At 51.8% G+C, this 121896-nt stretch overlaps 4 protein-coding genes and 2 long non-coding RNA genes across 10 annotated transcripts; 2 read left to right on the forward strand and 4 right to left on the reverse strand.

Annotated features, from left to right (window-relative positions):
* Nucleotides 1–9583: 9583 nt before the first annotated feature.
* LOC311512873 lies at nt 9584–13964 on the reverse strand. The gene is made up of 2 exons (XR_014709585.1): nt 13166–13964; nt 9584–10198 (listed from the first exon to the last, which is right to left on the reverse strand). It is a non-coding gene; the product is annotated as an uncharacterized lncRNA (long non-coding RNA).
* Nucleotides 13965–41090: 27126 nt separating this feature from the next.
* TNFAIP8L1 (TNF alpha induced protein 8 like 1) lies at nt 41091–60653 on the forward strand. Of its 4 annotated transcripts, none has more exons than XM_084614261.1 (2): nt 41091–41351; nt 59887–60653. In XM_084614261.1, the coding sequence occupies exon 2, from the start codon at nt 59892–59894 to the stop codon at nt 60450–60452; it is 561 nt and encodes a 186-aa protein (XP_084470387.1). In that variant the 5' UTR covers nt 41091–41351; nt 59887–59891; the 3' UTR covers nt 60453–60653. The 4 variants fall into 4 exon arrangements, with proteins under 4 accessions (XP_084470387.1, XP_084470390.1, XP_084470389.1 ...); XM_084614264.1 differs by lacking the exon at nt 41091–41351 and adding an exon at nt 50283–50381; XM_084614263.1 differs by lacking the exon at nt 41091–41351 and adding an exon at nt 54201–54445.
* Nucleotides 60654–65370: 4717 nt separating this feature from the next.
* On the reverse strand, nt 65371–72685 carry MYDGF (myeloid derived growth factor). Its single transcript, XM_084614265.1, has 6 exons — nt 72504–72685; nt 70324–70374; nt 68713–68774; nt 67653–67734; nt 66686–66758; nt 65371–65520 (listed from the first exon to the last, which is right to left on the reverse strand). The coding sequence occupies exons 1-6, from the start codon at nt 72651–72653 to the stop codon at nt 65441–65443; spliced, it is 498 nt and encodes a 165-aa protein (XP_084470391.1). The 5' UTR covers nt 72654–72685; the 3' UTR covers nt 65371–65440.
* On the forward strand, nt 72684–109366 carry LOC311512872. The gene is made up of 4 exons (XR_014709584.1): nt 72684–72762; nt 90442–90626; nt 104459–104559; nt 109099–109366. It is a non-coding gene; the product is annotated as an uncharacterized lncRNA (long non-coding RNA).
* On the reverse strand, nt 76365–91224 carry LOC311512867 (procathepsin L-like). Its single transcript, XM_084614256.1, has 8 exons — nt 91111–91224; nt 82411–82543; nt 81620–81742; nt 80904–81053; nt 79741–79965; nt 79482–79650; nt 78235–78349; nt 76365–76792 (listed from the first exon to the last, which is right to left on the reverse strand). Exons 2-8 carry the CDS (start codon nt 82531–82533, stop codon nt 76693–76695), a joined length of 1005 nt encoding a protein of 334 aa, XP_084470382.1. The 5' UTR covers nt 82534–82543; nt 91111–91224; the 3' UTR covers nt 76365–76692.
* DPP9 (dipeptidyl peptidase 9) lies at nt 92010–116539 on the reverse strand. Of its 2 annotated transcripts, none has more exons than XM_084614244.1 (21): nt 116410–116539; nt 114392–114481; nt 110288–110541; nt 106801–106913; nt 105495–105668; nt 105101–105269; nt 104805–104918; nt 104416–104544; nt 103851–103912; nt 103479–103579; nt 101357–101534; nt 100332–100497; nt 100106–100182; nt 98297–98449; nt 97680–97815; nt 96516–96661; nt 95938–96084; nt 95615–95767; nt 94731–94873; nt 93924–94035; nt 92010–93352 (listed from the first exon to the last, which is right to left on the reverse strand). In XM_084614244.1, exons 2-21 carry the CDS (start codon nt 114445–114447, stop codon nt 93260–93262), a joined length of 2676 nt encoding a protein of 891 aa, XP_084470370.1. In that variant the 5' UTR covers nt 114448–114481; nt 116410–116539; the 3' UTR covers nt 92010–93259. The 2 variants fall into 2 exon arrangements, with proteins under 2 accessions (XP_084470370.1, XP_084470369.1); XM_084614243.1 differs by having other exon boundaries at nt 100106–100185.
* Between the last annotated feature and the right edge of the window lie 5357 nt (nt 116540–121896).

Here is a 121896-nt window from a genome sequence, read left to right on the forward strand (position 1 = left end):
CATCCCATGGTATCTGAGGGCCTGAGTCTGCTTCTAACTTACACTGGACTTATAGTACTCTAGTCGGATTGCTTTCAGTGGGGCTACTCCAGATTTACACCAATATAAGCGAGCGAAGAATCAGGCCCTGAGTGCCTGGACTGGAGCAAGCCCAAGGAAGGCTTAGAAATGGATCCTGATGTGAACGGGGAGCCAATGGCGTTGTCTGAGGTTGGGGTGATTTTGCTGCCCTTCATTGTAGGTGTGAGCAGGTGGGCAGCGGCATTCAGAGCACGCGGCTCTGTGGAGGCGGGAAGGGAAAATCTTCTTCTGTGTGTGGCCACCGTCCTGTATGTATCCGGGTTGTCATTTGCACACATGCACCCACACACACCCCGTGTGCCCAAATGCACACACATGCACCCGCACAGACACACGCAACAGACACGTACGGACACGCACACACACAGAACTCATACACACATGCACAGGGCTCCATTCCAGGCTCAAGGGGAGACCTCCATTGACTTTGATGGAATTTCTCCTCGTTTGCCCCAGTGGGAGTGAGAACAGAATCAGGGCCAATGTCCATGCTAGAAACATGCAGAAACATGGTAACACACACATGGAGACACATACGAGGCAGATGGACAGCCGCTCTGGTCCCCTTGCGTTGCTCAGACAGCTCAATGGGAGTGGAAACCACCTGTATCACTCCAGCTGGGAACCTCCCTGCACATGAGAGTGCCCCCTGCTGGCCGAGAACTGGCAGAGCTCATGGCCACAGCCACAGCGAAAGGGGCAGGAAGCCATAGGAAGCTGATCTCTTGGGGCCCATAACCAGTTGGCTTAGGTTAGAGCAGCCCCGGAGCTGGTCTATCTCATGCTGCGGCCAGAGACAGGGCAGCGGTGTGCAGCGAATGAGGGACCCGTAACCAACTCTTTTATGCCCCCTTCCTTGCCCGCTGGGCCCAGCTGATCTCAGCTGCCCCAGAGAACTGGCCCTTTTCCATCTCAGGCTGGGTCCCCCGGCAGCTTTTCCCCGGTGATGCTGCCATGCTGGGATTCCTTCCCCAGACCCCCCCGTCTGTTCATTTTTCCGAACAGCCCCCATCACGCTGCAGCCCTAGGGAGCACCGTGGTCATGCTCTAGCAACCAGTCTGGCACGGGGACTTCAAACAGCGTAGCTGAGACCTGCAGCACGCACCAGCCTCTCCCCCCTGCTCCTCCTCACGGCACCGAGATACGGGGATCATGACCTATATTACCCAGATCTGGCTGTACTGACAGAAATGTACTGCTGTGGGATTATGTGCAATATTCATAACCCGTGGCCGGGGAAGAGGCTTCAGTCAGCAGGAAAAAGTGCTGTCACCAGGCAGGTCAGCGGGGCAGCAGAGTCCCACACGCCGCTGGTTTTAAGGGGCAAGGAGACGTCTCCAGGCCAGCGAACGGAAGGGCAGCTTGCCCAGCCAGGCCTGCGCCCCTGGCAGGCTTGGTATGGCGGGAATCTCCTGGCGTTTTATACGGACAGTGCTGCTAACGAATACGGAGGCTTTCCATCTCTCAGAGCCCTTTGCCAGCGCAATTAACCACAGCAACCCTCATCCTGTATTGTCACCCCTAGGGGGAAACTGAGGCACAAAGGGGCAGTGATCTGCCCAAGCAAGTCAGTGGTAGAGCCAAGGAGAGAAGCCAGCTCTCTAAGCATGTTGCTGTATACTTTAAGCCCTAGAAAACACTCCCTTCCAGAGCTGGGATTAGAACCCAGGGTCCTGGCTCCCAGAGCTTTGGTAACCATTAAATGACTCTCCCCTCCCGGAGCTGCAACTAAAACCCAAGAGTCCTGGTCCCCAGCCTTGCACGAGGCCACACTCGTTACCATATGCTCCAGGCACTGGTTTCAAGCCTGCAGTCCCAATGAACCGGGGACACGAAAGCACGCTGGCTCTTCCCTGAATGGGTCCCACGGCCGTATCTCATTCCCACAGCAGGCTAACTGCTGTGGCAAGGGAAAGCAATGGCCAACACCCAGGGCATCTGCATTCAAACCACCCGCTCCCCAGCCAGCAGAACAACCAGGAGCAGCTCAGGATTCGCTCCTGTGAATGGTGGAAAACCTGGAGGTGGAACCCACTTGGTTTGGGATTTTTTAAATCTAGATTGGATAAAGCCCTTAGAAAGGGACTGAAGGGCTCGATCCTGCCCTTGCAGGCAGCTGGGTAGAGAGGTCTAATCTCTCTGAGCCTGTAACATCAGCCCAGGGTCTCAGGACAATCCCTATGCACCCAGCTGGACAACTAAATACAACTCCTCCCAGTCGATAGGACTTCTGAATAGCAAACAAGGGGCCTGGGTCTGATCTCTGGGCTGGGGGAGCCTTTTATTTCCAAAGCAGAGATCAGGTTCAATCTCCCTGGAAAGTAACTAGGGAATCTGTGGTCTGAAGAATGAAATCACCCCCGGGAAGGTAGGAGAGTGTGAATTTTAGTGGTGACTTTAATAATAATAATAATTTAAAAGAACCCTGGTGCGAATGACGGAGGAACAGCATCGTCCTTAAAAGAGCCATCCGGGGAGCAGGAGCGGCTCATTTATACCGAGGTGTCGCTGGAAAAAGCTGACCTTTCTGATTTGAGCCAGAGGGAGGGGGAGCTGTTATGAAAACCATTTCTTGTCCCCTGCTGTGAGCTAAAGCAGCACTGTGTTGTGATGATGGACTCCCTCTGCTAGGAGAAAGGAGCCCCCCACCCACCCACCCACCCACACTGGCCCAAGGAGACCGAGAGCCAGAGCTGGAGCCGGATCAGATGCCAAGGAGGGTGTGACCCCAATCCCAGGGGTTCCTGGGCTTTGGATCCAAACTTTGCTCCGGCTGCATGCAAGAGGGTCTCCTGTCCTCCTCCTGCTGCTGGGGGAGAGACACTCCCCGAATGGATTGAGAGTCCAGGGCTAAGCACATATGCCCACTGCAAGGATGAGATCCAGTCTGTTGCCAGTCTCCAGCAGGCATTTATAGGGCACTGCTTGCTGGCACTGCAGGGCACCACCGGGATAGTAGCTGCCTGCCAGTAAGAGGGCACCGCTGCCAGGAAGCTGACAGCCAGCGTGCTGTTCCAGGGAAACCCAGCCTGAGATGACTGGAGTTTACTAGGGCGTGGGGCGTGAGCAGTGCCCACTCAGCAGGGTGACTTCAGCAATGCTGCGGCAGTGCGCTCCCCAGGCCACAAAAAGCCACGCAGCTCGGCATGAACAGTCTGGGAGCCCTGGAAAGAATTTCAGCTAGGAGACAGATCTGGTCCGAAGCGCCAGAGTGGAGGACAGCTTGAGCCGGCCCATTGCAGAGCCTGTACTGGTCCCAGCGTGAAACTGGGGGCAAGAGGCCTGGCCGAGCAAGAGGGCAGGGAGCCCCTGGCATCGAGCAGGGGTTCTGGGAGTCAGTGCTTGCCCAGCGGAAGCAGAGGGTCTCCAGGACTCAGCCCTCCGCAATAGCAGGGGGTGGGGAATGGCACAGAGAGGGCCTGCATGACTCATTCCCCTCCACCAAGCATTGGGGGTCACACATGACTCACTTAGCTCCACCGGGCGGGCGCTAGGGAAGAGGGGTGATTCCCCAGGAGGTGCCATGACTCACTTCCACCCGCTCCATTCCCACAGGGGCAGCGCATCCATGCTTTCCGGGGAGGGAGCCATTCCTCTGCTGGGATGCCCTGGGAAAGGAGCAGCGGGTTCATCTAAGCCTGGCTCCTTGCCACAGAGCTGGAGCCTGCTTGTCCCTCCCCACCCCGCACCCTGGAGTCCCATCCAAGTAATGAGCCGGCCCAAGAAATATGCAGAGAACACAACACCCCTACTCGGTCCGGGCACACATCTGTGCCCTATGCTGCTAGCTGACAGCAATCACACCCACAGGCAAACACCCCCGCGTTTACACCTGCACTTTCACATGGCCTCACACACACACACGCGTGCACACACATGCAGAGGCATACATACTCCCACTCCCACACACCGTATGTCTGCATGCAAACACACACACACCCCACATACAAGCATACACACACAAACACACACGCATACTGCGGACAACCTCTTCTCCAACACTCTTGGCCTGCACAGGGCTCCCCCTGATAGTCTGTGGCTTGCTATTGTCCGCGGTGCTGGATCAGCATCTTTCATCCCAGGCCAATGCACCCAGCCTGGTCGATATTTAACTGGCCAGTCGGAGGTGGAACGCTCCCCTTGTATTTACACCTCTGTCTCCTCCTAATAGCTGGGCCGCGGGGCCCTGTGGGAGAACCACTGTGTTTTGCACACAAATGTGCGATCATCTTAAACAAACATTACCATCTGATTAAATTTGCAATTACATATCTCATCGCCGGGGCTTTCTCTTGTCATCCCCGGCCACAGATAGCGACGTGAGTGTGATAACAAGCCCCATTAGCATAAAGTACCATCTCTGAACCTGGCTAAGGATACGGAGAATCACAGAGCCAGCTTTCTCCGCTAATTAACAATCCACTTGATTAAGAATTGCTAGTCAAGACATTACCAGCTAGGGAGCAGGGATGCCTTCGCTCAGAGCCAGGCCTACAGGCAACGGCCACATGCCAATGTGCAGTGAGTTTAGCCCCGGTCAGAGTTTCCCCATCATCAGCTGCTGCTCTCATTTAAGGAGCCTCAGCCAGCACCCCTGCCCTTTCCTGTAAGGTCTGAGGCTCTTTTCTGCAGCCACATTAGGACAGCAGCAGCCATGAGCTAAGAATCAGAAAGTCACATCCTCACGTTCTATCTAAATTGCATCAAAATAATGAAATATCCGGCTGTTAAGAAGGCTCCTGCCCTAATAGCACCTGCCATCACCAGCGAAAGAAACAGAGCTTAAGATCTTTAAAGAAAACTTTGGCTGACTGCATTCTGTCTGGCAAGAAACCACGTATCAACAGCGGTGATTGTGAAATCTATGGTTTCAGAGTAACAGCCGTGTTAGTCTGTATTCGCAAAAAGAAAAGGAGGACTTGTGGCACCTTAGAGACTAACCAATTTATTTGAGCATGAGCTTTCGTGAGCTACAACTCACTTCATCGGATGCTGTAGCTCACGAAAGCTTACGCTCAAATAAATTGGTTAGTCTCTAAGGTGCCACAAGTCCTCCTTTTCTTTTTGTGAAATCTATATTTTTATTGTTGTGCCTTTAAGGTCCCCCCTTCCCTGTTGTTTATCTGTAGGGTCTCGCTCTGATTCCTTAATTGGTTCTGTCTGTTGCATTACTAATTTTGCAAGATTTAAATCAACTAAGGTGGTGGCATACGATTGGTTAAAGAATTTTTTGTAATGGGCTAGGATTGGTTTGGTAGGACTCTAATTTAAAATGATTGGTTAAGGTAGAGCTAAGGCGGTTGCAAGTTGAACAATATAAACTGGGGTCCAAACGGAAGTTCTTCGGAACCTAACTCCAGGACACAGCCCAAGATCAGAGCTGCCAGACCTCAACGCCCTGCCAGCCATATTGTGCAGAAGCTGGAGCCCCAGATGACCTGATCCTGACTGGCCACCAGGAAAAATATGTCTGCCTTATTGGGAGCGATGAGCATTGTATGCTTAGTGTTTGTATTCTGGTTTGGTAACTGTTAATAAATAGAGGCTAAGGATGTTACTGTGTAAGGCTCTTTCACCGGTAAAAGGCCCCGCAAACCCGCAGAAGATTTCGCCCTGAGCCCTAGGAACGGGGTAAGAGTAGGTGCCTTTCACCCGGAGCCCTAGGAACTGAGTGCCTGAATTAACTGGGTTACACCTTGATCCCATGGAAGGGTAAAGGTGGGGTGCCCTAGACTGTGCGGGTAACACCACCCCACCCACCTGGGGCTGGACGATGTGATGACACAAGAATCAATGGCACATCCCGCCATGTGGGAGAGATCACAATGTGTCAGCTGTTCCCCCTGATCCTGACGAGAGCTGGAAGGGTGCACGGGGGAGCGGGGGGCATGGGTGATGTTACAACAAAAGACAGGCCTGGAAATTGCAAGCTTTTAACTGAAATTTTCCAGGCTCGGGCTGTTCAGAGACAAAAGAGCCAGCCCAAGGTTTGGGGCTAGCAAAGCCAACAGAGGAGGCCCAGTCAGACTCAAACACAGGGCATCCTCGGAGCATCTCCAGGTCTAACCTGATCATTCCAGCCAGGGAGGGAGGCATGCCGGAGGGCCAAGAGGCGGGAAGTGCATCCAAGGCTCTGGGGGCTTCGAAGAAGGTTCAGAGACTCACCCCCGTCCTTATGGAGAATGTCGCTTTCCATGCCGCCTGCAGCGGCCCTAGTCCTTGGGCCTAGCCCTTTGCCAGTCTCTGGTGGGCTCTAATGCGGGCAGGGATCTTCCTGGGCTGGCACAACAGGTGTGAGCCCCGGTGATGCTTACAGATGACTGATAGAGAAGCAGCTCCAGGGGCTGCTGCTGTTGTCATCCTCTAGGCCGGCTCCGCTCCAAGATGCAGACCCACTGACTTCAGTGCAGCTGCATCGGCTTAACTGAGAGAAGAAACCACCCGGGGCGCAGGATCCAGTTCTGTTTCCCAGGCCCAGTGGTGATGTCACAGCCCATCAGCCACTCCTTCTGCTTGCAGTGATGACATCACAGCCCATCAGCCACTCCTTCTGCCAGCAGCGATGACATCACAGCCCATCAGCCACTCCCTCTGCGTCCAGTGCTGATGTCACAGCCAGCGCATCGACGAGTTTCGCTGCTCAGAGCACAGGGTGTCCCTCTCCCTGCTCGCAGTGATGATGTCACAGCACATAAGCCACGCTCACTGGTCAGCCTGATGATGTCATCAGCACCCTCGACTCTCTTCCCACGCATGCCAGTGAGGTCACAACACAGTGGTCACTACCTCCGTCCCAAGGGATGTTGCCGCAGGCAACCAGCCATGCTTCCTGCTCACAGTGATGATCTCACAGAGCACCAGTGTCTCTGATGACCTCACTCATCGCTAATGACGCTAGAGGCCCACGACGATGATGTCACAGCACTCGGCCCCATTTCATCCTGTTGCCAAATCCAGCGTTTCTCTCGCGAGGCTCCGTAACCGTTGTCATTAATTGGTTCAATTTTCTCTGGCCCCCTCTCTGTGCTGTCCCCTGCCCCACCCCCGGGTGAGGGAGAGTAACCCAGCCCTGAAACGGACGCTGAAGCATGCCGTGGTCCCTGCAGATTAGAACCAAGGCCATCAATTTGCTGCACATGACAGGCCTGGTTTATCAAAGCTCGGAGAAGAATTAGAGCTCACTTCTTAATTACATCTTGTCTTTGTCTGGCAGCAGCGCCCTCGCCTCAAGGTCACAACTTCCGCGGTGCAGAGATCTCTCTGATCCGGCTCCAGCTGGGGTGCTGTTCGGGGGGGTGAGGGGGTGGCCACTGCCCCATAAACAGCACGTGTCTCCTTCCAGCTGCAGCCACCCTGTGCCCTCGGCATTGGCGGCCCAAAAGCAAGGGCATGCAGAGCTGTAGGAGACCGACTGGCGGCATCCCTGCCCTAGATATGCATATGGAAATCCCATCCCCTGCGGAAACCCCACTAAACCCCATTAGACTGTTCGACTCATCTCTGCTGGCTCCTTCCCCCAGCCCCCGAAATGAGGAACGCCAGGAGCCAGGAGATGAAGCAACCAGCTCCTCAGGTATTTAGGAGCCTAATTCCAGTTGCAACCAATTGGAGTTTGGTGCCTGTCTGGGCCAAATGGACTGGCAGGCCGCTAGCTTTTCGCCCAGGACCTAGTGACTGAACTGCATCCGCAGAACCCAGGGGGACGTTTTCAGCTGGAATTTCTGATAGGGAAGGTGGGGCATGGTCCCCTGGGGGTGGAATTTGCCACTCTCAGCCCGGAGAAGCCAAGTGCAGTGTGGGGAAAGAGAGAAGGACATGAGCTAATTGTCTTCTGCGTTATGGCAGTGAGACAGCAGCTGGGGCTCACTCTCTGGGCTGTCTCTGCGGATCCGACAGCCCCAGGGCGGATGGGAAGGGACGGCTCAGAGGAGGTCGGCTTCACCTCTCGCCTTGTGCTAGGTGCTGGTTCCAAAGAGGAGAAGCGGGGCCCAGCTGCTTGGTGCTGGTGGCATGGCGGATGGAAGATCGGCGGGACTGGAACCGAGCTAACTGCAGAAAATGTCCGTGTGGGGTCCGGGGAGACACAATCACACACACTCACACATGCTCACAAACACACACCACAGACCCAAATGCACTCACACCCACACACAGACACACTCACTCACATGTTCAAACACACACCACAGACCCAAACGCACTCACACACACCCCCATACACACGCACTCACATGCTCACACACACCACAGACCCAAATGCACTCACACCCACACACACTCACTCACAAACACACCCCATAGATCCAAACGCACTCCCCCGTGCACACGCACACGCTCACGAACACACACCACAGACCCAAACACACTCACACCCACACACACTCACTCACTCACAAACACACCCCACAGATCCAAACGCACTCCCCCCGTACACACACACACGCTCACGAACACACACCACAGACCCAAATGCACTCACACCCACACACACTCACTCACAAACACACCCCATAGATCCAAACACACTCCCCCCGTACACACGCACACGCTCACGAACACACACCACAGACCCAAACGCACTCACACACACCACACGCACACACTCACACATGCTCACAAACACCTGTCCCATGGCCTCTGAGCTGGGCTATTTACTCTGTGGGGAGCAGGTGCCAGCTACTTCCCTGAGCACCACCATCCCCCTGGGCCAGCGACGCTCATCAGGAGATGGGGGGGGACGCCACCTGTCTTGGGAGTCCGGGATTTGTGCTAGGAAAGTGCAGGGCTCTGGGCGTGGCAGACACCCTCCTCCCCAGCAGCTCCTGAGAGTTCAGCACGTCAACACTGGGATGCAGCCCTGCCATGCTGAAGAGTAAACCCTCCCACTGCACAGCCAGCAAGGAGCGTGTCCCTGCAGCAGTGCCCCCGTGGACAGAAAGAGCTGTGGGCATCTAGTGTTGTGAGCTTCCTCAGAGCAGTGCCCCCCGTGAGCATGGGCTGTCTAGTGTTGGGGACGTCTTCACGTGGCACCTGTTCGTTCCAGCTAAGATCCCAGCAGCGTGACCTTCCTCACCTCAGCAGGCCAGCCAGGGCTGTAAGCTTCAGCACGGCAGTGCCCTGTGTTAGGCCCAGCTAGGATTCCACCTCGGTGCCCCTTGCAGGTATGACGTGGCTTCTTGGTGTTGCAAACTTCCTCGTGGCAGTGCCACGCCCCTACCCCATTTGTTCCACTCTCCCCTGCGTAGGCTGTCGGAGAACGCCAGCCCCATGGCCTGGCTGCTGGCGGGGATCCCCCGGCAAGGCTGGATTGTGGGAAGGAGGTTTGTGGTGGGGGAAAGGGGGGTATTAGCCCAGAGCTCAGCGAGCTGACAGTGGCAGGTATCCATCATGTGACTGGGCTAAGAAAACAGCTCCCCGTTTCCAGGGACACCAGCGCAAACACTGAAGGAGATACAGATGGCGGAGGCGGAGATGGAGAGACAGAAAGACTGACACATGCAGGAAGAGCATTTGCCCTTTACTTCTAGGAACTCCTGGGCCAGATCCACCCCGGATGTAGCCGCAGGGGCCTGCATCCTACCAGCACCGATCTACTGATGGCAGTAGGATCACTCCGGACTGACACCAGTCTGAGCGAGAGGGGAATGACCCAGTGCCTTGCCCCTGTATCCCTCCCCCACCTCCCACTGAGCGCATCTGGAGTTCCTTGTTCAACAGAGGCCAGGTGGGGCAGGACGCACCAGGCCATGCAAAGTGCCAGTCACCAGGGCTGCTGCCCCCTCAGCGCCCACTCATGGGCGAACAACCCCACACTTGCCCCACTGTGTCCCCTGCACAGATCGTGGGACCCTGAGGAGGTGAGAAGCAGGGCGGGGTCTTGCCTGATCTTTCATGGGGCTTTAACGTGGATGCGTATGGAGAGGGCTCCTCTCCTCACACCCTGCCGGCAGGGCGGCCTTGTTCCACGGGCAGAGCAGAGTGTCTCAACGCACGTTCGCCCCGCTGCCCAAGGGCCTCTTGCTCAGCAGGCAAGGGACGGGGACGGAGCAAGCAGCCAGCAGCTGCTACAAGACGGAGGAAAAACCCTGGCCACGCCCCTGCCCACGGCTGCGGCTCCTGTGCAAAGAGAGAAAAATCAGAATAAAAGGAGAGAGAAATCAATCATTCCTCACCTGGGGAGAGGGATTTTCCAGCCCGCTGGCCGTACAGATAGGAGGTAATTTAGTGGTGCTGAGGATGACCCCCTGCTCTCTTCCCAGGGGCCAAAGAACTAGACCAGCAGCACCAGTAGGGACCCAAGCGAGACAGAAAGAAGGGACTGGGAGCCAGGACTCCTGGGTTCTATTCCCGTCTCCTCTCCGACGGCCTGGCCTCTGTGCCCCGGTTTCCCCACCTATACGAAGGGGGCGCTGTTTCCCCTCAGCCCACCAGCGAGTGATGAATCAGCTGCGCCGTTTGCAAAGCGCTGGCGTGCGGGCCCGTGATGCAGCGTCCCGAATGCTGCCTTCCAGGGCTGCCCAGCCCCCGGGCTGAGTCCAGCAGCTGCGGTGAAGACCACCATGTGCTATCTCTTCCCTCCAGAGAGAGGCGCTGCAGCGCAGGGCTCGTGGGCCCGGGAGGCCAAACACACCACACTGGGGGAGGTTTAGATTGGATATTAGGAAAAACTTTTTCACTATGAGGGTGGTGAAACACTGGAATGCGTTACCTAGGGAGGTGGTAGAATCTCCTTCCTTAGAGGTTTTTAAGGTCAGGCTTGACAAAGCCCTGGCTGGGATGATTTAACTGGGAATTGGTCCTGCTTCGAGCAGGGGGTTGGACTAGATGACCTTCTGGGGTCCCTTCCAACCCTGATATTCTATGATTCTATGATTCTATGGAGGTTGCCCGTCGGTGGTAGACGGGCCGAAGGGTCTGCTACTGCTGTGCCCTCCCCGGGAGAGGCGTGGATTTTGGAGCCAAGGGCGAGGGGGGTCTTTGTCACCTGCCTGCTGCCTCCAGATGTGGCTTTGTTACAGATTAGTACCCGTGGGCACTGGAACAGCGAAAGAGCACAGCAGCGCACTCCCTGCAGAGGTCAGGGCTCTGTAGTGAGAGCTAATAACTCCCTATTTCCTCTCCGCCCTTCCCCAGCGGCTCTCGGCTCCTGCACACACCCAGAGAGACACACACAATTATCTCATTGCAGCAGGAGGTCACCACCGGGATCAGACCCCAAGCTGCGGGTTTCCTATTCAAGAGCTCAACTCGCCGAGCTCCCAGAGCCGTGGGGTGCCCACAGGCTGGGGCCGGACTGCTAGTGTTTAACCTAGATTCCCTTTTGTCCTTCCCCTGTTAAGCCGGAGAGTGCCCCGGGCCCCCCCTTTCACAGCTGAGGACCTGTGCTGGGCACGCAGGCAAGAGCGTTGTAGGGGGGAGTCCTCTGCCTGGCTCTGCCACCAGCGGGGTCTGAACAAATCCACCAGGGCTGGAAGAAGCAAAGAGCAGACACCAAGGCAGCAAAGCGAGGGATGGGCAGGGAATCACCGCAGGATGGAGCAGCCAGCGTGGCATCCTGCTTCCCATCAGCTGCCGGATTTTGGAACTGAGACGACGGATGCTCCAGTGCTTAATGTCGTCTAGTGGTTAGAACAGGGCGGGTGGTCTGGACTCCTGGGTTCTATTCCCAGCTCTGGGTGGAGAGTAGGGTCTAGTGGTTAGAGCAGGTGGGCTAGGAGCCAGGACTCCTGGGTTCTATTCTCAGCTCTGGGAGAGGGGAGTGTTGTCTAACGGTTAGAGCATGGGGGCTGGGAGCCAGGACTTGAGTTCTAGTCCCACCTCAGGGAAGGGAGTGTCCTCTAGTGGTTAGAGCTGAGTATTGTGAGTCAGGACTCCTGGGCCCTAGGCCTGACTGTGTCTGACCTGCTCTTATCAACAAGTCTGCACTCTGCGGAGGTGTAGTGAGGCTGCTGGTCTGTCCGCACACTCAGCGAGATATCGCTCTGCCCAAGTTACCTGCGGCTGCCATCCCAGGCGGGGCTGGCAAAGGGCCCACAGGGCAGGGAGGGATGCAGCATGGCAGCAGAGGGAACACTGCAGCAGCACTCAGGTTATTCACGCTGTCCAAAGCAAAGTGGGCCGGGTTGGGAGAGGCGCAACGCCCCAGCCATGGCTCTGGGATTTAAAGGCTGGTTCTTTCACTACGAATGGGCCCAGGGAAGCAGGTCACATTGCAAGGTTGTCCTCAGCCAGAGTTTCCTTCCTCGTTCTGCCTCTAATCGGAGCTGTGTCCACCCTGAGCGACCTGCCTCGCTGTACGAGATGATGCACAGCCACCCAGCCCACCCCCAGGGAAGGAAGCACTCGGGATGGGGGCAGGACAGCAGTTCATGCACGCTGCCCCTAGGTTTCTGCTGGATTATGCCTGCCCGGCTGGCTGGCCCAGAGGCTGGCTCAGAGGAGAATGGCTTTTCCCACCAGGTACGTGGAGGCAGTGTGGCACCTTTGAATAGCCCGTGGGACTAGAAATCCAGACTCCTGGGCTCTATTCCAGGACTCTGCAGCGGAACTGAATAGCTCACAGGACCAAGAGTCAGGACTCCTGGGTCCAGGCCTTCGCTCTGCTGCTGCATTTGGTCCTGTTGTGTACACTCTGTGCTTCATTTCCCTAGCTGCAAACGGCTTCCTCCACGAATCACAGGGGTGGGGCTTCGGCGGTCAAGAGTCTTCATTAATATTTGTAATTAAAGTGCTTTAAGATGCTTGGATGGAAAGGGGTACAGAATAACGACACTTAGCATGGCTAGAAGGCGTTTTTCACCTATAGGGTCTCAAAGCACTTTACATGGGAAATCAAGTATCATTATCCCCAATAATACAGATCCAGACTAACACGGCTACCCCTCTGATATTATTATCCCCAATGTTACAGATGGGGAAACTGAGGCACAGGGAGGGGAAGTGATTTGGCCAAGCTCACCCAGCAGGCCAGTGGCAGAACCAGAACAGAAGCCAGGTCTGCTTATCCCTAGCCACTGGGCCATGCTGCCTTTTCTAGCACATTCATCATGAATCATCCATTACTCATTTCCTGTTTGGACTCACCTGCTAACAGCTGACAGAGTTGTTATCTCTTGCTTAACCCCATCCGTGAATCATTCTTGGCCCATTGCTTGCTGCTGGGTGGTTCACTGCCAGGAAAACAGCTGTTCAAAATCCAAGCTCTGTGGTCACATGAGATTATTTCTGCTCCCTGATTGGACGAGTGAGCTCTTTGAATCAGGTGTCTGTTGCAAATACTCCTGGGTACAAGTTCAAAATTCCCTCTCCTTAAAACTCACAGTGGCCAGGCCTGTTCCTGCTGGTTACTGATTGCCAGGGGTGGTAGCAGCGAGTGAGTGCTGTGAAAGGCGAATGCCGATTTTGATTGGAGTGACTATTTGGGGAAGAGGTACTCCAGTGTTTGGTCAGCTCTAATTTCCAGGGGCTCAAAATGGGGATAAAGATGAAGATTAGATGCCTCAAATAGAAAATTGGGGCCAGGACTGTCTCTCACCATATGTCTGTACAGTGCCTGGCACAATGCATGCCTGATCTCCATCGGAACGCTAGTAGCTACCCTAACGCAAAGGATAAATAATAACAATAGTGGGTGATAGTGGAAGAAAGACGCAGGAGGAGAGATGGGGAACAAGATGAAGGAGCAAGGATCCAGGGAGCACTGGGAAACAAAAGTTAGCAGGTTGCAGAGTGAGCAGGAAGCCGGTGGGGAGGGCTTAGGGCTTAGACCAAAGAGAATATGGTAGGAGGGGGACTGAGAAGATAAACAAGGCCAGGCAGTGAAATTGACGAGAGACCAAGCAAGTAATCCAGCTCCTAGTGAATGATACATCTAAAATTACAGAAATAGTAAGTAATAGCAAGGAAATGCGTTAGAGTATCTTTTGTTTTAGCTTGTGAATTTTCCTTATGCTAAGAGGAAGGTTTATTCCTGTTTTTTGTCACTTTAAAGTTTTGCCTAGAGGGGAATCCTCTGTGTTTTAAATCCTATTACCCTGTAAAATTACCTTCCCTCCTGATTTTACAGAGGTGCTTCTTTTACTTTTTTCTTTATAATAAAGTTCTGTTTTTAAGACTCTGATTGGTTTTTAGTGTCCTAAAAACCTAAGGGTCTGCTCTGTGCCCACCTTGTTTATTCTGAAGCCTCCCCAGGAAAGGGGGAGAAAGGGCTTGGGGGGATATTTTAGGGAAACAGGAACTCCAAGTGGTCCTTTTCCTAAATTTTTGTCTAACTCACTTGGTGGTGGTAGCAATACCGTTCCAAGGACAAGGAAAAATTTGTGCCTTGGGGAAGATTTTAACCTAAGCTGGTAGAAATAAGCTTAGGGGGACTTTCATGCGGGTCCCCACATCTGTACCCTAGAGTTCAGAGTGGGGAGGGAACCCTGACGTGGGGGGAGTGTAAGTCAGGAAAGAGCAAATAAACAGCACGCTCTGGTGTGTCCCATGTCCCCTGCTTTATGGTGACACTCACGGGCTGCCACGGACACCGCCGTCCTCCCGGCTCCTCTCTTTTGCTTTGATAAATGAACTCCGAGGCTGGGGTTATATATCAGCCCGATCTACGGGGTCTCAGGTATGCAAGTCCGCGAAGAACATGATTTATCAAGGCCAGTGCTGGAGCCACTCTCACCATCTCTCTTTCTGGGGGTTTCTTGCTTGTACTGATTGCTCTGGCTTTTTCCAAGGGTTATGGAAACCAAATTCCATAGAAATGGATCTAACCGAGACGGCTCCAGCTCCATGGGCAACTCCACATGCAGAGACACAGATCTTGATGGTATGTCTCCAGGATGTGTGATTGCAGCATGTGTAGACATACCTGCACTAGCTTTGATCTAGCTAGCTTGAGTAACAACAGCAGGGAAGGAACAAGAGCATGGGTGGTGTTGGCACAGGCTAGACCCTTGAGTATGTACCCAGGATCCTGGGCAAGTGGGGATAGGGTGTCCCCCTCCTGCAACTTCATGGCTATTGTTACTCAAGCTAGCATGGATCTAGCTAGTTGCTAGCAGTAGGGGGTTTATGACACATGGATAAGCAGTTCTGATTCCATCCATAAAGGACACAGAATCATAGATGCTAGGGGTCAAAGAAAACTTGTGCAGTGGGCTAAATCCTGTGGCTGAGTGAACCCGTGAAGACACAAAATGAATTGATCTGAACCTTCACCCGAAATATGAACCACACCCAAATGGAACATTTTCCATCCAGGAATGATGCCCTGCACTTCTTGGGTGTGTCGGGTGCCTCATGTACCACATGCTGGGTGATAATATGAGAGGACCCCAGGTTTCTAAATGTAAACTGGCTCTTTGTTAAGATGATGTGACTGCAGCTGGCATTCCAGTCCTGTGCACACAGACTGACTTTCTGGTGCCTCCTCCACACTCTTCCCTCCTGCAACCTGTGCTCCTTCCTCCAAGTTCCACACAGCTCACTACATCTCGGACTAGAAAGAGAATGACCACGTTGCTTATGGAAAGGCTGCGCTTGGTTGTGTTTCCAACCCAACTAGTTGTGACAAAGCTCTGAATTCTTGAGTGGGTCTTCAAAGTGAGCCAAACTTCGACCAGGCTGGGGCTTTGCCATCACTCACAAATATCAAAGATGGGGATCCTGACGCTCAGATCCACAATTTGATCCAAGCTTTTCTGGATCTGGCCCGAAAACTTTCATAGAGTTTGGTGTGTTTGGATCTGGCATCTTCATTGGGGCCCATTACAGAGGAAGGCCCAAGCCTCAAAGTTCTGATCCAGAATCAGATCAGAACCTAAACTTCCCTAGAGGCGGGGCAGCATTCTGAACTGGGGCTCTGGTATGGCCTCGCTCTCACAAATCCTGTACATTTACACAGCGCTTTCCCTCCAAATCATGGCAAAAAGCTCACTCCATCCACTGTGATGGAACATGACACAGGCTCTGAGCTGGCAACACTCTGCTGTTCTTAGAAGGGGAAGTAAAGAATAACTTCTCTGATTGAAACTGCAGGGGGAGTTTTAGGTAGCTGGAGAGTAATTATCCCTGTTGGAATTGGGCCAGGATACTATCACGTCTACTCCTCCGAAAAGTGCCAGGGGACATTTAATGATTGCAAGCAGGCAGGGCTTCCGCTGTACGCCTCATCGTGCTACCCCTGGGCACCATGCTGATTAAGTATTGACCTTGGGACTTGGGAGGGACAGGGCACCACCTACTCAGCTACAAACACTGCATCTGAGTTTTCTTTTGAGGTCTCCCCTCCAAGCCCTGATCAGACCCAGCCATGTTTCCTTTCTTAGGAAACCAACACGATGAGCCAAGATGCTGTGATTTACTCAGCTGGGCTCTCGGCTTCCTCCTGGGTGCATGCCCCACTGAGCTGCCTTGGCTTTCATTCCACTGTTGAATGTGTCTTCTTGCCATTAGAAAAGGAGGACTTGTGGCACCTTAGAGACTAACCAATTTATTTGAGCATGAGCTTTCGTAAGCTACAGCTCGCTTCATCGGATGCATAAAGTGGAAAATACAGTGAGATTTATATACACACAGACCATGAAAAAATGGGTTTTTATCACTTCAAAAGGTTTTCTCTTCCCCCCACCCTACTCTCCTGCTGGTAAAACCTTTTGTAGTGATAAACACCCATTTTTTCATGGTTTGTGTGTATACAAACATCTTCTGTATTTTCCACAGTATGCATCCGATGAAGTGGGCTGTAGCTCACGAAAGCTTATGCTCTAATAAATTGGTTAGTCTCTAAGGTGCCACAAGTCCTCCTTTTCTTTTTGCAAATACAGACTAACACGGCTGTTACTCTGAAACCTGTCTTCTTGCCATTAGAAAGTTTCTCCAGATACCTCATCTAAACTTGCCCTTTGACTCTTAGACTCGTATTCCCCCAGCCTCCCTGCTTCCCCAGCCAGCAAGGGATCAGCGACCTGGAGAATTTACAACAGACTGGAGAAAACCAAGCTTTCCTTAGTCAGGAGAGGCCACAGCTGAAATACATCGTCCTCCCCAGTCATCTCGACCGGGTGGAAATTGAGGGCTCTGGATTTGAAAATGAGCTGAAAGCTCAGCCCTGTGAATGAGGGGAGAATCCCTCTGGGAAGGCAGGCAGTCAAACTGATTCATACCCATGCGAAGGGTCTGCTCCGTAAGCACTAAGAAGGGGACCATCGATTGCCTGCATGTTTCCTTGGGGGGGCTTCTGTCTCTTGCATTCTTCCTAGGTTGCTTGTGTGTCCATCCAAAATCCTTTGTCCACCACCACCAAAGGGGCCGAGAGGTTCCTCGCACATCTCTGTCTCCAGTGCACGAGTGAGCATGACAGGTGGCTTTTGCAGAAAGGTTCCTTTGTAATAGTCTTGTCTCTCTGGGTGGGAGCACGTGTGTGTGTGTGGGGGGAAGCTGCTTGGGCACAGGGACTGAAATCTCTCAAGAGAGGGTGCCCCCGACAGGGCACAGCGGACGTCCATTGGGAGAGCACAGGCCTGTCACCCTAGGGGAGTCTGACTCTCCAGGGCAGGAATCCATTGATGGGGAAAACCCAGGACTAGGGGAACATGGAGACCTGATATCCTGTTCCACATAGAGCTGGGTGGCTCTGCCAGGACAGGGTTGAGATGGATGGGGAGAAGACTGGGACTGAGTGCAACTGGAAGCCAGTCCAGGAAAGGGTGACCTTCCCGGGGCAGGGGCCCGTTGCTGGATCAGCCTGGGGGGCAAAGCCCAGGGACACCCATTCCTCTGTGCATCCACGCAGACCTCGTCCTGCAAAGGAGCTTTACCGCTGTGAGAAGGATGCGAGTAGGGGGGTGCCGTACCCTGGAGGGGGAGGAAGGGCATGTAGACAAACCCAGGGAACGCAGGCCAGCAATTCAGAGCCGACGTTTCCCGACGATTCAGAGGACAAATCTCGTTTCCTGCTGCCTCTTTGTAGGTGGCTCATGCGGGTGTGCAGAGGCAGCTGCTCCTGCTCTCCAGCTTCAGCTGGCAGGAACTCATCAGTCCCCAGCCTCTCAGTGCCGCCACGCCTGGCCCCGGGTCCTACTCCACCTGCGGAACAGGGCGCGCCTGGCTTTGCCTCAAGTGCTGCCGGAGGGGCCGGGGAGGAGCAGAGACCCACGCAGCCGGGGTGAGAGATACTGGAGTGACATCCACCCCCTGGGAATGCAGGCCAGGTCAGAGCTGTCAGGGCAGCAGCTGCCAGGCGGATAACAACCCCCACCCCTCGGATCGTGTTACAGCCGTTTCCCCTACCACACACGGCAAATGGGTGTCTTCACGGGTGCAGAGATGAGCCCCTGCAGCAGGCGCAAGAGAGAATAGCATGAACCCCTGAGTTCATCACCCCGCCAAGCGCTCCCCTGTCAGCCCACGCGGGCTCTGCTGTCCTGCGGGTTAGCGATAGGCTCACACCAACCCTCGAGCCCCCCGGGCGTCCGCCTGCAGCGGCCAGCCCCGGTCCACTGAACGCACACAGGATTCCCGGCTCCTCTGCCCCCAGAGAGTGCATCTCTGCTGACCTGGGACCGCTTAGCTTGCAGCTCGGCTTAGCACGCACCCCCTAGATTTGTGTCGAGCAAAAACAAGAGAAATTTATTTCACAAAGACAAATTCCAGTGAGCACACGTAGGAAGAAGTATTGCAAGGTGTTGGTTACCTGTAAAGGGAAAGCGTATCACCCCTTCTAGAGCCTAGACTTCACTAACCAGCCATTTTCCTGTCTAGTGAAGCCTGTCTCACCCCAAGTCTTTCTCCCAGCATTTAACAGCCAGGCTGGCTGTGACCCCTCTGTTCACAAGACATACATGCTGGCAGTCTGTCTCCCAGGCAAAGGAGACCAGGCACCCCGTGTGCCTGGAGACGTATTCCAACCACCCACTGTTGTCACTTGCAAACGGAACGCCCCTCCTGCCCCCCGCTGGTTGTTTTTTCCTATAGGCTTCTTGTTGATGTTGCAAACGTTGATTAGCTGGTGGCTCTGAAGGCAAATAGACTCACCTTGCCGGACAATACACAATGGGGAGCCAAGGAAATAAGCGTCTCCTACCCCCTAGTTATCACCTTCTGGTGCCCTGTTGTAACGTACAGATCTTAAGAACATATCAATCAGTCTAGATCCGTAACTCCTTAAATGTCGTAACACCTGTATCGCGCCGTGATTAGGACGACCCGTGCCTTCCTGGCTGTTGGAGAGACCTCGCCTGCCACCCTTTGGCACACTCTTACAGGGGATCCCTGTAAACCCCTCTGCACCCCTTATGCCCTCTGCCAATTGGCATTAAGGGCTCTGTGGGTCACCCCCCACCTACCCAACCCTCCATATCCCTGAAGAACATGCACACACGCTCTTAGCTCACATACATGTGACCTGATACACACCCAGAAGCTTCTTCAGACACATGCACGTTGGCCGCGTCTAATCTAGGCTTAGGGCCTTGTCTTTACTACGACACCGGTGCCCGCTAAACTCACGGCCACTAACATGCGGTGACTACCATGAGGTAAAAGCTGAGTGAAGAAAAAGGCCATTTGCAGCTCGCCGGCCGAGGTAAAGACTACGAGGGAGCGTAGGGTTTACCGTGGCCTGCTAACTTGGGTGCAAGTGACAAATAGCCCCGTCTTCAGGAGGGTTTTCACTCATGGTAGTGACCCCAAGGGGAGACTCCCACATCCCCCGCCTTTGTCCTAGTGAGGACGCACCCCCAAAGGTGGGATGTGCGATCGGGTTTCCTACCTGCGTCCAACTGTCTCCTAAAACTCCAGCCAAGCCAAAGCCATTGTGCTTGAGAACAGTCCGAGCTGCCGTGAGCCACAGAGCCGGTGTGTGGACACAGGCCGCTCCCCGTAACTTCGGGGATGTGGGTGGAGGAGAGGTCATTTAGAGTTAACACTGGAGGGAAGATCCCCCCCTCTTTCCTCTGGGATTTCTGTTCCCTGTTTTGCACCCTTCGATCTGCCCTGATTCCTATGAGTTTGGGCAGCTGTGATGGCTGCCATGAGAAGCGGAGCCTCCGGAGCGTATGATTTACTTGCCCTTGGCCGGCGTAAACGCCCATCCGTGCTCAGGTGATGCTGCCCCGAATGGTCCCCCGTGGCCTCCTGTAACAGCGCAGTGCGGCCTCTCTGCAGAAAGCACGGGAACCCGAGTGTGGGGATATGAGGCGCTCTGCCAGTAGCGACCGTTGGCAGACTTTAGAAGAGAATTTTGGGAAACGGGCCTGAATCATTTGGCATTTGTTCTGAGGAGGGCGGCCGAATCCCAGCAGCAGCCGCCTCTAAAGTGGGGCAGCGGTCGGAGCCCCCTCTGGAGAACATATTTCCAGGCAAAACCCACCCGCTCCTCCCCAGTGGGCAGTGCAGAGAGCTCCCTGATGCAGCATGGGGATGGGGCCGTGACGGCACCCACGGAGGAGGTGAGATTCACACACAGAGGGTCCCCTCTGGGCATCAGAGAGGGATGCGCTGGGCTTAAAATCCAACGACGGGGCCTCTCGCTTACCCCCCTGCCCTTTGGTGGCTGCTCAGGGGTCATGAGGGCAGACACCTGGGGGTGATGTATGGAAAGACCCCAGCTCGACTCTCAGGGTCCGTCTACATAGCAATCACTAGAGGGTACTTGCCGTTTGAGCTGACGTACCTGTGATCACGGTAATCTAGCTCGCTCGGGTTCCGGAGCAGTGAGGCTGTGCAAAGCCGCCGGGAACCCTTCGCTGCTCCCGGATTCGCACTAGCGAGATTAAAGCTAGCTCAGGTAAATCATCTTGAGCCTGTGACTGCAGCAGAGACCCGCCTGCAGATGCCAGGCGGATTTTGCCTCTTGGGGCTGATTTTGCCTTTGCCCTGCCCCTCATGCCACCGTTTGCACGCGCGTGAATTGGGAGTAAACTGCTACCGGATCAGAACGGCGGCGTTTCGTGCTCCCTTTGCACTGGAGGAAAGGGCTGCGGGAGGGGCAACATAATGGGCCACCAGGCCCTTTCTGACTTGTAAACAGTGCCACAAAAGTCACTACTCACGAGGGACCTTCCCGCGGCCACCTTTCCAGAGCGGCTTTCCTGGGATCTGTGTAGTAGAGGCGTGGACGTTGGACAGCTGCCTCTGCCCTATCCCCTGGCAATCACCCCCTCCCCCTGCCAAGCAGGCAGGAGACCTGCTCGTGGCATCTCAGAGGGTTTCGAGGAGCGGCACTTCCCGCCGACAGCCTCGACAGAGCTTTAATTGCCTAATGATTCCCAACATTTGAAACCGCTGCACTGTGAACAAACAAACAAAGACAGAAGGCGCGGGAGCCAGATGTGTCGGAGGATGGGGCGGGGAGCCAGATGTGTCGGGAGGGGAGGGGGCGAGAGCCACCGGGAAGAAGAAGGAAGAGAGAAAGCAATGTAAAGCCACTGAGAGCTTTGCCATAGTAAACAAATCCAGTCGGAAATTGAGTCTGCATGGCAGGGTGTCTCAATGCACAACATAATGGGTCCCAGTACAGCAGGGCTCTGGGGACTTTACTCTGCAGGGGCCGCTCTCAGCAGAAGGGGAGCACCAGAGCTTTCCGTTGCTAACAGATGGAAATCTGAGCCACATGCCCCGTGGTACGGCTTTATGGTGATCGTGGGTATGGATGGCTGGGAGGCCCATGGGCCAATCCCAGAGGTGGAGGACATAGGGAGTATATTCCAGACCCTATTTAAGTCTGGTGTCTGGAGAATTGATCCCAGAGTGGATGTGCAATGTGTTGGCAGAGAGGGCGCCACGTCCTGCTCTAGGGGCTGGGCTCCTGGAGGATAACAGCCTACTACTGCTAGCAGCTAAGGGAATTGCTTTTTTTGCTTAAGGGGTAGAGATGCAGGGCTGCCACGCTGAAGGCTGGGGAGTCTCAATCCCTGCTAATGAACCACGTGGTGGGGAGTCCGTTAGAGATGCCTTTCAACTGTTGGATTCCTCCCAGGTCTTTCCTCCCACCGCTTCATCCTCCTCCTGCCACTCTCAGCTTTGTGCTGTCTGTCGTCCAACTGCCAACCCTCGGAGCTGTTTCTCTCCTCCTTTCAACTCCATCCTTCCTAGTCTGGCCTCCTCACCCATCCTCTCTCCGTCTCGCTGGGCGGTCACCCTGGGCTATGTCCGGACTCTGTTATATTCTAAGATGGTCAGGGTTCTAGGGGAGTTATTGCACTCTGGGGCTTCCTAGGGGAGTTAGGCATCCAGATCCTTCTTAGCATTTAATGGGAGTTGGGCACCTAATTGCACCTCACTGATACATCAATGGATATTTCCTGTTGAAAGCTATATAGCTCAATCTGAAAGGGGCATTCCCTAGGGAATTGCAAAGGATCTACCCCAGTCCATGGCTTCTACCCAAAGGGAGCACAGGGGGCGGGTCAGGCTAACCTCAGGGCTGATAATCCCTGGATCCCCACCTCAACGCGCTCTTCGGGACAGGAACACTGAGTTCTGTGTTTTACAGACAAGTGTCTGGAGTGGAGGCTTCTTCCTAACACAGCAGCCTTCCCCAGGGGACTGCAGCCCCGTAGCTGCAGCCTCAGCTGAGTGCAAGAGAAGGAACTAGTTTTGTTTCCCTGCTGACAAACTTTGCTGGTCCACGTCCGTCCCCGGAGGGGTTTCATAGCCGCGACTGACTGAGATCCGCAAGATTCCTTCGGGGGGCTGCGCCGGGAGGCCCTGGCTGTATGCGGCACACAGAGCCCTGCAGCAGACTGGTGTGTCGAGAGACATCAGGGAAAAAGCAAGTGAGCCAAAACTGCCTCATAAATCTCCACCAGTGGCTGCAGGGATTAAGGGGCCTGGGCAGGGGAGGGGTTAGGGTTAGGGCTCTCAGTCATTCTCAGAGGGAGAAGGCTTCCCCCCTCCTGTCCCCCAGCTAGAGCTGGGCCAGCCACTCATTGACCGATGTGCCCCTGGTGGCTCTTGGTGGCCACCTACTCTGCCCACCACCACCCCAGATGACATGCACAGAGCAACCCCTGCTCCCCAGACCCACTCAAAGATGCCAGCTCACGTTCAGTGCACTGCGGACGAGGGGTCTTGGATCCCAGGGGCATGGCCAGGCCAGGTTATGATCTTGGAGGGGTGGGGGGGTTGCATTGGGTGTGGCACTCTCCAAACTGCCCAGTCCCGGTCACAGCCTTTGCAATGCCAGGCTGGGCTGGCAGATGTTCCCGCCGGGCCTCCCTCCTTCCCCTTCGCCTCTGCCTGACACCTGCTCCAAGCGGCGCCTGTGGAAAAGTTGCTCTGTGAGTGACGCCTGCTAGAAACGGCCTTGTTCTCGCTCGGCCCCTGGCGGCTCGTGGCTGCGCGGGGCCCCTCGCTGACACGAAGGCCAGCGGAGTTAGACACGGGTGAACCTGGCGCAAGGGAGCTCAGCATCAGCTCCGTTTGCTGGGTGTCCCACGCCTGGTAGGCACAGTTGTCACCTAGACCGCATGGATTGGACACTCCATCTCTGCCGGTGGTGGCGTGCACCCCACACCCAGCTGCTTCTCCTGCTGAGTCTCCCTCCTGTAACCCCAGCTCCGTGTCCTGTGTGGCTTCATAGGAGCCAGTTGACTGGGGTAATGGAATGAAGATGCAGGCGCGCTAGGCCTGCTGCCTGTTAGATACCGTCAGTCCATAGCTGGCTAGAGAGCGGGGAAGGATGGACTGGGACTGCGGAGGATTGAGTGGAGTTCCCTGCTTTCCCACAGACAGCCGGCAGGCCATGTTATCTCCCAGGGCCTCAGTCTGTCATCTGTAAAATGGGATTAATGATCGTTCCTTTCTCCCACGCTTGGCCTCAGGGCAGGAACTCAGTGTACGTACCACACCTAAGATGGCAGGGGTGGGAGGGAGGTCCAGTCTGGCTGAGGCTCTCTCATAGTAATCGAATGGCTTTTGGGTCCAGCTATCCCGTATCTGGCCCCTACTGGCTACAGTTAGTTCACATCTGACACTGGCTAGAATGAGGAATGCCACAGCTGACACCCGGGAAGCGATTCCGTACTTGCTGGAGAGTTATGGCAGAGCCTCGTTTCTGACGCCTAGTGAGTACAGGGTCTTCTGGGTCTGATCCCCGCCCTCTCAGCCGGTGGGATGGAGTAATTCCAGGGCTGACTGCTACTGGACGCCGTTATTTGGATGCCTGTTGTTTTCCAGAGCTGACGGCTTCCTGAAGTGGTCACAAGAATGAATTTTCCTGCCAGCTCTCCGGCCGGGGAAAGGCGGGGGCCTTCCAAGGCCTGGCGAAAATGAACGGGGAAAGCAGTCGCTGGGGGAATTCTGTGACCTCCCCCTGCCAATATTCATAACTCCAGCAAGAAAGCCCCATTGTGAGGCCGCCTCGCAGCTGCGCGATGGGCTGGGGGAGAAGCTTTGTTTGTTTTGCTTGGTGAGGGAAAACGCTGGGAAGGCCCAGAAAAATGTGAAAAAAATCCTGACAAAACCCAAGCGAGAGTACAAGCAACTCCCTCAAGGGCATGTGTATTAATACCTCCCAGCCACACGCTCCATATGGTTACAACAGGGAGATTGTGAGATGAGTGAGGCGGTTTTCTCTGAGGGAGGGAGGCTCTGGCTGAGTCGGGCTCTGAGAGAACCGTGCTGCAGGGATTCATTAGCCAACTGGATGGAAAACATTTGGCCTCAGCTGGCAGCTGTCCTACACGTGAAGTCAATGCAGGACTGGGGCGGGGGGGCCTCCTTAGCCCAGGGGCGGATGCACAACCTGTGGGCAAAGAGGGTGCAGCGTCCTTCTCTAGTGGCTGGACTCCTGGAGGATAACAGCCCTACTACTGCTAGCAGCGAAGGGAGTTGCTTCTTTAGCTTAAGCAGTAGAGCCGTAGGGCTGCTGGGGAGGTGAAGGCACCTGTCCACCAGCTTGATGGCTCACTGTGGGTGGATGTGTGACAAGTGCAGCTACATGCCCAAGTCACCTTGAAGGAGCCCAAAGAGCTTTACTAAGTCACGCTCCAGAAGCCCTTGACCCCTCACTGAAATGCAGCCACCTCTGCAGTGGGCTGGCAGCTGGCACAGACTCACCTTCCCGCCAATGAGGGGACGAGACACCCCTGTCCTTATGGAACGTGTCATGGGAATCGTCAGCGCCCACAGTCCCGGAGAGCCGACAAGAGCTTGGGTTCTATTTCTCTGCCTCCACGGGGTGAAGGGCTGAATCAAGATGCCCAGGCTTTGACGGTCTGGTTCCACTGGGGAGGGAGGCTAGCTGTCGTGCGCCTGAGGCCTACAGCTCCAAGCCATCCTGTCCTGGTGGTGGCCAGTGTAACCTGAATCCCTGCTATTGGCCGTAGGCCTCCCTGTATCAGCAAAGAGAAGGGGCTTTCTCCAAGGCAACTGGGTGGATTGCATCATGCCCCATGGGGAAACCCAGGCAGAGGGGTTAAGGGACATGCCTGAGGCCTGGAGACAAGCTGATGGCAGAGACAAGATGAGAGCTCAGAAGTGCCTGGCACCAAGCCCGGTGTTCAGACCACTGGCCTGCACTGCTCTCTGGAGGGTAACAAGCAGCCAGCAGAGAAACAAGAGCATGTGGGCTTAAAAGGGTGTCAGATGAGTTTCTTTAGCAGAGACAATATTATCATCTATCTATCTATCTATCCCCATCCACCCCATCTATCTACCTATCTATCTATCTATTGCTAATGCTCCTGAAGAAACCCACCCCACCCCACCCTGCCGTGCCAGTCTCCTGACTCAGCATTTCAGGCGTCAGTGACCAAAGTGGAAAAGGCGCCAGGTCAGCTTGACCTGGATGCAAACTGGGTTAACCCCAAGGGCTGCCACTGACAACCAAAGGCAGCAGGGAAGCGAGTTCTGCCCTCCATCCCGCACCTCACCAGTGGCAGGAGGTGTCGTGGCAGAGGATTCTGTTCAGGTTTGCAAAGTGCTTAGGCCAGCTGCCGGTGAAGACGTTTCGGGAACCTGGGAGCACCAGCCCGGGAGTGTTACTGAGAATAAACCCAAGAGCCTTGTGCTCTGAGTCCATCCCGTTCCCACTGCCCTCTCCTGGCCTCTCCCTCGCTCTAAACTATCTGGCTGCCCAGGGTGTCTCATTCTTTCTTTGCCCTTAGCAAGAAGCGCTGCAAGCCTTGAGCTGTGCATTAATGGGCATCGGCTGGGCTCCCGCACTAGCAGAGCCGAGTTAATCAGGGACCAAGCCCAGGTCTTCAGAGGCAGGGAAGGAATTTTTTATAGATTAAAAATAACAATGTTCAAACAAACTGTGAGAGATGGCAAGACAGGCTCTGAACCCTGACCTACTTCCAAGGGGGACCGGAGTGCTGGGAAATTGCATGAGGCACCAAATATTAGCTAGTCTAAAGGGGCTGCTTTTGAAATACAAAGAAAGAAAGAAAGAAAGAAAGAAAGAAAGAAAGAAAGAAAGAAAGAAAGAAAGAAAGAAAGAAAGAAAGAAAGAAAGAAAGAAAGGGAAAGTCTGTTTGGCCCAGATGCCATTTGTCTTTTCTTTTCTCTCCTTTCATGCAACACAGGCTTTCATTTAATATTGACTGGCAGTGTCTGCAAGGCAGGCTTCCTCCTCAAAAACAAGGAGCACTTGCTTCCGAGGGGATTCAATTTCCTTTACACAAAGAGGGGGCCGTGGGATGCTCTCCCCCCTCCCCACCCCCAAATTTGGGGGGAGGGGAAGAGGGCCCTTCTGCTGATGTATGGGCCAACTGCTGATCTGGGTTACACCCTCCTTAGCATCAAACCGGTGTAATGACGGCAGGATCTGGCCCCTCAAGATTGGGTGTGCATGAAGATGTGGATGTGCTGTTGATGGAGGACAAAAGGTAACGAGGAGAGGGAAGAGAGAGGGCCCCCGCTCAGAGCCCACAGGTCTGGCTACTACCTGGATTTGATGTCTGAATCCTGCTGCACTCACAGGAGCTTAATGGGACTCCTGTGCTCAGCTTCTGGCTGCACAGTCTGGCAGTGAAAATGCTGGCTGCACTGGGTGTGGGACTGCGTGGTTATCCTGCCCCTAGCATGCTGGCTGCACCGGCTGGCAGTGGGAATGCTCCCCTAGCATGCTGGCTGCACTGGCTGTGAGTGGGAACACTGCCCCACAGGCTGGCTGCCCTGGGTGTGAGTGGGAACGCTGACCCACAGGCTGGCTGCACTGGCTGTGAGTGGGAACGCTGACCCACAGGCTGGCTGCACTGGCTGTGAGTGGGAACACTGCCCCACAGGCTGGCTGCCCTGGGTGTGAGTGGGAACGCTGACCCACAGGCTGGCTGCCCTGGGTGTGAGTGGGAACACTGCCCCACAGGCTGGCTGCACTGGCTGTGAGTGGGAACGCTGACCCACAGGCTGGCTGCCCTGGCTGGCAGTGGGAACGCGGCTCACGTATGCACTGAGAGGCTGGGAGTCATTGCCGCGCTGTCCCTACATCACAAGAAACCCTGTAACCTCCACAGCGACACGCGGAGAACAACAGGGAGGTGAAGTCGGGCTAACAATGCAGCTGAGCCTCAGCAGAGCCCAGACAAAAGCTGTCTTTGTTGGAGGGAAGAAGCTGCATTTCTCTGGCACTTCCTGGGCCGCCTGATCGGCTCCCATGCCATCTATCACCGTCTCGCGGGGCTCCCAGTTTGTGCCGGTCTGTCTCCAACGCATGCTTCGTTTCTGGTCGCCGCGAGTGGCCAAAAGCAACAGATGAGCCGGCGATGGTGATTTATGCTGCGCAGGTTGGTGCCGCAACTGTCCAGGAGCCGGGGGGCAGCTGTTGCTCCTGTTACCGGGCGACGTGTTTGGTGGAAGCAAATTCTTTGGTCGGAGTGGCCCCATCAGGCTCTGTGCTGGCCTCCGGGGGCGGGTCGGGGTTTCTGATCTGGGATCAGAGCAGCGGGAGAGGGTCTTAAGGTGTGTTTCTTCTGCACCCCCCTACTGGTCTGGTGCAGCATCCCCTAGCGGTCACCCTATGTAGACTAGCTTCTGGTCTTTTTAGCAGCCCTGGGTTAAAACACGACACCGAGACCCTCAGCACGAAGAGCGCCGCATCCGCCAGAGGAAAGCATCCGTCTCTGGGGTGCACAGCAGCACACAGCCACGACACCCAATCAGTCAGGCCAGGAGCTGGGCCTGACTCGCTGGGCCCTGCCCCTGGGGCAGTGACTCGCGGTCGTGCAAAGTGAGCGTCAAACGCTACCCCATGGGAATGGTGGCGTACTGCACCGGCGCAAATGACCACGCGGGGCGCAGGGCGGCCATGGGTCATGCTGAGCGTGTCCACTTGCAGGAGCAAATGGGAGGGCGAGGGCAGAACATAATTAACCATGGCAACAAACTCTCCCGGCAGGAGGTGGAGTCTCCAGCTCTGGATGTCCTCCGATCAGGACTGGAAGCCCATGCCTTAGCCAAACCCAAATTACTGGGCTCCATAAAGGTGTAACTGAATGGCCTGTGATCTACAGGAGGTCAGACGAGATGATCAAATGGGACTGGTCTCTGACCTTAAACTCTGTGAACCGAAACCCTAATTAGCACCCAGGCCAAGTACTGGAGCTCATATCCTGACTTCCAAGAACACCGGGGGATCTTTAGTGACTGCAAAGGCCTGGTTCTCCGTCCCGCATCCCAGGAAGCAGCAGCATCTCCCCTCCCGAGGCTGGCACGTGGCGCAGTGCTGACTCAGAGGGAACACAGCAGTTTCCTATCCGAGTGCTGGCCCAGCATAACCTTGGGGATGGCTCCTGCAGTACAGCTGTAGGGCTGCTCCCCCCGGCTTGGGTTGGTTGCTTTTATCCCCCTAACCAAGCCGTCGCTCGGATTTGTGCCTCTTTCCCTGCCTCCCCCTGAATTATAGACACGTTTGCAGATGTAAAGTGATCTCGAAGAGACAGGCAGGCGAGCGGAGGGCACGCAGGCGGGGGAAATGCCTGTATTAAACTGACAGCAAAGAGACAGCAACACCGGAGCAAAAGGAGACGCTGGGGTCTTTTTTTCAGCATCGCAAGTACATAGAATGATCATCTTCTCTCCAGAACTTGCCTCTTTGTCCCTGTAGCTCTTGGCCTAACCACAGGGGAAGGATGCCCTCTGCTGGAGATAAAGCATGAATGCAAATCAAAAATGCACATGGCAAAGACAAGGCGGTGGGCTAATGCCCACTGTATCCGTGCCCGGGGTTGGTGGTTGACTCTGCAGCACAGAAAGGAAAGTTGCGGCGACAACTCACCCGAGGAGCTTGCATGCTTCCCAGCGACAGCGTGACGCTGAGGTTCCATTCACGGGTCCTCTTAATCCTGGCTTTAATCCGCTCTAAATCCCAACTGTAATCCCTTTAATGCCACCCTTCAGAATTAGGATCCTGCAGGACAGCCCTTTCCTGCAGGCTGGCGACAGGGAAGGCTTCTGTGTTCTCAGCTGTGGGGCTGCTTGGGCGATCGCTGTGTGCCAGCGAAACGGATTCAAGCATGTAAAAAGTTGTTACAAGGAGAAGGGAGAAAAATTGTTCTTAACGTCTGAGGAAAGGACAAGAAGCAATGGGCTTAAATTGCAGCAAGGGAGGTTGAGGTTGGACATTAGGAAAAACTTCCTAACAGTCAGGGTGGTTAAGCACTGGAATAAATTGCCTAGGCAGTTGTGGAATCTCCCTCATTGGGGATTTTTAAGAGCAGGTTGGACAAACACCTGTCAGGGATGGTCTAGATAATACTTAGTCCTGCCATGAGTGCAGGGGACTGGACTAGATGACCTCTCGAGGTCCCTTCCGGTCCTACGACTCTATGATGGTGCAATGAGCTTGCTGAGGCACAGTGGCTTGGTCTCCACGTCACAAAACCACCATCACCGCTGGCCGTGCAAGGCCCCCTTGCCAGCATGCCCAGCAGAGAGGCCAAGGACAGAAAGGGCTGCAGCGACTGGCCCCTTGGGGTCAAGTGGGACACACAGTGGCTCCAGGAGGTGAGGGGGAAGATTACCTCGCACCTGTCCATGTTCTGACTCTGGCCCCACATTCACACTCACAAACAAACAGCTTGCGGGGAAATGGCGGGGGCGAGTCGGGCCTCACGGCTCTCACAGCATCGTCGCTGGGTCTCCAGCGAGCATGGACCGAATGGGTGGGAGGAGCAAGGTAGAGGCTTTCAGTGGTCCATCAGCCTAGCTTCAGGGAAGCTGCAACGTGGCCCCACGGTGGAGCAGTGCCGTGATGAGAGACGGGCCAGACAGCAAAGCCCAGCTGTGGATCAAGGGGATGGGGAGCCCAGGACCCTGCGTCGCACCTTGGCCACGCCTGTGTCCCGATGCCAGAAACTCTGCACCTGGCTGAAGAGGAGCCCCCAGGGGGGCTTTAACGCCTCCCCTTTCCCACCCTCGGGCCAGTCCCAGAGAACAAAACAGTGGGCATGAGACAGCAGAGGATCCATCCACCACCCAGCTGCATTCAGGGGCCAGGCCGGCCGGAATGGACAGAGCAGATCTGCACCGGCACATGCTTTCCCGGCACTGTGAGGAACAGCAGAGCCAGTGCCCAGCGCGGTGTCCTGGCCGGGGTCGTAAGGCAACATCCACGTCCTTCCCTTAAAAGGACTTAGCCATGGCGGGTGGCCTGTGCAGAGGTCAGTGCGGTGAGTGGACAGATATCAGGCGAGACTGTTCCTTATCAAGTCCCAGGCAGGCTCTTCCCTGCTGGCATCCTTGTCTGGAGACCCCCAGGTTTCCTGCTGCCCTTGTCTAAGGCAGGAAGCGCACTAGACGCACCGGTGGTCTGCTCCGGTCTAGCAATGCCTGGGTTTGTACAGCACCTAGCACAGAGGGGCTCTGATCTCGCCGGTGGCCTCATGACTCATTCTTTTGATTGACAGGGATGTTACCTCTGCTACTCAGGGCACCCCTGCATTGGTTTAAAATAACAATCCAATCAAATCAACCCCTGGCCCCAGCAAAACTCCAGCCCAGCATAAGGCAGGAGTCTCTCCGCCAACCCTCTGGCTCTCACAAACAATGCCCCACCCCCATCTGCTGCCACCCTCTTGAGGTGCCAGGGCAAAAAGAGGAGCCTTGGAAGGGGGATAGGTGCTTTGCAAGTGGCGTGTTATTGCACCAGCACTGAGGTCAAGCGTAACAGCTCTCAGCGTCGTTCCAAGCTGTTTCCAGAGTGGGGATATAGAATTCCCTAGAGGCTGTGTAGCCAGCACTGTATTGCAATAAATAGCAACACAGACAAGGCACTTCAGAGGAGAGCGCCAGTGTGTGGAAGTCAGGTGAGCTGGGTTCAATTCCCGTCTCTGCTACTACCTCTCTAGGTGACCTTGGGCAAGTCACTTTCCTGCTGCATGACTCAATTTCCCCAGCTGTATAATGATACCTACCCTCTGCTGAAATCTCTGAAAGAAAAGCACATTATGGTGCTAAGGGTTAATGTATTCAAGGATAACTTTTCTGGATTCATAGGTCCAGAGCCTTAGCTGGGTTAGATCAATGTAGCCCCCCTGAAATTCACCGGGTGATGCTGATGTCTGCCCGCTGAGGATCTGACCCATTGATTGGACCATACTGATCATCTATTCTCGGTGCCTGTGTAACACAGGCCAGAGAATTTCACCCACTAAGAAGCTCTGTGGCTTTCCTGGAGGCTGGATCCTCCATGCACATTCCCAGGTTTTGGATGCAAACCCCAGGTAGTGCAGCCAGAGCCTAAAGCAACCCTGTGCGGTGCCTGGCAATGCCCTCGGTGTTACGTTCCTCCGGACAAGAAGCCCTGCTGCTCACAGGCATCAGCTGCAAAGTTGTTCCTCTTCCACATTACCTGGAACACAGAAGCCTTTGAAGTAAGGCCAGCAGAGAAAAACCAGCTACTGAACCGCCCATGGCGGGAGCTGAGAAGACACCAGACAACAATCCATTACCCTGGAATAGCCCCCCGATGGGTATTGACGGAAACACCACTCCCCTTAGTCTAATCTGCTCACCCACCCACTTATCCCTGGGGCTGATAAAACACCCATCACTTTAAGATCCATCCCCTCCCCCGGAGGCTAAGGCTCAATGAATGCAGCTGTGGGAGGGGTTGGGGCTGATCTGGGCCGGGGGGGGGGGGGACTGGACTCTCTCTCTTTGGGATTATTCCCTCTCCAAACCCCAGGAGCTTCTGGCAGGGATTCGAGCTGACTTTCCGGCTGCTCAGTGCGTTTGCCGGGGCCGCAGGCTCTCCTTCCCGGCTCAGCAAAGGGGGGCCGTTATAGCCGGGCAGCCAGCAGCCGTGGGGTCAAGACAGTAGCCCAGAGCCGCCGCACCTCCAGCTTTGATGCCCTGTGATCCTAACGTACCCAAATGGCTGCCGAAGCACACACTAGTCCCAGCTGCAACAGGGAAGATCTCTTAGGAACTCCACCTGCTTCTCCCTTCTGCCAGGTGAGGGCATCTCCCAGGCCTGCAGGTTTGTAGTCTCAGCAGCCAGTGGGGGGAAGCGGGGTTGGGAGAAGATGGACCAGATCCACAATCAGCTGGAGCCCCTGTCTCTCCTACCTCCCCTAGTAGCCCTGCTTGTCTCTTCGAGGAGGGCTCTCTTTCCAGACTAGCATGCCCGAGGTGCTCGCACATCCATCCTTCTCCTTGATTTACCTGTCTCTTCTTTCCTGCCTGCACAAAGCTGGGACACCAAGCTACACAGGCTCAGAGGCTTGGGCTGGGCGGTGGGAAGAGGGGAGGGAATCATTCCCCTGCGCAAAGAACCTGCTTTAAAAATCTCCCAGGCAGGTGAGTCAAGGAGGTTAGAACCGGGCTTGGGTTCACCTCCTCGTAGGGCCTTGATGAGCTGCTCGTGGGCCTCTTGGGCTCACTGCAGACAGACGGGGAGGAAAGAGGCTGTTTAAGCTGAGCGGGAGCAGGGGCTGTGTGGCAAAGCATCCTCCCCGCAGTTCAGCTCAGCGGCTGGTGAGCAATCAGCATTCAGCAAAGCACCAGGAACCGCTTATGTTTAGGGGTGGGTACAGGGGGGGCTCAGTCATTCGAGAATCAGCAAAATCACACAGGCCAATTGCAGGGCGATTGGATTGGGTTAACCTGCTTCCGAGCGGCTGTATTCCCGGCACCCTGGATAACCACGGCCCAGCACTGGTACGGCCCAGAGAGACGCCCACTCCCAGGGAAACCCGGCTCACTGCGCCGGCAAAGGCAGACCCTGTGACTCGGTGACAGCATAGCCCAGGCCGGTCTTTAGGGATGAAGGTTACCAGCCTGAGAAGCAAAAGCCGCCTATTGATGTAGGGGACAGGCCAGCCAGCACAATCCAGGCAGGACTCGCAGCAATCGCTCTCTCTCCTGGCAGCGGATAACTCAACATGTCAGAGACTTGCCAGCCTCATGAAACCTCCTGCAAAGATTTCTTCTCTTTTTTTGGCCTTGCCAACCAAAGCTGTGGCCACGGCCTCAGCTGAGGGCTGGTCCGGGCTCTTCCCTGTGCCAGCCGCGGATGGCAACTGAGCAGCATAGTGCCTATTGTCTCCCCCGAGACGGGCTCACCTCCACCTCTGCTGACAACGGCCCTGGGGCAGGCTGGAGATGGACGGTGCATGAGCTGGTGCTCCAGGACCTGTGCAGGCCGTGACGGGGCGAGGAGGGCCGTGGCGACCGTGGGCTGGAAAGCGAGAGCGCCGCGCCGGGGGATGTTGAAGGCGACTCCAGGTGGGGCGGTAGGGCGCAGGTAAGAAAAGGGAAAATGTGGGTGAAACAGCAGGAATGTGTCTCCTGCTGCTGAGACTGGTTAGGCCCCTGGGATAGTCTCCCCGGGTGAGCGATGGGGCCCCACAGATGGAAAACCGCAGCGTGGCAAAGCACAGGAGAGGGCACTGCAGGGGACTTGGAGAGGATCAGCCAGAGGAGCCCTAACAGGGATTTTCAGTCTCTGGTTCTGCTCCACTGTAATGAAACCAGGGGACAGCAGCAGCCTCCCTCCCCCTCAGGAGAGGAACACGTGGGGGCCAAGGAGCGACAACCACAAATGGAACTCACCTGCCAGAACGAGAGGTATCCACTTCTTGTCCAGTCCAACGTCCGCTGGAAGAGATACAGGCTCCTTCTTGATCTGCCAGGCCTTAGGCCTTACATGTATGGTAGGATAAGCATTTCCTTGTACTTGAGAGGGGACAGCGCCTCAGCTAGCATTAATCAGCCCAGCTCCGGCAGTACTGCCTAGCGGCTAGAGCACTAGGCTGGGACTCAGGATACCTGGGTTCTGTTTCTGGCCCTCCCACTGGCCTGCTGGGTGATCTTGGGCAAGTCACTTCCCCGCCTTCTAACTCAGTTTCCCCAACTGTAAAATGGAGATAATAATGCTGGCCTAATTTGCAAAGTGCTTTGAGATCTACCAATGTAAAGAGCGAGGTGGCATTATTATTAAGCTCAGTGGACTTAGAGAGATTAACATCTGCTGAGTGTCTGATGTCAGGGTGTTTGTGTTTATCATGTGAGCAGCATGAGGTTTATGATGTCCTCAGTGATTCATTTATTTGCTCGAGTTTTGTAAGTGATGTGAAGGGTAAGTACATTGGCAGTCGCCTACCAACCGGGTTGGGTTTTTTAATGAAATGTTTTGGTGTCTTGTCTTTGGAACAGAGAGATGGATAGATCTGCAGGACAGGAACTCTGAGTGGCAAATAAAAAGACAAGGAACTTAGAATTGGCTGTAACCAGACAGGCGGGGGGTGGGTGTCTCTGTAGAGCACAGCACAAGAAGACAGTGATCTGCTGCTATTGGCCTCTTTCCTCTGAAGTTAGGTGAATTCATAAAACCATCCTTTAAGATATTCCATCTAAAATCTCTCCTGTCTCTGACCCCATGTGGAGTTCTGTGATCTAATCTTGCTTAGGGCACCAGAGTCTCCGAGGCCAGCACTGAGGTTTCAAGCCAGCTTTGTAATGCAAGATCATCTCTCTTTTATCGCTTGCCACTGAGTAGGAGAGATGAACTGGAGCTGGTCTGTATATCGCGCCCTTTGCAGCGACGACATTTACAACTTTGTTATACATACCTTTGAGACCAGGTTATCTGCACCCTGGAGAGATGCTGCCAGGTTATCTGCACCCTGGAGACTTGTCCTCTGTGTGCCTCTGACATTCCTCCAAAGGCAGAGGAGGTGTACAAAGCTGACTAGGGGTCCCAGCATGCCGTTCCTCACAGTGCTGGCTGACTGAATGGATCTCTGTGTGCAATGTGTGTGAGCCGGCCGGAAAGGGGCCCGGATCAGGGAGGGAGCCCAGGTTGTCTGACAGCCTGCAGACCCCTAGTGCCATCCTGGGAAAAGCAGGCCAAAAGGCGCACCGGTCCACAGCCATCGTCCCCACTCCAGAGCTCAAAACACCGCTCAAAACACATATAAATACACACACACACACCCCTCAACGCACACGTACATTCACACATCTAAACACACACACACTCATATGTATAAATACACACACACACCCCTCAACGCACACGTACATTCACACATCTAAACACACACACACTCATATGTATAAATACACACACACACACCCCTCAACGCACACGTACATTCACACATCTAAACACACACACACTCATATGTATAAATACACACACACACACCCCTCAACGCACACGTACATTCACACATCTAAACACACACACACTCATATGTATAAATACACACACACCCCCCCCTCAACGCACACGTACATTCACACATCTAAACACACACACACTCATATGTATAAATACACACACACACCCCATAACGCACACGTACATTCACACATCTAAACACACACACACTCATATGTATAAATACACACACACACCCCCCTCAACGCACACGTACATTCACACATCTAAACACACACACACTCATATGTATAAATACACACACACACCCCCCTCAACGCACACGTACATTCACACATCTAAACACACACACACTCATATGTATAAATACACACACACACCCCATAACGCACACGTACATTCACACATCTAAACACACACACACTCATATGTATAAATACACACACACACCCCATAACGCACACGTACATTCACACATCTAAACACACACACACTCATATGTATAAATACACACACACACCCCATAACGCACACGTACATTCACACATCTAAACACACACACACTCATATGTATAAATACACACACCCCTCTACGCACACGTACACACATGTAAACACACACGCTTACACCCCTATATGCAAACAAACTCATACATGTAAACACACGCCTCCCAACGCATGCGCACACACACACAAACACACACACACTCCAGTGCCCACATAGGGTATGTCTACTCTGCATCTGGGAGCAAGCACCGTAAAAATAGCCGTGTAGCTCACAGTAGCACTGGCAACAGCTCCAGCTAGCTGGCCAGGGTCCCACGCGAGCTTGAGTCCGACCCACAGGGTCCGGGTAGGTTTGTTCTCAGGTGACCAGCCCAAGTGAGCCCAGTGCTACTTGCTGGCTCGAGCCAAGCTAGCATATGTCCATTTACTTGAGCTAAAGTTTGCTCCAGCTGCAGTATAGACAGTCCCATACACTCATGCATGTAAACACACACACAGGCCCCTATTCACACACACACTCATAGAAAAACACACACATATGCATAAACATACACCCCCTAAAGCACACACACATCTACGTGTATACACATTTCACACATTTACAGTCACACATATAAAGGCAATCACACCTCCCCTCACCAATCATACCCCCCTACTCACATAGACATAAATATCTGTGTGCACATAATATGTATACACTGTCCACTGCACACAAACAGATTTATACATACACAGACCCCCTACAAACACACACTGATGCACAATTTTAGAAATATCTAAATACCCTTTCCACATACACGCACCCACACACTGAAAAGCACACACAAACAAATCTATCCATCTGCACACGTGTAAATACCTCCATACATACACACCCCTCCTGTACACACCCCTAAACATAATCACATGACTACACACACCCCGTGGACACATATCAACACACACTCACACCTACATCGGTTCCTACACATCTACACCCATATAAATATATACCCTTTTACAGACACCCCTGCATGTGTACACACATCAATATAGTCACACACATATGTAAATATACACACATATACATACAGGCACACACCTACACATATACAAATATATGCGCATATACGATATCCTCAAACACATGCATTCATTGTACACTAAAGTCAATGGAAAGTCTCTTGCTCCATGGGGTAACTTGTCCAGTACTGGATGTACACAGCCTGTCCAGGGAATACTGTTGTTCCTCCAGGCACCAGGAGTGGACAGAACATTGTCGACAGCTGTGATTCTAAATATTCCAGCTGCATCCTGCTCTCTGGCCAAACTACCACAAAGTAACAAAGCTCTTTTCTCTGGCTTCAGCCCTAGCTTCCAGGGAACAGCTGCTTTGATGATGTTAATCTGAGCCGTTAAAATAAAAGATGAACCTTGAATAAACATTTGAACTTACCAGCAGAGAAAGAGGCGATTCAACTTTGGCCATGGAATGGTTAATGCAGGGAAGGTCTGTTCAGGGGACCTGGCTGATGCAGAAAAAAGCTGTGGTCAAAATCTAGACAGGGCAAACCTGTTACTACAGAGAATTCTCTCCCAGGTGTCTGGCTGCTGGGTCTTGCCCACCACATCCTCAGGGTCTAACGGATCCCCATATTTGGGGTTGGGAAGGAATTTTCTCTTGAATCAGATTGGCAGAGACCCTGGGGTTTTTTGTCTTCCCTCTGCAGCATGGGGCAAGGGTCACTTGCAGGTTTAAACTAGTGTCAATGGTGGATTGTCTGTAACTAGAAGTCTTTACATCATGATTTGAGGATGTCAGTAACTCAGCCAGAGGCTAGGGGACTATCACAGGAGTTGGGGGGTGAGGCTTTGTGGCCTGCAATGGGCAGGAGGTCAGACTAGTCGATCACGATGGTCCCTTCTGACCTTAAAGTCTCTGAGTCCATGTCTGAGGTGACACTCTGGGGTGATACAAGGCCATGATTGCATTAGGGCTATGGGGTGACACGTGTCTGGGAGCAGCCTTTCTCAAGGCAGGTATGTTGCAAGGAGATGATGTGCTGGGTGAGGGATCAGGGAACTTTAGATCCCCGTTTTCAGAGGTGCTGGTGTAACTCCCGCCAGAATGTGGGTGTTAGTCTCCCTGTAGTGGCCAGTCCACAGAAGACTGCTGCTTCACCCAGCTGAGGGACTGACTACATTGCAATTGCGGGATGATGGCCGCTCGAGCTGACATACCTGAGCTAGCTTTCAAATCTAACTAGATCAGGTTCCAGAGCAGTGAAGCCACAGCAGTGCTGGCTTCAGCATGGGCTAACTGCCAGAGCAAGACCCCAGGGCTCTGGGTGGGCTTGTCCAACCTTTGCCATGCAGCTGCATTTTCACAGTTCCAGGACCCACACTAGCTTGGATACGTCTGCTTGAAATGCAAGCATGCCCCATGACAGGGGTGCTTTGAGCCATTGAAGCAAACTATAAACCCTGTATAGAATGGAAACTACTTCAAGCCAGGGGGTTCCAGCACCTGTGCCCCATGATTGCAGTGTAGACACCCCCTAAGGCTGGGTCATTTAGCTCAAGCCGTAGCAACTCATGCTTTTAGCCCCCTGGCAGTATAAAGTGGCCTTAAAGGGGGCAGAAATGGCCCCCTGTGCACAGGGCCTCCTTGGCCAGCATAGAACTGGCATAAGGGCTCTACCCTGCTTCCAGCCCCTGGCACTGGTGAATGGATTGGAGGGATCAGGGTATGGCCAAGTATACTGCCTGATGGCTATTGTCTGCATCCCAGGGCCCATAGGTGGCTGTTTGAAATAAAGTGCAAGCTAGAGCACCCAGTGGTTAGAGCAGGGCGGGGGATGGGCATCAGGACTCCTGGGTCCTATTCCCAGCTCTGTGACCTTGCACTCCATATGCTTTATAAAAATATGTTTATGAGTGTAAATATGATGTAACTGGAATATGCTTTATGCAAAAGGTCTCTTGTAAGGTATCATTACAAAGCTTATAATCTACTGAGTGTGGTCATCCTATTTGTATGAATGTGTCAGTCTTGTATCTGAAACTAGGGTTATGTAGCATAACTCTGAGGTCCTATTGTAATTATGCAAAGTGTGGGCCATTCATGGCAGTCTAGAATCATGATGGCTCCCATTAACCAGGATAATTGACTGTAGATGGCTCTGTTTACTTGTAGCCTTCCTGTATATGTGTGTGCCAGCCAGTGGGTAATGAATTCTCACAGGACATGGGAACATGTCACACGATCCTGGAATCCATCTTAAACCTGGTGCTTTTCCATTTAAAAGGAGGGGTGGGAACCCAGAGAGAAACAAAGGATTCCCGCCTTGTGCCAAAGATATGAAAGGGGGTGGAACAGAACAAAGGTGGATGCCAGTCATGAGAAATCCTCTAGTTATCACCTGAGCTGGAACTAACAAGGACTGAAAGGGAAAGGGTTGGGCCCAGACTAGGAAGGAGTCTAAAAGTCTGTGAAAGAAGCTTATTGGAACATCTCTGAGGGTGAGATTTTATTTGTATTCAGTTTCTTAATGTATTAGGCTTAGATTTACGTGTTTTGTTTTATTTTGCTTGGTCATGTACTTTGTTCTGTCTGTTATTACTTGGAACCACTTAAATCCTACTTTTTATACTTAATAAAATCACTTTTGTTTATTAATTGACCCAGAGTAAGTGATTAATACCTGGGGGAGCAAACAGCTGTGCAGATCTCTGTATCAGAGTTATAGAGGGTGGACAGCTTATGAGTTTACCCTGTAAATTTTATGCAGAGTAACATGGATTTATTTGGGGTTTGGATCCCCTTGGGAGCTGGGTGTCTGGGTGCTGGAGACAGGAGCACTTGCTGAGCTGTTTTCAGTTAAGTCTGCAGCTTTGGGGTGGTGGTTTGGACTCTGGCTCAACAAGGCAGGGTTCTGAAGTCCGAAACTGGCAGAGAAAACAGGCTCAGAGGTAATCTCAGCACATCAGGTGGCAGTCCCAAGGGGGTCTCCCTGACCGAACCCGTCCCAGTGTAATCTAGTGGTTGGAGAGGGCGAGTAACAATTAAGACTCCTGGGTGCAGCTCCTGCCACTGACTCACAGCAAGGCAGGTGACTTTCTGTCTCTCGGTTTCCCCATCTGTGAAACGGGGATAATGACCCTTCTCTCTCCAGCTAAGAGCTGTTGCTGGGGCCCCATTGAGCCACGGTGCGGCTGAGGGCTGAGCAGGCTCACGGCTGGTAATTACTCTTATTATTGCAGCCTACGCCGCTTCCCGGGGAGGGTGTGACCCGGGATGGGCTAGGGAGCTGCCAAGAGCCTCCGGAGTTGCTGGCGGAAGCAAAACAGGGCAATAAAGCCAGAGGGAAGAGCGAGGGAAAGCCTGGGAGACAAAAGAGGCCAAGGCTTTGGCAGGGGGGAGGGATAGCTCAGTGGTTTGAGCATTGGCCTGCTAAACCCCGGGTTGTGAGCTCAATCCTTGAGGGGGCCATTTAGAGATCTGGGGCAAAAATTGGGGATTGGTCCTGCTTCGAGCAGGGGGTTGGACTAGGTGACTCCTGAGGTCCCTTCCAACCCTGATCTTCTATGATTCTGTGACCCGGGCTGCATTTGCCTGGGGGGGGGGGGGCTGCGAGTCATCGCACCAAACTGCAAACCCAATGATGGGGAACCGCTTCAAGCTGCTCCCCCAGCTCCGGCACTTAGCTCTGCAGAGCTGATCCGGCTGGGGCAGGGGCCCTTCCCGGTGCCAGCGCCCGGCCAGAGGCTCCCCTGGCCGGGCAGGGAACCAAGGAGCCTGTTCGGGGCAGGGGGCAGCTTCTCCCATAGCAAACCCCAAGTGCAGCCCGCCCCTGCGCCCGGGCCCCATTGGCTACTTTGTAGCTAGCCCAGCGCTGCCATTGGCTGGCGGCTCCGTCAACCCCCCCTCCCCCGACTTCGCCTTGAATTTGAAACTTCGGGCTGCGCTGGGCTCGGGTTTCACCGCGGGGGGGCCGGGGAGCGGGACCCGGGAGCGCTGCCTGGGGCTCGCCGAGCTGCCGCTGGCCCCGTGACCCGGCTCCGCCCGGGGGCAGAGAGAGCCCGGGGGCGGGGGCCGCGGCGGACCGGACCCTGCGACCGGACCCTGCCGGCCGGGCAGCGGGACGGGCGCCGAGCTCCGCCGTCGGGCCGCGGGAGAGGGACGCGCATCCCCGCCGGGCCGGTGCCCGCCGGAGGCGGGTAAGTGCGGGGCGGCCCGGGAGGGACCGGACCGGGGGGCGGCCCGGGAGGGGTCGGGCTGGAGAACTGAGCCCTGGTTAAAGAGCCCCCCCCCCGTCCCCCTCCGGGAATCGACCGGCGCAGCCCTGGGCCACGCGGCGGGCGTCTGGGACATTTCCCCGGCCAGGGCCTGCCCGCCCCCCCCAAGCTGGTCATCACCCTCCCGTCTGCCCACCTCCCCCTGGGCCTGCCCTCTCCCCCCCCACCACCACACAGCTGGCCATCACCCTCCCGTCTGCCCACCTCCCCCTGGGCCTGTCCTCTCCCCCCCCACCACCACCACACAGCTGGCCATCACCCTCCCGTCTGCCCACCTCCCCCTGGGCCTGTCCTCTCCCCCCCCCCCCCCACCACCACACAGCTGGCCATCACCCTCCCGTCTGCCCGCCTCCCCCTGGGCCTGCCCTCTCTCCCCCCCCCCCACCACCACACAGCTGGCCATCACCCTCCCGTCTGCCCCACCCCGGCCCTGGGCCTGTCCCCCGGCCCCCCCAGCTGGGCATCACCCTCTCGTCTGCCCCCCCCCCCGGCAAGGCTTGCCCTGCAGGGTATCACCCCCCTGTCTTCCCCCAGGGCCTGCCCCATCCCCCCCAAGGCTAGGCCTCGTCCCCCCTCCATCCCCCTCCCCCATCCCTCGACAGGCATCCTCCCCTCCATCGGGCACCACACACACACATCCGGTCCAGGGCCTGCCCCACTGGGCATCATCCTCCCGCCTGTCCCCCGCCACCAGGGCTTGCCCCCCAGCTCCACCTTCTTTCTCTCTCCCCCCATGGCACAAGACCCTAATGGGCATCTCTTCATTCCTGCAGCACCAGCCTGTCCTGATATCTCTCCCTTGTCGCTCGGTGGCAGTGGGTATCTCCTCTCTCTGCCAGTGGGTCCTAGTTGGCCCGTATCTCACCTTCATGCCAGTGCTCTCTGTTCTCTCCCTGCATCCAGAGGCACCTCTCTGCTATCCTTAATGCTGGCCAATCTCTGGGGCGGGCAATGGGGATTTCGCCCCCTGTCCCCATGCCAGCAGGTTCTAGGAAGGCCCATCTCCCACCTCCTCAGAATCAGAGAGGGGGAAAGCCCCATTGCACAGTGCTCCCCGGTGTAGTGTCTGAATACCGGCAGTAACGGTTAATGCCCACTCCGAATGCTGCAGACTGTATGGGTCAGGGAGGATGATGTGGGATGCTGTCTTGTTCCCGATGTATGACCCCATCTACTAATATTTCCCTGGCCTGGGGTAACTAAAGGGGTAGGAGGGATGTTGATGCCACTTCAGGGCCCAGTGTTCCTGCAGCCCTTTCAACATGGCACCCACCAACTCCATTCTCCTGCCCAGATTTTTCAAGGGCTCAGCACCCATGACCGGGGGCAGGATTTGCCCAAGGCCTCAGCACTCAGCAGCTCTCCTTGGGGTCAGGTTTCCACCCAACACGCTGCACTCTTCTGAGCACCTGGCTGCTTACCTGGGCATCAAAGTGGGAGTGGAGCTCTACTGAAGATCTGGTTCCAGGGGAGTAAACTGTGTTGGTGCCGAGCAAGAGCACTGAAGTGCGACCCCAGTCCAAGGGGCAACCAGCCTGTCGCTGGGATTTGAGGAGGCAGTGATTGCTCAGAATCCGTTTCATTTATTGCCCCATGCCCTGAATGGCTTGATAGGATGGAAGAACAGAGAACAAAGCTTGTTCCTTGTTCAAAGCTTGTTCCTTGTGGTCTGTTGCCACTCAAGAAAGATCTTGGCGTCGTTGTGGATAGTTCTCTGAAAACATCCACTCAATGTGCAGCGGCAGTCAAAAAGCGAACAGAGTGTTGGGGATCATTAGGAAAGGGACAGATAATAAGACAGAAAATCTCATATTGCCTCTATATAAATCCATGGTACAGCCACATCTTGAATACTGCGGGCAGATGTGGTCGCCCCATCTCAAAAAAGATCTATTGGAATTGGAAAAGGTTCAGAAAAGGGCAACAAAAATGATTAGGAGTCTGGAACAGCTGTCATATGAGACAAGGTTAATCAGACTGGGACTTGTCAGCTTGGAAAAGAGTCAACTTAAGGGGGGGATAAGATGGAGGTCTATAAAATCATGACTGGTGTGGAGAAAGTAAATAAGGAAGTGTTATTTACCTCTCATAACACAAGGACTAGGGGCCACCAAATTAAATGAATAGACAGCAGGTTCAAAACAAACAAAAGGAAGTATTTCTTCACACAACACACAGTCAACCTGTGGAACTCCTTGCCAGAGGATGTTGTGATGGCCAAGACTATAACAGGTTCAAAAAAGAACTAGGTAAGTTCATGGAGGATAGGTCCATCAATGGCTATTAGCCAGGATGGGCAGGGATGGTGTCCCTAGCTTCTGTTTGCCAGAAGCTGGGAATGGGCGATAGTGGATGGATCACTTGATGATTCCCTGTTCTGTTCATTCCTTCTGGAGCACCTGGCACTGGCCACTGTCGGAAGACAGGATACTGGGCTAGATGGACCTTTGGTCTGACCCAGTATGGCCATTCTTATGTTCTTATCTAAAATCAGTGGTGTTTTCTGCTGGAACAGGTGACAGTGGGGCATGATTTGTCTTCTAAAGCCCCATCCACCAGTTTAAAAAAGCAGCTCAGTAGGAAGGGAAAGGAGCTGTCAAGGTTCCTCCCCCACTCTGAACTCTAGGGTACAGATGTGGGGACCTGCATGAAAAACCTCCTAAGCTTATCTTTACCAGCTTAGGTCAAAACTTCCCCAAGGTACAAAATATTCCACCCGTTGTCCTTGGACGGGCCGCTACCACCACCAAACTAATACTGGTTACTGGGGAAGAGCTGTTTGGACGCGTCCTTCCCCCCAAAATACTTCCCAAAACCTTGCACCCCACTTCCTGGACAAGGTTTGGTAAAAAGCCTCACCAGTTTGCCTAGGTGACTACAGACCCAGATCCTTGGATCTTAAGAACAATGAACAATCCTCCCAACACTTGCACCCCCCCTTTCCTGGGAAATGTTGGATAAAAAGCCTCACCAATTTGCATAGGTGACCACAGACCCAAACCCTTGGATCTGAGAACAATGAAAAAGCATTCAGTTTTTTACAAGAAGACTTTTAATAAAAAATAGAAGTAAATAGAAATAAAGAAATCCCCCCTGTAAAATCAGGATGGTAGATATCTTACAGGGTAATTAGATTCAAAAACATAGAGAACCCCTCTAGGCAAAACCTTAAGTTACAAAAAAGATACACAGACAGAAATAGTTATTCTATTCAGCACAATTCTTTTCTCAGCCATTTAAAGAAATCATAATCTAACACATACCTAGCTAGATTACTTACTAAAAGTTCTAAGACTCCATTCCTGGTCTATCCCCGGCAAAGACCAGCATATAGACAGACACAGATCCTTTGTTTCTCTCCCTCCTCCCAGCCTTTGAAAGTATCTTGTCTCCTCATTGGTCATTTTGGTCAGGTGCCAGCGAGGTTACCTTTAGCTTCTTAACCCTTTACAGGTGAGAGGCGCTTTCCCCTGGCCAGGAGGGATTTCAAAGGGGTTTACCCTTCCCTTTATATTTATGACAGGAGCCATTTAACTCCTCTCTAAAATGATATTGCAGATTTAGAAGGGACTCCAAGAAGGGCAACACGAATTATCAACGGCCTAGAAAGTCTCTCCTATGAAGAGTGATTGAAAAGATTGGAACTGTTTGGTAGAGAGAGCATTGGACTGGGCCTGAGGAGACCTGGGCTCTATTCCCAGCCCTGCCACTGGCCTGCAGGGTGACCTTAGGCATACTACTTCCCCCTCTCTGTGCCTCCATTTCCCCATCTGTAAAATGGGGATAATGATGCTGACCTCCTTTGTAAAACACATGGAGATCTACTGCTGTATAAAGCTCTATAAAAGCTGAGGATTATTATTACGACCACCTTAGAGACTAGGCAAATAAAAGGGGATGTTATAAGATTCTATAATATAATGAATGGTCTAGAAACGATAGATTAGGAACATCTGTTCCTCCTGGTCTTTTAACACAAGACTTAGGGGATGTTCACTGAAATTAAAAGGTGGTAAATTCAAAACAGATGGACGGAACTACTTTTTCACACCAGACATAATTAGACTGTGGAACTCATTGCCACAAGAAGTCACGGAGACCAAGAACTTTGCAAGATTCAGAAAGAGATAACGAGTATATGTCATAGTTATTGCCAATACTTTTGGAAGAGATATTAAATTTCAGGGTTTAAGCCAATCGCTAACTATTAGAGATCAGGGTGAGAACTATGGTGAGAGGCAGATTACCCGACAGCTGCTGTGGTGGGTTCTTGCACCTCTCACACTGTGAGAGACAGGATGCTGGGTGAGATGGATTTTAGGTTGCATCCGAGAGTGCTGAAGGAATTGGCGGCTGTGATTGCAGAGCCACTGGCCATTATCTTTGAAAACTCGTGGCGAACCGGGGAAGTCCCGGATGACTGGAAAAAGGCTAATGTGGTGCCAATCTTTAAAAAAGGGAAGAAGGAAGATCCTGGGAACTACAGGCCAGTCAGCCTCACCTCAGTCCCTGGAAAAATCATGGAGCAGGTCCTCAAAGAATCAATCCTGAAGCACTTGCATGAGAGGAAAGTGATCAGGAACAGCCAGCATGGATTCACCAAGGGAAGGTCATGCCTGACTAATCTAATCGCCTTTTATGATGAGATTACTGGTTCTGTGGATGAAGGGAAAGCAGTGGATATATTGTTTCTTGACTTTAGCAAAGCTTTTGACACGGTCTCCCATAGTATTCTTGTCAGCAAGTTAAGGAAGTATGGGCTGGATGAATGCACTATAAGGTGGGTAGAAAGCTGGCTAAATTGTCGGGCTCAACGGGTAGTGATCAATGGCTCCATGTCTAGTTGGCAGCCGGTATCAAGTGGAGTGCCCCAAGGGTCGGTCCTGGGGCCGGTTTTATTCAATATCTTCATAAATGATCTGGAGGATGGTGTGGATTGCACTCTCAGCAAATTTGCGGATGATACTAAACTGGGAGGAGTGGTAGATACGCTGGAGGGGAGGGATAGGATACAGAAGGACCTAGACCAATTGGAAGATTGGGCCAAAAGGAATCTGATGAGGTTCAATAAGGATAAGTGCAGGGTCCTGCACTTAGGTCGGAAGAACCCAATGCACAGCTACAGACTAGGGACCGAATGGCTAGGCAGCAGTTCTGCGGAAAAGGACCTAGGGGTGACAGTGGACGAGAAGCTGGATATGAGTCAGCAGTGTGCCCTTGTTGCCAAGAAGGCCAATGGCATTTTGGGATGTATAAGTAGGGGCATAGCGAGCAGATCGAGGGACGTGATCGTTCCCCTCTATTCGACATTGGTGAGGCCTCATCTGGAGTACTGTGTCCAGTTTTGGGCCCCACACTTCAAGAAGGATGTGGATAAATTGGAGAGAGTCCAGCGAAGGGCAACAAAAATGATTAGGGGACTGGAACACATGAGTTATGAGGAGAGGCTGAGGGAGCTGGGATTGTTTAGCCTGCAGAAGAGAAGAATGAGAGGGGATTTGATAGCTGCTTTCAACTACCTGAAAGGGGGTTCCAAAGAGGATGGCTCTAGACTGTTCTCAATGGTAGCAGATGACAGAACGAGGAGTAATGGTCTCAAGTTGCAGTGGGGGAGGTTTAGATTGGATATTAGGAAAAACTTTTTCACTAAGAGGGTGGTGAAACACTGGAATGCGTTACCTAGGGAGGTGGTAGAATCTCCTTCCTTAGAGGTTTTTAAGGTCAGGCTTGACAAAGCCCTGGCTGGGATGATTTAACTGGGAATTGGTCCTGCTTCGAGCAGGGGGTTGGACTAGATGACCTTCTGGGGTCCCTTCCAACCCTGATATTCTATGATTCTATGATAGGTCTTACCCTGACTGTCAATTTCTGTGTTCCTGATCTCATGAGTAACATCATATATGTCTCTAGCACCTTCCATTCAAGGACTTTATCGCTCTTTCCAAAGAACTAACCCTCTTAGTCCCTCTGAGCAGCATCACCCCATTTTACAGATAGGGAAACTGAGGCACAGAGAGGGGCAGTGACTTGCCTGAGGTCACCCAGCAGGTCAGTGGCAGAGCTGGGAATAAACCCGAGGGCTCCAGAGTCTAATAACCACTGGACCATCAGTTTGCTTAAAAGCAAACTTATAAATGCAGCAAGCCTAGAACACAGCTTGTAAATGTTGTTCATTATTTGCAACACAGTCACACGTAGATCAGGGACCCACGGCCCTTGGCATAGTCCAGCGGTCAGTTACGCAGTCCTGGCTTGTGTTCAGTTTTATGTCAAAAAACGAGATGGGGAATGAGACCAACAGAACAGTGTGGACAAGGGGGTAACAGTGAAACCGGCAAGAGTTGCACCATGACTGCTCGCCACCTGCCCAGCCAGCCACCCCATTAGACCCAACTTGGGGTGCACCTACCACAAGCTTCCCCCCCGCCTCATGAGAATCTTTCTTTGTTTCGAAAGTGGCTTAATATTTGCAATGATCCTTTTAGAGGCGCAGACCCCGTCAGCTGGGAGCATTCAGTGTGCCAGTCAGCTGAGACTTCTCCGCATGGGGGCTTGAAAGCTTTCTTCCTGATGAGCCTCCTTAATCACCATCCTCCTGAGCAAGGAAGGGAGGAAGTTGCTCCAGAAGAGAGAACTGCTGAGCTGAGCTCGACAAGGAAGGGAGGTAGCCGAAAGCAAGAGAGAGGCCTCAAAATAACTCTCCCTTCCTTATCCTTGCTCCATTCTGGGACAGAGCATGATCCATCCGGTCCTGCTTCCTGCCTCTCCCAGGGAATTATGCCCAAAGCTGGAAGGATGCTGCTGTGATGGGAGCAAGCACACTGAGGGCCAGTGGAAAGGTACCTTAAGGTGGATGGAAGCACCCCTTCCCTCCAAGAATCTCCCCTCCCTGTATTCAGGGAGCTTTCCCAGCCAATGTAGAACTGGCCTATGCTGGTCCTGCTCCCTGGCCCTGATGTAGGAGCAGGTTGGGGGCACAGCCAAGTGCCCTGTATCACAGGTAGTCTCTATTTCTCAGGGCCTGCTGAGGGCTGTGGGAAAGGGTGTGTAAGTCACAGCAGGCCCAGGCCTCCTCTACTGGGACCAGGCAGGATCCTGTACAGGGCATGCAATGGTGACATAAAGCATCCCTATCTCCAGTGCAGGAACGGAGTAACTGAGGCTCAGGCTACAACAGGGCACAATCTGTCCCTGTCCTCGGATGCCCCAGGAACCTCTCAGACTCCCTCTGTTGAGTGGCAACATCATGTGATCCGTTCCCAGTCCCAGGCATCGTTGCCATAATATTCCAGAGCGCGGGAAGGGGCAGTCTCTGTATACACCAGGCTCAGCTAGCTCGGATCACCATTACTGCCACCTCCAGGACTTCCTCCTTCTGTCCTCCTTATATCCCTCAGCCTTTTCTGGGAGAGCTGATTGGAGCCCCAGTGATCAGAGTGCTGGCTCACCAGGCTGGTCCCAGCACTCTGTCACCTGGGAGCTACATGAATAGCTCAGATCTGTCGAAAGTTCTTATCCCATGTCCTCACAAGTATCTGAGTGACTCCGATAGGTGGATTGTCTCCTTACAGGGATACATTTGAGCTGAGAGTCTAGAGCCAGATCCAGGGTTCTGGTTCAGGCTCATCTCTGGTTTTTGCACTGAGTTGGCTATTTCCCAGTCGGAACAGAATTATTAGTGACTGTGGCCTATTACAAAGAAGAAACCCTAAGATCTATTTCAGATGGCTTCTGGTTTCCGCCCTGCTGTGTCTGTTGGCTTCCTGCCACTCCTAATCAGTTCCACGCTTGGGAGCAGCGAGGGGCCGACGGGGGGGCTGGAGAGCTGAGAAAGGCTGTTTGGGAGATTCTGTGAAATGAATTGGCAAGTTCTCAGTCCGGCTCTGAACATCCCGGTGTCCAGCTTACAGCAGTCACAGCTGATGGGCCTCAGCAAGAGAAACCAAAGAACATCCTAGCCATCTGAAATCCCAGAGTATGCCCCACAGCCATGCTGGTGGCAGGGGGACCTTCCATTGCCACTGCTGGGTGGCTAATTAAAGGCGCTCAGGGCTCTCTGTGCCACAGAGGGTCAGGAACCCCAAGGGCCTTTTACAATAACTCATTAGCACTTCCCTTTATGCTGCATAGCCAGCTGTCCCCTAATAAATTCCCCGCTGCCTGGCTGGGGCCTGCACCTGGGACGTTGGGGGCCAGAGCAACGGCAGGGGTGAGCAGCAGGAGGCCTGGCCAAGGCAGCCCTGAGTCAGGCCAGTTTCCCAGTGTCATAGCCCTATGCTTTTGGGGCCTGGACTGAGGCCTCGCAAACTCATTTCACAGCATCCAGTGAACAGTGTTTCTCCACCCGTGGGCCTTGCAGCAGTGAGAGGCCCAGCTTGCACCAAGAGGCAAAACCGCCCATGTTCCCGGAATAGAGTCCCACGTCTTCTCCCCCGGTCCCAGCCCAACCAGGACCCTTTCCCTGTAAGCAATTTGGGGAAGGGGCCGTCTCTGTGTTCCGTGTCTGAACAACGCCGAGCACCACTGGGGGCCCTGGTCTACGACTCCGGTGCCTCTGTGCCACCACCATGCAGCCGGTAATAACAGTGACGCTGGGCCGGCATGGTGCTATAAATGGGATAGGCCACCGCTGTGTGTACACATGTCTGGGCTTGTGTGGCTCACCGGATTCCTGCTTCCTTCGTCGGGGAGAGGGTCTTTACGCAGTAGCTTCCGTCTCCTTCTCCTCCTTGGACCCACCCGCTGTGCACACAGTCTGCCTCCCGGGCGGAGGTTGCTTGGCTACTGATCAACTCTTACATTTGGCCACTTCAGGAAAAACTCCTGCAAAGGGCCTGACTTGTTTCTCCAGCAGCTGGTAGATGTTAGCGATGGGGCTGCTGGGGAAGTTGTAGCTATCAAGGCCGTTTGCGCCCATGGCAACAGGTAACAACAGAGGCTGCAGGAGATGAGGTACTACTTTAATTATTTATTCCCCCACCCCCAAACACCACTAAAAGTCAGGCCTGGGAGGGTGAGATCCTGACGCCTGTCAGAACAGTGCTGCCAAGGGCATCTGGAGTTGGCTGATGTAGGGGGTGTTACCTAATGGTTAGAGCTGGTGACTCCATGGGCTTGCTGTGTGTGGTTACGTCACTTCACTCTTCTCTTTCCCATTCTTTAATGGTCGTATTAACGCTTCTCTGGGGTGGCAACGCTTCCCTGGGGTGGCTGTGAAGCTTAATTAAATTAGTGTCCGTTATCGGCTCTGAGAACTGCTGGGTGGTACGGCAGGGCAGAGCCACAGGAAGAGAAGCAAAAGAGAAGGACAGTTGTTGAAATTCCTTCACCCCTTTACAGAGCCTGGCTGGCTTCCCGCAAACTCGGGCAGAAGTTTAAATGTGTGTGTATAAGGGATAGCCCTTGTGCAGCTCTGCACCCCTTTGGGATGCCCTCTGCACAGGGGATTTTCCACTTACTTCAAGGTCCCTTTGTGCTGCCAGGGTGGCATAAAGGGGCCTCCGTGTGACTAAGAACCAGACCCAAGCAGGGTGCCTTGCCCCAGTGTATACAAGATAATGGCACAGTAAAGCACTGCGCACCGGATTGCTTTGCTCCTGTCCGGCTCTGGCGTGAAAGGCCGCTCTCCAGCAGACCCAGGTTAGGCCCTCGGGCAGCGAGGCGTTCCTGCCATGTTTGCTTTCCACCGCGCTGGCAGGGGAATGGTGGAAGAGCTGAGTTCCGGGGCAGTCAGGGAGCATCTCAATCCACTCCGCAACCAGCTGGACAGATGCCACTCCTGCTGTTTAACGTGCCCTCTGAGCGGAGAACTTTTGCACCAGAGGAAACTTGACTGCAAGTTATAAATCCAGGCAAAACCGGAGGGGTGGGGGTTCTATGGGTATGCGAACGTGGCCCTAACAAGCGCCAGGAGGAGAAGGTGCCTGCCTGCTCTCCTCTCCTCTTTCCACATGCTGTACGCTCTCTCTCCATGCTGACCCATAAATTATTAAAGCGCCTTTGTGCTGCTCTATGAAATATTCATCCCGCCATCAAGGGAGCGGTGGGTGGGTGTTCGGCGGGAGAAGGGGAACGGCTAACAGTTGCTCCAGTAATTGAGACCAGCATCGTCAGGAGTGGAAGCAGTGCAGGTGCGCAGTGTCTGGAAGAAATGCCGGGGGGAGAGAGTAGCGAGGGGCAGAGTGGGAAATAACAAATCATCACCTCCGCTCCCTTCCCAGCTTGTGGAATGGGAGGGGGCTGGGCTCAGGCTCTGAAGCCCACTCCCCGCGGAGCCGTGATGATAGCAGAGGCCCCTGGGAGGACAGAGTGGTCTGAGTTGGATGTGGCGCTGCAAATTGGCTTCCTGCACACACCTGTATGTTTCAGTTTTGCCTAATCCCTTTCAAATGTCACCAGCCTCCGCTGGGTGCGGACAGGATGCCAGTGTTTTCAGAGTCACGAAGTGCCTGTTTTCTGATTCGTCACAGGTGGATGCTTTTAAACCATCGGGCCTGATTCGGCCCTCGCTTCCGCTGGCAGCTGCGGGAGTTATTCCTGATGTACACCGCTCTTGGGGATAGGGGGCCGGGGGCGGGGATCAGGCTTTATCTCAGTTACATGTACCCACAGAAGAAGGCTTGTGTCAGCATCTGAGGAGCAGGCGGGGCTGAGGGAACCGTGAAGCTGTCACCGGATGTGCCATGTTGTTTATGGGAGAACTGACATGCTCATTTGCCATTGCAGGCCTGCGGTGCGCATCATCCCCGATGAAAGGGTTAAAACTCAGACCTGGTCTAAATAGCTGCAACACTGCTGAGGTCAAGGGAGATTCTTAGTCCAGGGCTGCGTTTGTCTCTACGCCAGGTCCTCTGTGTTTGATCAGCCAGGGAAATCTGATTCTGATGCTGTGTGGTATCTAGCTTGGTCAGGTCACTGCTGTCACTTGATATCTGGGGGTGGCATTTGGTGATGCTCTCTCCGCTGCATGCCCTTCAATTAAGCTCTTCCTAAAAGTCAGTTTGTTTTTTTTCCCTCCCTGCGAGTTGCCCTTGCTGCAGAGCTGCAAACTCACTCTGCGCCGGGTGCCAACTTCGCATTTGCAAATGAACCCGTTTGTAACTGCCTTGTGTTCAGAACCCCTTCATGATAGCTGGGAAGGGACTATCCGTGGCTTGGGGCCGAGAGGAACAGGTACAGAAAGGATCCCTGTGGATGAACGGTGTTAACTGGATTTATCTTTGCCCACAGCAGGGTGTATCTGCTGGCTTCCCCCTACTTTTCATGTCTAGTTCAAGCTTCTTGTTCTTCCCTTTAAGGCTTTGCATGAAGCCGCTTCTGCTTATCTCTCTGCTGTGGTCTCTTGCTGCTCCCTGTTGCTCTGATGATGAATCCGTCTTACCATCCCTTCCCCCACCCTGGTCTTTGTGCCTCCTTCCATGCCCACGCGTGAGGCATGAATTGCTCCAGGTGCCTGGCCCTTCCTCGTTCCAATCCCGCCTATCACCAGGTCCCTCAGCGCTCACTTCTGGCAGCGAACCCCACTGAATCAAAGCCAAAGACATGCTTCGGTGCAGAGCCAGGCTGCCAGATCAACATCAGTGAACAGCTAACATGGTTCATGCCATCCAGCGAGGCAAGGAAAGCAGCTCACTACTCTGCTGTAGGTAGCAGTGGCTGAATCCTCGACGCAGGAGAGAAACTGAATCCTGAATTTGAGCATTCCATCTTGCCTTGGAAGGTCTGTCTGTATATTAAGGTACTTGCCTGGTCCTCATCACCATAGTATTTGAGCACCTCACAATCTTTATTTATCCTCACAACACCCCTGCAAGGTAGGGAATTGCTATTTCCCATTGTGCATATGGAGAAACTGAGGCACGGCATGACTAATGGGATGCAATTGCAACATGGGTAGGCCTGTTGCACTAGCTGGCTAAAGATAGCAGTGTAGCTGCCCAAGTACAGTCCCACCCAGGACCCTAAGTATTGTCCCAGGGGGCTGGCTCCCTGCTCTGCACATTGCAACCTGGCTATGACCCTTCTGCACCAGGCCTGTGACCCACCTAAAAACCTTCCTGCAACCCCTTGGTGAGTCGTGACCCACTGCTTGGGAAGCAACTCTTGGCCGCAGACTTTCTGCGTGACCTTGGGCGAGCAGAGAATTGAGCTTTGGTTTCCTGCATCGTAGGAGTGCAACCAAACCACTGAGCCATCCTTCCTCACGGTCACAATGGGGTGTCAAGGCTCCCAACTGCAGGAGAGAGATCTGAGAGAACTTCAGGGGTCTGGAAGAGAAGGGAAAGCGGAGAAGTCTGTGGACTTGGACGCTGCATCCTCAGCCCCATGACCATTGCCCCATCCTTCCTCTGGACAGAAGCAGAGCCTTGCTCCATTTCCCACAGCCGTGTCACAGACCGAACGGCACTTTCAGAGGCTGTTGTGGTTTTTTTAGAGGTGTTTTCAAACTCCAGCAGAGCTGGAAGCATGAGTGACAGGAAGGAAATCTGCTGGTTTATTTCCGTCTCTAACTTGTGCTGGGGCAAAACTGCCTCTTTCTCTGTCGGCTGATAAAGCAGCGCCGAGGTGAACAATGGAACAAGTAGGAGGCTCTGCGTGACGGGCTAATCTGAGCAGGAAAAGTCTCATTTGAGGGAAGTCTCCAGTCACTCGTTAAACGGTAGCATCTGCCCAACGGGAAGTGAGCCATGTTGTTGGGGGGGGGGGCGGGGGAGCACGTTGAGAGGATAGTAATGGATTAGCAGGAGAGAGAGGTTCGGCACGAGGGAAGGAGTATGAATTAATTCATTCATTCCCCAAGTCCGGGGTGATGCTGCCGAGTCCCGTTTAGAGCCCCCTGGCTTCCTACACACACCTGGAGCGATCCTTAGAACTGGATGAACCATGGCTCTCTGGAGAGGAGATTAGACTGGCGCTGGAGAGACCTGAGCTCCTGGCTCTGTAGCTGGCCGGCGGGGTGACCTGAAGCTGATTGCTCCCTGAGACGCAAGGGAAATGAGCAGCGGAAGTGAGACGAGGTTTGGAAAACGTGACCTGTAAGGAAAGGTTGAAACGCTGGGCCTGTTCGCTCTAGGGAAGAGAAGGCCGAGGCCGGGGGACGTGATAAATATGTAAAAGGTTGCTATAGAGAGGACGGTGACCAATAGTTCTCTGTGTTCACCGAGGGTAGGACGAGAGGATGTCACCTTAGTTCGAAGCAGGAGAGACTGAGGTTGGATATTAAGGTAAACTTTCTAACTCAGAGGGTCGTTAAGCTCTGGAACAGATGACCTAGAGGGGTTGTGGAATCCCCATCGCTGGAGGTATTTAAGAAGAGGTTGGACTAACCCCCGTCAGGGATGGTCTAGGGTTATTTGGTCCTGGCTCAGTGTGGGGGGGCTGGACTAAATGACTTCTCAAGGGCCCTTCCAGCCCTCCATTGCAACGATTCCATTTCTCTCCGTCTCAGTGATACTTGCCTTCTACAGCGCTTTGAGATCTGTGGCTGAACAGTGCTATGTAAGAGCCAGGCATTGTTAAATTAATAGTGCGAGGGAGTGTTATGTGGTGCTTGTTGCCATGGTTGCTTACAGGGATGTCTGGGTGTTGCGGGCTCTTTAGAGACGGTTCCCTTTGCTGGGCATTTCCTTGTTTTTAAAGGATTGTGTGGGTGGAGGTTGTACTTAGCCAACCTCAGCTGACAAAGGTTTTGGTGTGGGAATTTCTATTTATATGGGTGCCTTTCATGATCCCGAGGCACTTTGCAAACTGCCGGCACACAGCAGCACTGAAATGCAGCTACCTCTGGGGTGAAGCCACCGGCTGGATGGATAAGGCATCAGCAGGTTGGAAAGAGCAGACATTTTGGGCAACGACAGGGAGGCAAACCCTTACTCTCCCAGAAAAGCCCCTGGGAAGTGTAATGTCTGTGCAGAGCAGAGAGGATCTCCGCTGGTAAGGTCGCATGCTCAGAAACATGCCCGATTCATTTTCTCTTCTGCGGCTCACGTTCAGTTCTGTGGCCTGGGCTCTGCAGGAAGTCAAGCTAGAGTCTCAAAATGGTCCCTTTAAAAGCCCAGCTTCGCTCTGCTCTGAAAGGACAACTGGGTAAGTCAGCCCCACATCTTTTAGGCCAAGGCCTTGAGCTGTGACCAGGGATTTTGGAAGCCCCAGCTTTTTGGGGGTGCTTGGTTTGAGACACCATAAAGGGGTCTGATTTTCCCAAAGTTCTGAGCACTTTCAGGTCCAGAGAGAGTCAGTGGGAACTGGGGATACCCAGGGTGCCTCAAATGATTCCTCTGCGAAACCAGGGGAAATTAGGGCCGTACGGTTTCTGGGTCTCAGTTCTGCCATCTGTGAAATGGGGATCAGGCCAGTGTAAGAAGGCTTCCACCACAGAGAAATAGATGTCTAGCCAACCTTCTCCCCACTGCCATCTCTCCTAAGGCAGCTGCTCAGAGCTGTCACATCACTACACTTGCTCACTCAACTTGGGTCGTCTGTCTTTGGAAAGATCCCTGGACGAAAAGACACTGGCAGACAGCAGAGCTGCCCTACCGGGGCCACGGCCACAGCAAAGCTAACTGCAGCCTCCCACGAGCAGGGGAAGTTAACTTTCTGAAATGCAGGTGCTAAATCCTAGCCCCTGTACTGCCGCCCACACCCGATTGAGCAGCTCTGTTTCTCTCTCGCTTGCTTTCTCTCTCCTCTATCGCAAGTGCCCTCTCTCTCGGCACCAACTTCTCTCTCGTGTGCCTGTCCTGTTAGGAGGATGCCTGCAGCTCCAGCCTCACGCTGGTAAAATCAATGTTTTCACATAAAAGGAAATACTTGCAAACCTTTGTGTTTTCCAAAGGGTTGTAAATAACGCTGCGTGGAACATCGTGTAATAGTACAGGTTTTGACTGCTCTATTACTGCTCGCTTAATTTATACCCTCCTTAAGCCTGGGCCAGCCTTTCCATGAATGCCCCCAATTTGCAGGGGTTTAGAACTTGCAATGGAAAATTCCCAGCTGGCTGGGGCTCGCTGCACTGGCTTCCACCAGCACCTTTGTCATCCGGCCTGGGGCAGTTCTCCTTAGCTGTATGAGGAACTGATTCAGAGTCACCAGTTCTATTAGCTGGACTATTGTTCCCATGTAAATCCTAGGATGACAATGATCTTGTGTGATGGTCTACTCTAAAGCACCTTCCACTGGATGATCTCAAAGCACTTTATAAACCTGAGCTAACTATCTTCTCCCCCCCCATGTCAAGTAGGTAAGTGTAGCAGGGTGCTGCTGCAAAAGCACCTAATTAGCCCCTGCTCAGCCAGCTCCAATCAAGAGAAATAGATTGGGGCTGGTGTAACAGGCATGATGCCTGGCCTGGGGAGTTGCTCCATGGACCTGTGGGCCTGACAAGCCAGCAGTTATAAGGGCTGGGAGCCAGTATGAAGGGGGGCTGCCAGGAGAACGGGCAGTCTCCTGGCTGTGGGCTGACTTCTTGGGAAGGAGGGAACTAACCCTGTAAGCCTTGTACATAGCTCAACACTGGCGGTGGGAGAACTGTGTGTGTAAATAAAGACACGGGTGCTGCATAACAGGAAGCCTCTCTGGGCTTTCTTGGGGCAGTCAGCAGGCCCCAGGAAGAGGGGTGGGCAGAGGACCCTGTTACAGTAAGTATTATTAGTCCCAATTTACAGATGAAGAAACTGAGGCACACTGAAGTGAAGTGACTGCCAAGAAATGTACGGCAGAGCTAGGAATGGAATCAAGGTCCCCTAACTCCAAATTCAGTGCTTTAACCACTAGACTATGCTCCCTCCTTTAATCACAGTCTGTTGTTTTGCTACAAACAGCAGTGTGCCCTAGTGGAGAGGACTAGGATGCAGGAGACCTGGTTTCAATTCCTGCCACGCACTTTGTGCCACTCTGTGCCTCAGTTTCCCCATCTGTAAAGTTGGGATAATGATACTGCCCTCCTTTGTAAAGTGTTTGGTGGTCCACAGCTAAGAGTTAGGATTTATAATCCATAGCACCTGTGTCCTCAGTCCCTGCCCCTTTTTGAATGACTCCATTTCCGCTAACCAGTAAAGCCCTCGCAACCCCAGTTTTCGTGTTACTCAAAACCTTTGAGATGTGCATTTTCAGCAAGGGCTAGTGATTCTGGGGGCCCCCTGGAGACACCTTAAAGAGGCCTGACTTTCAGAGAGCAAGTGCCGAAAGCTTAAAGTACCAATATTAAAGTGCACGATTCCGGAGGGTAAACGTTTGAAACTGGATTATTTAGGAAAGGGAGACACTGAAAATGCTTCCAAGCAATCGATTTATGAATGGCTTCACCCCAGTGGCCTGGATTACCTCCCCATACTGTATGATCTGTATTATCGTAGTGCCTGGTGAGCGCTTGTCATTGACCAGGACCCATTTGTGCTCAGAGCTGTACAAACATAGACTGCCTCTTATGTGTTTTTCCTCATATACACACAATGGCTGTGGCCAAAGTCCCAGAATAACTTCCCTCTAAGCAGAGCTTTCCCAAAGCCAGCGCTGTAATTTTTGCCCATCAGGTCAACGCATTGAAACACATATTTTTATTTATTGTTACAACAGCAGCTAGACCTTCCAACCAAGATCAAGGCCCCCTTGTGCTAGGTCAGGGCTGGGCAAACTTTTTGGCCTGAGGGCCACATCGAGGTGCTAAAACTGTATGGAGGGCCGGGTAGGGAACTCTGTGCCTCCCCAAACAGCCTGGCCCCCGTCCCCTGACTGCCCCCATCAGAACCCCTGACCCATCCAATCCCCCCTGCTCCTTGTTCCCTGACTCCCCCCAGCCCCGAGGACCCCACCCCCATCCAACCCTCACCTGCTCCCTGGCTGCCCCAACCTCTATCCCCACCCCCGCCCCCTGACAGGCCACCTGGGACTCCCACGCCTATCCAACCCCTCCCCCTGTTCCCCGTGCCCCGCTGGCGGCACGGCGAGCTGAGGCTGCGGGGGAGGGGGTACAGCAGGGGCAGGGCCGGGAGCTCAAGGGCTGGGCAGGTCGGTCCCATGGGCCAGATGTGGCCCGCAGGCCATAGTTTGCCCACCTCTGTGATAGGTGCTGTAAACACACATGACAGACAAGGGGCGGGCAAAAGGAAGGATTGTTACCCATATTTTGCCAATGGGGAAACTGAGGCACAGAGCAAGTCAGTGACTGTCACACAGGGAGCTTGTGGCAGAGCTGGGACTTAAACTCCGATCGCTTGAGCCAATGAAAGCGCCAAACCAAATTTGTTCAGATTCAGCGTAAACAGGTCCCACCATATGGAAACAGCTGCATCACCGACCTGCTTCTCTTTCCCATCTGTCCTAACATGAGAGCTTGTTGTTACGATGGTCTGTAGTGTGTTGCTGTTCCAGGCAGGATGAATCCCAGCACCTGTGTTGCTTCATTCACTTGTTTCAGTCTCTAACACAATCACTGGCTAAGTGGCTCGGTTTGTGTTTGTGAGTCCTAGGCAGGTCTTGTAACCTGTCTCTCGGTCTTTCTCTTGCCTGAATTGCTGCATTCATCTGTGTGCAGCCATCAGCTAAGCTGATAACCTTGCTTATGAGCTCCTCACTTCTTTCTTCTTTGGTGGGCCTGCAAGAATCAAATTCCCTCACGCAGCGCCGGTGGGGCGCGCAGGAGACTCGGTCCCTGAGTAATGGTGAGCACAGGTTATCATCCAGCCAGGAAACTGAATCGGTTCCAGAATCCAAACTCTGGCATAGCAGGGAGCCGGAGAAATCAAGTGCTTTGATGTGCTTTGAGAAACACAAAAGGAAACCAGCAGGAGTGCTGCTCTCTGGCAGCTTGCAGGGACTGAACAAAATTATATCAGCAAACGTGGCTTATAATGTTACCCACTCTCGGGGTGTGAGCTCTGCTGTGCTAAAGAGCTGCTCACCAGCCACACGTTGACCAACAAGTGTCACGCGGGTCTCCCCCTCAAGGAAATGAGCCAGATTTTAAGGAGGGCACATTAAAACAACTGGTAATAAATCCCATTCTGCATAGGTAGCAATACAGATCTCAGGTGGGAAGAGAGCAATAGAGGTCTAATGGGCCTTTCCAATGTACGCAGTGCATTGACCTTCCTTTGATGTTTAGGGAATTTTATCCCACTGTAATACCTAGCCACTAGATTACACCTGTTCCCAGAAAGGGGGAAAGAACCCAGGACTCTTGGCTCCTAGTCTCCTACTCTGTAAACCGTGCGCACTCCTAAAGCTGGGTACAGACCCCAGGCGTCCTGATGCTCTGACCTTCCCTGTTCTGACCACTAGACCATCCTCCCATCCCAAAGCTGGGAACAGACTGCAGGAGGCCAGACTCCCAGCTCCCTCTGCTCTAACTATTAGACCAAGATGCTTTTGTGTGCGCGCGGACCTGTGCTGGGAAGGGAGGGCTCATTACTCCAGGGCAAGGCCTGAATCACACGGTTCTGTTCTCTTTTCCCCCTTCCAGAGAAGATGGACACCTTCAGCACCAAGAACTTGGTTCTGCAGGCTCAGAAAAAGCTCCTGAGCAAGATGGCCTCCAAGACCATGGCGAACATCTTCATTGATGACACCAGCAGCGAGGTTCTGGATGAGCTGTACCGGGTCACCAAGGAGTTCACCCACAACCGCAAGGAGGCCCAGAAGATCATCAAGAACCTGATCAAGATCGTCATGAAGCTGGGGGTGCTGTACCGCAACCGGCAGTTCAGCGCCGACGAGCTGCGGCTGATGGAGCACTTCCGCAAGAAAGTGCACACGCTGGCCATGACCGCCGTCAGCTTCTACCAGATAGACTTCACCTTCGACCGCAGGGTCATGTCCGGCGTGCTGAACGAGTGCCGCGACCTGCTCCACCAGGCCGTCAACACCCACCTGACGGCCAAGTCCCACTCCAGGATCAATCACGTCTTCAACCACTTTGCGGACTACGAGTTCCTGTCGGCGCTGTACGGACCTTCCGAACCCTACCGCACCCACCTGCAGAGGATCTGTGAAGGGGTCAACAAAATGCTGGATGAGGACAACATATGAACCAGCAAAGACAAGGCCTGAGAGCAACTGTTTGGCTCTTTGCCTGGCTCTCTTCTACCTGGACTCTCCAGGCTGCATTCTGGTGTCCGTGAATTTAACGGCAAGACGTCTGTTGTTTTCAGTGGGTCAGGCCTTCTCACGCACTCTTTCTCCACAGTGCTAAACGTCTTGCTCTTTCCTTTTTTTTTTTTTTTTTTTTTTCTCTCATGAAGACCAAGGACTCTTCACTGTCTGTCTAAATGAGGTTACAATCTGCTACTTGTCTTGGTAGCTGGAATCTCTTCACCTCACTTTAGCTCCCTAAGGAAATTAAAATGAGACAAAGCAGCTTCCGTCTCTACCCCACGGGGGGACAACTACACCAAAGGCGGCGGGGTTGTTTGTCTGAGTGAGACTGGAGCAAATGCTCTTCTTTGCACTGGCTTGATATCCGCTTTGGAACCCAGCCCAGTGTCTCTAACCCATCAGAGGCCAAGCCCCACAGTACGTGAGCTCTCTGGTTAAAGGACCTTGGTCTCACTGTATATATGTTTATCCACCAAGTGCTCTTAAATTCAGAGTCCAAGGAGTCCTGCTGTAGCAGAATCTCTCTCACTTCTAAATCTATTTTAATTCTGGTGAGGGAGAGGAACCCACTTTGTCTTGTGTGTAACTTTTTTTTTTCTTAGTTAAGATTAATTCAAGCAGAGAGCATGGAGGAGTGGTTCAGATGCCCCTGCCACTGCCAAGATGTAAGGCTGTCTATCCTGGAGTTCAAACCATGCTGGCTGGGTTTCCCTGGCCAGCATAGAAAAGGATGAGCCATATTCTAAAATGCTTTACAAACCCATGCTATGGTCTAGCACCCCTCGGCCGGGGAAAGTGTATTAGCACCTTGCAAGCAAGAATTGGGTTGTGGTGTTTACCTCACTATTGTCTCCTGGGGGGGCAAGTTATGGATAGTGGGAGGATTTCACATAGGGATGGACCCAGCTTGGATGGATCACCCCACAAGTCGAACCCTGCACGGATACAAAATTTATATCCGCAGACCATATTTGCGGATGCGGATACCAAGCAGACATCTGCAGGTTTGCAGGGCCCTACCCACAGGGTCCCAGGATGGGGAGGGACCCTTGAAGGGGGGAGAGGCTGCAGCGAGGGTGGTCAGGTTGAGACACTGTTGTTGTGGTTCAAAGCTTAACACAGGTCAGGCCTAAACTAGGGGGTGCACCAAGAAGTGGCCATGCTCCAGGTACCACTTGCCCCCCTGACTGTTGCCCAGTGAGTACTTTGGGCTAGTTACAGAGGCAGCCTCTTCCTTCGAACTGAGAATGGTGGAGCATTATTTTCTGTCTATGTTCCTTTCCTAGAGGGGAAAAGAGGAGTCTGTATTTTCAAACCAAATAGCAAATGTGTACTTTCCTCCTCTTCCTCTGAAATCCAAACTGAATTTCTCTGTCGTCAGCCCCTCCGGCTGATTATATCAATGTAACTGTTTAGATTTGGTCCTCGGGGGCTTTCCCTAGTATGTCGTAGGTTGGAGACATCTTAGATTCCAATAAATTAAAAAAAAAACAAAAACCCCCAACCACGTAGCCCTGGTGAGTTACTGAAATAAAGTTGTCTCTTCCACCGGAGCACAGTACAGGGTTTGGCTACAAATGCTGTAAGTAAGCAGGGCACATCGCTGGCAGGTGCTCGCAGAGCTTTTGCTATTTAAACAGAAGTACTAGCCTAAGGCCTTTTCCTTTTCTGCACCAGGGTTCTGCCCAGGAAAGCAGAGGTGCAGAACTGTGTACCTCTAGGTGCAGCAGCAAAGCCTGGGGGACCCAGGGATCCTACCCACGTTCATGTGAGTGGAGGGCATTTAACCCCATGCAGGGCTGGGCTGCTGGGGAGCAAGAGCTCAGATTAGGCACTTTGTGTGTCACCTCGGACAGCCCCCGCTCTTTAGAATGTGTGTGACTCTGAACCACAGCCCTGCTTACTAATCCCAACCTTTTACCTAGCGTCTTTTATCTGTGGATCTCAAAGTGCTTTAGAAAGGACATCAGTAGCATTGTCTCTATTTATGGATAGAGAAACTGAGGCACGCAACTGGGAGGTGAATTGCTCACGGTCCCCAAGAGAGCTGAGAATAGAACCCAGCTCTCCTGAGCCCCAGGCAAGTGCTCTGTTCACTAAGCCACACTGCCTCCAGTTCAGGACTATGGTGCTCCAGCCCTTAACCATCCACTTTTATCCACAGAGCAGGTACAAGGTGGGCAGTGGCTGGGCAAGCTTCCCTCTTCCCCTCCCCCAGCCCTGATGGGGAGGGGCTGTTTCTAGAGGGCAAGAAGGTAGTTAGGTCATCACCCCCTGCTAACTTGGTGCCAGGAGGGGTCAATTGTGGTGGTCACCTATTCAGTGGGAATTAGCCCCCAGACCAGTGGAGACCAGTTGCAGCACTGTCAATTAGGTGATTCTATAATCCCATTGGCCAGCCATTCAAGTCATCCAGCCACCCTTCTTTTAAATAAAGTTTGACAGCTTTACTATGCTGCCACCATTCAACCAGGGGCCCAACTTCAAACGCGAACGAGAACACGTGAGCCGAGGGGCTGCGGGGTGGTCGTTCCCCTTTAGCACGCAAACCCGAGTACTGAGTTCTGCAGCAGTGTTACCACAGTTCTGTTGCCATGCTAGGGGGCAGCCCCAGATAAATCCTCTGTTTGGCTTCTCGCTCTTTTAAGAACGAACTAAAGGCAGGGGGTGAAAGCACCTTTCTCGCCAAGAGCACGGTCTGAACCGGATGCCACCATCCAGGGCCTGTCTTCAGCACTCTGATCCCTGCATTGTGCTTTGAAAATGGTCCTTTAAGCAGAGCAGCTGCTTCACAAAGGCAGCCTTGCCTTATCTCAGTGACCTCCTGTTCCAAAGGATGTCTGCAGGCGCAGCAGCTCTGGCCTTCAGGAGCTTGCTCATGCTAACCCGGTAGATTTAGAGCAGTGAGCAGCTGTGCCCCTCTCATACACAGCTCCTTTTCTGCTGCTGGGTCGAGGGACTGATAAATTTCAGGCTTTTAAAATTGCAAAGCCCCAGCCTCCTGTGTTTAATTTGGCTTATTCCAAACTATTGCAGCTAATGTAATTGTGCAAAGCAGCTGGGGATGCAGGGGAACGGCGTGGCTACAGGTGCATGAATATAAGAGCCCAGGGGCATGCTGTGTACAGCAGCTCTTCACCTCTGGGGCTCTCCGTTATAAAAGTTTGCAAGCGGAGGTTTAATCCATATTACTTTACCATCCTGCGCCTGTCAGTCTATGCTGATGAGAGGCCCAGGCCTGGAACAGCCTGTCAATAGGCAGCTAGCATATTGGCAGATTTGCAGAGAGAAACCGAAGCGGAACCGGTCTGATTGATGCGGCAGCAAAGGGCTGGAGCGCTGACAGGAAAATGCTTTACTGCTCTGTTCTCAGCATCATTTATGTGGAACGTCTCTGTGGTGAAAAGTTCTCTGGACTGAGCAAGAGTCCTCAATCATGAGTCACTGATATGACCATGCATGATGTGGCATACCTCCAAACTCACCAGGAACATGTCTATATAGCAACTATACAAGGAGGATCCCTCAGACATGGGCCTTGCCTGGAACTTCCGTTTTTTCCCCAATTGACACCCCCCCCAAATCTCCCCCTCTCTGTCTTTGAGAGCTACGAGTTCTCAGCATCTCTGGAAATCAGGTAGGCTTCTAAAAACCTCAGTACAAGGGAGCAACCGACTTCCGAAGAACACGTGGACTCTACAAAATGTCCCTAACTACTGTCCAACAAACAAGTGACCCAGCAACAGCTACTGGGAGAATGGGACAAACTCATAGAGCTAGTGTTGTCTTTGCACCATGGCTGGGGCCTACAATAGATGATGAAATGTCTGATACAGCTTCTCACAGGCGGATGGATTCAATGTTGCAATTGACCCTTTGCATTCTAGGTCTCTCAGACATAGATCGTGGGTTATCTCTCTGACCTTCAGTGGCTTTTGTCTTGTGACATGTCAACCTCCCAACCAAGGAGACCCAGTATGAGGATTTGCAGGTGTCTCCTGACTGGATGTCAAACTGACGAGCAAAGGCTATTCCACACTCTGGGCTTCCAATCACAGAGACAGTAAGAAGCTGGAACAGCAAGAGCAACCAATCTAAGTGAACCTGGAGACATGATGCTCTACTTTATTTTATTTTTTATATACCTATGAAGGGAATTCTGGATTCCTTCACAGTTATTAGTCTACATAAGAAAATCACTTCAGTATATACGAAAATAGTCCCAGAATTGTATTGAATAATGGATGCCTCATTGGATGGATTTCTGTGTTGTATCGGAATAAACAAGGCCTGTGTGAACCCCACAGCTCTGCTTTTCTTATGCCAAGGTACCAAATTCTGATCTGGGCAACAGGGCAGAGTTTCCTCCTCAGCTCACCAAATGCTGTTCTTTGGTGATCACCCGCCAGATAGTAAAGTGAATGGGTTTGGCCGGTTCTGTACCCCCCCCCCCCATATTACCCATTTAATCTGTTCTTCCTGTCACGCTTCTGGGCAGAAATCTTATTCCCTCTCCAGAGACTAGAGAGTTAACTACTTTCCTTTAGCAAACCCTGCTCCTTATCTTTCTGCATTGCTCTGCTTAGCAAGGAAGATAAGGAGACATAGCTAAAGGAGAGCTTTACCCTATTCAGCTGATCACTGAAGCAGAAAGCAGGCAACAGAATGGCTGGCTACAGATCAAGAATCTCAGAGGAAGTCTCCAGCTGCAAAGACTTCTAGCACCTCAGGCACATGGTTACTCTGACACAAGACAGGGTGTCTGACTTAACACCTCCAAGTCTAGTTCAGAGTAGACCCCGATATACTTCTATGTGGGAAACAGGAAAGAACACCCTAGACAACCAGCAAATAAGAACAAGTCCCCTTTATCCATCAAGCTTCTCCAGCTGAGAGACAAGCCCCTTCCCTAGGTCCCCGGATCACAACTCATCATGGGGCGTTTTCGCTACAATCACTAGTTTGGACAGTTCGGAACGGAACTTGCCTTCTTTGTGAGCCACTGGAATGAGAGAAAACACACAACAGGGAGTAAATGGACGATGAAGCATCAACTATTAGAACCCCCGCTTCCTTCCAAGAGATCAAGGGGGCAAATCAAAAACTGAACTGCACTGATCACCTTCTACGATGTGGAGTGCATTTGCAGCGTTTCTGAAATGCAGCCACCATGGGCGCATGTGGCCACCAGGGTCTTTTCTTGCAGCCATAGCCTCCTGGACTGTTATTGGAGGGTAGGGAAGTAGAGACCCCTCCCTGTTGCTCCAAGATGCATCACCTTGGTGTTGGTTGCTGGGGCCGCCAGCAGGGGTTAGGCCCTGCTCCCCCTGTGGAGACATCTGGGGCATAATGCTGGAGGACCAGGCAGCTGGTGAGTCCCCACCTTCTCAGGAGTGATGGGGTTCAGACTTTAGGCTTCAGCTCTGGGGTGGCAGGACAGAGAGGCAGCAGGCTCTGACCACAGGGCTTCGGGCTCCCCCCGCTGCCTCCCCCAACCCTTCCATCCAGAGCTTAAGTAAGTCTGCTGTGAAAAGCGATACTTGTATGCTTGTTAATACCACTTTTCATAACAGACTTACTAGCTAGCAATAAATAAATTACAATGATTTGGACATAGCTATGGGCATATTTATTTGTTTTTTCCTAAAGCTAATTAAGTATTTTAGGGGAAGCCACCAGGAAGAGTTGGTGGCCACACACTGAGGCCACCAAAAAACTTGCCCTGAGAACCCCCCGCACTAGAGGCTTATTAATAAAGTCATTGTCCCCCCTGCACTTACATAGCGTGGTAACACCTATGGGATCCAGGAAGGGATCAGGGCCCCATTTTGTTACGTGCTGTACAGCCAAGCACCAAAAAGACAGTTCCTACCCCAAAGAGCTCAGGATCCATCGTTACCATTAACACACCACCTGTGATTCGGAATCATCCAGGGCCCAGGTGCCTTTTCCCATCAGTCTCCTATTGGACTGCCAAGCTCCAGCAGTAGATTAAAATATATCTTAACCATCAGCTGGGTAGTGTATGTAGTTTTTCCATACTTCTGTTGCCTATTTGCAACAGAATGCCTTTTCCCCAGGATATACAGAGATCTCTCGTGTTGGATAAGTAACCTAATTGCCCTCACGAGTCCCTCTGACACTCTGCTCTTTAGATAGCTACATACCTGTGGTTTCGGTGATTTCAAATTCCTCCGCCTTTAAGGGGATATCGCTCTGTCCACCCGTTGCAGCTTGGGACTGAAATGGGAACAAATAAATTTTGCCATATGAGCTAATCCAGAGAGCTTCCATGTTAAACAAAACAATCAACTGGCTTCACTGCCAAAGATTGCTTTGGCTCCTGTAGCTTGTAACAACGAGGGTCAAGGGATTAAATCAGCAAAGGAAATTTAAAGGCCAATCTCTGGGAATTTGTCCTAGTTCCTATTGAATTTATTTCCCTGGGGAGGTGCTGGGAAGGCTCATCATGTGAGACATTTAGAACAGCATAGGGCAAAGCACTGCAGAATAGCAGGCAGGGAGTGGCTAGTGCACTGGCTAGGAGTACGGTGTGAGGAATGGACTGGACCATGGGGGTCATAAACAGGTTCCATGGGGTTATATGCACCCTTCCTTTCTTAATGGCTACATAAAATGTGGGGGAGGAGGAGAAAACGTTGTTTCTTTTGGAACATGGGGTTGCAGTATTGAAGAAGCTGTGAACCACAGAAGTAGAAAGTCTTCTCTCTCTCATTTCTGTGGTTCTCTATAAACCTTTTGTATCTTTTAACGGGTCCAACATATGCTTTACCCACTGCACAATGAATGTTGGATGGATTGGGCCAAAACTCCCCTCTTCTCCGCTGCCGCCCCCCGCCAAATATCCCATAGCAGCATTGCTTCTGAACTAGTGAGAAGAGTAGCAACTGGTGTCCATAAAGCCAGCAACTAGTCAAAAACTTTCAGGGAGCAGGTACTCTATGCTGCACGAGGGTCCCTTTGTAGCCACGTTTCTGACCAGAACCATGGTTTAATTCAGTGCACAACTGAGCAATGATTTCATTGTACGCATTTAATACTACAGCTGTCTGAACATTCCAATTTATAGCCCGTCTCCCATATGCCCATTCAAAGTAATCAGGTGGGACTTACATAAGCCATGCCATACTCTATCTTTGCTCCTTTCACTTCAGCTTTAAACTGGGTAAAGAAGAGATAAGACTTTCCCTGAGGCCTGAAAAGGAAGAGCAAAATCTTTGACTTTGAAAGAGGGAAAAGGTTATCCAGAAGGCACAGAACAGGAGCGTGCTGCCGGCCCGGCAATTAGAACATCACTGCCACTCAGGGAAATCAGGATCTGAATTTCGTCCCCTGGCTTCCCCAGCTAGTGGGTGGAAGCATTACAGACATCGTGCTCAGCCGAGGGAGGAGGTGAAGTGTATCTCTCTTACTGGCCAACAGGGGTGGGAAGAAATGCTCTGAAAGAAAGCAGGTCTCTGCTGGGGGCTGGGTGTCCCTGTTGTGAATTGGCCCGGCCCAAGAAAAGACAGAGGTGCAGGGAGAGCATGCGTAGCGATCACAGGGTGTACTGTTCCTTCAGGAACGTACCTCACCTTTCTCCTGTACTTCCGCCTAGTGAGGAAAGGCTAGGAGACGGCAGGGTTTATCTATACCCTGAATCCTGGCTGCCAACTAAGTCTGAGGGCTTGTCTACACTTGAACGCTTCAGTGTAGACACTACCTATGCCGATGGGAGGGGTTCGCCTACTGGCGAAGGTAATCCACCCCTCCGAGAGCTAGGTCGACAAAAGAATTCTTCTGTCGGCCTAGCGCTGTCTGCACTGAGGGTTAGGTCAGCACAGCTAAGTTGTGATGGAGTGTAGATTTTTCACACCCCTGAGCGATGTAGCTGGGTCAACCTAGCTTTTTAGTGGAGACCAGGCCTCAGTGTAGAAGATCCCAGCTGCAGCATGAGGAGGGACACGCCACCGAACAAAGGAAAGGGGCAGCAATTTGGAGTTGAAATTGAGCCCTAACAGATCCAAACATATTCCCAAACGACCCAAAAGCCTCAGACCTCTGCAGGAGAGTGCAAAGTGGGGCAGAGTCTACCAAACAGAGAGTCTCTCTGGAGAACTGAATACTGAGAGCAGAGGAGATTCAAAGGACCAGGTACAGAGAACACGGCATATTCTTAAATGACTCAACACACCTCCACACTGAACAGGAGAAGAGTTTGTCATCTTCACTGACTCCAATGCTCATCTGCCATTGCTGTGGAGAGAAAAGGTCTGAACAGTATATCTTGGTAGCATTTACAGTCATGCCCAATGCAATGATGCTAGCTACGCACATCACAAGCCTCCCCAGATACAACTGACACTCCCGGGGAGGGATCTCATGAGAAAAGACCAAGACTGGAAACTTAAAGTCACATTCTTCATATTGTGGCTTTATTGCATGAGGAGAGAAAGCTTGAGAAGGGCAGAATATGATTCTCAAACGAAGGGTAGTGCCTAATTTGTGCCAGGGCTTGCTTGAGCCCAGGGGCCTCTAGGCTTGGCAGTTCAGAGCCCTGGCATTGGCAATTCATTGGCAATTCTGGGATTGGCAATTCAGAGTCCTGGCACCTCTTGGATTGGCGCATCAGTTATGTAAGTAAAAAAATTGCTTGAGCCCCGGCACCTCTTTCATTACAAATTTTGCATTGATAAAGGGTGATTTGTTAAAACCGCACACACACAATTAAACACCGTTTGCCACTTAACTACCTGTGGCTCTTTTTAATACTTCACTTCTAGTGGGTGGATCACAGGGGACCCCTTTCCTCTAGCTCCGCTTCTTGCCAGTATCAATAAAAGAGTGGAGCAGCAGCAGCCCCCCCATGCCCCACCTTAGAAAAGCCATAACCCCATTCATGCTACAGGAAGAGGGTCAGAGGCAGACCCTTCTCCAGAGGAAACTGCCACAAGAATCTAAACTCATTTTGTTCTGTGTTTGTACAGCTCCTAGCACAATGGGGCCATGATCCACGCCTGGGCCTCCTATGTACTATTGCAATACAAGGAATAATAAAGTCTTCAAGCATCTTTAAGAACAGAAAGCCTGCTGGTTGTTTGCACACACATTTTCCCAGTACCAGTAAGGGGTTTGAAAATGCCACGCTCTTCTAGAGAGACACTCGCAAAAAAGCAAAACTAACCACAAAGCTATATAAGCTTTCCAGTTATCCAGGACTTGCTAAACACAGCCTTATTGTAGCACACACAGACTTCATCCACAGGTGAGGTTGACACAGGTGATTCTCTTTTGCAGACATGCAGTGTTTCCAACTCTCATGGTATTTGTTTGATTTTTTAAAGCCCCAGCTCCTTGAGTCAGGGGATTACAAGAGACTCTTGTAACCAAATTTCTAGCCCTAGTGGTTGTGGAGAAAAGCTTGAATACACGAATCCTAAAGGCACAACAATCAGAAGGCAATGGAAAAGACCCAACACTTATTAATTTAAGTCATTCATTATTTTTGTGGGGGGGGTAGAGGGGTATCTCAAGACGTTTAAACACTTTGGGTTGCTGTGGTAGAAACAGAGGTCTTTATAAAATCATTTCTATGCACAGAAAGAGAGATGCAACTGTTCCTTATTCTTACACTGCAAGGTCTAGGAATCTAAATATACTAATGTTCTCCAGAGACCCAGAAAAATGGTGACCAAAGTGATTAGATACAATCATCCTACATACAGACCTCTTGAGAGGTTTCTTATTCTACTTTCTTGGATCCTCTGCACCTGTGTTTCTTAAGTGAAGTGCTCAAATAACTCACCTCATTAGTCCCTCCCTGAGAAGCGTATGTGAACGTGCAGGTGTGATCCCCCTTGAAAACAGCAGAGAAAAGTCAGTTGTCTTTCTGAAACAGGACACGCTATGGTACTAGCTACTTGCTGAGCATATGCACTTTGCCTGACATTGCACAGAACATATGTAACCTGGAAAAGCTGGGGGGGGGGGAATTTAGGTTTTGATTTGCCAAAAGCCCTTAAATTTTCTCTCCAAACATGAGGAAGGGGTGAAGTGCTCACAATTCCCCCAGAACATGGCTAAATATCTTGTTTCCTATATGCACAGGTTCAAGTTTATTTGGGTTCATGCAGCAAGGCCCCTGCTTGGGTAAGCTACCTGGAGTAAGGTTACCAACTTTCTAATCACACAAAACCGAACAAACCTGCCCCGCCCCTTCTCTGAGGCTACGCCCCACCCCGTTCACTCCACCCCCCCCCTCCATTGCTCACTCTTCCCCACCCTCACTCACTTTCACCAGGGTGGGGCGGGCGTTTGGGGGGCAGGAAGGGGTGAGGGATCCAGCTGGGGATGCAGGCTGTCACATGGGGCCAGGGATGAGGGGTTTGGAGTGCAGGAGGGGGCTCTGTGCTGGGGCCGAGGGGTTTGGAGCACGGGAGGGGGTGTGAGCTCTAGGGTGAGGCTGGGGATGAGGAGTTTGGGGTGCAGGCTGGGCTAGGGGGTTGGGATGCAGGGGGGTGAAGGTTCCAGCTGAGGGTGGGGACAGTGATGAGGGGTTTGGGGTGCAGGAGGAGGCTCTTGGCTTGGCCAGGGGGTTGGGGTGTGGTGTCCCAGTGGCACTTACTGCAGCTCTGAGGAAGTGGCTACCAGGTCCTTGTGGCCTCTAGGTGCACGGGCAGCCACTCCAGGTGCCTTCATGCCCACAGGCGCCACCCCCCACTGCTCCCATTGGTCGTGGTTCCCAGCCAGGGGGAGCTGCGGAGCTGGCCCTGGGACAGCGTGCAGAGCCTCCCTGGGCGCCCCAGTGCCTAGGGGATGCAGGGACCTGGCGACTGCTTCCAGGAGCAGCGCAGAGCCAGGGCAGGTAGGCTGCCTGCATTAGCCCCAGGCCCCCGCTGCACCGCCAACCGGACTTTTAATGGAGCCGCCAGGGCATAGGCGCCGACTCTGTGGGTGCTCCGGGGCTGGAGCACCCACAGGGAAAATTTGGTGGGTGCTCTGCACTCACCAGCAGCTCCCCACCCCAGCTCATCTCCGCCTCCTCCCCTGACCACACCATCGCATCCTGCTTCTCCCTCCCTCCCAGCGCTTGCGCCATGAAACAGCTGTTTTGCGCGGCAAGCGCTGGGAGGGAGAGGGGAGGAGGAGGAGGAACGTGGGGCACTCGGGGAAGAGGCGGGGCCGGGGCGGGGATTTGGGGAGGGGTCCAACAGGGACAGGGAGGGGGCGGAGCAGTGGGGACGCAAGCGCCCACCGGCGCCAAGGGAAGTTGGCGCCTGCGCGCCAGGGTCCTTTCTCGACCGGGCGTTCCAGTCGAAAACCAGACGCCCGGGAACCCTTAGCCTGGAGGCCGCACTTGACTGGCGCGGCCCTTCCCTCATGCAGCCTCCAGTGCAGCCTGGCGACGGGGCTGGGGGGGGCAGTCTCTGCAGGGCTCAGATGCAGGACACTTGTGGGTCACTGGGGGTTGGCAGGGGTCCAGTCACAGACACCGCAGTGCCCTCCACGTGGGGGGGGGGGGAACCGCATAGGAACCCTCTGTCCTGAAAACCTGGGGGGGGCCCCACAGGACCCCAGGCCTTTGGTGGGGACTGGGTGTGTATGGGGGGGGGGTTACCTCTTCCTATGGAAAGGGATACGGGTGAATAGGGCCCCACCCCCAAAAAACCACTGGGGAGGGGCCCATGGAGCGACCCTCCCCCCCAGTAACTCGGGGAGGGGCTCCAGACTGCCGCGTGGGGGCGGGGCTACAGGCCCGATGCCCCGCCCCCCGGCTCAGGACCGCCCCCCCCCGGCGCCTGCCCCCGCCAGGAGCCGCTTGGCCGGAAGCGGCCCGGACCCGGCCCCATTGAGACCCGCCCTGTTTCCCAGTGCCGCGTCATCACCCCTCCCGCCCTGGCTCTCAGCCAATCAAAGTGGCGGGACGTTTGAGCGACGTGTGGCTCAGCCAATCCGGGAGGGGGATACTGCGCCCTCCCCCCTCACCAGGCTCCGGGAGAAGGAATGGACCATCCCGCCGGGCCGCACGTCGAACTCGGCCGTGCTGGGCCCCTCTTCGGCCGCGGCGAACAGGAGGAGAACGGGGACTAGCCCGGCCCAGAGCCGCCTGGCGCCTGCTCCGCTGGGCGCCGCCATCTTGGAAGAGAAGCTTCCGTACGGCGAGGCGGAGGGGTCAATTCAGAACGAGGCCGGGCCGGCCCACGTGAGGCGCATCCCCAGGCGGCCATCTTGGATGTGGGCAGAGGTACCTGGCGGGTAGATTAACCCTTTGGGGACTCTACTCCCTCGAGCCCTCAGGGCAGCAAGGGGGAGGCCGGGCCCCCCGCCTTGCCATGAGCCAGCGTGGTGTGGGGGAATAGTGCGTGCACGAGGGCGCTTCCCTTGCACAAGGGCAATGGCCCAGTGCGTGCACGAGGGCGCTTCCCTTGCACAAGGGCAATGGCCCAGTGCGTGCACGAGGGCGCTTGCACGAGGGAGGCGGTGTTTGCACAATGGAGGCCCAGCGCACTGTTTGCAGAGCGGGGCAGAGGGGCTGGCTTTGCACGGGGGCGTGCGGGTGCGGTTCTGCGGCCGCAGTGGCCTTTCGTAGCCGCACATGGGAAGGAGCGGCGCAGCGGGGATGCCGCCCGGGCACCGCGCAGGGCTCGTGGGGACGACGTTCGCCAGGCGTGCGGCAGCGACCGCTGCGGCAGCTTCTCTTCGCAGAGGTAGAGCTGTGGCACCGGCGTTTTCCTTCTGCCAGGGCGCCGGCTTTCTCCCCTGGCGCTGCCCGGAGCGGGTTCACAGAGCAACCGACCTGTGGCACTGGGCAGTGGCGAGGTGATCAGTGGTGACCTTACTCTGGCAACGCCACTAATGAATGCATCCGATGCCGTGAGCTGTAGCTCAGGAAAGCTTATGCTCAAATAAATTGGTTGGTCTCGAAGGTGCCACAAGTCCTCCTTTTCTCGTCGGAATGGCACGTGCATCACCATTGCCACGGTGCCCTTCTGGAGCAGTAGCAACGTGGCAAGGGGCCTGCAGAGGAGTTGAGGATTGAATGGGTGAGATAATATCTTCTGCTGGACAAACAGACGTCCAGTAACAGATGTTACCTCCCCCATCTTGTCTTTCTAATATCCTGGGACCAACATGGCTACAACAACACTGGATCGAATGCATCCTTTTCACCCCCTACCGGTCACTATGTTGCCCGCACACCATAGGAGAAGCTTGCACTGCTGCTTGCTGCCCACGTTTTATAAAGAGAGGATTTCATTCTCCAGGGCTGTCAAATAGGCCAGCACTAAATTAGTCCTGCCAGCCCCATACCATAAAATAAAAAATCTCCTCTTCCCTCCGTAGGATGACCAGACAGCAAGTATGAAAAATCGGGACAGAGTGTGGAGGGTAATAGGTGCCCATATAAGAAAATGCCCCGAATATCGGGACTATCCCTATAAAATCGGGACATCTGGTCACCTTATCCCTCCATCTCTTTCAGGTCAGTGTCCATTGGGTCTGGCTCATATGCTCATGCAACAACCTTAAGCAGCCCAGGCCCCCCTACTGAAAATGAGGGACTGGCTGCTCCTTGACAGAGGTGCTGCGGAGAGCCAGCTCTCCTGCCTGTAAGCGCAGAAATCAATCTAACTGTTTCTGAAGCTGGCTATGAAATGCTTGATTTATACCATAAGTACAGCTTGCGATTTCATAGAGCGAGGGGCAAATAAAGCTGAAGGAGCTGCTAATTCTCTCATAAATCTCAGGAGGCTTAGCATGAAGGACACCAGCTGGGTTGAGTGTTGTGTGCTGCAAAGCAACTTGTCAAACCAGGTTTCCAAGGCACAGGGCAGCTTCGGTGCAGCGTCCTGAGAATAGGCTAGAATAGCTACAGCAGTAACAAGGCTCATTGAGCAGAATTCTGGACACACACACACAGATTTGAACAGTCTCAGGCACGAAGCACCAGTCTTGCTGGCTTCTCTGGCCTTCCCTGGCACAGGCCTCCCCTGGGAGCCTCCCTCCCAGACTCTAGCTTTCAGCTGAGAGCTTTAGTCCTCACACACAGCCACCTGCTGCCTCAGTAACAAGTAAGGAATACAGCCTAGAAGGGCGGGAGTGATGGGAAAGGGGTCCAAGCACATGAGACCTCACTGTGGGGCTCAAAGGGCTTTACAAACAGAAAGCCTCCCACCACGGCAGGGCATTTGGTTGGTATTATCATCCACCTGCCATGGATGGTGTCAAGGTTCCTTCCCCACTCTGACCTCTAGGGTGCAGATGTGGGGACCTGCGTGAAAACCCCCTAAGCTTATTTTTACCAGCTTAGGTTAAAACTTTCCCAAGGTATAAACTATTTTACCTTTTGCCCTTGTACTTTATCGCTGCCACCACCAAACGTCTAATAGATATATAACCGGCAAAGAGCCCGCTTGGAAACGTCCTTCCCCCCCCACCCCAAAAATCCTCCCCAAACTCTACACCCCCTTTCCTGGAGAAGGCTTGATAAAAATCCTCACCAATTTGCATAGGTGAACGCAGACCCAAACCCTTGGATCTTAAGAACAATGAAAAAACAATCAGGTTCTTAAAAGAAGAATTTTAATAGAAGAAAAAGTAAAAGAATCACCTCTGTAAAATCAGGATGGTAAATACCTTACAGGGTAATTAGATTCAAAACATAGAGAATCCTTCTAGGCAAAACCTTAAGTTACAAAAGACACAAAAACAGGAATCTACATTCCATTCAGCACAGCTTATTTTCTCAGCCATTTAAAGAAAACAGAATCTAACGCATATCTAGCTGGATTACTTACTAAATTCTAAGACTCCATTCCTGTTCGGACCCCGGCAAAAGCATCACACAGACAGAGAGAGCCTTTGTTTCTCCCCCCCTCCAGCTTTGAAAGTATCTTGTCTCCTCATTGGTCATTTGGTCAGGTGCCAGCGAGGTTATCCTAGCTTCTTAACCGTTTACAGATGGGGAAACTGAGGTACAGAAATGGGACGTGACCAGCCCCAATAGTGCTCTCTTCTCATGCTTCCCAGTTCTAACCACTGGGCAGTACTCCCCTTTTGCTTTACTCAAACATTACCGTTGTTGGGTAATGGTCATTTTGATAGTCCCGTGGTTTTTTTTGCAAATACCAAATAAAATGAAAAAACAAGATGTAAAATAAAACAAAAACTCCCCTGCAGTGGCAGCTACAGCCTGTGAGGTTGAGCCCGGGGACCTAGTGCACGGGGTGGCTGGACGGTGGGAGATGGCTGGGCCAAATTTGAGTGAGTAGCATTGCAAGCTGGCACACAGGGCCAAAGAGTATGGGGTGGGCTTGCATTGCAAACCCCCTTCCCCAGCCCCAGCTTCCTACTCCACTGGGGCCAGGACCTGACCCTCCTCCAGCTGGAGAAAATGAAACAACACAAAATTCCCCATAAAAATAAAATGAAAAATTTATATAGAGAATTTGATGGGGTTCTAATCAGTTTCCTTCTCCCTGGCATCATCATATCTGAATAAAGGGGACTGGAGAGCAAATGTAATGGGAGCTATTTATATTGCATTTTGCCTTGTTCCTGTTATGTAAATACATCTCTTCAGGACAGTAAGCTCTGCGGTCCTGGACAGTGCCTGCGCATAGCCAGTGCTTAGATAATACAGACTCAGGTTACAGGCACTTCTATACTTTCCCGTCATCTTCTTTGTGGTTTTGTTGGCAGCCAGTTTGGCACGGTCTCCACGGGCTTTTGGGCTTTAGCTAAAGAGGAAAATGGGATCGAATGGCTAAGGGAACTTGTAAGGTGCATAGAAAGCTCCTATGGAGAAGCATCTTTAATCATCTTTCAAACCCACAAGGAGACTGGTTTTCACACTGAGAGGAAAACATTCTTTATTTTATGACTCCGTTGGACAGGGCACAAAGCCTCGTTCAGCAATGCTGCGGTGTGACCAGAACATGACTTACCCAGACTTGGAAGAGCAATTTGCTGCACAACTTTTAATCGCTTCTAAAGCTAAGTAAATCGCAGCTAAGAAACAGCCCAGAAATCGCTGCTGGGAGCAAAAAAGAATCTCCCTGCTGAAGACGAAGATCAAGTCATTTAGACTGTGGGAAGAAAAAAAAACAACCCCATGCAGTATGTGAGGTCTTCTGCCATGCAGGCCTAGGGCAGGAGGAAAACCCAGCTCTGGCTACAAGATGGGATAGCTTGCTTGATTGGCCACACCACAGTGATTGTCGGCTCCTTTCGCCAGCCGGATGTAACCTTTTTCGCCCCATTGCTCAGACCAGCTGTGGGAAGATAAAGTGAAGAGAGCGTGAGAGAATCTCTGTGGGAGCTGAAGGAAGTTTGAACATTGTAATGAGAGAGAAAAGTTGTCCCAATATGCGGGAGCAGTGGTTTTCAAACTGCGGGTGGCGACCCAGTACTGGGTTGCGGAATGGAAGGCGCTGCGTTAAAAGTCCCGTTGGCGGGGCTGCCCGACTAAGGCAGGCTAATCTCTACCTGTTCTGACAACACACTGCGCCCTGGAAGCAGTCAGCAGCCCCCCCCACGCCCCCCAGGCCGGGGGGCCACAGGGCTCCGTGCACCGCCCGAGCACTGGCTCCAGACTCCCATTGTCCGAGAAGCCTGCCTTTGCACCCCCGCTGCGCCGCTGCCCAGGAGCCACCTGAGGTAAACCCACGCCCCAATCCCCTGCCCCAGCCCTAAGCCTCACCCCAAACCCCTCATCCCCAGCCCCACCCAGAGCCTGCACCCCTAGCCCAGAGCCCCGACCCCCTCCTGCACTCCGACCCCTAGCCCTGAGCCCCCCTCAACCCCAGAGTCCCCTCCTGCACCCCAAACCTGTCATCCCTGGCCCCACCCAAACCCAGAGCCCGCTCCCACACCCTGAACCCGTCATCCCCGGTTCCGCTGGGTCGCGGGCATCAACAATTTTCGCCAGAAAAAAAAAGTTTGAAAACCTCCGTGCTAGAGGCCAGCTTCAAGGATGCTTTGAGCATCTGCCTAACCCAGCTGTATGTTGGCTGATCCCAGGTTCTCCAGATCATCCACTGAAGGGACCAAACGCTGCACTGGGGTGCTGTCCACTGGCTCGTCCCCTCTGCCTTAGATCACAAGTGGAGTAACCTGGCAGCCTCAGCGGAGCTGTTTCTCCAGAATACCCCTCCGTCAGTGAGCAAGCTCGGCCTTCTCATTTCAGGAGCCGCCAGGGAGAGGGTGGGGAAAGTAGCCACATGGCAGTGCTAGATGGGGGAGGCTTGCTCAGTGCTCGCTCCACGTACGCCTGGCTCCTGGCAGCTGCTTAGATCTTTCATTTTGAGACAGCAAAAATCCGAAGACAGGCCCAGGGCGAGACAGATCTCTGGGGTGGGGGGTGCATGAGTGCCCATCCCGGGCCATGGGAATGCATGTGGTTCGGGAGCAGGGTGAAGGGTTGCGAGTTCCCATGTGTGCACCTGCATGCTGGGGGGTGGGATTGAGTTGGCATAGAGTGTCCTGCAGTGGGGGAGTTTACGTGTGTGTGCACTTGCATTCTGAGGGGAGTGTGCACATCTTGGGGGCGGGGGGGGGGGATGTTTTGATGTGTGTACACATACAGTTGGGGGCTGGGGAGGAAGTGTGGGGGGTGCATTTTCACAGTGGGCATGGGTCAGAGGCAGCTTTGGATGCAGCGACAGACATGAGTGTGCCTCGGGGAGAGTTCTCTCGCTTGGCTACTCCCCCTCACCTGTTCTTTAGGATCCAGTAGGCAGCGCTCGTCCCATTCTCCTGGGATATGCCATAGCCCACAGCCAGCATCCCGTGGTTCACGGTGTGGCTGCACTCACTGTCAGCGAAGACTCCTGGGGAGAGCAAAGCCGGAGTGAGATGAGCTGTCGGGGGTCTCTCCCTCTCGGAGCAGAAGCAGACCCTGCGGGGAGGTCCCAGCGGATCGGAAGGAAAAGCTCCCCCAGGGCATTGGATTGAAGCCCCTAGAGCAGCACAGAGCTGTCGTTTGTCCCTGCCGGCTGTAAGATAGCAGGCTCCGCTGTGGAACGGGGTAATAAAGTGCCCCCTGGGAGGTGAGCTGTGACAGACCCAGTAATTCCAGATGGGAGCCCGGACAGCTCAGTGAAAAAGCCCTGAGCTGAAGTGCTGGAATCCCGTGCCCCATTCTGGTCTGCACAGAAGGACGTCGATAAATTGGAGAGGGCTCAGAGCAGAGCCATCACGACAATCAAAGAATCTGGGCTCATCTCCAGCTGTTCCACCGTAGCGCTTAGCGAAGACGCTCCCTGTGTCAGTGGGAGAGTTTCTCCCGTCAGGGTAGGTGCTCCACCTCCCTGAGAAGCAGTAGCTCTGTTGACCGGAGACAGCCTCCTGTCGAGGTACTGCTGAATAAACCGGGGGGGTTAGGGTGGTATAACAACATCACTCAGAAAACATGCCCCATAGTGATTGACTTGAAGAGCTCAGTCTTTTTAGCTTCAAGTGAAGGCTAAGGGGTGACTTATCAGTCTCGAAGTACCTCCATGGGGCATAAATATTTGAGAATTGGCTCTTTAGCAGACAAAGGCCTAACGTGCTCTAATGGCTGGAAGTTGAAGCTAAACAAATTCAGACTGGAAATAAGGGGCAGACTTTTCACAGTGAGGGTAATTAATTACTGGAACAATTTTATCAAGCCTCATGGTGGATTCTCCCTCGTGGGCAATTTTTAAATCAAGGTTTCCTAAAAGATCTGCTGTCTCTAGCAATTAATTCAGGGAAGTCCTACGCCCTGCATTACGCAGGACATCAGACGAGATCGGTAGCTTCCAACCTGTGGTCAGCGGACCCCCCGGGAGTCTGCCGACTATACCTACAATTTCCAAAGGGGTCCGCCCCTCCATTCAAAAGGTTAGGGGTCCGCAAATGGAAAAAAGGTTGGAGCCTACTGGGCTAGATTATCCCCGTGATCCCTTCTGGCCAGAGACGCTCTGGGATGCTTGATACCTGACTTGTAGAAGCGGAAGTGGAAAGTGCTGGCGTCCACGGCAATGGAGACTGGGCCGACAGTGGCCACCGCCTGCTCCAGAGCTGTCTCGTTGCCCACCTGGATCTGCATGAGAGAGGTGCAGTTGGCAGCGTTGTCCTGGGGGTTGTAATGGCAGCTGAATTGGTCCTGCAGAGAAAGGAGATGGAACGGGAGCTCGGGCAGCACTCCCTGGAGAAGCCGCCGCCCGCCCCCAAAGGCTATGCTCGCCTACGTTACCCTCTCCAAGTAGGGGTAGTTGAGCTCCGAGTTGATGCCCTTGTTGTCCCGTACGTACTGGAAGGCCCGAGTCATGAAGCCCCCGCGGCACCCGTTGTTCCCCAGACTCCTCGAGCAGTCCATGAGGTTCTGCTCGCTCAGCGACACCAGTTTGCCCGTCTTCTTGAAGACCAAGCCCTCCAGGGCTCCTGTGGCACTGAAAGCCCAGCATGACCCGCAGTGGCCCTGCAGAAAGCAAGGCGGGTAGGTGGAGGGTAGGTTCTAGCTCAGACGTTCTCAGCTGTTTACCCGTATGGCCCTGAGGATGTCCCATGGGCTGCAGCCAGGTGCTGATGGGGCTGCAGGTTGAGAACCACTGTTCTAGCTCAACTGGGAGCTGCTGGGCTCAGTGCAAGAATCCCAGCGGGAGGTTCTCTGGGCTATGTGATGCAGGCCGTCGGCTTAGATAATCGTCAGGGCCTTACAAGCTCCTGCTTGCTGGAAAGTGGCAGGAGGGAGTCTGAGCCCCAACGCGAGGCCGGGGAACTGGAGCAGAAGCAGCACTAGCAAAGAGCAGCTGGGGTGCTCTGGCTCCCCATCCGTCCTGTTGCAGAACTGGGGGTTGGGGATTTGCAGCGGGGACCCTCACCTCTGGGACTTGTTCCTTCTGGCGGTTGCTGTTAGACAGACAGGGGAAGAGATTCCCACCACCACCTGCTTTTAGCGGTCTCAGCTCCCATCCCAACCCGGCGGGGCATGTGGCCGACGTGAAACAACTGAACCCAACTCCTGCACAGCAGGGTCTGGATCAGACTCAAGCTCCAGGCAAAGGTGCTTGGGGGAGGCGGAGGCAGGGCCGCAGGGGGGCAAAGGCCCATTCCATGGAGCTTCATGAAAACCAGGATAGGCCAAGGGCCTACCACTTCCACGCAGGTTAGCTACTGCCACCCCACCTGCCAGGCTGTCCTCTAGGGTCCCGGGCTGAGCACACATTCCAGAGGGGCCGCAAAGGGCGCCCGGAGCCTCCATCCATCAGCCCAGGAAACCACAGGCAGCAACGCTGTTCTGATGGGCAGCCAGGCCCGCCTGCAGGTTGCCTTGTCCCAGGCTCTGGGGCCAGGAGGTTTCCATGGCTGGCTGAGGGGCTAGGCCCCGAGCAGGGAGCTCTCTGCTCCAGCACCCACCTGGTTTTTCACGGGGGTAACGTAGCCCTTTGCGCGCCAATCCACCTCCTTGGGAATCTCCCGAGCAGCCGATTCCTGGAAGAGAGGCCCCTTCCCGCCGTGCCGCTCAGCTAGGAAACCGTTCAGAAGCTGGTTAAACTCCTCGTCCGTCTGGAGGGGAAGGAAAATTTTAAATCCAGAGAGCACGCGACAGGGAACGCCCGGCCAGCGCCACAGAGAACTCCTGGCCAACAGAGGAGCTGCGTTCTCAGCCCTGCCCCTGGCACCCAACCCCCTTGGGTACAGACGGAGCAGACAGCTGATGATGTTGAGAGAGGGGGACGCAGGCCCATGGGGCGGGCAGGGAGAGCTGCATAGGAGGAGGCTCTTGCACCGCAGCCATGGGTATGGAGGGGGATGGGACGAGGGGAGCAGAGTCACGGGTGGGCATCCTGGGAAGAAGGAAGGCTGGGATCTGCCGGGCCCAGCGAGAAGCGGGGAGTCATGTGAGGCAGGGGGAGAAACGAAGGAGGAGGCTTCGGGTGTGGTCCGACGGGTGCCTCACCCCACAACTAAGTGCCATAGGGTGACCATATGTCCCAATTTTATAGGGACAGTCCCAATTTTTGGGTCTTTCTCTTATATAGGTTCCTATTACCCCCCACCCCGTCCCGATTTTTCACATTTGCTGGCTGGTCACCCTAAAGTTCCAGGATCTGCGCTGGGGGGCAGGTTACCAGATCCCCGAAGTGGTTCATCTCCAGACGGTAGCTGTGCTTCCCCAGAGACTCCTCCAGGTTGTGGTGCTCGATCCGCCGCAGGTTCTTCTCCCAGACCGCCCTGCGGAAAGCTTCCGCCTCCTGCCAGGGACGGAGCAACAGCTTGGTTATGCTTGGCCGCGGCCCCCACACCCTGTGAGCAAACGTTCTCCATGCACCACAGTTGCTCGCAGGAGCTGAAGTCTGTGGGGAGAGCACATGTCCCCCTCCTCTCCCACGCCTGGCTAAGTAGGGCACCCCCTGAGACTACCCTTCCTTTTCCCAGCTCCATTAGCACCTGAATCTCTCTATTTCCAGCTGGGAGCAGATGTGCCAAAATCCAGCCTAAGAGGCTGGACCCCTCCTGAGAAGCTGAAACCCCACACCAGCTGGGGGAGCCATGAGGCTTCCCAGAGGGTGGGAGGAGAAGCCAAACCCCTACAGCCATTGAGGTTCGCTCCATCCCCCATCACAACCCAGCGAGGAAGGAAGCAAGAGCTCCCCTACAGGGGTAACTGACATCCCCATTCTACAACCTCCCAGCCAAGCCACCCTGACTCTCCAGGAACTCTTTGCCGGGCCTGGTGGGTGCTGCTCGCTCTCGGGCAGCTGGGTCTAGAAGCTCTGGATTGCGAGAAGGCCTTGCTCGCCACTTTCCTCTCCCTTACCCCCAAATCCTGAAAGCTCAGGCTCTAGCCACTCGGTTTGGTTCAAATGCAGCTGAGCTCGGAAATCGCGCGCCCAGGAAGTGAAGGAGATGGAGTACTTACTTCAGGATACTCCTTAGCATGGAAGGCCTTCCATCCTCGCCAGCCTTCCTCCAGGGCAGGGTCCAGTGCCCCGGACACATCCAGCAGGACCACAAGGGACCCCACCAGCATTGGCCACTGCATCTCTCTTAGGCTGGGTGGGTTAAAACGCACCTGTTAGAGTTTAATCCTGGCATCTCACCAAGCCAGGGCACGGAGGGGCACAGGAGCCAAGAAGAGCAGCTTGCCTTCAGTTCCCAATTGTAACTCAGGCTATGACGTCCCCTCCCCACCATTGCCAGCAACTTGATGGGGAAACCTCCAAACACAGAGGCCTAGGAAATTCATGTAAAAGACCCCTCTCTGCCTGGCAGCTCCAATCCAGCCCAGGGCTGAAATGTGCCATCACCTGAACAGCTGCTGAGCGGCTACCAGGAATCAGTGGGTGGCTCTCAGTCCAGTTTCTAGCTGCTAACACCTCAAAGGTCAGCCATTGCCCATGATATCCTCGATTTCAGCTCAGCTGGGGGGCCGAGGACGGGGCCCAAGCTCCAGGTCTAGCCTGGGGCTGTGTCAGCTGGTCCTGCCGAGCCCTGTATTGCATACACGAATCCAGGCTCAGAGCTATCGGCTGGGCCCTTTTTCCTCCCACCAGCTGCAAGGTCGCTGGTCGCACACTGGCCACTTTCCTCCTTCCTCCCACTGTATTCAACAGAGATTTAGAAAATAGAACACAGCAGCAGTCTGAAGATCTGGTTTTCCGGCTCTGCTTCCCGGGCCCTGTGTCTCTGTACAGCCCTGGGTGCCGTCCGCACGGCCACTCTAGGCTCCCTGGGTCAGGGACTGCACTTGCGCCTTGGCTGTCTTCAGGACCGAGCGCACGGCCGGCTCTCACGGATCATATCATGACTCCGATCAACCTGACGGCTGCGTCAGCATCTCTGCTTGAGGACAAAACCCCCAGCCTTTGCCGCTTGGAAATGACTCAGCCTGCGGCTTCCTCCCTGCCAGCAGTGCGGGGCTATTGCAACATGCTGCCGGCGGCCGTACACCTGCCATTGGTGTGCCCTGCGCCCCAGGGGGTCGTCACCATTTTGCAGCCAAGAATTTAGCGAGGTTCAAGGAGGGCTTGGCCTTCTCTGTGCGTAACCGGAAGAACCAGTGGCTCTAGTTAATGCTAACCGGAAGGGAGAGAAACGCTCAGGCTTCAGGGCTCAAACTGCTCTGTATTAGGGATGAGGAGGGTGAGATTGCCAGGGTGGGACAGGTTATTTCACATCGGCCTACAGCAGAGTTTTTTTGCGCCTTTCCTTGAAGTGTTTGATGCTGGCCATGGTCAGAGCTGGGAGACTGGACCAGCTGGCCCATGGGTCTGACCCAGTCTGGCAATGCCGCTACATCTGGAAGTTCTCCCCCAGGCTCACCCCATTTGCGTGAACACCGCAGCACCAGGACAGCCCACTGATGGGCCCCTCCCCAACGCCTGAGATCAACAGGAAATAGGACTCTCCCCAAGTGAGGCACCGGCCAGGCAGGTTTGCTGCAGCCTAGGGACGGTGGAAGCAGCTGGGGCAGAGGGTGAGCACACCAGCAATGGAAATATTCTAAACTTGGGCACACGGGGGGAGAGGGGGGCAGAGGCAACAGTGGGACCCAGAGAAGTTGGAGCAGGCACGGGGGAGCAGGGGCTGAGACCCAGAGGGGCTGGAACAGGCTGGGAGCAGGTAGGAACCTCTGGGACCCTCTTTCCCCGCTCACAGGGAGTTCTGTCCCCCTCTGCTCTTTCCTAACTGCCCCAATAGACTCATAGACTTTAATATCAGAAGGGACCACCATGATTCTCTACTCTGACCTCCTTCCCATGGCAGGCCACAGAATCTCACCCACCCACTCCTGAAATAGACCCTCTAATCTCTGGCTGAGTCACTGAAGTCCTCAAATCATGGTTTAAAGACTTCAAGTTACAGAGAATCCATCATTTACACTAGTTTAAACCTGCAAGTGACCAGCACTCCACGCTGCAAAGGAAGGCAAAAAAAACCCCAGGGCCTCTGACAATTTGACCTGGGAGAAAATTCCTTCCCGACTCCAAATATGGTGATCAGTTGGACCCTGAGCTTGTGGGCAAGACCCACCAGCCAAACACCAGGGAAAGAATTCTCTGTCATAATTCAGAGCTCTCCCCAGCTAGTGTCCCATCACCAGCCATTGGAGATATTTGCTGCTAGCAGTCGCAGATCAGTTACATGCCATCATGGGCTGCCCCACCATCCCATCCCCTCCATCAACTTATCAAACTCAGACTCAAAGTCAGTTAGGCTTTTGCTCCCAGTACTCCCCTTGGAAGGCTGTTCTAGAACTTCACTCTGATGGCTAGAAACGGTCTAATTTCAAGACTAAACTTGTTGATGACCAGTTTATAGCCATTTGTTCTTGTGTCCACATGGGCTCTTAACTTAAATAACTCCTCTCCCTCCGTGGTATTTCTCCCTCTGATATATTTGGAGAGAGCAATCACATCTCCCCTCAGCCTTCGTTTGGTTAGGCTAAACAAGCCAAGCTCTTTGAGTCTCCTCTCATAAGGTCAGTTTTCCATTCCTCGGATCATCCTTCTCTGCACTTGTTCCAGTTTGAATTCATCTTAACCATGGGAGACCAGAATTGCACACACTATTCCAGATGCGGTCTCACCAGTGCCTTGTATAATGGTACTAACACGTCCCTGTCGCTACTGGAAATACCTCGCCTGATGCATCCTAGGACTGCATTAGCCTTTTTCACAGCCGCATCACACTGACGGCTCATAGTCCTCCTCGGATCAACCAATACCCCCAGCTCTTTCTCCTCCTCTGTCACTTCCAACTAATATGTCCCCTGCTTAGAGCAAAAATTCTTCTTGTTAGTCCCTAAATGCATGACCTTGCACTTTGCACTACTAAATATCATCCCATTTCTGTTACTCCAGTTTACAAAGTCGTCTAGATCATCTTGTACGATATTCCGGTCCTCCTCAGTATTGGCGGTACCTCCCAACTTTCTGTCATCCGCAAATTTTATTAGCACACTCCCCCTTTTTGTGCCAAAGGCAGTAATAAAAATGTTAAATAAAATTGGTCCCAAAACCAATCCCTGAGGAACTCCACCGGTAACCTCCCTCTGACCTGACAATTCACTTTTCAGTATGACCCGTTGTTGTCTCCCTTTTAACCAATTCCTTATCCACCTTTCAATTCTCACATTAATCCCCAGCTTCTCCATTGTAACTAATAATTTCCCATGTGGAACTGTACCAAATGCCTTCCTGAAATCTAGGTAGATTAGATCTACTGCATTTCCTTTGTGTAAGACATCAGTTATCTTCTCAAAGAAGGAGATCAGACTGGTCTGGCAAGATCTACATTTTATAAAACCACATTATATTTTATCTCAATTACCATTCAGCTCTATGTCCTTAACTACTGTCTCTTTCAAAATTTGTTCCAAGACCTTGCAATTGAGGTCAAACTAACAGGCCTGTAGTTTCCAAAATCACTTCCCCCCCCCCCCCTTTTCTTAAAAATAGGAACTGTATTAGCATTCTCAAGTCATATGGTACGACCGCCATGTGTACAGATTCATTAAAAATCCTTGCTACTGGACTTGCAATTCCATGTGCCAGTTCCTTTAATATTCTTGGATAGAGATTATCTGGGCCCCCATTACGATTTTTGAGTTTGACTTCCACCTCGGACGTGGTCATTTCTACCTCCATATCCTCATTCCCATTAGCCACCCTGCCATTACCCCTAGGCTCCACATTACCCTTATTAAAACTGAGGCAAAGTATTCTTTTAGGGGTTGGATCATGCCTAGATGATCTTTAATCTCTACCCCCTCCTCAGTGGTTAGTGGGCCCACTTCTTCTTTCCTTGTTTCCTTTTTATTTATATGGTTGTAGAACTTTTTACTATTGGCTTTGATTCCCTTTGCAAGGTCCAGCTTTGCTTTGGCAGCTCTCACTGTATCCCACACTTTCTGACCTTTCCTTGCTCATCCCTCCCATCTTCCATTGCTTGTAGGCTTTCTGCTTCCTCTCAATCACCTGTTTGAGATGTCTGCTCAGCCAGCTTGGTCTGCAACCCTTCCCTACGAATATTTCCCCCTTGCTTGGAACGCAGGCTTCAGAGAGCTTCTGCAGCTTTGACAAAGTAATTCCAAGCCGCCTCCACATTCAGATCCTTGAGTTCTTCAGTCCAGTCCCCTTCCCTAACTAATTCCCTTCATTTTTCCAAGTTAGCCCTTTTGAAATCAAGGCCCCTAATTGCAGAGCTCTTTTTGTTTATCCTTCCATTTAACGTAAACAGAATTAGCTCATGATCACTCCAGCCAAGGTTGTCCCCTACAACCAGCTCTTCTCTGAGGTCCTCCCTGCTCACCAAAACCAAATCTAAATGGCTCCGCCTCTTGTTGGTTCAGCGCCTATTTGGTGAAGAAAGCTGTCAGCTGTCCCATCCAGGAAAATCTGGGCCCTACTGTTATTAGTAGCACTTATCCTCCACTCTGTATCTAGGCAGTTCAAGTCTCCCATAATCACACAATTCCCAGCAGTGTTTATTTCATTAAAAACATTTAGAAGGTTTCTCTCCATATCCAGAGCAGATCCTGGGGGCTGTAGCACACGCCAGCCGCTAGCCCAGGGGAACCCCCTCTGGTAGCTTTCTTCCCCCAAGTGATTTTGGCCCAGACTTTGTCTAATCGATTCCATCACTTCTCATTTCTGTACAATTTGCCTCATCATTAATACACTTCGCTACCCCGGAGCATCAGTCTCCCATTCTCATCTCCACCCCTTCTTTCAAACAGCCCCTCGGCGCTGCCTCACTCGTTGTCAGCTCCCTCGCCTTCCACTCCTTCCTGCCCAAGCTGTTTCTGTGAAGCGTCCCAGCAATGACCTTGGTTCTGCTGCACCTCGGGCTTGGATCAGCCTCTCTGGCTGAACTCTAAGGGTACGTCTACACTGCGCGATTCCCAAGGCGAGCAGCCGGACTCACGCTTGCTTAGCTTAAGCTCACAGGTGCAGACATTTGGCGTGGGCAGCGGTTCGGGCAAGCCACCCGGTTTGCCCACTGGGGTCCAAGCTCAGGTGTCTAGGCAGAGCCACACCATCCACCATACTGGTCTTGGCGCTAGATCAGCTTGAGCGAGCACGAGTCTCCCCCCTGCAGTGGCTAGACGCTCCCTGCGCTTCTTGGGGCAGGGACCCTGCCTCTAGCCCTCCACCTGCAGCTTGGTCGGTTACGAAGAGGCTGGGAGTTCAGTATGTGTCCCCTGGGTATTTAGCCCAAGGCTTGCTGCTGCTAACTGGCAAAAGTCACAAGCTGAGTGGTACAGCTCAAGTTGTATTTTTTTTATAATTTTAACAGACAATTTTTAAGGTTTTTTTAATCAATTTAAGCTTTTGTGGCTGTGCAAAATGATAGGGAGGAAATGCTTAAAACCAATTTTTATCTTTTATTTTTCACAGTTGCAGAAAGTTGGGGGGAGGGTCAGGCAATATTGATTTAACAACAGTAGGTGCTGACATTCAACAAGTGAAAGCTTCATAAACCATTAAAACGCCCGCTGGCAACATCACCTGTCCAACTATACAAAAAGTCAAGAGCCTTAAATCAAACTCTGAGTTATCAAGCTACTTTGCCTGTCAGTTTCAATCATCATCAGTGGGATTTTTTTTGGTCAGTTTGTGCCTGTGTGATGAAGGCACATAATAATCATAGAATATCAGGATTGGAAGGGACGACCTCAGGAGGTCATCTAGTGCAACCCCCTGCTCAAAGCAGGACTAATCCCCAAATTTTGCCCCGGATCCCTAAATGGCCCCCTCAAGGATTGAACTCACAACCCTGGGTTTAGTAGGCCAATGCTATCCCTCCCCCTCCCCATCTACGATTACTGACATTTATCGATTTGAAAAAACATCCAACCCTCCTCATGAGCAAGAGACTAGAAGCATCATGGACAAATATCTCTAGGAAGCTGGTTTTCCTATTGGCCAGAAAGCCAGAGGCCAGCCCAGCCCAAAGACCAAGTTGAAAATTACTGCGGGGAGAAAACGTGTCCACAATATTTTTAAACGGTAGAGTGCTTCCCCTCCCTTCCTTGGCTGTGGCTGCTGAAAACGATTACACGTCCTCCCGCAGCGCTAAGTCGAACCGTTTGTGGGCAGTATGATCGGAGGCAGAAATAGAACGTGTGATGGATAAGGTCAGAGAAACCGAGGGAGGGAAGAGAGAAGGCTGTTGCTTTGTATCAAGGCTTATTGCAAAGCGTGAGTGAACACAGAGCTGTGTGTGATGGATTGAGCCTTGGATTCTAAGCTCAGGGCCTTACCCCCTGGGACTCAGCTCAGGAGAACTGTAGGAAAGGTGTCTAATGCCTAGGGTTATGGGGAGATAGATCTGACAGTCTCCTCCCTCCAAGCACTTAAGCAGGCAAAGGAGCTGCAAAACCATCCTCCATACAGCTCCCTAACTGGGGCCTCTAGACTTTGTTGCAATATCAGTAAACCTCATTTTACAGAGCGGAAATTGAGGCAGGGTGCCTTGCACTGGGAAGCCTGTGACAGCTCAGAATCCCGCTGTGACTGCGGCTGAAAGACCATCCCCAAAGATCCCTTTACTCCTGTGTCAGCTTCACAGGAACAAGATGATTTCCTCTCCCCTTTCACTATGCCTTAGCTCACCCTTTGGTAAGGTTCTAAATAGTGGACCAGATTCTCCATTTCCCTGGCCCCTGTGCAATCATTTACCCCAAGGCCAAGCAGGTGTAAAATGAATGGAACGGTGGTGTTGATACAGTCATTTACCCCAGGGTCAAGTGTGGATGTAGCATAGGGTGCTGGCTAATCCAGCCCAATCGCTGGAATCAGTGCACCTCAGCCAGAAAGAGCTGAAACGGTTTCACCTCGCTGTTGCGGAGCAAGGCCAGTCATTCTATAGTTAAGGTTGCAAGGGGCATCTGAAGCCAAGTGTTGGCTGTCAAGCAACTGCATGAGTCAGATCAGCCTTAAAGTTAGAGCAGAGGTAGAATTTCTACAAAATGTTCAGTGTATTGGAGAATGGCATCCCGCCTAACAGCCTAGAAGTAGTTGAAGGGCTAGTGCAAAGGAATCCCCTTTTCCACGTCGAAAATGCAGCTAACTCTGGGGTGGAAAAGAGGAGCTGTTTCAGGCACTGCAATGCTACACAGTGTTAATGGAGAACAAACATGAGTGCTAGACATAGCTGCTGGCACCATCGTGTGAAGGGGGCTCGCGGAAGGTTAGAAGCTGGTAAAGATGTTTTCAGTGAAATCCCTTCAGGAGAATTTTCTGGTGTATTTTATACTTTATTTTTCCAGCTGTATAACAAGAATCCTCCCCCTACCAGGGCTGCAGGGCCCCCCCCACCACCACCACACACCCCTTGCCCCAGGAATGCGTTGGTCTTCCAGCCACCACCTTATAAACCACTGCAGTGTTGTAAATAATGCAGAGCGGCGGGTTCTGCCTCTCTGAGCAACAACCCTCCAGAATGTGGCAATACAGTTTCAGCAGTGGTGAAAAAGCGATCAAAGGGCTCAAAGCTTCTCCCCCTGAACACACAGGACTCCCATGAACTAAGCATGGTCTAATGGCTTCCAAAGACGCATAGCTACTTTGACACTAAACAGAGAGGCAAGGTGGGGGCTGTAATCTTTCAAGATTTCATTACCTCATACACCCTCTCTCTCAAATATCCTGGGACCCACACAGTTGCACCACTACTGGACAGTAATATTACACTGTGCAGCAATCAAGGGAAATGCTAGAAAGTTTTCTATCAAAACATTGGGGGGGGGCAGAAAGTGACTTTTGATTAAACTGATTTTTCTTAAAAAAAAAAAAAAAAAAACCCAGGTATTTGTCAAAACCACAAACTGAAAAAATTGTGATTTTAAAAACAACGTTCTGGCCCCTAAAATCAGAACATTTTCCACATTGCAGAAAACCCAGAAAAAATGGACAAATAATTTGGTTTTTCAATTTTTCCACAGGGAAAGAATTCCTTTCCCAGCCAGCTCAGGTGATCAGTCCCAGTCTAATGGAGTATCATCAACACTCACACCGAATCCCCCAATACCATTCACTTCCAGGTGCAAGTCATTTAACATCTGTCAGCAGCTACCTTTCTGAGAGAGATGCAGCAAGCAGCATTGAACCTGGCTTCAGCGACACAGAGGTAAGGAGAAGGTAAGGGCAGCTGAAAGAAATAAGGTGGAGGCTCTTTACATAATTTGTCGGCAGTGCCCAATAGGCAGTGCCCGATTGGAGAAGGTTGATTTCCCAGCTACTGCCTTGCAAGCTCTCAATCCCCCACACAGGAAAAACAGCCACCCTCCACGGCCTGGAAGAGTCTCACAAATGCAAGGGGTGAGCTTGGGGGACTGCAGTAGCTGAGAGAGGTTTGTAAACGCTTCAGAAGGACTTTTTTTTAAAGTTCTTTTTCTTGGCTCATTACCAGTCGCCTACCACACAGTCTGAGGAGGAGGAGGAGGAAAAAGAAAGGACCTAGCAGGCTGGGAATAGGGGCTCAGAGGGATTGGGTCTGTCCTGCAATCCATCGCTCTTTTGGTGGTGAAGAAGCGGTTAGGATTAAGGAAGACAGAAGAGAAACAATCCCCGAAAACACACAAAGGCTTTGTTGTTGACTGGCACTTACTTACCTGGATCTCCAAAGGCCAGGAGAAAGCGCAAGCCACTCTAATCTCTCTCTTTCTCACTGCAATGTGGGGCCACCAGTACCTTCACTCAGGGAACTGCAGATGTGTGCAACTTCCTCCACCTCCCTCCCCCAGCCCTGCTGCTCAGTCTGTTACCCAACAGGACTTCCTGAAGCAGCTAGAGTCAGGCCAAGATGGAAGAGAAGGGGGAGGAGGGGGGGCAATTTGTGAGTAGCCACCAGGCCGGAGGATCTTCTAGGTTGGGGTCTTCAAAGATCCGGTAGATGCCCTGGCTCTGAGATAATACTCTGAACTTGAACAGGACCACCAGCTCTCTCAGGCTTAATTAATGCATTACTCCCTTACACAGAGGGTCAAATTAAGGCTGATTTTTTCAAACTTCCCACCCCAATTATGCCATAAGAGGAGCACAGGCAGGCCTGAGCAGCCACGCAGAGGGGCTCTGCCCAGGGGACCACCTGCCCGCATTTCGCTGTGGGGATCAAACCCTTAGATGTCAAATGTACCTACGTGGCCTGATGTCCAGAGTTGCAAGCACGTTCAACTCCCACAGTGACCAGGGGGAGCTGCTGCTGGTGGTTCAGCTCCTCTTGAAGAGTCAGGCCACTTATTAAGGGACCAAAATACAGACCTGAGGCCAACCTTTTTCAACACATCTTCCCCCAAGGAGGCACTCAGCTGGTGGCAGGCCTACAATCCAAGAGTCCCAGCTGCCTGCAATTTCAACCCCGCACCCATGCTTCCCCTGAGGAGTGCTGTAAGGGCGTGGTTCATTCCCAGTGCTCAGCAACAAAACAGGACCTTTTGCACTCCCCACACCAGCCGCTTCAGCCACTGCCTCCCTCCCTAGGGTTCCCAGGCAGTTTGAGGACCACTGAGAGCACTGCTGGGTCTGCTTCCAACATTTTAATAAGTCGCTACATCGTACACTCATAATTATAAAAGAATAAGAATCCATAAAAATATTTTCTTTTCATAATACGCACTTAAAATACTCGAGGGCAAGTTGATGTGGTTCATTAGGGTGGGTTTCTTTTTTTTTTTTTCTTTGCCCCTGGCAGAACCCTTGGCTTGGGGGGTGGGTGCTCCCCTGAGGTGCAATTGCTCGACCCCACCCTCCCTGGAACTGCAGTTCCTGTTGAGTAGGAAAATAAAAACCAGAAGAGAGTGTTCACCAAATAGATGCGCGAGGGAAACAGTCACTGACCCGCAGAGAACTGAAGCACAGCCAATTTCAGTGCATGTCTGAAAGCTCAGGGCACGGGTGAGGAGAGAAAGGCAGGGTCGGGACACAGCACGAAGAAGGGTAGAGGGGAAGGAAGGCGACAGGGGAGCGGGGGCGGAATAAGTAGTTGCATAAATATCCATCGTGTGTGGCAAAATCCAGATGCTGCAGCTGTGGTTTCTGTACAGGCGAGTGCTGCTCTGGCTGTAGCCAGATGCTGCACCTGCCATGCTCCCTGCTGGCACGATTCTGCCCACGAGCGGCGATCGGAGAAAGGTGCCCAAAGAGGCTAATTAACTGTCACCAACCCCAGCTGCTTCCCCCAATCTGCTCTGCAAAATTAATTTAAAAAAAAAAAGAGAGAGAGAGATTAGTGTTGCATGCTTCTTCGGAGCTCTTCTCAGATCCCAGGGCTCAGATGCTCGTCATGTACGGCCAGGAAGCAGCAGCAGTGATCAAACCCCACAGGATGTAGCAGTGGATCATCCTCTCCCTCCTGGCTTAAGGCAGCTTGCTGAATCGGCTCATCCATCTCCAGCACAGGCAGGTGCATGGAGGTGCAGTGGAAGGAAAAAGGAGAGAGGCAGACCTCAGCCTCTGGAGACAGTCCACTGATTTCCCAGTGTAGAGGGAGTAGCAGCAAAAAAAGCATTAACAGCCAGGCCAGAGAGGTGAGCAGCTGAGCAGGGCAGAGCTCCAGCTTGGAAAGTGAAGGAAGGTGGCACCATCCAGAGGAAACAGGAGGGGTGACTTCCACCCTCCCCCTCACTGGAGGCAGCACCCCCGGTGGGGGGTGGGCACGCAGTGATTTGTGCACTGGATGAGGTGGCTTTCGGGGTTGGGGGGGCAGCGGCAGGAGGCAGAGTTGAGCTGTCAGTGTCCAACAGTTTGCAGAGGCCTGTGCGCTCAGAGGTATTCTTGTAGAAAGTGCAGCAGTGTGATTTCATAATGCTCTCCGGACTCGGGGCACCGAATACTGTGTCTCTCGTTGGGGTAGATCTGCGCAGAAGCAAAAGGGATGGCCGTTAACTAGGAATAAGTCATTCCCTCCCGTTAGCCTGCCTCTCAGTTCAGAAGGCGGAGTCCCTTCTAGGGGAGCAAATGGCGGTCCGGAGAGACGGCGACCCCGGCACTCCATTACGGTGGCCGGCTAACTGCAAGCCAAAGGCCTGAGAAGCCCACTCAGCGGCAGCAGCAGTAGTATCTACTGCCCGAGGTCAGAGGCCACCGGGGGAAAGGAGATTCCCAGCCGCAGAGTGCAGAGGAAGGAGGACGGACACCAGCCAAGAGGGTGAGAGTCCAGATTCCAAACTACGACTCAGCATTGGAACACGCGGCGGATCAAGTAGCAACAGTGCCACCTACTGGCCAGGCCTGTGGAGTCAGCTGCCAACAAGCCAGTCCTTGCCACAGGAAGTCATAGGAGAGAACTCTGCTTCTCCAGGTGCAGGAGCATCCACGGTCCACTCATATTTCCCCTTGGAGGGATTGGGGGGGCGGTGGTGGGGGGGAGTTTTCCACTGCCTCCAGGCTAAAGAGACCTTCCCACCTCACTCCAGGTCCCTCCTACCTGCAGCTGATAAGGCTTTCCAGCCCGGATTAGCTGGGAGACCAGGAAGTTGGTGTGAAAAAAGTGCACGTTTTCATCCAGAAACCCATGGAGGATCAGCAAGCGGTTTGGCCTGGAGATGGGATGGGATGGGATGAGAATCAGAGCGGAGCCCTGAGCGGTGAGATGCTAGCCAGCACTACCCCCCTGGGCATGGCGCAGCACCACAGGCTTGGAGCCCTGCCTCTTCCCAGGCAGGGGAAGAGGAGGGTGGGTGAGCACAATGCCACTCTGGCTCGCTGCAGAAGGCAGTGATGAGCTGAGCGGAAATAAGGCTAAATGGGTCCTGGAACCACTCAAACAAACCTTCAGGGCCCTCCAGACAGATGTTCTCCAAGCTGAAGAGACTCTTCCCCAACCAGCCCCTCGAGCTAGACTCCCTGGTCATCATCTTCCTGCACCTTGATCTTCCTTCCAAGTGAAGCACTTCAGGCCAGCCCAGCTGGAAGGTGACTGGCAGCAACCAGATGTGCCCTGCTCTGGCCAGGGCTCTTCTCCCTGGACTTGGACCCCACTGGTGCTAACTAGTGACCAGCAACCCGACATGCTGTACACTGGCCCGTGCTGCCTGAGCTGAGTTTCAGGAACCAGGGAGGAGAACCCAAGGAACAATCATAAAACCAGGAAGGGCTATTCCTATGAGCTTTTTAATAACGTCAACACCCCCACACACACCAGAAAGCATTACAGATTCTCTACCACTCCTCATAGTACAAGTGCCCAGAGGGTGGATTTCCAATTATAAGTATCCAACTCCACAGTACTCACTCATTGGGGAGTTTTTCTACATGCAGCGCCACAGAGCCGGCCTCATAACCTGGCTGGTTGTTCTCTGGGACATCCATGTACCGCTCGGTGTATCCGGTATCGTACGCCATCCAAACAGTGACAGGGGCACCTGCTATAGCAACCTGCCAAACATGTATGGGGGGGTTCATTTTTCCTTTTCTAGGACATTTTTTGGGGGGAAGCCCATCTGTTTCTGCACATGGTGATTCTCCCCTGCCAACCCTGGTCATTTACACCAGAGTATCCCACAACCAGGGAGTCAGAGACTTAGAGGTCTAGATGGTTGGTGAATTTTTTTCCCCCATTTGTTATTTTCCTTCCCATTCAAGACTTAAAATTACTACCGCAGTACTGGCAGTAACAGTCTCATGGGAAGCTATGCTACAGCCTGTCGCTGGGGGATGCAGAGTAATTAAACCTCTTTGGGGCAGGGACTGTCTTTGTACAGCACCCGGCACAATGGGGTCCTGGCCCAGGACTGGGGCTCTTCGGTGCCATGAACAAACAAATAATCCTTTAACCTATATGTCTGCAGGCTCAGAACACTGTAGTGTCTCCCTCTGCACAGTGCCTAAACTCCACTTGCCTGAGTCCCCACACGCCATGCCTGGTCTCGAACCCAGAGGGCAAGTGTGACGCATGCTGACCTGCCTGATTCTGGGGAGGAGCTCTGGCATGATAGCAGCAGGCTGAGGGGAGGGAACTTTTCACCCTTCACTACAGTCTGGGTCCACAAGCCGCCAAGGGCAGCAAAGAGTAAAGGCCACCGACAGGTGCAGAGCCCTAGTCCTCCCTGCCAGGTATTATTCCTCCCAGACACAGCAGGGACTTAGAGAAGGACACCTGACCCTAGCCAGACTCACCTTGAATACATGGGGCTTACAGATAAGGCCCATGAGGGAGAGGAAGCCCCCGTAAGACCAGCCATGTATGGCTACCCGACTCAGGTCGATGAACCCGTATTTTTCTGCTACGTAATGTAAACCTTCCACCTGGTCCTCTATCTCCACCTGACCCTAGGAGGAGGTAACGGAAAGGTGTAAGTCAGTTTGTCTCCTCCCTTGTAACTGAAGAGACACCGAACAAGGCAGGGACAGAAACACGGACACACACACACACACAGGCTGCTCGACAAGCCGGGAAGAGGGAAGGAAGCGGAAGGAGACACCGTAAAACAGGGTATTACCATCTGGTTTTTTAGGGCCCCTTCGAATTTGAGTCCTCGCTGGCAAGAACCCCTTCCATCAATCACCACCACAGCGTAGCCTAGAGACGCTAGCGTGTTGAGCCGTAGGTACTTAATACCTTTGAAGGAGTTATTCACTAACTGCACCTAGAGCAGGAGAAAGGACAAGCCACATGGAAAGTCCCTCAGTGAAATCTTTAGCCTTTCAGCCCTACACACCCCACTAGAGGCCACCAACAGTAGCAACTGAGTGTGGCTGGGCTCTGTACTAGCAGAAAGCTAGTCTTGGCCATTCCCAGATTCCATCAGGTTCTGAGCTGGGCAACCAAGCTTGCCGGATTGGCAAAAGCCATTAATTTGGGAAGTTATGTGGTTATGGATTAAATGGGAGAAGCCATCTGCAGTTCACTGAAAGGGGTTTACAATACTCCAAGCAAAGCTGTCCAATTCCAATCACTCAGAGGGTTACCCCCCTATGCAGAGCTGAGCTACCAAGAGCTCTGTCCTGGATGGCACCACTAGGCTCACAGAGGACAGCCAAGGTCAGCTGTTGGTCCTGGCTGTGGCTGGGTCGTTACCTGAGGGCCTCCATAGACGAACAGCACCGTGGGGTGCTTCTTTCCAGGCTGGACGTTATGAGGTTTGTAGACCATCCCGTAGAGCTCTACATCTGACTGGGTATGGAAGTGAAAGATTTCAGGGGGGATGTAATCTGCAGGACAGCCTGAGGGAAACAGTTCAGACGCTAGCTACCAGGTTAAGGACAACATGCTTTCATCATCCTCCCCAGCCCAAACCAACCTGAGTTCAACCTTTGCCCAACGTACCTCAGACCAGGGGTCCCTCCCCACCTTCCTTTTCAGGTGGGGCAGAATGTCCCAGATCTTAGCAAAACCTCCTTACAAGAGCCCCTCTCATAAAATAGTTTCAGAGGGGTAGCCGTGTTAGTCCGGATCTGTAAAAGTGGCAGAGTCCTGTGGCACCTTATAGACTAAGAGACGTACTGGAGCATGAGCTTTCGTGGGTGAATACCCACCTCGTCAGTTGCATCTGACGAAGTGGGTATTCACCCATGAAAGCTCATGCTCCAACACGTCTCTTAGTCTATAAGGTGCCACAGGACTCTTTGTCACTTTCTCATAAGATACATGGCCCTGTCCACCTGCACATGGCAACTGACCACCTGCTGCGCAGGGACAACCCATTACAAACCCCACCAAGTTGGGCACCGAGCCCCTTGTACCATGCACAGCCCACTGTAACTCCAGTGTGACCCTGTAAGGGGAGAGGAGGATGGGGTGGAGGGAGAAAGCCTGCCCAGCAGGGTGCAACAGCTGCTGTGAGCTGAAAATAATTCTTTATGGGCACCAAAAGGAAGAACCAGCAGCTACACACATTCCTTGGATGAAGCAGTTAGTGGATCCCCCTCTGTAGACCATCGCAGTAAAGAACCCCCACTAAAACAGGCAGCCATTAACCTGCACCCTGCAAGGAGTGTGACGCACCACTGTATAGCATTAGGGCCCTCCGGCCCCCCGCCATGCCCAGGCTGTGCCAAGCAATGCACTGAAGAGATCCCTCCCCAAGGATTTCACAACTTCACCATGGCAGGGTGGAAATTAGCCAGGTCATTTGCCATCTGATGGTCTTTATCTCTCCCCTTCCATCACAGCTGGCTACTGGTATCAGTGATGTGCTCCTGGCTAGATGGCCTAGCACAGAGGGGATTGGGGAAGACTTACTGGCTGCCTCCATCATGCTGGCCCAGAACTTGGGCTGTTTGTGGAGCGGGTCGTCATCGGAGCCATTCAGTTTGTAGACGTGCACGCAGGGCGGGGTGCTGACGCTGCTGTAGTGGCTGATGAACATGTCGAAGTTCTACAAGTAAGAAACAGTTGATGGGGGTGAAGCAAAGATGGTTATTCCCTCAGGCCACTTCAGTGAGGGTCTGTATCCCTATCAGTGCCTTGAGAACCAGCCGATGTTTATTCCCCCCCCCCGCCCCAACCCTCCCATACCTCCATGGCTCAGTCACCATCCTACCACATGAGCCAGATAGGACTCCTCTCTCTGGGGCCTATTAACATCACACTACTGCTTCAGAGGAGTAAGTCCATCACGAAGCCTTCCAAAGGAGCACCAGCATGGACCTCTACTTCCCATGATGGCATCTATGGAGTCCCATCAGCAGATCATGGTAGGCACTGGATCACTCCCATCAGGGCTCTCAGAGTCCAGCAGAGCAGTCACAAGCAGCCATGGCATCTAAGGGAGGCCTCATGGATCATTACAAGCCAGGACTCATACTAGCCAGAAGATAGGGAGCCTACATGGTATCCTATGGATGGGGCAAACAGACCTGGCTCATAGAGCAGCTGTGAGAGAAGCCCAGTGTGGTGAGCCGTACAATCTCGCCTGGGGACTCGTAATTGACCACATAGAGGTGATGCTCCAATGGGGTGTCCTTCGTGCCTTGGAAGTACACCAGCTTCGTCTCCTCATTCACCCAGATCTGCCAAGAGAACAGAGGGCTCAGTGTCAAAGGAAAACAGCTGACTGCTCCTGCCCCACTGCAATGATCTGTCACCAGGCAAAGTCAGCTTAAATCAAAAACATCACAGCGGTACAAGGTGCTTGTGGTATTAATGGTTAGCGCACAAGGTCTGTTCATCTGGTAAGTTACAGAACATACACAGTGCTTCTACAGGACAGGATAACGCCCAGTCGTTTGTACCGGAGGAGGCAGCCAGCTGTCCAGGGGAAGCCTCACTGTGCCTATGTGCTAAGGAACAAAGCCAGGAAAAAGGATATTTTGGCTCTGTTCATTATGACTGAATTTATGTTTAAGCACAGATGCATCTACCCAGTGTTCCAGCATTGCTTCCCTGACCAACGTGGACCTAAAACATTTCTAACAATCACGCTATACATTCATGCTCTACACTCCTTGCAGGGGGGCGGAATAGCCACTACCCCATGACTGAGTCCCAAACCCAATTCAACTCCATGTCTCTGTTTAATCATAGTTCCAGATCAAGCAGTTTCTAAAACGATCTGGCCAGCCAGCCTGGATGAGGTCATGCTGCATTTACGCTAGACTAGAATATGGCTTTTACACAGTTCTAGCAGAGCTTAGCTCCATCCACAATAGCTAGCTGGCCTGTTTTAGAAACTTCACGTGGAACTTGAGGTTTGTGAATCCTAAATGCTATTCCTAGCCCAGCCTAGCTGGGGTCTGCAGCAGAGTTTGGCCAGCATGGCTCTCGGGGGGGGGGGGGGGGGGCGAATCCATCTACATTAGCCAAGAAGACAGGGATAGAACCCTGCAGAGCAACAAATGCATTGAAATAATTGATGCCAGTACAATTTCAGCCATCGTGTGCGCAGAACAATACTGTGGCCAAAACGAACAGCACGTCCCACAGGGATCCTCTCTGTGAGGGACATAAGTAATTCCAGAGTGGGGAAAAGCTGCTGAGAGTAGCCGCATGCCCTCAAGAGTGTGAAGTGAGTGAAAATCCAAGTTAATTGGGGCTGAGCAAACAGGTTCATTATTTCAGTTGAAACCGACAGGTCAGAGCGATTAGGCTGAGGGCCACCTCATTCTTAAAGCAGAAAGGAACTGGGCCTTCCATAAGTCAGTAGCAGGCTAATAAAACACCTATCTGGCTATTCTGTGGATACACAGTTCCCTCCTCTGCACCCCACTCCACCCCCATCACACTAAATTCCCCGGCCTGTTTCTCGCAACACTCTGCAGAGGGATCAGCTAGGTGGAAGCAGATAATTCCAAGCACCAGGTAACGTTCCTGATTCCCAAATGCCTTTTGGGGTTAAAATGCTGCAATCCAGCCCCACGATGGATTTGCACAGAATGTCTTTTTGTGGCTATTGAACCTCAGACTCTACTCCTTTTTATGGCCTGACCCACGTGGTTTCCCAGAAGAAGTAATAAGAGACCTGATTAAAGGCAATCAGCTTTCTGTGCACCCAGCTACAGTGCTCCTGTGGGAAGCGAAGGCAGCAATAAAAAAGGAAACTAGAAACAAAATGAAGCTTAAATGGTTGTAGCTGGTCCCAAGAGCCTGTAGCACGAGGTATGTGCCAGGATTGTGGGTAGTGAGTACAGAAGCAGAGCACTGTAAGAGAAAATAAAGATAACTGGTACCTTGGATCCATGCCTCGCCAACACCTCCCATTCCCCACTGGTCAGGGCAACTTCCTCTTTGATAGGACATTTGAAGTCTTCTAGAAAAGAGGGAGTGCAAGGATGAGACCTAGATCCCCACTGAAAGAGCATAAGAGCCGAGTACCTTCAGAAATGCCCTCCTGACGAGGGTGAGGCAGAAAGGAGAGGGAATATTCCTCTGAGTTGGGAGGGGATTTGCTCTCACCTTCGCTAAGGACATATGGTTGAGTCCAGTCGCAGCTGCTCTGCTTTAGGATGGCTGTGACTCTGTACAGGTGACAGAAGCCGGTCTTGCATTCATTGGCTCGGATGAAGCAGAGCTCTTCCTCCTCACCCTCCAGTTGGGCAAAAGGATAAAAGATATCATGAACCTAGCAGACAAGAGATGGACAAAAGCACCATGAGCCAGGCAGCCTCTATGCTAATCGAAGCTGGAACAACACAGCCAACGCACAGCTTAGGGAGCCAACGCTAACCCATGCAATTTCATGGGAAATCAGAATGACAGATGGTGGGGAAAGCCCGATCCTCACTTACCGGTCTCACCAAAGGAAAGCCTTGTGTGCTTAAAAAACCAGGCACGTCAGCCTTTCCATCTGACCCCACAGACCAGGACACAAGTGAGCCCACGCAGCCTTTTGAATGGCTATGTCCAGCAAAACCCTCCCCACCCCCGGGGAATTTTGTAAAACCAAGATGCATCAGACTGACAGCCCCACGGACTGAAGTCCTGTTTATCCACAGAAAAAGGATAGCCCAGAGAATGCAAACTCTGTCCCCTCGTCCTGTGTCCATCAATTACCTCAACCCTGACTGAGGAACCAATTCTAGGACTGAGGATAGTTCATTCTTCAAGATCCCTTCACTCTTTGACCCCTCTGCCAGAACCCTCACAAAGAAGTCAATTAGCACCACAGCTAATGATGTCTACAAGGTGGACAGCTATCTACTAAGAGTCAGACTCACTAACTCATTTCACTCTGGCCACTCAACTGCCATGAACTGTCTTTTCCAACCTAGGCTTGGACCAGTAACTCAGAGGTGACAGTTCTTTATTATGCCACTACCAGTCCTTTGAACAATCAGAATTTGACATGGGCCATGGACATTATCAGTCTCCTAGGGCAATCTGCTTCAGCATAGGCCAATCTGGATGCACGTCCCACACTCAAGAGAAAAGGGAAAAACTCAAAGGCCTGTTTCTAATTTGGGACAGCCCCGTGCCCTTACATTTATCCACACATCTGTGACTTCTTCATAGATCACATATGGCTGGACGTTTTCTGGCACAGCTTTGGCAAATTCGATGCGCTGCTCCTCACTTTCTGGTACTGGGATAAAGAGTGCTGGAGGCAGGAGGACTAGCTGGAGTCGTTGTTGTGGTCTATCTAGGAACATGGCCCAGGCGCTGGGAAAGAGAGAAGTTATCAAAGGTGAAATTGACAGCATTGCAGAACAGAGATCTCTGATGTCAAGAGCACACTAGCTTTCCCTCTGCTGAGGAGGGGATTTAAGCTCCCCCTCATTCCGCCCTTTCAAGTTTGTATGAGTCTTTCCAATAAATATGTATCCCAAGGCATCCATGGGTAACAGACAGATTTACTAGAATGGCCATTTACAAAGAAACTCATTTAGCTGCGCTACATGTTTAGAATTTAACTTTCCAGTGGGCAGTCCCTCTCCTTGGGTAGCAAGGGCCACTTGTTTTAGCATGAGCTCCTAAAACAAAACAAGAAACTAAACCACTCTGCAGCTTCCTTGCTGCCTGGCTATGCGAGTGGGGAAAGGAACAGACCAAAGAGCAGTGCAAACTGAAGGAGTTGCTCCAGTCTCAGCTTCGAGTCCCTCAAGGAAGACAGCTGCTTAATCGGGAGTGGTGCTCTATTGCTGTCCTCCTGGCTAGAGGAGGCAGGTCATCACTGCCTGGTTTGGACACCCCTCAGGCCTGTGACCACAGCAGAAGAGGGTTATAAACCTGGGAAAGATGAAGCCTTCCTGAAGAAGCAGGTTCCCCTATGAATGACACCCTGCTGATCATGACCTGATTTCATAAACTAATGAATCCTGCCTACCTAGATGAGCCCTAGTGCATGGCAGTTGTATCATGGAGTGGAAGGCTGCCTTATGGTTCCTATGTAAGGCTGGGTAAACCTAGCGCTAGGGCATGGTGGAATAATCAAGAACAGGCCCAAAGAAAAGTGCAGCATCATGCTCCAGTTACTGATCAGCCACAGAAATTACATCTTTTGAACACAATTTATAAACAGCCAAAACAAGTATGATGTGGCCTGAAGCCTGCCAAAACCTTAGCAAGCTTTTTAAGTAAAATTAAAGATATTTTAGTAGGAAAGATTTCCGCCACCCCCCCCCCCCGATGCTATTTTGGGGTCCTGTAACACTTTTCAAGAAAAAAAGAGCCACACCAGGTCTGAGAATCATCCAGGTTTGCGTGGGGGAAGGGGAAAAATGAACATGATGTGCTTCTTGTACTTGGAAAAGCAAATCACTGAGCTGGGACCTTCACCTCCAAGGTCTCCATTTCCAAGTACGGCAGAATAGTCCAAAGATATACGGTCAAAGGAAAGCATGTCAGGAATCATGTAGCTAAATCTGCCAGGAACCCCTTAGAAAATACACACACCCTAACACAAGACCCTCTTCTCATCTAGCCAAACAACAAGAAGTTCTCCAATACAGATTCACTCAGTCCTTCGGGACTGGATGTTATGACCATTAAAAACTTTTATACCTATGCAAGCTAAGAGACTAACGTTCCAAAAGTGTAAGCTAGGCCCCTGCAGAGACAAATGAGTTCTCCCAGTATACAGAATGCACAAAAGACTAGGTGCATTGTGGGAATTTTTCACCTTCCTCTAATGCATCTGGCCTGGTCACAGACAGAAGCAGGACAAAATCATTGTTCTATTTAATGATGTGACCCTTTATAAAGTCCTCATTTCCTAGCAGGAGTGTTTTGTCCATGTGCCTATGGGTTAACTGTCCTAGTCATGGAGTTTTATTTAATTCCCTGGGGGCGGGGAGGGTCACACTTAATACATCAATGTCATTTACACTTGTGGCAGTGTTACGGTTCTGGCTTAAAACCCACAAAAGCTAAAAAACATGAAGCCCTTCACCCTGTACTCCACTTGGTCAGTTAGCACATGTGCTATCTAAGGTCATATTATTGCAGGGGCTGAGTCAAGCGCAGCCAAGACTTCTGGCTTTTGTGGGTTTAAAACCAGGCCTTCATGGCAAAAGAGGAGAGGCAAATTTCTTCACTGAGTGGCTGTATAGCTCAGTAAACTGGTGGGGTGGGTGGGGGTAGTGTGTGGTAGAAAAACCTACGTACTATTTGCCATCTCTGGTCCATCCAGCCCGTGCGATGTACTCCACCGTAGGGAACAATGTGGCAAAAGGCTGTACCAGCTCCTTGTCTTGGGCGCACACCATCTGCAACAAGAGATCAAAAGAGTATTAAAAAAAACAAAACAGGATGTTCCAACACTGTGGGCAGGTCAACAACGAAAACTTACATCAGCCTAACTATGTCTCTGAGGGGTGTGAAAAACCAATATCCCTGAGAAATGTAGCTAAGCCGAACTAACAGCTGGTTTAGACAGTGCTAGGTCAATAGATGAAGAATTCTGTCAACCTAGCTACCGCCCGTCAGGATTACCTATGCTGACGGGAGAACCCTCCTGTTGAAGTAATCACTACTTACCTTTCCCTGGCTGTCCATTTTAAACTCTGCCAGTTTTAATGAGATCTTGGGATTTTTGCTACCTGCAGAGGAAGAAGCAAGGAGAGAGAACACCATTATCAGACGCCAAGTGGTCTGAGCATCCCATGCTTGAGGAGAACAAAAATCTGAGCCTGATGCTATCTGGCTGTGTGTGGATATACACCTGTGGAATGGCAATGCTGAGATTGAATTGCTCTTACCTCCACACCAGTGTGTGGAGAAATATGCCTGCCCATGTGAATGAATGCATGAGCAAGCATTCCCAGCATGGAGAAGGTGGGATTCCAAGTGCATTCAGCAGTGTGACAAAGGAATACCCTCCATCTCGTAACAGCAATCCCTTTACTTAAATTGGACTTTAGCTGTCCTTCCTGTAATGACCTTTGTGCTGACAGATTTGGAGACTGTCCTGAATATTTATGGACCTTCTCCTAAATCCTGGTAAGTGTCTAGATTAATAATGCAAAGTCAATAGCACAGATGATGATGCTTCAGCCCGCATGAGGCAGCAGCTGCATTAGTCACACTCTTGCACCTCACTGACCTGTCCTGGGGTACCGATAGGAATCTGTTTTTCTCTCCTCCAGGGCAGGTGAAGGAACATGAATTATCTCCACCTCTGACTCATCCACTTCCTCATACAAGATCCGCAGCGTTTTCCAACCCTCTGAACCTAGGATAAAACAAGGTAGGCCTGTTTGCCTTCACGCAGTTTCCCCAACTGTGTCGACTTGCCAGGACTCCCACAGCAGCACATACTGGGCCTACTGGTTTTCCACATCTCCCTTAGAATCATGCAGCACCTAACTATTCACACAAATATTTACCAGCACACAGCCCCTAATGAATGACCTGGAACTCAGCACCTTAAAGGGGCCAATAATGATGCTACAAATGCAGCTCCGTCTCTCCAGGGCTAAGCAGAACACTGACCTTCTAGGGTGGCTGTGGGGCACCACCAGTACCCTGTGAACCGATCAAACTCTTCCTGAATGACAAATGTGGCTACACCTGCCGATTTGGGGTCATCTAACACATTGGATAAACCTGCAAAGGAAAAAGAGCAGAGAGCGGCTGAAGTTAATGGAAAGACTGATCCAGAAAGGGAATGGGACTCAGATGGAAAGAAAAAAAAAGGGGGGGGGGGGCAACAGGAGTAAATCCTTCTAGTCAGACTCTTGGTCTAAGAGGTGATTCTCCTCCAGATGTGGAGGAGCAGTTCCGGTTACCTTTATGGCAATAAGTCATCCGTCTCTCCTCTCCCGTCTCAATATTTGCTACCCACAGGTCATTGTTATTGATGAATGAAAAGACGGAGGGGTCGGCCGGGCAGATCTTGGGATCCATTCGAGGTCCCGTGCACTGGGTTTTGATCTCCAGGGGTTTCATTGGAGACACCTGGGGAAATAAGGCACAGGATGTGCCCCTATTCTGCTTTCAGCTTCAAACAAAGGCACAAACTTCTCGATAGATCCAGCCCACCCACGAGGGAACCAAGACCAAGAAAACAAGACTTGATGGCAGACCAGAGCCAAGGTCCAGCTCAAGAGGTATTCACTATGGGAACACCACGCTGAGCTGCAGAATCCCTCAAACCTCCCACAGAGCCATTAGTGGACCCACCATGAAGCCATTCTGTCCCCCATCTCGACAGTGGAAGAGGCTGTTGCTGGCCTGGAAAAGAAAGAGGCCACTCTTGCTGTGGAAATCGTAGGAAGTGATTCCAAAGACCCCGAGACGCTTGCGTTCCCTCAGGAGTTCTTCTTCCCTAGAGTACATCCCATGGTGAGGGGTTGCCTGGTTGCGAACGACAGAGAGACAATATGCAGGTCTGAAGGAATGGCAATGCTTTATTAATGAGACCATCTAATCCAGGAGTGGCCAGACTATAACCCACTAGCCAAATGCAGCCAGCAGTACGACAGCATGGCCATCTTTAGTGTGAAAGCATGGTCCATGAAGGCTACACCCCCATGACCTTCCAATTGCAATGTCCCCATCTAGATCTGAGCCAAAGACTTGGACCTGTAGTCCATGAGTGGCACCTCCACCTTAAAACTGAGGAAGAGCTGCTGCTTTTTTATGCAAATTAGGAGCAGCCAATTAACCTAATGATATTATCCATGTCCTCTCATATAAAGCTTCCAGGAATCTTGAGTTAGTTTCACGGGGACTCTGAGAAGATCCAATTCAATCTGGTTTATGAGAGTCTAATTGGCAATGTATGTTTAGAATGGGGGGGGGGGTCAGATAGCTCAGTGGTTTGAGCATTGGCTTGCTAAACCCAGGCTTGTGAGTTCAATCCTTGAGGGGGCCATTTAGGGATATGGGGCAAAAATTGGGGATTGGTCCTGCTTTGAGCAGGGGGTTGGACTAGATGACCTCCTGAGGTCCCTTCCAACCCTGATCTTCTATGATTCTAATGCAGGCAGCAGACTGAACCTTATTCCACACATTTGATAAAAGCACGAAGTTATCAAAAATAACATGATAATCAATGTGCAAATGGAGGGAGGACAGGTGTGGGGAGTCTGGCCAAGACAGCCAGAGCTCTGGTCTATTCTCCCACCAGTTTATTTTACTGGTTTATGACTGCAGGCAGACTGCAGGCAACAAGAGACTTAGGTAGAGTGTTAAACCTGTCCTTGGCCTGCCAGCTGCTATTCCATGCTCTCACTGCCAGCCCCATGCCTGGCACACCAGCCACTCTCCCGTATTACCTTGGAAGACATCTTCCTACACAGCACTCTATCAGTGCCATGCCCACAGCATTAACCCCTGCCCCTGTTTCCTGCCTTACATGCCACTTCACTGAACTCCAACAGTCCAACAGAGTGGTACCCAATATACCAGCTACCACTCCAACATCCTACCGTCAGCCTGGGTCCCTGTGCACCACCACAGCAAAGAGTATGTTGCATCTCCTCACCTGAAAGTGATCCAGCATCTGTTTCCATGACAAGAGTAGCAGGGCCTCTTTCCGTATCTTTTTGGGAATCTCTGAGTAAAGAAGGGAATTCTCCCGGCTGCCATATGGCATCCCTGTATGGAACAAAACAAAATAATCGTGGCAATTTCAGAGAAGTCAGCCAGGACTAACCCAGGAGAGGCGGATAAACAAGGCCATTTTCTTAAATATTCAGGAAGCCGAGATGGCTCAGAGGCTTTTTAAGAGAGGACTTTCTCAACCTGCTCTTACACAGTCCACTCACTGCATAGGGTCCAAACGCTTTAGTTTTACCGACATGCAAATTTTTCAACAGGACTAAGTTTACTCAAACCTTCTCCCAGCTTTGACTGCTCCTAGGGTTCCTCTCTACAGGCTGCTCAGCCGCCACCCTAGATCCTCACTCTAGAGAGCTAACCCCTGTAGCTGTGTGTCTGAGTCAGCAGAACCCTCTTAGCATTCCTCAGTACCACAAAGATCTGCTAACACAGCCAGCCTGTTACAGGAATATAAACCTTTAGGTCCTAGGGACCAGGTTCAAATGTGGCTTTGTTTAACAGTGGCCAAAAGGCATTGCTATATGCTGGCTGTTCAGTGGCCTGGTCAAATGAAATTATTTGTGCCGGTCCAATTTCCAACATCAAAATCCTAACACAGCTGGCAACTATGCTGGCAGTTTCAACAGAGGCACCAAAGACAATGAATGTTTCCTTTCACCCTTACTGGTGGTGACACTCTAGATCAAGGTTGTAGTACGCTGACAGGATGCCATGTGGGGGAAGCTTGCCATGCTGCTGTCCCTGTGGCATCTATTCTGTGCAGGAAAGGAAGCCTTCAGTCTCCAAGCTTGTTAACCTGTCACTAAATTCACTTTACAACAATTAACATTTAAATATATTTGTACTCCGGAAGCAAAGCAACTTATGAGCATACAATCTTCAGAGATGCAGAAACACTGAAATGCTGAGCATGTGGTGTTTAATATAAGCAGCATCTGCCATGATACAACATCAGAGTCTATGGGAACAGCCCAGGAAAGATCTAACATGTTCAAACAGAACAGGATGTAGTCAGGGACATAGATAATACTACAGATGCATTCTCAAGGCCATGACTACAACAACCTGTGAACCTCCAGATCCATCTATGCATATTCTCATACTCCACTAATATTGTCTATGACTACTCCTCTCTCCAATAAGATCCACACTGATGCTTGGAAAGCAATACTTATGCTAAACTTGGGAAAATACTGGTATGGTGAAACGTCAATAGGCACATCTCTTAACTCAGAACCAGATTCTACACAGTACCTACCTAATGCAGTACAGAGCAAATAGAACAGGTAACTCAACCCCAGCTTAATGAGACTGTAATAGAGTAGGAAGGTTTTACTCAATATTGTGGGAATGCCTTGAAGTTAAGACATTTTGAAATCGAATTACTAGACACTGCTTTGAAATAGTCAGCCAATATCTAATCTGCTCCTGCGTTCCATATATCTTCTTGAGGAGCAATGAAAATTAAACATCAAACATATGGATACATCATTTAACACTGGGTACGGGAATTGTCTTTGTCATTCTACTGTACAACTTCAGCTGTGAATATGAATTAGAAACTCCTGACACTATGGAGAAAAATTACTAACATCAAATGAGACTCATAAGCCAACTACAGTAGAATCTCAGTTACGAACACTTCGGGAACGGAGGTTGTTCATAACTATGAAATGTTCATAACTCTGAACAAAACGTTATGGTTGTTCTTTCAAAAGTTTACAACTGAACATTGACTTAATACAACTTTGACACTTTACTATGCAGACGAAAAACGCTGTTTTTAACCATCTTAATTTAAATGAAACAAGTACAGAAACAGTTTCCTTAACTAGTCAAAAAAATGCAAACTCCCCCCCCCCTTTTTTTTTTTTAAAGTAGTTAACGTTTAACACAGTACTGTGCTGTATTTGCTCTTTTTTCCCCCCATCTCTACTGCTGCCTGATTGCGTACTTCCAGTTCCAAATGAGGTGTGTGGTTGACCGGTCAGTTTGTAACTCTTGTGTTCATAACTCTGGGGTTCTACTGTACTTAAAATATCTGGTGTAAGTGACAAAAGGTAGCCAAAGAACCCGCACCAAAGGGGTCTAACGGGTCTATTCTGCTCTGACATATGGACAAACTTAATTAATGAAGAGCCATTATTGTCCATGCTCTCTCTCTAAGAGCCCAGATGCTTTTTTCCCCCCCTCTTAACACATCTGTTTAACTTGTTTGCAGGGTGCCCGTTCCATTAATTTCTCTATGAAAATGTACTGAGGACTATAATAAGTAACAGTCACAGGCACACAAGAGTTACCAGAATGGGTCATACCATTGGTTCATCAAATCCAGCATCCAAGGCTTCAAAGGAAAATGGGGCCACTGCAGGAAAACATGGTCAGTTGTGTGGAGTGTCACACATGGAGAAAGTTCTTTACTGAGCCCTGTAACGATTAGCTTTTGCCCTGGAGCATGAAATATTTCTCTTTCACAGCCTGTAAAACTAATTATTACTGACCATAAAATTATCCAGCCCTTATAAAATCCAGCCACTGTATTTAGCTGTTGCTTATTAGTTACATCATGGTTCTGCCTATAACTATAAACTGGTACAGCACAAAAATCTGCCTTCTCTCAAGTCTCCGGTAAGGAAGAGACTATTTCTCTAGGAAACATCATTAATACCCAACACTTATCTAGTTATTTTTCCTCTTGTCAAAGCGTTTATAAACACTGATTTATCCTCAACACCCACACCGAGGTAAGACTCTTCCAGTTTATTGGGGAAAATAGCAACAAGGCTGACTGATGGGCTGTCTCTATGAAAAAAACCTGATATCACCTAGCCAATCAATGAACTGCACTCGGCTTGCAAGGATACAAGAACCACAGGGAGAGTCCTCAGGTCCCTAGATAGCCAACCTGCTTAAAGAACCAATTATCCCCATTTTTTTGAGGAAATGCTCCATAGATCGGAGAACTGACCAAACCAAGTCCACATGAGAAATGGAGAAGCAGCAGCACCCAGAGGTCCCCAGCTGGGGCCCTGTTTGGGTCAGCCACTATAGGTAAATGGTCAGATAGTCCTTGCCCTGAAGAGTGTCCAGTCTAAACAAAGGGTAGGAGAGAGGCAGGCTTATCTCCATTTAACATTGGGGGAACTGAGGCATGGAGAGATTAAGTGACTAGCCCAAGATCGTACAAGAAGCCTACACCAAAGCCAGGAACTGAACCCATATCTTCCGAGTCCCAAGTGCTTTAACCACAAGACCATCCTTTCTTTTCCCCTTCCTCTCTGGCACTGGGCTGCTGAATGAAGACATCAGCCAACAAAGCTTACCCTGCGGACACAGAGACAGGTTTGACTCTGCCAAGGGACTATTGCGGTAACCTGCTAAGGAAGGTGGCTAGCTGAAGCAAGGCTTACCCAGATAGTAAAGGCGATGAGAATGTGGGCTGGACTCTTCTGTTTTCTGGACAAATTGGAAATCATGGGGCGCCTTGTTCACTATCATGCCTGAATACTTCCTGCTGCTGTGAATAATGTCACGCAGCCCATCCCACGAATGCTTCTCCACCAGGAACTGGGAAGGCACGTCCTCCATCTCAACCACTTCAGTGTTGTCTGACAGCGCATCCACTGCAGTCATCCTCTCTTCCTCCTCGGAACTGGTCAAGAAACTGAGAAAGAAGGTGTAGGAGATGAATTAATGTGGGGGATTGGATGAGGCACATTCCATCCGCTCACAGGGAGCTCAGTTAAACATAAACAGTACCAGATGGAAAGGAATACTCCATCTCCCACACCCAACTTGGTAAAGGATGCTAACTGAGCCCAAGACTCATTTGCAGGACTTCTTCCAGAAAAAAAGAAACTAATAAATTGGTTAGTCTCTAAGGTGCCACAAGTACTCCTTTTCTTTTTGCGAATACAGACTAACACGGCTGTTACTCTGAAACCAGAAAAAAAGTCAACTGTTAAATCAGTCAGGGCAGGAAAACATCTGGTGTAGCAAGTGCTTAATCATTTGACCTAAGTGAAACATACTCCAGGCATTGAGATGGGATAGGCCCTGATTGGAAGATACCATCAATGTATGGGTGAGCACACAGAGAAACTTCTGACCTGAGTAAAGTCCCCTTCCTGTCCTGCAGAGAGATCAGATACACAACTCAAATAAGTTTAGCGAAGGCATGACACCTGACTTACTTGAAGTGCTGCTGCAACCAGGAGTGAAGTGGCACAAATGACAAAATAAGATACCAGTGCAACTGAGTTGGCTAATGGTAAGTGGCACAGGAATAATGCATATCTTGGACTCTTATTGTATAATCAGCAGGAATCCCTCATTGATTTCCAAAGTATCACATTATATAAAACCCACAACCCAACTCCCACAGTCATAAAACCTTCCAGTCCAGCCCCTCCAGCCATTAGTCACTTCTGGGATCTGCACAGTCCAACATTTGTATATGAAGCAGGATACACTACCCTTGATCAACCTTATTCCAGATGAGGCAAGGGCTCACAAGTCAGAGTAGGGACCTTATTCTCAGTGGAACTGGGGCCCAGGGAGCATAGACCCAGGTAACCAGTAGCAAGCTAATTTGCAAGACTCGTTTTCTTCTTTAAAAAAAGTGACATTTCTGTAATGGCACCCTCAAGTCACCACAGCACTAGTCCCTTTATTATTTCCTATTCCTACCTATTAACATGGCATCTGAGCACCTCAATCTTGCATGCATTTAGCCTCACAGCACCACGTGAGGTAGGCCAATGCTGTTAGCAAGTGCTTCTTTACAAATGGGAATTGACGCACTGAGGGAAACCTGTGCTGGAGCAGGGAATTGACACCCTAAACGCTGGACCATCTTTCTTCATGGTCTCATGCTAACATCCTAATGGCTGGACCATCTTTCTTCATGGTCATCTTATGGGGTCAAGGCTCCTACTCTGGGACATTTAGCTATTCGTGGGTATCTGAAGATTTCAGTGTGCTGGAAAATAAATGAAACCAGAGCAGTCTCATCACCTTGACAGAATCACCATCTTAGAGGCTGCAGCAATCTAACAATATAGTAAATAAGTCTATAGGAGTTTACCAAAAAAAAAAGAGAGTGAGTGAGAGAGAGAGAGAGAGAGAGACCCCTGTTCTAAACCGCCCTGAGTTAACCAAGACTTCCATTTTAAAGTCACATTTCTTAAATGAGTGAATGCAGCTTGCCCCTTAAGAGATTTGTCTGCATTCTGAACGGAGGACATCCGACCATGTGCCTGTCAGACTTGAGTATTTAATTTGCATGAAATATACACCAAATCTCTGAAAGTGCAGCTTCAGCGCCACGCAGGCCCTCTCGCACTTTGGTTCTGGCGGGAGTTGGGGGTGGGTAGTTAATTTATAAGCCAGTGTTAGATCAGATCATTTCATCTCAATCCACTTTATCTCACAAATGATTCTGCCAGGAAATCTCTCAGCACTCCTAGGGGACTCCCCACAACCTTCCAATAGCCTTTTAAGAATAAAGTTTCCTTCCCTACATCTTGATCTCATTTGACTGTCAATAGACATGTATTCTGTACTACAAAATTATGCCTTTCAATGTTCAAGCACAAGGACAACTTGATTTCCCTCTTAATGAATAAATACCTCTTGTGATGTCAAAAACACAAACCTCTTTTCCTTTAACCAAGAGGGAAAAGGAAAGTCTTTACAGTTCCTCCTCCAATCTGTTACTTTCCCGACTTCATTCTGAGAGACTAACCTGAGATTAGCCAAGTAGCAATCCAAACCACACACAGAATCTGCTGCCTGAGACCCAGTGAATGGAGTGGGCTCTGCATAACCAGCAGACCACACCACAGTACACCAGGCCAGAAAACCTGAACTAAAATACAGCTTGACTCCCTTAAGTTACAGCTACAGAGTATAATGGCAGCTTCCAATTCCTGAGTCTCTCAGTGGTGCAGAGAATACAATGTGGAAGCTACAGAAAGGGGCTCTCAAAATAAACCTCCCCCCACTACTCCTAATATCTATGACCCTGAAGCCAAACAACAAAACAAATCACAGCTTGAAAATTAAACAAAGAAAAGTACTTTCCAATCAGACCACGGCAGGCAGCACAAGTAAAGCCAAAGTGGCAGAGACAGCAGACAACGTGGTGAAACATTGGAACAAGCTTTGAGGAACTTTCTCCCAAGACTTTGCAGAGCATCAATGGTCTTGAGTCTCTCCAGTGTGCACCCAGGACCATACAGGGGGCATTAAATTCAGTCTAATGTCCTTCCCCTTCAAAGCAACTAATACTGTGTTTCAAGGCAAACTGCTGCCTATCAAAAATATATCACAGAGAACACAAGGATATAAAAAAGGATAGAGCAGTGATTTGGGGAACACGCCTCTCTCTTCCCAAATCCCACTGCAACTTGGATCTTAAAAGTCCACTCAGTTGGTAAAACAAAATAGCTTTCATGCAACTGTATACATTCCACCCTACAGCTAATTCCCATCCAGTTGGTGAAGCCTCTTCAAGGTTAGTGACGTGATCATTCAAACAACACTGCTCCTCACAAGAAGGGCTTTCAAGGCCAGATCAGGTTTCAATGACCTAAATTCAGGACAGTCCATTCACACCCAGATTATACATACTTGCAACCACCTACTCCACAGTGACTAACCCCACTGCTAACAATTAGATGGTAGAAAAAGGCACTCCAAAATATCCTGGGGTTATCCCCATCCCTGATGAATTTTGTCTGTAGAACACACTGTGATTGAGGCCTGGTCTACACTTAAAATTTAGGTTGACATAGCTACAGCACTCAGGGGTGAGAAAAATCCACACTCCTGAGCACCACAGCTATGCAGACCTAACCCCTGGTGTAGATGCAGCTAGGTCAAGGGAAGAATGCTACTGTTGACCTAGCTACAGTCACTCAGGGAGATGGTTTTCCCACAGCAACAGAAAAAACCCTTCCATCGCTGCAGAGTGCGTCTACACAATGGGGTTAAACTGGCACAGCTACGGCACTAGAGATGCTGCTCTAGACTCTGCAGCATAGACATGGCCCAAGATCCAAGATGATCTCAGCAGAAACGGAGCAGTCAGCCTTTAATCCTACATTCAGTATTCCTCAACCACATCACAAAAGAATCTGAAGAAGTCCAAATATACTGTTTTACCATCTTGCTTAGTCTGCCACATCTGACAAGGTTACGTGGCTGCAGGCTTTGGGGAGAGGGGAAATTTAATAAAGTTAGGCTGAAGAGAAACAGCAAAGGTAGGGGAGCAAGGACCATTAGAGTAGAAAAATGCAGACAAAGACCTTTTAAAGCCTGGAACCTAAATTCAGTAGAAAAGAGGTAATTTTCCTCAAGCATTTCAGGCACTCTGGATACAGTTGGACACAGGATGTAATGGGCAGAATTAACAGGTGATGGTTTATCACTCATTCAGAATGTTGATTGTAGCCCTCTGACCACTTGGTCCCAAAGGCCACAAAGACCCTGACAGAGACCAGGAAATTTACCTTCTCCAACTTCCTGCAGTCTCGTTTTCCAGACGAACCCTCTTTATCTTCTGCATTAACTACTCAGCGAGCCTTGGGCAAGACAGGAAACTAGATGAGGAGAGAGAAAGAACAGATCTCATGTAACCGCAGTTCCCCCTGGCATGGGAATGAAACACTATAAAAAGAGCCCTCCATCAATCATGTTGCCAACACAACCTGGGGCCTACTGAGCAGTTTTCTGGGGATATCTTTGCTTTACAGTCCAATTCCATTCCAATTAATCCATAGGGGATATTAATACTCAGATGTTTTAAGAGGTGGATTTCCTAGCTCCTCAGCATTGAAGCTCAGTGTATGCAGTGACCCATGCAGGTAGTCAAAATTCTGCAAAATTCCCAGTTAAAATCTTCTGAGGGATCTCGATCTTTAATGCCCAGATTTCTGTACGGCCCTAGATTAGAGTACTCAAACCTGGTGCATATATTTCAGGCAGGTGCCAAACAGAGGGGCACCTCCAGGAGCCAGAGAGAGGGTCAGCAGGCCCACTACTGTCAGCATCACAGCTCCCCCAAGAATATAACCCCCACTTGTTTACAGAGCTGGCAATTCTGTCTCAGCAACAGCCTGATGACTGCGACAGAACAGCCAGGGTCACTGGTATTTACAAGATGTTATTGCTCCTTAAGACCATAAGGAGGAATGTGTCTTTAACACATAACTATTCCCTCACCCAAAATCCTAGCCAAGAAAATCCTGAAAGTACAATGGGACCCCCACCTCATCACCCATTCTCTAGCAGACCTTTGGATTGTAGCTACACCCCCGATCTGCAGCACTAACAGTCTTCACTAACAGACCCCTGGGCCTGTCCAAACAACAACCAGCTCCTATCCATCCAACAGTACACCAGGGGAGGCTAGGTACGGAAGCTATTTCACTTGCCCGCTCCATCAGGGAGAGGTCCCGGCAGTGATGTTCCCTGACTCAGGAAAGCTCAAAGTGGGAGTAGGCAGAAACATCCAGTATTTTGGAGATAGTTTTAGATGTGCATATGAACCACATCAGGACTGGGATTGGATAGTGATCCAAGGGATACCCTTTTACAATCCCTTAGGGGATCAAATTCTATGCAGAAGAGCCACAGCAGTGCCCATGGATCCCAACTGAAGATGGCCCAAACTAATGGGACCTAAAGAATCAGAAATCTGTCAGAGAGGCTGAGGACATGGGCAATTATAATCTCATCAGCAAGACCCTGGACTGCTGCTGCTGTGTCTGCCAGCCCCACAAAGAGTCTGTCACCTCCAGGCCCACCAGCCTTAAATGTTTCCCTGTGTTGTCTGGAAGCTCTGAGACCTACCTACCTACCCCAGAATAGGCAAATCAATAAGAACTTGTACAGAAAGGAACGGGGCTTGGTGTGAAGCAGCTGCCAACAGCCACTGGCATTAATGGCGAGGCAGAGGAGCCCTGCCCAAGCTCCTGTCACCGGCAAGGCCAGAGGAGCGGTTATTTCTCCGTAGGAGGGAGCCGGCTGCCAAGGCAATGCCAGGCAAAGAGGGCAGCTGGACTCTGTCACTGTAACCTCTGTCCCACCTGCCAAAAGTGAGTCGACGGTTGCCTGTGAAAATAAGGAGTGAGCGTATTCCTCCCCCCCCCACCCGCACCCCCAGGAGGCAGCCCGGGGAGCAGACGCCCCCACCCTCGAAGAGACTCGGGGGGGGGTCCGGGGGCCGTGACATTCCCCCACCCCCAGGGCAATAGGGGCGAGGCTCCCCATTCCTCCCGGGAAGTCTGGGGAGGGGGAGCCAGTGACAGCCCCCCCCACGGCATTGGGTCGGCTCCCCATGCTCCTGGGCAATGGGGACAGAGGCCCGGCCAGAGACACCCCCTCCGCCGGGGCAGAGCCCCCCACGCCACCGGCCCTGCGGGAGGAGGGCAGTGACCCCGCCCCTCTTGTGGGGGGCAGCCCCCCTCAGGCTGGGGGAGGGGGAGTCAGAGCCCCGATGGGGAGCGGGGTCCCCCCCCGAACTCACCCCGGGGCTCGGCGTCCTCCCCCGGCCGGGGCGGCTCCTCAGCGGGGAGGGGGGGGCGGCGGCTCCTTCACTCCCGCTCCATGTCCCGGACACTCAGACAGCGGCCCCGGAAACGGGGAGGGGAAGGGGGAGGGGGAGGGGCGGCCTGCTCAGGCGCGACCTTTGACCCGGAGGCGGAAGCGCGCCGGCCTCGGGGTGGCGAGGGGAGGCCCGCGAGGAACCAGCCCGCCCCTGGGAGGTTCACCGGGCGGAAGCGCTTGGGAGGAACCACTCTCGAGGATAGGGGAGCTTGGGAGCAACCATTGCACGGTGGGGAGGGGAAGCCAACGTTCCAGGAGGGGGATGGAACCATTCAACCGGGAATTTGAGGGTCCAGGGAGGGAACTAAACCTAATGGGAGGAGGGCACACAGAGAAAGAAGCTTCTGTCCCCCTCCTGGAGCCTGGGCCCTCTCTTGCCCAGCCCTCCCTCTTTCCCACACTGGCGTTGGTTTAGTCTTTCGTAGCATTATCCCCTTCTAAGACATGGCGAGTGGTACAGTCCCAGAGTTGTGCTGTTCTCCTGTAGGGCTCTGGAAGAAGCTTTGTCAGAAGCGCGTTGGTGGTATAGTGGTTAGCATAGCTGCCTTCCAAGCAGTTGACCCGGGTTCGATTCCCGGCCAACGCAGCCTTATCGTTTACCTTTTCTTAATTCATTCAAAAATTAAATTTAAACACTAGTCGTTAATTGCTTCGTGGTAAATAATGATCAACCTTTAGTCTAATATTTTTTCTTGGTTCATAAACCTTGATGTTCAATGAGCATGAAACTGAGGAAATAGATTTAAAAAGTGTATACTATGTTCCCGCCCGGGATCGAACCGGGGACCTTTCGCGTGTGAGGCGAACGTGATAACCGCTACACTACGGAAACCGGCGGAGAAAAGCTCTGTCATAAGTCCTGATATCTCTTAACAATCTGTGTGTTCTGGGCTGCTGCTGAAAAGACTGAGTAATTAATTAATGTTAGACGCCAGAGGTTATTTGATCTTTACTTTGCAGTCACACTCAGGGCAAACACAGAAGAAGAAGGCAAGGAGCACTTTAGCAATGTAAAAAGAGCAGGAGGACTTGCTGCACCTTTAGAGACTAACACATTTATTAGCGCATCAGCTTTCCTGGGCCACAGCCCACTTGGTTGGATGCATAGAATGGCACAAACAGTAAGAAGACATACATATACATATACATATACATATAGAGCACATGACAAAGTGGAGTAAGAAGTGAATTAGTTAAGATGAGCTATTATCAGCAGGAGAGAAAAACCTCTGTAGTGATCATCAAGATGGCCCATTTAGACACTTGACAAGAAGGTGTGAGGCTCCTTAACATGGGGAAATACAGTCAATATGTGGCATGACGCAGCCACTCCCAGTCTCTAGTCAAACCCAGTTTAATGGTGTCTAGTTTGCATATGAACTCAAGCTCAGCAGTTTCTCGCTGGAGTCTGTTTTTGAAGCTTTTCTGTTGCAAAATTGCCACCTTTAAGTCTGTTACTGAGTGGCCAGAGAGGTTGAAGTGCTCTCCTACCGGTTTTTGAATGTTATGATTCCTGATGTCGGATTTGTGTCCCTTTATTCTTTTGGGTAGAGACTGTCCGGTTTGGCCAATGTACATGGCAGAGGGGCATTGCTGGCACAGGATGGCAGATATCACATTGGTAGAAGTACAGGTGAACGAGCCCCTGATGGCGTGGCTAATGTGATTAGGTCCTATGATGGTGTCACTTGAATATATATGTGGACAGAGTATAGCTCATCTTAATTAATTAGCCTCTCACTCCACTTTTTCATGTTTTCTATATGTATATATATTTCTTCTTACTATATATTCCATTCTATGCATCCGATGAAGTGGGCTGTAGCCCACGAAAGCTTATGCTCTAATAAATTTGTTAGTCTCTAAGGTGCCACAAGTCCTCCTGTTCTTTTTGCAGATACAGACTAACAGGGCTGCTACTCTGAAACCTGTAATTTAGCAATATAAAGTGCAATGTAAGCCCTAATTATTCTTAATTTATTAATTACGGGGTGGTTTATTATTAATTAACAACACATAATAATAATGTAGTTAACGTTCACAAAACAAGCTGAAAAACTAGGGTGTGATATCAACGCTAAAAATAATAGATTTGTGACTGATTCTAAAATATTTGGATTATTAATAATATAAATTATAAATACTGCGAATCTGTGAATAGAGTAAGCAAAAATTCATAAATCACTTTGGAGATACAAACAGCAATACAACACCTCAGCCCTGCAATGAACTCGCAGGGATCCTAAAAGTTAAGTACTATTAATTCATTACTGATTATTAAAATAAATGTTGATTATTAATAACAACTAAGCAACACTATTAGTTGGTTGTAAGTCAGCGTAGGTAAAGCACTTTGAACATATTATAAAGTGCAGTCTAAATGCTAAGTATTATTGGAACCAATGTTGCAAAGTACTTAAGCGTGTGCATAACGCATATTGGAGCAAACACTAATGTTTGTGTTTTAACTTCAGGAGTGTGAATAACCTAAATCAATCAATCAAGCTATGGCCAGACATAATTGTTTTGCAGAATCAGGGCCTAGAGATGAATTGAAGCATGGGTTCTTGTTTATACTGTTCTATTCCACGGGTGCTTTTATCGTGTTCAATGGCAGTTATGAGCCTTTGAGGATCTGGGCCCAAGGCGGCCTTCCAGTCATGCATTAACCCACGTGACTGACATCTGTCACTTGTTTGCCAACCCCAAGCACTAAAAAATTATGAGGTAGGCCCCCAAAATCATGAGATTAAAAAAAATAGAAATTTTGGGTTTTTTTATTTGTCTTCTGATTTCAGAACATTATGGGTGCACTTGCTTCACATTTCCAGGTTTTCTTTGCAACCAGAAGAGCTAGAAACTTACATTTTTTAAATGAAAACTGAGAGCCTCATGTTGATTTCAGGAGCTGAGGGTTTAAAAATAAGCACCACCAAATACTATGAAATCATGATGGTTGGCAACACATCACGTGCTTAAAGTTAAGCACATGGTCAAGTCTTTGGCTGAATATGGGCCATTGTAATTAATGAGTAGTATAATATATTGTTAGTAATAACTACAAAGAGCAATATGTGCGTGATCCTGTGAAGAGTTGACTCTGCTCCTGTTGACATCAATGGGAAATGAGGGTGTTTGCTGTCTTGCGGGATCCATCCCGTGGTATTGGCATATCGTATATCTACACAGGGGGTTTCAACACCCAGTACCCCTCAATTGCAGAGGGTTAAAATGCGTGTAATCTGCAGATCCATGCACAGACCAAGGGCCGCGTATCTCCTTCATGGCCCTTTGTGACAAGCCCAGCTCAGAATGACAGAGGCCAACAATTTTGTGTGCTTCCATATTTGTGGTGTCCGGCCTGAGACCCCCGATTTTCACAACTGCTGAGAACCCACAAGGAAGCAACTGGGCGCTGCATCTTGCTGGACTCCTCTAAAAGTTAGGATAAGGGGCCACTTCGTAAATTGGGCCAGAGTAGGCATCTTCCATTCATATCCTCCATTCCACTACCAGCCCCAGTCCCTCGCCTTCAGGCCTGTAAGCAGCCCCCTGAGCCATTCCAACCCACGCGGAGTAGAGGGCATCCACGGAAGAAGTGACTAGCCCGAGCTGGTACATTCACAACCTCATGTTATTCCAGCAGCTTGATTCATTTGTCTGACAGCCTGGCAGGGAGTCTCAGCTTTGCATTTTCCTTGGATTGATTTGCATTCTGTATGGCTCATGTGTGCTATCCCTGAGCAACCCACCCGCCTCCAAGCTGCTGCTAGTGTGGATGCAGCTGCCACCAGGTGTCGGCAGAAGAGTAGGAATACAGGACAGGCCTTCCTTCCCCTCCTTGCAGAGCAGGGATCCCACAGCTCAGGAAAGAGAGTTCCGAGCAACTGACAGTAGCAACAAGAGGTCTGTCCTTGGCCTTCTGAGCAAGACTCTGGGAGGGGCCTGTAGGGAAGGCAGTAATGTGAGATCCTACAGATGTGGAGGGAGCTTGGAGGAGTTCTGGGGGTGGGTTGAAGGAGTGAGGGACCTGCTGCTGGAGAAGGGGGAAGAGAAGGGAACTCCGTGTGGGGAGTAAATCAGCCTCCGTTGCAGCCGCATCAAAGCTGGGTGCAGTTCTGCTGGTGTCCTGAGGGAGCGCTGTTGGGCAACAGCTCTGCGGGGTGATGTCAGAGGCATGGAGCCAGCCAGCAGGGAGGCGCCAGAGCCCTGACTGAGATTCAGAGGGCTCGAGCAGCCCACTCCGGCCTGGGCCAACTCCCTTGCCTGCTCCACACTCTTGGGCAGAAGCCCTGCCTGCAAGCAGAGCTGCTCCAGTACACCGTGGGCCAAATATTGCTCTCCGTGACCACCACGCAGCACTACCAGGGTAACCCTGAGCAGGACTGGGCACAATATAATAATAACCCCTAACTCTTTTTCAATCGATCTCAAAGGATCCTTTATTTAGGAGGTCAGCGCCACTAACCCCATTTTACAGATGGGAAAACTGAGACTCAGAGAGGTGCCCAAGGTCACCCAACAGGTTATTTCCACAACCAGGGCTCACCATGCAATGTTGCCAGCTCTACCGGGTTTCATGATAATTGGTGTTTCTATTAAAGCCCCAGTTGCTGGAATCATACAACTATATGAGACACTCAGCTTCCATATATTTTTTTAAACAAAATTATGTTCCTAGCCCTCATGGCTGCAAAGAGAAGCATGAATAATAATAACACCAGATTGCCCTTCTATAGTGACTTTCATCAGCAGAGCTCAAAGCGTTGTACAAAGGACGTCAGCATCATTATCCACATTTTAGAGATGGGGAAACTGAGGCAGAGAGGGGAAGTGAATTGTCCAAGGTCACCCCATAGGCCAGTGGTAGAGCCAAGAAAAGCACCCACATTTCCTGCATCCCAGTCCAGTGTGCGAGCCACTTAACCATGAAAACACGACCCTTGTCTAAACTAAAGGCTCAGAAATCTGAAGAGAAATTAAAAGACCCCAAACTTTTATGCTCTTTTAGTTTTTTAACCTCATGATTTATTCTCAAGCCAATCTCGTGCTTTTGGGGGGGAGGGGCTGACTCAGGATTTTTAACCATGGACCAATGTTGAAAGGGCTTGGCAATACTGAGAGTGGAACGAACATGAGTGGAGATGTTCTCCCAAGCTCCGCCCACAGCCCACGACCCGCCCACAGACCACGCCCCACCCATAGCCCAACTCTGCCCACTCAACTTGAGGCCATTCAGCTCTCCATAACACGGTCATCCCTCACCTTTCTTACATGCTTTGGTCAGCAGTGAACTAGTTAATGCTGACATTAGACTTCAGTGTTAATACCTCATTGCAAACAGTAGGGATAGTTCGCACCTGTTTCAGAGATCTTGTTTCAGGCAGCTGACAGACTCAGGCAGATG

This window comes from Lepidochelys olivacea (assembly GCF_965140295.1).
Source record: "Lepidochelys olivacea isolate rLepOli2 genome assembly, chromosome: 25".
Lineage (NCBI taxonomy): Eukaryota > Metazoa > Chordata > Testudines > Cheloniidae > Lepidochelys > Lepidochelys olivacea.

Bases quoted from the DNA above. Each gene is read 5' to 3' on its own strand.
- TNFAIP8L1 (XM_084614261.1), top strand. From the start codon at position 59,892: ATGGACACCTTCAGCACCAAGAACTTGGTTCTGCAGGCTCAGAAAAAG.
- MYDGF (XM_084614265.1), bottom strand. From the start codon at position 72,653: ATGGCGGCGCCCAGCGGAGCAGGCGCCAGGCGGCTCTGGGCCGGGCTA. The intron at 66,759-67,652 runs GTAAGTCCCACC...TTCCCATTTCAG, and splicing joins TAGAGTATGGCATGGCTTAT to TCCCAAGCTGCAACGGGTGG. The intron at 65,521-66,685 runs GTATGTAGCTAT...CTCTCATTCCAG, and splicing joins TGAAATCACCGAAACCACAG to TGGCTCACAAAGAAGGCAAG.
- LOC311512867 (XM_084614256.1), bottom strand. From the start codon at position 82,533: ATGCAGTGGCCAATGCTGGTGGGGTCCCTTGTGGTCCTGCTGGATGTG. The intron at 78,350-79,481 runs GTATCAAGCATC...TGCTCTCCCCAG, and splicing joins CTTCCGCTTCTACAAGTCAG to GAGTCTTCGCTGACAGTGAG. The intron at 76,793-78,234 runs GTGAGGGGGAGT...ATCTTCCCACAG, and splicing joins TACTGGATCCTAAAGAACAG to CTGGTCTGAGCAATGGGGCG.
- DPP9 (XM_084614243.1), bottom strand. From the start codon at position 114,447: ATGCAGAAGATAAAGAGGGTTCGTCTGGAAAACGAGACTGCAGGAAGT. The intron at 110,542-114,391 runs GTAAATTTCCTG...CTTCTTTCTCAG, and splicing joins ACTGCAGGAAGTTGGAGAAG to TTTCTTGACCAGTTCCGAGG. The intron at 105,270-105,494 runs GTGGGTCCACTA...TTATTTCCCCAG, and splicing joins GGGGACAGAATGGCTTCATG to GTGTCTCCAATGAAACCCCT.